Here is a 144,179-nt window from a genome sequence, read left to right as displayed (position 1 = left end):
TGACAGAGTATTCTTAACAAAAGGGTGTGTCTCTCGGCCGCACTCGCTGCCGAGTTTTATAGGGTGTTCAATCCCTGGAATCCTTAACAGGAAGCCGTACCTGCCGAGGATGGCGTGTCCTGAAAAGTTGTCTTTGGCACTGCTTACTCACTTTCTCACCAGTGTTGAGCTTGATAATGAGGAAGATGCTATATCCGTAACGCAGAGTGCGGTAGGTCTGCGAGTGGCGTTCCCAGGGTCCGCTGGTGGTCGACACGAGTGGCCCGCACCTGTACTTAAATAATTCCCCTTGCGCGAGGCCACGCAGGATAGATAAACCGCTCGCCGGAAACTGCGCCTTTGTCTGCAGACATAGTAGCGAAGTATGGGGGATACCACGCTCGCCCGCCGCTGCCGGGCTCAGCACGACGAAGATGACCCCTCGAGGCGATCAAAGTAACGGTACATCACCATCATCTGACATTGCACTAAGGTTTGTGTGATATTATCGGGTGATCAGAAAAAGTGACATTAACAGCAATCAGATACCATTACGGAATAACATTCTTTACCATTCCGGCAATGTTTTAGGGACATTTCATGCTTCTTGGGAAGGTCGTAAAATCTTACTGCTTTCTATCTTTCTTCTTTCACGGCTACCTTCCTCCCTTCCTTTAAACCGCGGCTTGAATGTCCACCGAGATGTGAGAATTACTGCGGCATTTCCATTCCTCAAAATAATTTTTCAGTTTTTCAATTGCTGTGATGGCGCACCGCTATGTCGTCCTCGCTAAACAAGTATAGTAAGCAGTAATACAAAAAGAGGTTCGATGACATTTGTGCAGCTTTCGCGTGATATCCGATTCAACACTCTCTTTCAGGCGGGAAGAAATTTCGCCAAGGACACTCCTATGAGCTTCCTTAAGGGTCTCATGGGTGTCCATCCCGACAGTCAGAACTACAAGTTGCCGCTTTTCTATCATGAAGAGATCCCCAATGACCTGCCAGAGTCTTTCGACGCCCGTGAGAAATGGCCCAACTGCAACAGCATCCACGTCATACGCGACCAATCAGAGTGCGGATCTTGCTGGGTAAGCGCAGCGAGACACCGGCTGCAGCACTTCATCCTCGCTTACTGCGGAGAGAAAAGCCAAACGCACTACATTGCTTAGATATTCAACTGCGAATTCCTTTGCGGGTCCCGTTATGTTAACATCGTGCCTTAGAGTGGTTACAAAAAACTTTTTAGACAGTCTACAGACTGTCCTTAGACTTCTGTCTAAAATGTCTATGGACCCTCTATAGAAAAATCCTAGAGGAAGTCTATAGGCAGTACAAATTCTATAGACAGAGTATAGATAATCTATAGATTTATGGTCATACACGTTTAGTAGACTATTGTCTATAGACAGTCTATAGACTATAAATAGAAAAAAGATATATTTAAAGGAAGTCAATAGAGTCTATAAGAAGTCTATAGACTGTCTACAGACCATTTTTAGAAGGGTGTGCCTCAGGAACACTTCTCTGAAAGGGACAATTTGATATTTTCAGCTGGAAAAAAATACGTCAATATGAAAACGTTGGGCCGGCAGTGTTCTCGATAGATTACTGCTCCTGGGCAGTATGTAAGAATTACGGCACGCTGAAGGGACGTCCGAGTTTTTTAGCGTCGTTGTACGGTGTCCACGCTAACTATAGTAATTGTGAACGTATGTCAAAAGTGCCACGAAAATAGTTCAAAAATAGCAACCGCAACACGTTACCGTATTAGCCGTGCGGGTGCCCAGAGGCTTAACGCTCTCGAGACTGCCCTTGCGGGACTACACAAGGCAGCTCTCAGCCTCCCTATTGCTACCTCTACCGCTAAGCTCTTTGCCACAGCCCTCTTCCATCCTCTCCGTTATCTTTTTACTCTCCATCATGACTTGCAGCTTGCCCGGGTTTCCCGTACCCGTCAAGGGTCAATGGTTATTGACTCAAGCTGGTATCTCTCTCATTCCTATCTCCACCCGGCCGTTGTCATGCTGTTGCGCACAACCATTCCCCTCTCTACACGGGTGCCTCTTTCGTGGCTCCTCGAGGTTCCTGCGGCTGCGCCCTGTACCATCCCTACATCACCGGACGTGAAACCCACACCAAAAGGCCGTACCAGCGCCCTCCGGAAGTAATGTCCCTTGAGGTCCTCGCCATTGCGCATGCCCTCCAGTCATTTGCCTTACTTCCCTCTTTCCCAGAGTGAACAAACCGCTATCTTACACATACAGAACCGAAACCTAACCCCTTCACTACCAACAGGAGGTCGAACGAGTGGTCTCCGCACTGCAGCCTTCCATCGTTTTCCTACGCTGGGTCCCTGGGCGTTCAGGGATTGACGGCAATGAGCTGGCCCATCAGCTCAAACGCGACACTCTTTTCCGGGCACCGTTGATCGCCTGGTCCAAGCCCTCAGAGAATGATGGGAGACCCTGCGCCGCACCATAAAAGGGCGTCTACCTCGAGCTCTGCCTCGACAAAAGTCTTTACCCACCTCCTCATCCATCACTCACCGTGCCGGAGGCTCGCCTTCTTCGGCACATCCAAATGAATGCAGTCATCACCCCGTCCCGCCTCTTTCTCTATCGCTATCGATCGGACCAGTCATGTCCAAAATGCCCTTGTATCTATGCGGACCAGGCTCATTTCCTCTTTTATTTCCCGGCTGCTCAGAAGTCGAGTTCCTATCCCTCACCTTCTGCATCCATCACCACCTGGCTCGACTGGCTTGGCGCTGAACAACAGCGACGTCTTGTCGCCCAGGCGATCGACATGCTCGGCCTGTAAATTATAACCGAATAAAGGTCTACGACTTCCACAATATATTTCCTTCATGCTTAATAAGGGTGTTATAACTGCGAATGTCGGAGCCTTGTGAATGTTTTCTCTTCGAAGGAACAGCCATAGGACCCTCAGAGGCAGAGTACACAGCATGGGCCACGATCGTACAGACTATAAACCACCTGCCACCAACCGCAAAGTTAACACGAATGCTCGGGCGCAAGGGTTGCACTGACATCAGCGCCGTGGCGCGTGTACACAGTCTCTAAGACCATGCCAGGTCGGCTGGAAGGCATTTGTCATAGTCAACCGCCGGAAACACGCCGAGCTAGCGTGGTGTAGAACCCAGCGGCCAGACTATGTTTGAGATTCCATACAAAGAAAACATAACACCGATGCTCGCACACGTGGTTCGCAAGCCACGCGTGCGAGCATCGGTGTTATGTTTTCCTGGTATCGAATCTAAAACAATTAAGGTCCTCGTGCAGGCTTTGGCGCTAAACGCTTATTTCGACATTTTACAAAAACGTAGCGTCCTTCTACGCTCGTGGCAGATTTTAATAGCTTCTCGTGCGGCCGCGTTGCTCAAAACTGAACTCAGAGACCACTTAGAGCGTTTGAATCAAATCGCATACTAAACAAATTGTGAGTCCTCCAATCCATCTGATGCCCGTACCGAACGCACCCCTGGATCTAATAAAACAAAACAAAAAATTAGCGTCATGCCCTGTCGGGCTGTATTGCGTAAATAAGAAGGCTGTGCGGCACCTCTTCAGTACCGTGTATCAACTCGCTCAGTCGCTAGACTGCGTTGTCATGAATATCTGAGCAAATGACAGGTTTCTACACGCAGCAGCACCGAACCCACAGTCGAGGTGCGAATTTGGCGAGCCCTTTCCTGCATCTTTTCAAACTTGCTTCTCCTCTGTATTACTCGTGTACGTATCTAGGTTAAGAAATGACCATTTTTCTTATGCTTCGAGGCGTAGCACAGCTGCCGCGGCTGCGGCCAGCCAGACGCATCGCTCCGACGTGTCAGGACGCTCCGCTCCCGTGCAAGTCCTGCGTGCGTCCGCAGCCCGCCGGTGGGGCGAAGTGGGTGGGACTCTAGTCCCTTTATGAGCTTTTCTATCTAGAGGCTTTAGGTGGGACCAGCCGAGGATCGCTGACATTTCAGAGCTGAAAAAGTTTCTGCAGGGTAGGAAAAACCACGAAGGCGGTAAAATCGAATTTTTGTTGCAGTTAACTGCGCGTTTACGAACTCGACAAAAAATATATTGCTGGACGATATTAATGCAATGGCGCAGCTTAACATCACAGGCACACAGTAATTGCATTGAACAAGGTTGCAGGACGCCTTCATTTGGGGCTTGCGGGAAAAGTGGACACGCTTAACATTATTCGAAACTCACATTATAGGCGTTTGGAGCCACGGAAGCTATGTCCGACCGAATCTGCATCCACACGGACGGCAAAGTTCGGGTGAACATCTCGGCCGAGGACCTGCTCACATGCTGTCCTAACTGCGGCTATGGGTAAGTGGTCGATGTAACTCCGAACTCTTCCTCATCCGGCCTAAGAACCACCGCTGCCCCCGCTCCCCCATTGCCATTGAACTGAATGGTGACCCGGTACCTGAGGTTGGAACCCTCCGTGTATTGGGCCTGCACATCCAGAACGATGGCAAAAACACCACCACCCTCAAGAAACTCAAGCAGGTTGTAGGCGCGATATCGCACCTCATCCGCAGGGTTTCGGGACGTCATAGAGGCATGAAGGAGCGCGACCTATGTCGCCTCATTCATGCCTTTGTCCTGAGCCGTGTGCTGTACACTACCCCATATTTACACCTATCCAAACATGACATAAACGCTTTGGATGCTTTGATTCGCAAGGCATTCAAGGTAGCACTTCACCTTCCCCTCAACACACCCACAGACAGATTACTAGGCCTGGGCCTCCACAATACGATCGGGGAACTGGTGGAGGCCCACCGACAGGCCCAATACATCAGGCTCACACAAACCTCCACAGGTCGGTATATCCTGGACACCCTCGGAATCAAAATACCAGCCAACGACCCAACCCTCCTCGCCATCCCACGATCCCTTCACCGAGAGCTCCTCATCAGGCCGCTCCCGAGGAATATGCACCCGTCCCACAATGAGCAGCGCCGCAGAGCCCGTGCGAAGGCACTTCATCGAGCGTACGGCCCCCAGCCGGACGCCGTGTGGGTGGACGCTGCCTGCACGGGTGATGAAGCGACAGCAGCTGTGGTGGACTCCTCTTTATCCGCCCTCCTCACACTACCTCTCCCTCCAGACACGTCCCCAGAGGCTGCAGAGGAAGCCGCCATTGCCCTTGCTATAACCCGCACGGAAGCCCGGTACATTTTAAGCGATTCTAAAACTGCGATTCTAAATTTTGCTCGAGGCCGAGTCCATGTCCCTGCTTTTGGCATACTGGACTTGCCCGATGCCCCCCCGCCCCGCCAATTGGAGCTGATATGGGTGCCCGCGCACTCCGGGAATCCCGGAAACGAGGCCGCCAACCTTTTAGCCCGAGGTTCTTTAAACCGGGCTCAGGTGGCCTCTGATCGGGGATTCACGAAGGAGCGCATGCACTCATTCAGTGAGCTGACCCAGGCGCACAGAGCCTTACGCCAGCTCTACCCCCCGCCCCACCCCTCCCTAGATAACAAACACGCAACACTCTGGCGCAGACTACAGACACACACACTTCCTTCACCCCTTACCCTAGCCCATTATCATCCCTCCTTCCCCACTCCGGCATGCACTCTATGCCCAGAACCCGTCGCCTCTTCCCTCCACATCATTTCCCTCTGCCCGGCGGACCCTCCCCCGTGGGACCTAGAGAACCTCAAGACCTGGGAGGACTGGGAGACCCTGCTGCGCTCGGAGGACCCCGCCGTGCAGACCATCGCCATCGGCCGTGCTGCCAGTGTTATGGACCTTCGGAACATAAACACTTGAGTGCAGTGGGGTCGTGCGGGGACCCTGGGGCGTGCCCCGAATTCCTCTGTAAATAAAGTTTTCTCTCTCTCTCGATGTAACTTACTCTTCTTACAGATGCCTTTTTTCTTATTGTTCTTTCTATTAAGGCGAAAGCCTTTAATGCCTCATACTGTCATTAGCAGACGCGTCGGCAGCCGTGTCAACAGACGCGTCGGCAGCCGTGTCGGCAGCCGTGTCGGCAGCCGTGTCGGCAGCCGTGTCGGCAGATTTGTCCGCCTTTCGGCGTCATTGCTTAAAAAGAAACTGCGCCGAGGGTGGGAATCGAACCAGGGCCTTCTCCACGAAGGCTCAAGGTTCGAGCATGAATAAAGGCGCATCTAGTGAATGCGTGGGTTTCATAAATAAAATAAAAGGAATAAAGTAAAAAAGGGAAAATAAAAAATGAAAATAAGCAAAATAAACAAAAATAAAAACAAAATAAAAACAATAAAAATAAAAAAGGAGCAAAAAAAATAAAAAAAAACGAAATATCAAAAATATAAAGTAAATAAAGACAAACAGTGCGCCAGGAAACGCTTTCGCCTTCCAGCACTTTAGAGAGCCAAAGTGCCCCCTAAATTTTTCTTATAGAGTCTGCAATTCATAAACATCCGCTTAAATTCTTACACATGTTGCAATTCTTGAACATCCCTCTTTCGCTCCGTCTTCTTTCACTCCCACCTTCCTCCCTTCCCGTACGGCGCGGTTCAGCTAGGTGTCCATCGAGATATGTGAGAAAGGTACAGCGCCATTTTCTTTTGCTCAATAGCCAATTATTATTATCTCCGTTTTGCGCAAATTTGTTAAGGTTCTAAGTTTTTCTTAGTTTATCAAGGAAATGACGGCGAAAACTAGCTTGAAAGCAAAACTATTGCTGTCGTTGAAACGATTTATATCAAAATTCTCTGGATATATCGCCAGGTTTTTGCAACTTCACGGGGAACATAATTTTGCAACAATCGTTCTGTTAGATGCCATGGCGGCTTCCCACCGAAGGCTTGGGAGTTTTACCAGAACAGCGGAATTGTTACCGGGGGCCTGCACGGCACCGACGACGGATGCCAGCCCTACCACTTCCCCCCATGCGAGCACGGCAGCTCCGAAGGTTCGTACCCCCCGTGTAAGCAAATGAGGCCGACGCCCGAATGCCTCCAGGAGTGCCGCAATGGCTACGAGAAGAGCTACAGTGAAGACAAGCACTACGGTACGTAGCCGATGCTTTACAAATGACTGAATCGGTACGCAGGGCGGGCTTTAAGCTGTCGGCTCGATGCTCGCATATTTTGTTGCTGTGAAAGAGCGGAAATGCTTATTTGATATCACTTGGTTAAGAAAATGGCTTTTGAGAGTTGTACGTCTCCGATGTGACTGCGGAAATTCTGAAGTTGCGAATATGACTATAAATGATTGCGTGCTTCCCGACCTTAGCATGTTAGTATCCTCTGATTAAAACGGTGATTTTCCAGCCTAGACCAGAATTCCATTCGCCAGAACTGTTACTTTATCTTTCCTGTGAGAGACCTCGCTGCTCTTGAACAAGTGACGTGTAATCAAGCTCTGCTAGATTTGGGCACCTATAGCGAACAGGGTGGAAGAGGTAGTTATATTGTGACGAACGAGAAGGCGATGAAGCTGCCATTGGCGCCGGCAGGAGCGCTCGTGCTAGGCCCGCAGCCATTAAATCATATTATCGCCATCTGTCATCGCGTTTAATCCACCGCCGCCGAAATGCTGAGTCGTTCACACTTCCAGGACCCCACGTGGCCGCTGGTGGGGTAAACAAATAGGGTTAGAAAGACGTCTAAATCGACGCTGTCTACATGATAGAAGCGTATGCATGCTTACGTGCGCTAAACGCGGGTATTTTGCGGGACGTTACGCCATTTCTCACATTCCCACTTTTAGTTCAGACTATGAATAGACGCAACGATAAATTCAGCCTACTAGCGCCATCTGGTCGTTAGGACGGTAACCATTCCTGCCAACAAACTGACGTCCCTCTTAAGACTAGAAGCGGCAGAATCGTCAATCTAAACAAGAAAAAAAAGCAAAATAATCACTCGCACGTTTTTTTTTTATAGAAGAGCTAGGACGCTTCGAAACACCGTTGCCTCATTTAGGGCCGGCGAACGCAGTGAACAGGGCAGTAACAACGACGAACTCAGTCTTAAGCGAAGGGGCCCTACATTGAAGGGCGCCGCCATGTTCGTCGACGCGGGAATGCAACTTCCTACTCGCCGTCCTATTGGCCGATGGGTATCGGCAGAAATTTTTCCGGCGGCAGAAATCGGTCCTCAGCCTATCGAGCTTTCCGCTGGCTATTAACGCGATAGCGTTAAAGGCCAGAGAATTTGGCGTCGGCGTTGTGAGCGAAAAATCACGAGCATTTCTCTGGCAAGTGTTGCTCACAGAGAAATGTCCTGCCTGGAACCTGCATGGTGAAAGTCATAATTTGGTGCTGACGTGCTCGGATTGGTCGCAAACGTCATCATCATCAGCGTCAGCCTGACTGACGCTGATGATGGCCTTTGACGCAGCAGGGCAAAGGCCTCTCCCATACCTCTGCAATTAATCCTGTCCTGTGCAATCTGCGGTTACCTTATCCCTGCAATATCATCCGCCAACCTAACTTTCTGTCGCTCCCTGCTGCGCTTTCCTTCCCTTGGAATCCGCTCCGTTACCCTAAATGACCAGCGGCTAGCTTACCTTCGCATTACATGCCCTGCCCAAGCCCATTTCTTCCTCTCTATTTCGACTAGGGCGTCTTAAGGACGTTTATACAGGGTGTTTCACCTAAGCCTTTCAACAATTTTTGAAAACACGTCTTTTTTTAGTTAGAAGCGCGCTTTTAAAAGCATAGCATTGTCATGGGTGCAGTACATCAGAATACAGTTAAGACGTGCTAACTGGCAGGTAGTTAACTAATATCAATTAGTTAACATTTAAGTATTACTGTTAGGCTCTTACGCTGTTATTCAGGGTCTAACTAGAACCGTTAGTCAATAAGTACAGAAAGTTGGGCTAGTTGGGAGCGTTAGCCCCCGGAGACGGAGTCTGGTCAGCGAAAAGATTAACCGCAGAATGGGGTGCCCTGTGCAGATTTCAAGGATTAAACGTTTAGCTTTTGGTAGCGAAGAGAGAAACGGAGGGTCGAACGACGTTAAGTTTAGTTCCCTCTTTGATGCTCTACTCCGCTGTAAGCGATCAATTATGATTGCATGTTTGATGCTTATGAAATTGAGAACTCTTGTAATCGAAGTGCGCCATAGTACGCAACAGGTGGAAAAAAATATTGCGATGAGGTTCTTCATGAACAAGAGTACCGCCGCAGTCAGTGCGGATTCAAAGCCTGCTGCCTCGAGAAAGGCTTACCGGCATAGCAGGAATCGACAGCTCAGAATGCGGCAATAAACTTACGACGATTTATTTGTACACTGGTGAGCTGAGTGGCGCGCGAAAAGGATACACGCATTTTCATTTCGTTGCTGCAAGTATGTGGCTTCGTGTTGTTCTTGGGAGCGAAGCGGTGCACTGAAGTGGCCAACGGCCAGTCGTCGTCGCCGCCGCGTACAATCGGTGTCGCCTGGTGAAGTATCTTCACGCTCGTCGTAAATACAGGGGAGGAAAGCGCAAGCAACTTCCGTCCCGGCTAATTGGAGAAACCTCCGCTGAAGCCGTAGCTCCGTACAACATACATTGCGAACGCAACTAAAGGAGGTATCGGCGCTAGCGTCTTTAGTGAAGATATAACCGCAAGAAAGTTCTGAAAGGAGAAAAAGTCTCCCGCTCTCTCTCACTCTCTATTCCTTTTGAATTTCTGACCCGCGCGGCCATTCCTCGCCTTTCCTCCGTCAGCCCCGTCTTCTAGGGCGCTGTGCCCTGCTTTCCGGCACCGGTCACACACGTTTTGGCATCGTGTTCCTTCATGTGTGAGTGATGTCGGTGCTGCGAAAACTACGGTTGTGCTTTGTTTTGCGCTTGTGATCTTCGAAACTGCGAGTAGTGCAGCGATACCCGCTCAGATACGACGGGAACCGCCATTTGCGCTCGCTTTCACAGGAGCCGCCGCTCATTTCGGACCGTGAATCATGAACAATGATTTAGTCATTGCTTTTGACGAAGCAGTCATCGTGTTTGGTTCGCAAAAGGGTCGGCACATCGTGAGAACCGATTATGCAACTATGTGTTGAATGAATTCTGTTGGTGTCGCATATATTAGAATCGAGAGTAACACCCCGCCGCGGTGGCTCAGTGGCTATGGTGCTCGGCTGCTGGCCCGAAAGACGCGGGTTCGATCCCGGCCGCAGCGGCTGAATTTCTTTGGAGGAGAAATTCGAGGCCCGTGTACTGTGCGATGTCAGTGCACGTTAATGAACCCCAGGTGGTCGAAATTTCCGGAGCCCTCCACTACGGCGTCTCTCATAGCCTTAGTCGCTTTGGGACGTTAAACCCCATAAACCAAACCAAACCAGAATCGAGAGTAAAGGCTATTGCGTGATAGTGGTTTGCTTTCACGTGTTTACAAAGACACTAAATATTTTTTTTTTTGCAATTATCAACTATTGCGAGGTACATCGTGCATGCACTAAATTGCGTGCACTAACTGTGCACAGTCTCGTCCTTCTGTATTGCCTGAATGATGCATGAAATCATGTACTGAAAAACTCAGCTGTGCCATTTGAGATATACCTAACACCTCTGGTGCGTCGACATACATTGTCTGTATTCTACCGAATGCTGTAACGTAGACTTATAGTGTATTCTGTCCCTGCTTTTCCTCTTCTACATCTACACATGATCTTAGCCAAAAGGCCGAGAGGCGGTTGAATTTCTTTGGAGGAGAAATTCTAGAGGCCCGTGTACTGTGCGATGTCAGTGCACGTTAAAGAACCCCAGGCGGTCGAAATTTCCGGAGCCCTCCACTACGGCGTCTCTCATAGCTTTAGACGCGCTTTGGGACGTTAAACTCCATAAACCAAACCAAATCTACATCTACATATTGAGAAATGTTTCTTTCAGACTGAAAGTAACGGGAAGAATATATATGTCAATAAAACCATCGACAATATTCTCTCTATTCTTAGTACATTGGTCGAGCGCTGCGGTTACCATTACTGACTAGCAGCGCAACCAATTTTAACTTGCCACAACAGCAAAGAACGGGTGTACGAAAGCCCAAGGGAGGCGTGCGTCCGCGCGCAGAGCAGGCCGACAAACGATACATCCGCCCACCTCCCCTAGCGAGCCCGATTTTGGACCAGTCAGCGCGTGAAGCAGATGCCATGCGAACACCCCCCGCACCCGCGTGTCGGTCCTCCGTTGTCATGGAGATAACTCGCGCACCAAACGCAATGAATGTAACTGAAGGAGGAATTGGCGCTACCGTCTGTAATTCGTGGCTGCTGGGAGGTATGCGAAGTTTCTGACTCCTAGTAAAGACGAGAATACACACCCGCGGTGGCGGGGCCAGCCGGAAAAGAAGACCTCTCTGACACTTCGCCGGGCAGATATTGCGTTGCGTCAATTGTGCGTTGCCACGATCACGGCAACGCCGGCTGCAGAACACTCTGCGTTAATGCACTCACGGCTCGATCATATTTTCTGCAAAGAATGCAACCTGCAAAGGGTAGGTTGTGCCACTGGAGCTACTGGAGCTCAGGGTGCCTCTATTCAGCTTCCCTTGGTAGGGTGGGAACGTCTCCACTATTTCAGAGCACTGCCCCATTTAGCCTTATCGACGGACTAAGAACTGAATGGTCACATCAGATCAACATTTTGCGTCTTTGGCACCTGTTTTCCCCGTGCGCCAGCTTCATCGGGCAACACTGTACTTCTCCTCACTCACTTTCTCTGCCACTTCGTGCTCTCTCTCTCTCTGCTTCTGACATCTCCGCCACGTGGTTTCGTCTTACGCAGATACTTCCGCTATTCTAACCGCGCTGCTCGACTGCAGCAGCACCGCATTGTTACAGCCGTAAAATGCATCTATAACTTTTTCGATTGCTTGTGTGTTGCCATCTGTCATCTGTCTGCGGAGCGGCCGTACCCCAACCGCATGTCACAGACCCGGAGCAGCACCCGATAGCCTCAATTACTGCTTCCAGACACCGAAGCCTATTTCAAATTAAAGTCTGGAAGCTTTCTCACCGTGTGATATGCATCTGATACAAAAAGCATGTTTATGCGTGTGCGGGTCTGTTGATACGCATGTGATATGCACGTGACATAAAATGGTGTCTCTCAACTGGACAACAGGTGTATAGCCACCCCACCACCAGAAGCTGCAGCAAGGGCGCCGCGTTCAGCTCGAGCAACTAGAGGCAGCCGGCGCGGCTGGGTAACTTTCCCTTAAGCTTCAGGCCGTGCTTATCAATAAATAATCACGAATGAATGAATGAATGAATGAATGAATGAATGAATGAATGAATGAATGAATGAATGAATGAATGAATGAATGAATGAATGAATGAATGAATGCTGGGTTGCTTTCACTGCAGCCGTCGGGTAGTTCAGTAAGGTGCTTTATAATGTCGCAGTGATCGTATATATATATATATATATATTTTTTTTTTTTTTTTGCGGTTTATCGACAGCAAAGACCGTGTACGGCATCAGTGGTGACGAGGCGCAGATTAGAACGGAGATCTTCAAGAACGGACCAGTGGAAGCGACTTACGTTGTCTACGATGACTTTCCCCAGTACAAGAGCGGTAAGCTTGTTTCCATCTTAGTGCTAAAGCATGAAGAGATCAGAGCGCATTAAGCTCGCGCTACTTATAGTAGCTAAAGCCATCACTAAATGTATGCAGGGGCGTAATCGACAACTGACGGCTTTTTTCGCCGTATCCCTTCTTAATGGGTCAGCGGCGCCAGGCTCATTTTTGTAACGCGTGTGTCAGAGCGACAAGGACCAGATGCGTGATCACTCGCCTATTCGTCCCCTCGCCGTACTGCAAAATTATGAACTTGAAGCATGAACCCCGTATTTGTCTCGCGTGGACGGCGAAAAAGCGACGACCGGCCGACACGGCGACCAAAGAACACCTGCCTTTATCTGAATATGGTCTGCGAATTGCGGACGCCTATAGGAGCTGATTCCACACACATAGCGGATTGTATGCAGACACACGCGGTAAAAAGGTATGCGGTGCTCGACCGCAAGGAGGTTCACGTTATCACGGGGGAGCTTCTAGATTTGGTGTGCGTCCACATGCATCAACTACAGAGCTGTTAGTTTTGTCGGTTATCAAGAAAGTGACGACAAGCGGCGAGCTGAGCTCGCTCCATTCCGCGTTTTCATTTATATAACAAAAAAATGTCACATCGGCAGTGACAACACCCGCTTGTGGTGCGCTCATTTGGTCAATTCTTTACATGCTGTTCACATTTAAACTACAGAAATAGAAGCAGCCGCCGCGGTGGGTCAGTGGTTATGGTGCTCAGCTGCTGACTCGAAAGATGCGGGTTCGATCCCGGCCGCGGGGGTCGAATTTCGATGAAGGCGAAATTCTAGAGGCCCGTGTACTGTGCAATGTCAGTGCACGTTAAAGAACCCCAGGCGGTCGAAACTTCCGGAGCCCTTCACTACGGTGTCCTTCATAGCCTGAGTCGCTTTGGGACGTTAAACCCTAATAAACCAAACAAAACAAACCAAACCAAACAGAAATAGAAGCGAACAGCGTGTATTTAGGCGCAAACACCACCAGAATACGCCTGCCTTTAATCAAAGACGGGTCATTCGAATAGTCAACAGTTTGCAAACATCACTTCGAGCTCCCTTTATGCATATTTCATCAGCCTCGCACGGAGTTTAGTTCTAGCTCATTTCACATATGTGACATATCCTGAACTAAAATTAAGGAAGAGGCGTACCTAAGGAAAGGATGCGAAGAAAATAAATTGCGGATTTTACAGATATATCCGCACATTACCCACTCAGCTGCCCTATTATGGTAGCTTGGATTAGGTTTGGTTTGTTGGGGTTTAACGTCCAGAAGCAACTCAGGCTATGAGGGACGCCGTAGTGAAGGGCTCCGTAAATTTCGACCACCTGGGGTTCTTTAACGTGCACTGACATCGCACAGCACACGGGCCTCTAGAATTTCGCCTTCATCGAAATTCGGCCGCCGCGGCCGGGATCGAACCCGCGTCTTTCGGGTCAGCAACCGAGCGCCGTAACCACTGAGCCACCGCGGCGGGGCTATTATGGTAGCCTGCAGACTGTAATTTGCACGCTGTCGTAAAAAGGCACAGATCACTCAGTCTCCCCATTATTGCGACATACATGTACTCACATGATGATTCGCCTGCAACTAGCATTCTTATCTTGAATATTGCTTGTTGGACTATATAGTCTTGCTTTCTTTAGTATACGCCTATTTAAGCCTTTAGTAGGCCAGAGCAGCAAGAGTGGCGACGTTTGAGTTTTGCATAACAATAAAATGATATGATCAGAGGGGGAAAAGTAGCAGTGTAACAGGTGCTACGCCTAGACTACCCAGTGTAGGAATGCATGCGTGCTTACCCTAGTTTCGTTGCGATGAAGAAAGAATGTTTGTTGCGAAAATGTGCTTTTATTCATGCATGTGTTCCCTGCTGTTGCACAGGACAGCGAGTATTGTCGTGTGGGAGCTCAAAACAAGGCACGTAATACATGCGGACGTGTCGTGCAAAAATGTTGCTAATGAAAGTGGCCCTTTTGGTGGTGTCTTGGAGATAGGGTTGTTAACAAACGTAACGCCGAGAAGTTTGTGCATAAACTTCGGTAACCAGCGAGGTTGCTCAGCTTCCCGCAAATGACGAGGGGAACGTCCAATTTCCCTACGATGCTCGTGTCCACATTAGCACAGCGCATAAAAGTCGTACGAAAAGTCGTCTTTCTCGGTGTCGTTAGGCGAAATGTATACGCAGGCTATCACCACGTCTCGTGCGCTTATGTCACACCTGACGGCACGCATGTCGCCCGACGTGGGGCTTGTTCGATCGATAACAAAAAACTTTGACTATTTTGGCGAAAATTCACTACGATTTAAAACGCTCTATCTATACTCAAGGCTGAAACTTTTCGAAGGCACATTTATTTTATTTCCAATGCAGGCTTATTTCGCTGCTCGTTCTCACCACAAATAGATGCATATTCTGTACTGAGAATACAATTCGTCGAGAGCTTGTTACAAGGCGAAGATAAGGTTACTGACCAAGTAAAAAAACAAACAAAACAAACTAATCACCGCGCCTCAAAGAATGTCATTGCGAAACATATGCAGATCACCGACCACGCGATAAGTTTGGATGAGGTGGCAATCATGGCAACAAAAAAAAATACATTGTAACGAGACTGCATCTACAGACCTTAATCATCCAGAATACGCCGGACACATTGAATGAGAATTATGGCACACTTCATCATATTTAGAGGAAAAGATTACAAAGAACTTTGAGGGTAATATAAGCCACTTTCTTTTTTTTTGCCACACAGTGTTATTGTGCGACGATATGAAACCCGAAACGTCCTTTTTGTTTCTTTTTCACTCGGCCAGTGACCCACTCTTCGCTTTGTTATAATGTTTTATCCTGACAAGACCGTATTCAGTCCAACGTTATACTTCGACAGCTTATTCTATTTCTGACTGCTGCCAAAAAGTTAGCGGCAAGAAACGAGGCAAGAAACAAGGACGACCGGAGGCACCTTCGGCGAGTGCGGCACTCCTCCACTGTCAATGAAGAGAAAGATGCCAAGGTATTCTCGTGTAGTAATGGATAAACATGGCGCCAACATGCTTCCATTCGTGAGAGGCATTCACAACAGAGGAACACTCCACTGTATATTCCGTAAAAAAGTTCACCAGCTACCGCGATTTTGTTAGAATCGCCAGACACGCCGGCGCCACAAATTCGATCTGACACATCTCCGGCGCCCTTAGAGAAGGTCAAAAATAAGTGCCCAGTGTGAACTAAGCGGTTTACCCCCCCCCCCCCCCCCCAAAAAAAAAAAAAAGAAAAAAGCCTGAATTTGCTCAAGCAAGGAGCAACAATACATTCAAAAGCGACGAGTCGTGTTTCATCCTGCACCGCGTCGCCATCTTGCCCCAATACAGTCCGAGTTCGGAGCGCCCCCTGAGTTGTGTTTGCTGGCAAATAAGTTCCTTCAATCGAAGGCACCCAGGCGCTGAGTTTTTCGGTCGTGGCTTCTGATATTAGACTGCACGAGCCGCACGACTACCCGGAGGCACAGAGGAAATGACTAGGGATTGAGCCGAACCCACCTCCCTCGGCCTCTTTTCTGTCATTTATATTTATGGTGAATAACTGTAAAAGAGGCACTTTGCCAAGCTCACCTCAATTAATCCTGTGCGCGCTGAAAAAGAGTAACGTGCTACTCGATCTGAAGGGAAAATAAGCACGCCAATGTAATCGCTCCTGCTATAAAAGTTCGGTACATTCGTTGACGAAAGGCATTTGCTTTTATGTACAATTCTAGGAGTCTAGTGGAAAAACCACAACAACACGCAGTACCTTACACGAGTTGTCAGTTATAAAAAGGAAATGCGAATTAGTCTACTGCAATCCAGTTACCGGCCGACACGACATTAGGTGCCGCCACTACTCGGCTTATGGTAAGATTTGCGGAACGTGTCTCAATGATGCCTATTCTTGAGCGATACGACCACAAGGAGTAGGCGCGGTACTCTAGTGTTTGCTCCGATATTTATGCGCAGCTCACGCAGGAAGCTACTCATTTCCACGTTGAGTAAATTTGAGTTAGAACGCAGCGAACTCCGGAGAGGGCACTCAGGTGTGTTACACTTTTCCGCAGGTGTCTACAAGAGGCACAGCTATAAGAAATTGGGTGGTCATGCCGTCCGCATCCTTGGTTGGGGCTCGGAAGACGGTGTCCCCTACTGGCTCGCGGCTAACTCCTGGAACGAGGACTGGGGCGATAAAGGTGAATTTACGTTTATGCAAAGTCAAAAGTTTGTTGTCTACCTTGCATAACTCACGCTAAATTTGTCCTAGGGATATAAGACGTTAGCGGTACGTAAAACTGGGCGCTGTTCAAAATCCAATACGATCCGTTTGACGCGCTGATGTTCCATACATACAAAACTTGGATCTATAGCATGTGCACTTTTAATTTCATGCTTTAGAGCGTTTGGCCGACTGGGTGGGTTTGGGAACGCAGTTTAACATATTTCTGCTCGTGTTCTTGTGTCCCCTACACAAGTCTTAATGCAATCATTTGCTTTTGATTCTTGTCACAGGTTACTTCAAGATCCTGCGCGGACAGGACGAATGCGGTATCGAGGACGGCATAATGGCTGGAATTCCGAACGAGTGAATTCTCTGGTGTGTTGGGTATATAAAATAAAAGTTGATTTGTCTTTTTTAATTTGGTTTATAGCTTTTACTAACACGGGCACGCATATACGAACACAATGCGAGAGCAGTAGTAGTCAGTTCCTTTGAAATCCCTATATCTGATGCTGAGAAGAAAGACCGTATAGTATAGAAGAGTACTCTGAGAAGGACGGAGAATGGGCAAGGAAATGACAGGATGATAACCAGGAGAAGGTGAAGATTTTCTGCCCTGCACGGCACGTTTGAAGCTCTTAAAACATGCCGTACAACGACAAGTTTGGGCGACTAGCGATAGTGGCAACCGTGGCCAGCGTTGACGGTAACTTTTGCTGTGACCTTCCCCCCACTATCCGGCGTGTCATCCGAGAACTTCAAAGACTGAATCCCCACATCTGGCACCCAGCACCTCCACCAAACTGTAACGTCCGAAACATTACAGCTAGCGATGCAGACAAACGGAGACAAAACAGCCGCTAGCTGGAAGACGCTAGCCCACGAAAACCAACGTGCGCCTCTACTTCCTCGTTGTCATCTCGCCTGCCGAAGTGGTCGTCGTCACGTCTGTAGCAATATATTAGGCTAGTTGATTTGGTCATTGTTGTGGGGACACTTTAGAAATGCCAAAATTAATCACGTCTTATCAGCAACAATCATTATTAATTTCAGCTATCGTAATATTCACTCTACATAGCTGTTACACCATAGAGAGAATCGTCTTCGTGGGGCACAAAGCAGTTCACAAAACCAAGACATATGCTAAATTTGTACAGAAAAAAAAATGTTTCTTGATTCAGTATCAACACTTCGCAATAGCCCTGTTTCTCTCAAAGTCAATATACGTGCCAGCGAATATTTCAGTAGTGTAGCGTGCCGACAGAGCATTCCCTGCTCGCTTTAGTCTAAGGTCTGCGTACATCAGCGGCACTAAAAACACAAAAGGAGTAAACAGGGAGTAGGCTGTAATCCAGTGCACTCCCTCTACGTAGCATGGTTGCTGCCCAAGTGTTGGGGTACATTTACATCGCTAAACAGACGGAATACTTAGGTTGGCAACAGAAACAAATTTCCCCCTCAAAACATGCGAAGTTCTAGCAGTAAAGAAGATTTTAACCGATGTTCGAACCTTCTCTTTTTGCTAACCTCGAGACCTGGGGTATCACGTTAAACAGCCTCCTCCCGTTGCTAAGTGCATCAAGTTATTATGATTTTCAGTAGAACTCTACCTCTCTTGGCAAGAGCAATAATTTTGTACAATTATAAGGAAGCGAATTACTCATTCGCATTTACCCAAAGCAGTTAACAAAACCAAGACATGCGTTGGATTTGTACGAAAAAAAAAATGTCGTGATTCACTATCAACAGTTCGCAATACCCCTGTTTCTCTCAAAATCAACATACGTGCCAGCGAATATTTTAGCAGCGTAGCATGCTTACAAAGCATTGGCTTCAGCCTAAAGTCTTCGTACATCAGCGGCACTAAAAAAAACTATGCAGCTTCCACAGAAACTTCGTAGTTAAAGAAAAATTCATCGAAATCTACTCCGGAACTTGGGGAAGCATACCCTGCCCCTAAAATTGAATACGCTAGAAGTCAGCTTATACCCTTTCCACTCCCACATGCGTGCATTCGCGTCAAGAGTGTAGTTTTCAAAGGCAAAAGTCCAGGAAAGGGTTAGCATCGGCTTGGATAGATGGACATTCGTCGCACCTGTGGGGAGGTATTTTAAATTTTTCACTTAAATCTCAGTTTCGCCTCTATTCGAACACCGCACCTTCCTTTTCAAGTTGTTAAGATGCACTGAAGGCTTTAGCATCCTCTTTTAATTAGAAGCGTTTAGCGGTCGAACTTCAAAACGTTTACAATGGCCTGTAGGACAGTTCAGGAAATTCGCCTCTGGATTAACAGCAGCCAAAACGCTCGCGATACTGCTGAGTAGGCATAGGACAAGACAGCGACCGAAGCAGCTCAGCTGTATAGATCCCTGAACGTGGCATACCGAGCACGTTGTTCCGGATTCTGCGAGTGGCATGTTGTTTCCTTTTCTCGACGGTCTGAAAAGCTACCTCCTACCTGGAGTCATTGGGCAACTAACTGCACATTCTAATCAGCACCATTTTTAAAAAAAGCAATCCTTTACGATTCCAGTGGTTTCAAACAGCGTCGGGTTCTGTCTCATCCTGATAAGCTCCATGTCTCCTAGCCATTCGATCACTGCTCACTATAAGGCTCGGGCTATTTCGATCTCTCTTTCTCTGTGTGGTTTTTGATGAAAACCTTTCTTTTATTTTTTCAGCGTGCCTTCAACACGAGGTCAGCATAAGAAGGTTCTCGGCTTCAAAAACAACCTTAGAACTGCATTGTTGGCTACGGTAGCATGGACTACCCAGTGGTACTTCGCGTATTTGACTGTCGTCTTTCTAAAATTATTGCGCAACTAAATGCAGACACTAATCAACACCGTCTTAAAAAGTAGCCTCCCCTCATGCTCCCTCTGGTTTCCGAGTGTTGGCTTCTTTCATATAGGTATATGCATATCCTGATAGACTCCACATCTCGCAACAGTAGTCTGCTGACTATACGACTGGTGCTCATTCGGTCTCTCTCATTGACAGGGTGAAGTGCAAAAATTTCTTTTTTCTTCTTTAGAGTGCGTTCAAGGCGTTAGGGAAACTGCATAAGAACTTAGGTCAGCATGAGAAGCTTCCTGCGAAAAGTTTTCGCAAAGCTTCAGAACGATATTCACAAAACCCGCACTGTTGTTGTGGACAAAAAATAAAATATATTCTCCTTCCTGCTGTATCACTGAGAGAATGCAACAAACTTAAGCTTATTGTTAATGAAATTAATAAAGTTGGTATTCCATGTTCAGTCCTGGAGATGTACTCTTGCTCTGTGTGGCTACATAGGAGAAATCGTCGTCGCCACATGAGATACGTGCCAACTACTGACCTGGCAGTTTTAGGGGCTTATACACTGTGACGAAAACAAGATACGAGTGGTATGAACTGGCCCTACAGCGGACAACAAGCATTAGCTTTCAAACAGCGCCTTTAAGACTTTCAATTTTAAATAGGCGGCTATATAGCTGTAATAGTAGTTGCAAAATATTTGTCTACAATCATTCGAATTCCATTCCTCGGTTTATTGAAACATGCCTTTCTTTACACGTGCGGATGCGCTCTGTGGCGAATAAGCATGATGAATCAAATATAATTTTGTTCCTCACTTTACTACATCACATAAATATTGGTAACGATAACGATTAGTAGCAGCTGTACACGGAAGACTTGTGGAAGGTAGGTCACAAGGTGGAAAGAAAAAATGGAGGATTGCATTTGTACCACAAAATACGAGCACGGTTAGTATTCGTTTTGTTTTAGACACTCCAACATTTTCGCCATGGCTCCTGCGCTCACCTAGCGCCACTATAGCATTTTAAGGGCTCGCAATATGCATTCATTCCCCTTTGCAAAATCCTAGCTGAATTTGTGTGTTTGCTTCTAAAAAGTGGCAGAAATCTGATTAAGCCTGCATAAAATAAGGACAACGCTTTGAATTGACTAACGTGCCAGCTTCGACATGTTGGTATTGCATGGCAAACATGCATGACCGTTGTGCACTGTCCAATCCCGTCTTTGAGGCGGACTACTCCAAATAAATACGTAAGCCATGAGCAAGACAACTGTGTTTAGAAACCAATCATGCGAAGATTATTTCTCAGTGGATGGGGAGCTCAGCGCAATGGAAATGTCAACTTGTATGTGTGCATTACAACAGGGCCACTACAAATGCTTAATTTTGACAAAAAAAAATTCGTCAGCATTTTCTATTGCTACTGGTTCTGACATAAATGAAGTGGGCGCAAAACTAAGATTCAGACCGAGAAGAAACACATACGACGACTGACACCGCTTGTCAGTCGTCGTGTGTGTTTCTTCTCGGTCCTTGTCTAAGTTTTGTGCCCACTTCATTTATATCATGCAAAACCAACTTGCCCGACTGCATGCTCTTCTACTGGTTCTTCTGTAGCCTCGCCTGATGAGTAACACGCAACAGCATTAATGGGTTCGTGCTAATTTATGCAGTATTGTTCGTTCTCTGCTTTACATTCATAGATCGCCGGGGGTCCTCATAGCACTCCTGGCGCAGTGCTGCTGTGGTTAAGCGATGCGCAACTGCCTCGGCAGGCCGCTGTTTCAAGCACAGACACCTGTGGGGCTTGCGAGACCCTGGTTGTTCTTCTCAAGCAGCCTCTCGCCTCCAATCGCTATACTCCTTGCGAACAGTACCTACGTTTTGGTACACGGAAAGGTGGCTGCGGCGCTGAGAAAACTAAAAAAAAAAGCTTCGAACACCCCCATATTCAAACCGTGTGTGAAATTTGAACTGCCGCGACGTCATTTTTATACATCGGCAACGATAAAGCGAGCGTGTGGCCTTCGGTGCGTTGTGTGCTATCGGGAAGTGTACGCGTAAGCTTCGAAAGCTCTTCAAAAGCATGCTCGCAGCTGTCGCGCTCTACGCATTCATTGTACTACACCACATCTGAGTGAAAAATTGCACGCGCACTTCTCATCAAACAGCGCACTATCCTGACGATTATTGTTTGTTTGTTGACTAACTACACATCAAGTGTGCATTACGGAAGCCAGCAGCCACCGAAACCAAGGATCACAGGGGATGTTTTTTTTTAATTTGTAGTTTTTAATCAATGGGAGATTATTAAAAGCAGAAGAAAAAACAGCCACATGTCGCGGGTGGGATCTGTACCCACGACTACCGAATTTCACGTCCAGTGCCCTGCCAACTCAGCTACGGCGGCGGCTTTCCAAGCTGCTGTTTCGGTGGTATATATCTATAGTGTAACCGAACCTCGAATGGGTTCAACAGCGCCACACTCGTCCATAAGGGTGGACGTGGTATGTCCGGTATCACCGCGGGTGCCACGTAGAAACTTGGTCGAACGGTGAAGGCGGAAGCTGTGTGAGAACCCTCCTATGCCACCTATGGCATCGAGGATGCCAATTTCGAGGCCCTCATTAGACAAATAAGCATACAAGTGAAAGGAAAAAAGGTGTTCTTTACAGCCTACATGACGGAAAACAACAGCCACAGAAGCCAAGCAGCACACGGGCTGTCTAATTTGTAGCTTTTCTTCCATGGGAGATTAATAACAGCAGAAAAAAAAACATCCACATGGCACCGGTGGAATCTGGATTAAAGACCTCCAAATTTCGCGTAAGTCGTTGCGATTTTGCTCATGAATTACTTCCTGTGGGTTTATAGTGGAATCGAATCACTCACTATTACTGTGAAGCGTACATTTCTCCAAACTGCAGTCCACCGCCTTCCGATAACAGCTGTCGGCAGGGGATTCAAGCATAACCTTGACTAACAAGCGTCAGCGGTTTGAACGTTTCTCTCACGAAAAACCTGCATGCCTGCCGGCGCATCACGTGCTGTGTGCATTACTGCCCGCGCTCGGAAACTTTTTCCTTTTGTGAGACAAATCGGAGGTGAGGGGGCGTACAGTGATATTTCTCAGATATTTTTCAGCCCATCTGGAAGCATTTCCTCTTTCAACTGCGCAGCAAAGATGGTCGCACATCGGTTCACACGTTGACGATGTGGTTGCATGCGCGTGCCTGAGTGAGCGCGTGCTGAAAAAAAAAAAGAAAAGAAATTGGACCCAGACATTTGACGGCTTACGTCCGTCCTGTGGTCAGTTTTTTCCTTCTCTTGTCTCTGTCTGTTTTCGCGCTGGTCATTTGGAATCATGACACGCCAACTCGCCCAATCAGCAATTTTGATTACGCGTGGGAGTGCGAAAGCATTACTGTTCTTGGGCGCATTGTTTACGCGTAATGTTTGTACATGAATTAAAGTTAGTTTCTACGAGTTTACGTGTTTGCGTGTATGTTGCGCACCAGACATCAAACGTTCGGACCCTTCGGACACCAGCGGTCTTGGAGGCACAATCGTCGGCAACTTTTGCTAGGTGGCATTCCTGCTTTCGAGGCCGCAACGGGACGTAGGAAACATCAAAACATTTTCCAACACGAAGACATGACAGGTTTGGGGGAAAAAAAATTCTGAAAAGAAACAATTACTTTTGGAACGAAATTACATCCTCAAAGTAAATGATCCATTATAATTTTACTTTACTTTCATTACGGTAATTAAATTATTGCTACGTTTGCTTTGAAGCCAGGGATGAGCACCGTCCAGATGCGCGAAAGAGGGCTCATTTGCAGAATACTGTGATAGCCAGCTGGCGTAAATTTTAGACGCGCTGCTAGCTAACAATGAAAAGACAGATGTAATTCTCCTCAAATGCATACTTAGGCAGCCAGCCGCCTTCGTTTCCATTTTAGCAGCGCATAAGGAGGCGTGTACATCGACTTAACTTACTCCTAACCACATCCCTCCAAATCCTCTCACTGGAGATCCGCGAAGTACGGTACACCGGTACGTAATGTTTCCGCACGCTTCGCGGTGCTCTCGGCACTTTTCACTTTTGGAAACAATTTCTAGCGACAAGCAAAAGCCTTGAACGCTTAGCTAAGCAGTAGAAACTGGCCCTTAATGGTGTCTGATAGAATACCCCATTTTCTAGCGTGGCGGGTGGCTGCAACTCCAGCAATAGTCAAAAGTGTGATTGCGATAGAATTCCTCTCGTCTCTTTGCAGTAATAAGAAGTGTACTTTCGCTCTCCGCCCGTTAAGCGCGTCATCAAAGCAAATATTCAGAGCATGTCCTCTTGGCGTTCGTTTATAATGAGCGTTCTTTTTCAAAGCGCGTTTTAAGTTTTGTCTGAAGGCTAACAAATTAGCTGTACTTCATGGGCTCATAATTCAAGCAACGTAAAAACATAAAAACCGGAGGCAGCCAGTGCTTAAAGACAGGTTTGTTGCTAAATGAAAAACCTTTTCTCATTCATGCACTTCAATATTAGTCAGCTTTGTTGCCATTGCACTCTCAGAGTAAGTAACGTGTAAAGTTGAAATGGAAACGAAATTTCCTATAACATTTATAGAGACGAATTGTTGGGGTTCAACATCGGCACCTCATGGCGGCATTTTTTTCTGTTTGTCGATTTCCCCCGCAGGGTTTGAACTCACTCTAACCATTAAGTTTCATCCTCCCCCACGATTATTCTAAAAAGATGACGTATACTTTTTTTCTCTATCTTAAACAGATCCAATTATCCCCTAAACTAACTTGAACTTGGCATGTGTCCTTCAACACGGGACAATGTTTTGAATCGGTACGTGAGAATACGTAGCTATTCTTAACTAAGTAGTTACACGGGTACCATGAACGTAACAGAAGCTGGCCCCAAGGCGCAGGCATTTATGTGCAGATTGAAATGCCTCACTCGAGAGCGCGAAATTTTGATCAACAAAAAAAATTCCCCGTGTTCTGACTAAGCATTTCGCTTTTTTCTTGTTCCTCCACAGGCGTGATGAAGGTCCTCTTTGTGTGCGCATTTTTTGTGGCGCTGGCGCAGGGCCGCCGATTCGTCCCGCCCAACTTGCAGCCCCTGTCCGATGAAATGATTGAATTCATTAACAAGCTTAACACCACGTGGAAGGTGGGCCTCTTTTTTTGGGATTTATTTGGGTTTGTGCTGCACTCGTACACATTTCTTTTACCCTCTTGCAAACTCGACTACAATTCGCAATTGTGCTACTTTTTGAATTCCATAGTTTTTGCTCGAAAATAACACGAAAATAACATTGGTCATGTGGAAAATGAATATAAAACATATGACAATATTGACTAAATTTAGCCTTCCAGAATTTTCAGGAATGGCTACTACTGAATAGAAATCTTGATGTTCAGGACTACGTCCCTTTATTTTTTTCTGCGCCCGAAATCACGCAAAAATATAATGACGCCGAGGAGAAGTAGGTGACTTCCCGAGAATCGGATCTCCACAATACGGTCACCCGAAGTGCTGTGTGGGAGAGCAGCGCACTAGGCCCCGCTATTAAATTTATCCATCATTTCACACAAAGCTCTCCATCCCTTTTCATTTCTCCTTGTCCAGAGATCAACCTGTCCCGAAGCTAGCGTATGATATACTCGTAGAGTGCTTTCTTTAGCAATGAAAGGAAGGCTGTTGGGGGGGAGCGTCCGTAACTGTCATTCCATCAAACAGTTCAGCCGCACGACGGCACGACATGACACTACCAGGCGCGTTGTTCTCTCCGTGGAAACTTCATTCCGTCGCTGGAGCAGCTGGCGCCATCTATTGAACGTTCTCATAACCAGATTATCCTAAGAAATTTGTTGTAATGAACAAAATTATCGGACGCTTATACAATATCCAGCCCGGCTTGCGATAGCCCAAGGAGCCTGTCGAGGCCTTGCTTGAACACTTCCGGTTTGGTGCCGTCACTCTAGGCCATCATTTCCGGTTCGCTACTTCAAGTTTGGTGACGTCATGTTGTATGTGAGGTCATGGTCACTCAGTCACAATGACTGTACACGACCACGTCATAAGTGTGGCCACGCCACTTGATCCACTCCGGGGCACGGTCATATTTAACACATTCGGTACCTAAGTGTGACACGCCGCCGAACGAGCAGACAAGCTCCTTATACTATAGCAAAAAACATTTTAGAGCGGGAGCTCTATCTTCCCGTCCAAAACCTCAAAGTCACGTCGCTCCGAAGAATGACCTTCAAGCGTCAGACCATGTTACTCGTCACGCCTTGGCGCAGCTGCGGTGCGCGGAGCTGGCGGTGCTCGCTCGCCTTCGCAACGGCGTTTGACAACGCGATTCAACGCTCACCCCGCAGTCGCGCTGAATCACATGACTCGCCGTTCATCTGATAGGATAAAGACCGAGCTCCATGTACGCGAAAAAGTAAGCGACGAGGCGGCGCGGCGACGACGGCTGGCTGTCGCTCCTTCGCCCACCGGCCAAGCTCCATGCATAGCGACAACGCGAACGCGATCAGTGTTGCTGGCATAATACACCGCAAAGCTGTTTGCGTTTATAACAAGAGTCACATTATTTGCAAGGATTAAAATTTTGGGCAGAAAAATGTCAAATAAAACGTGTTTACAGCTTTGTCATTGTATGTCATCGCATGTCATTTTATGTTATTGTCACGGGCGCCGCCATGTTACCTGAACGTGGGGCGCACACCTGGTTGAATGACATGTTTACGCAAAAGGCGTACTGGCGCTAAAAAACGAAGACAACACACACAACAGGACAGGACTGGCGCCAACTTCCAACTAGTTTATTCACAGAAAAAACCACTAGTTGGAAGTTGGCGCCAGTCCTGTCCTGTTGTGTGTGTTGTCTTCGTTTTTTAGCGCCAGTACGCCTTTTGCGTAAACATGTCATGCTACAACCAACTAGCTCAAATCAAAGTATTACCTGGTTGAACCTCGCGCGCTTTCTGACCTCAAACGACGCATACTCGCTAAGCATAGCAGCACAGTAAACACAAGCAATCTGAAAATCTGGGGTGTTTTATCGCTAAAATTTTGTGGTTGACGCAAGTTCAGAGAAAGCGAAAGCTTCGTGAGCATTTAGTTCGCCGTGAATGTGGGGCACAGCGTAGCGACAACGACGAATCGGTGGTGAAGCAAGATTCCCGGCCAGAGCCAGCGCCATCTTTGCCAGAGCCGGCAAGAGGCTCGGTAGTGACGTACGCTGCCAGATTAGCTGCTATTGGCTAATCGCGTTCGCAACTTCCGGGCGACGAGCGAAATTTTCTGTGAGTGCAGATCCGAGCGACACGACAAGCGACACGGGTATTTCGCTTCGCGCGACGGTGCCGCTCGTCGCTTGCCGCTGTCGCGTTCGCGTGAGTTTTCGCGTACATGGAGTTCAGCCTTAATGAAATGCGAAAAGCGTTGTTTGACGTTCGCAGATAGCCATGGAGGAGTCGCGCGCTGAAACCAGAGCTTCGGCTGTGTATATCGTAGACGGCTGATTGAATCTGATGATCCTAATAATAAAAAATGTCGACAGTGTGCTTTGGAGAAAGATAGAGCGAGAAAACGTTAAACCTCAGCAAACCGTATCTGACTACGCTTAATCGAGCTTCCGCTCTGTAAACTAGGTTCAAGCGAGATGAACCTCAGCCAATTTTTTTCCTGATTTTCAATTTTGAGAGCTATCAGTTGTGTTATAAATATGTCTTAAATAACAAGACTGAATATGTTCCATGTTTTAAGAGCTAAACTGATAACTGCAAGCCGCAGCTATATTCCACTGCGTAGGAAGAGAGGGCATGTTTCGACTCCGTAGCTTCCACTCTATTAACAGAAATGTTCTCGCTGTGTATTACCACTTCGCGATTCGGAGCGAATACACCTCGTCAGTACTGTCTGATGTAGTCATGATGCACCTGCAGCTCTCTCATTAAAGCATAAAATAATATACAGACACCGCTTTACTTCTCCACAAACTTCGTACACTGGAAGACGACCCATTGTAACAAAATTGCCCGCACTTCTATTTTCGAGCGCAAGTGCTATAAAGATATCCCGGTGTCTTTCTCCTAACGGGGTGCAAAAACTGTTCAAAAACAGCCTGTTCTGTGCCTGCGCTAAAGTATACAAAACAAGTGCTGTGCTGATTATTACAGCTTCACAAGGTAAATGAATTGCTTGTTATAATGTCTGTCAGCAACCAGCCTCCGTAACCTCCGTAACTGTCTCGCCATAAATCGATACACGGGTGTACAAGACAGATATCGACAACCAAATAAAGGGAAAACTGCGGATACCTTTAGGTTACCCCTAAGGGGTAAGTGGCCCACGCTGGGAGGAAAAAGGCTCCTGTGGAACACCTCGAAAGCAATGAGAAATGATTTAGTCATGGTATATGCGGATGCCGCCATGCGTGGAGACACCAGACACGGCAAATAAGGGGTCTCCAACCACAGCCTGCATCTTAATACCATATTGTACACCCGTTACCGCAGAAACGGCAGAAATAGCCTTGGTCATCAGGCAGTGTGAAGCGGAAAGTTTGAGCGGACCCTGCGCGTAATTTCCGATTCTCAAGAGGCCTGCCGGAGCTTTATGAACAGCAGGATTCCCAAGGTACCGGCTACAATACTCAAACCCAACACCAACAGAAAACTCTACATTACATACACTTCAGGTCATGAGGGGCTCTACGGGAAGGGGGCGCCGGATAGTCTAGTTCGAGGTTACGCTTACCCAGCGCACAACGAACCAAGATCCACTTCACTACCCACTAAATAAGGCGAGTGACTCGAGGTAGAGTCAACGCACAGCTATACCCCTAAACCAAAAAAAACTAAATGCAGAGGATCCAAATTCCTACTCTAACATCCAGAAATACAGCCTATTGTATACCCAGAAAAATACAAAAAATATCTTCTCTTGGTGTGGACAGATCCCGACACTGTACCACGTTACGTGGTAATGTGTAGGATCACAGCCGCGCAACATAGGAGGAGAAATTCGAGGCCCGTGTAATGTGCGATGTCAGTGCACGTTAAAGAACCCCAGGTGATCGAAATTTCCGGAGCCCTCCACTACGGCGTCTCTCATAGCCTTAGTCGCTTTGGGACGTTAAACCCCATAAACCAAACCATAAACACACCTGCCTTCATGCAGCAGTGGGAGGCGGCACTGTCCATTTCGGACCAGCAGGGCCAATGTACCCTAGTGATCCAGGCCAAGGGCGTGCCTCAAGCCACCGACGTCTTGCTCCTTTATCTTTTTGTCATTTTGTCCAGTGAAGTTTATTCTCTCTCTCTCTCTCTCTGATCGCCCGTCAGCTTACCGGAGCCCTCCACTACCTCTTTCTCTTGTGGGGACGCCTTCGTCCCCTGAGTGCGCTTTCCCGCATCGCACACCCACTGTTGTTAGCTCCCCCACGAAAAGCACTCCTCTCGGTTTGGTTACTTTTAACTAACAGGGGAGGGCGCTCGCGTCGCAGCGACACCAGCGCCACGGATGGCGTTTTGCTGCGCGCGCGCGCGAGGGAGAGCTGGCTCTCTTCTCCCTGGGACAGGGAAGCGTGTTGGACGTTCACGCAAGGTGGATGTAGAATGGTGGCGAAGGCTGGGCCCAAAAACGGTTTAGCGCGACTGCAGCACAGCCACTTTGGGCGGCCGAAACACTTATATAATGAAATTCAAAAGCACAGATAAAAATGCTACAAAACAACAAAAAGAAATGAATATTTTATTGCCACGTTTATAAAATAGGTAAACTATTTCTGCAAAACATTACGCTGAATTTTGTAATTTTTTGCAACGCTCTTGTTGCGCCCTCGGTTGATGAGTGTGCGGTGCATTTGCTGCGCGACTTTGCAGGCCTTGTTACGGTACCCGGCTACAGTGGCTGTACCCGGCCGCAGCTTACGAAGCGATTTCTTATCTCCAGCTGCCTGCTATGGCGCGCCTTGGAAAGCGTGCAAATTAAGCTCGCCGGTCTCAAAATGGCCCCTTTAAGAAGTTTTTGTCGTCCTTTCTCGTCGCTTCTCTGTCGCCGTTTGGCAAGATCTGCACCCCGCTGCAGCGTTTCCTTCGGTGTACGGCCAGTGCGAAACCTTTTCCCGAGGCTTCGCGCTCATCGTTTCAAGCGCTTAGCTCTGCATTTCAAGATGAGGTTGCGGCATGTGAAGAAGCCTTGCTCCGTGGCACATTGTGACAGCGTGGGTTGTACCGTGGGTGTCCTACCAAGACTACACCGCTTCCCTCTGGACTTTCGCAGGTGAGCTCTTGCCGTTGTCGTCTGCTCTAGATATGCTTTTGTCGGGCTTTCCGCGCCTATTGTAGCTGTAACTGTTTCATACGCACTTGGCTTCATGTTATCGGGATATTTTAGTAAATTGCAGGGCACGCACTTGCAGTCATAAGATGTGCAAAAGATACAAATCATTTGTCTTATTTATAGCTAGTTTCGTGCAGCCAACTCTCACCAACGTGAAATTGATACCGGGCTCTCATGAGCAACCACGTGCCCTCTACTTGCCGCATGGTCAATTTAAAACCAACTGCGCTGCCTAACAGCTCTGAGCATGACATTAATGGGTTTTGCAGCACCGTGAAGCCAATTTGAGGATCCCCTCGCAACTGACAGTATCGAAACTCAACCATGTGTATGTGCGCCGCATTGACTGTGCCTTAACTGAATTCGGCCAGCAGTAGTTATTGCCGTTCTACGTATACATTACCGTCAATGTAGTTTTAAACTCATTTCGCTGCATCGCTCTCGTCACTCTTTGAGCACAGAAAAACAGCTAGCCGCGTAGTATCAGGCGAGCGTAACCGCACTCTGAGGCGCGGAGGCTTTGCGCGAGCATTTTCTGGCATAGTTATAACGTACTGCATTTAAGTGAAAGGAATCTTGGCGTATTGACGTTTGGAGTATATGGTATTCCTTTGGGTGCAGTTGTATAACGTGGACGCTGCATCATGTCCAGGTGCAAAACGTGGGTGCAGTTCTGCCGCAACCTCAGCCTGGAGAAGACGCCGTGCCAGCTGCGAGACCTGAGGGTTTCATCCAAGCACTTCGAACTGTTTGTGTATCTGCGGCCAGGATGGCTGCGTCTAGATGCTGTGCCTACTCGAGGAAGGAGTGGCTGTATTGAATGTCCTTGCACTTCTCTTTAAACTGCACTTCATGTATATTTTAGTTTGATTAGAATTGCTTCAAATTTCTTCGGTTAGCGACAAGAAGGCGGTCTCGAGGTTGTGCGCAGGCCCTATGTATGGTGTAATGCTCTAGCGTTGAGCAGATTTGTTGATGCTAAAACTTGTTTTTAATATTGTCATGCAGGTGTATACATAGCTGCTATATTCTTTCAGTTGAAGAAATGAAATGTGAAGAGTAATCCCTGTGTGCTGCATGGTCAATGTGTTGATGCGCCTACTTATGTCATGTTTGCCTCAATGGAAGCTGTCGTAGCATTGTTTTCTATACTTTTTCAATTTCCTACCTGGCAACGTTCGTGGAACTTCAGGGCTTTTTCCTATCCGCACTGTGACCATTGCGATAAATAGCCAGCTTAAAAAAACTACTGCTTGAGCTGCCTGTGACGCGCATTTTTTGTTGGTGTGCTTTATCACTGTATTTCTTTGGTTGCTGTAATAAACCATGAATATGAAAACCATTGCTGTACACTGTATTGCAAACTGTGCACTTGAGCCGGTGCTTTGTGCATCATACCTTGATATACTCAACAGTACTAGCACCCGTATTTTCACCAAGGTTTCCACTACGAATCATGCATGCTTAGCCAGCGTCTGAAAGTGTTGCAGCCTTTCTATGCTACCTTCTTTGCCAGTCACTTTCATTGGGTTCCCAATCGCACATTAACAAGGCCATAACTAGCAGGAACTCGAGCACATTTGACTGGAAAAGGTTGGTGCGCACTGAAAGGCAACCTTGAAGTGATACCGGCTCGAAAATGCGGGTTCTATAAAAAGGCCACTTTATAATTCGCGCCAAAATACACGTATGCGTGACGTCATTCAACGTCACTCATACGTAGGTTGCCCCCCAAAATAGTGGCGCTGGGGTGCTCCCATGAGCCGCCATTGTTTGGACCAATGGGCGTCTATGGAGCCTTCGCTACCATGGTATATCTACCTTGGTTCACGCGCAAAGCTCCGCTCTTCGCCGCGGGCGCCTCTTGGTCGGAACTTGCTCCCGCCGAGCATGTCCCGTCCGGCCTCGGAGTTTATCCCTTTGCCCTACCGTGGGCGAACGTTCGCTCGTAACCGTGCTGGTGAGTCGGACATCCTCTTTTCCTCAGTGTAATTTGTTGCTAGCTGGCGTTATTGTTGTTATAGCAATAAATGCCTTGTTTGTGTCAGCCAGTGTGTCGTTCCTTTGTTCCCTCAGAGCAAGGCCAGCCGTGGTCGGCGTGCGCTCGGTAGCGTACGCGACCACGGGGTGGGGTCCGGGCGGTTTTGAACTGTGTCAGCCGCTCTTAAACGGGGAATACGTGTTTATCTCCCCCAATTTAAACCCCACACTCTTTTTCTACTTTCACTCCCACCATCTCTTCGGTATCAAAACGCGGCCGCCGCGGCCGGGTTCACACTTGAGTGACCTCCTGGCTGCGGCCAGAGAGAGACGTGAGCGGTGCTAAAAAACCGTAAAAATTTCACTGTTATTGCGGTGAGGGCGCGCCGCTATGTCGTCCTCTCTAAATAACTACAGTCCTTAAAGGGGCTATGTAATAAATTAATTGCGATTACGTAAAGCAGACGAGAGATAGACATTCTATCATTCGTCACCCCAGCGCAAGAATTTTTGAGCTAGCAGCAATAATAACGAAGTTATAGACGATTAAAAATCCCGCTCCTCCTCTCCCCCCCTCAACTCGTACACGTGGAGAACCAAGAAAAAATAAAGCTCAGGGACTGGACCCCGTCCATGAATACGTCATTCGCTGACGTTCGATTTGCGACTTCCGGTTCTCACACCCAGCACCCCAGCAGCAGCGTCGGCAGCGTCTCTCCGGTCTCATCGCCTTCCTGGATCGCGGCGCACGTCAGATTTCTTTGCTTGTCACTGCGACAAAGGCACTGCGAGTGGTTCCCGAATTCCCGACAGAAAGAGGCAGCAGAGGTAAATTGAAAACATAAGCGTGAAGGCAATGCCCTGGCTCGCGCTTGCCCGAGGGGGTCGCGCGGCGGCTCGAGCAGACGATTTTCACGGCTACCGGAAGCGTATCCGTAACGTCGTGGCTGCCGTGGCTCCAGCGAATGACAACGTTTGGTGGCCTGCCGACGTCACGGAAGTAGTGACCTCTATTTTCCCGATTTTAGTTTCAAAGTCGGTCACTACGAAGACACCAATCGGCCCGCGAATTTTAAAAAACGCGGTTTTTAAATATTCATAATAAATTGCCGGCTCAGTTCCGAAGACTCATACTTGGTGTGAATGCTTCTTAGCATCATTTCTAAGAGTTGAAAGCATTTACAAGTGACTTTTAATTCATTGCATAGTCCCTTTAATAATACGAAAAGAGGTTCGGTGACCTTTCTGACGGTTTCGCGTGATGTCCGATTCAACGCTCGCTTTCAGGCCGGCAGGAATTTTGACAAGAACACGCCCATGAGCTTCCTTAAGGGTCTATTGGGTGTCCGTCCAGACAACCACAACTACAGGTTGCCGGTATTTTACCACGAAGAGGTCCCCAATGACTTGCCCGAGTCTTTCGACGCCCGTGAGAAGTGGCCCAACTGCAACAGCATCCACGTCATCCGCGACCAGGGGGAATGCGGATCTTGTTGGGTGAGTGATACTGGTGCAGGATTGCGTCCCCGCTTATTCCGAAAAGAAAAGGCAAATCTGCAACATTGCCCAGATATTAAAACAATGACTCCCTTTTCGGGTCCACGATGTTAACGTCGTGCTTTGGTGTACTTGCCCCAGTGCAGGAACCTCAGGAATAGTTCTCTGAAAGGTACAGCTTAGTATCTACAGCTAGAGAAAGAAAAACGTTTTTGTTAAAATGTTAGATCGGCATGATCTCGATGGTTTACTGCTCCTGGGCAGTATTTACGTTGTCCGGCGTGCTCAGGAGACGTCAAGGAGCTTTATCAACGTCTTACGGTAAATGCGCTAACTACGGTAGTTACAAACTTGCATCATATGCAGTTAAGCAACTTGGGCAAGAATAGCAAAGAACGCGTTATCGTATTGGCCGCAAGGCTATCCAGCTGCGTTAAAACTCACTATTAACGCTAGTAAAACCGCTAAAAAAGGTATGCAGTTTATATCGCGTAATAGCACACTTGTTTAACATATGACGTAGGATAAAAAAGGCCAATAATGCTTTTTGAATAAAAAAAAAGAAAGTTCTTACAACGAAACAAGAAGCAGAGATTTTGGAGCATACTGTGGGCAGGGAAAAATCCCGCTTTGGACTCACGTACAGGGATGTTCAGAAGCTGGTTCACGACTTCTTGGAAGCGAACTAAATTCCCCATCCGTTGAACAGGATGCGGGCAAAGATCAGCCAATTGCAGGCAAAGATTAGCTCACGATCTTCTTGAAGCGTAAAGATGCGGTTTTCTCGATTCGTGACCTAGAATGGCGTTCAACGCTAATAGTGCAGGCATTGTCAAGGTCTTGAGTAAAGGAGTACTGCGACAACTTGGAAAAAATTATTTCCGAAGAACACCTCAGGCCGTCTCAAATTTTCAATGCAGAAGAGACTGGTGTTCAAAATGTGCACAAACCATCGAAGATTATCGAAACAAAAGGCGAAAGGACTGTGTCTTCTACTACAAGAGGAGAAAGAGGACAGATAACGACCGTGCTTTCCTGCGCCAATCCAATTGGCTTCGTTGCCAACCACAGCTGGCAGCACACTTGCGGTCGACGAGAAGACTTCCGCGTAAAACTGCTCCTCGTCTAATTTCACTGAGGACAGTGAACAGCCAGCTCAGAGTGAGACGAGCTTCCAAGATCTTTCTCCTGTGGCTACAATAGAAAAAAAAAATTGCTGAGGCTCAGCTTGGCTAAGCCTGGGGAATGCGAAGCACATTAGTGGCTAGGCTTGGTAATACATGACTTTCCTTGGTTGAATACTTGGTCATTTTAATACAACCACTAGAAGCCTTCGTCGTGGGGGAAGACAACGGCATGGCTACAGCGGAACGCCGACTAACCCCGAGACGCGCGTTGGGTGAGCGCCTGGATTGCCACGGAAGCCGCGTCCGCCTGCCCGGTGGAGCGAGCGTTTCACCTACACCGAGTGTGAACGCGCGTTCGAAATGCGCGGGTGTGATGGCTAGGGGTCCCACGGCGACGGCGCGAGGTGGAGGCCGGCTCTCTCATCCGATGTCACGTGGTGTGACGTCACGGTGTCACGTGGTGTCACGGCTAGGGGTCCCACGGCGACGGCGTGAGTGGTAGTTCTAGCAATATGCTTCGCATAAAAAGAATGAAGTCGGAGACAAGCACCGTTTAGACCTCATCACCTACAAGGCGAAGCTAGTTGCAGCAAAAGCTGCCAGGGAGTCGAAAGCAAAGGCTTTGAAAGGAAGACGTTCTTCAAAGCGGCTGGCAAGCAAAAAACGCGACTGGGAGTGCCTCATGTGCAAATAATCATGGAGCAACACAGCGCCTTGTTCTGTGTGGATCCAGTGCACGATGTGTCATGAATGGGCTCGCGAAGAGTGCGTAGGGGCCCACGGATTGCATTTAAAGTGCTCAGAGGGCAACAACTGATTTTTTTTCTAATTTTTGCCCGGAGGTGAAGTTAAAATGAGACAGATCGGCCTTTATAACAATGAATAATTTTTCATAGTTACGGTGTTGCAACGCTTTTCAGTTTTGCACAACGCTTAGCTATAAGACAAAGGAAGGTCCCTGTGCAACATTTTTAGAGTTTGCAATGAAGAAAAAAGACAGCATGAGTTTGCAAATTTTTGTCGAGTGTTACTCCGCCCTACCCTAATTATTGAGAGGCGTGTAACCGATCGTAAATAATATCCATATAAATTTCGAGAATTTCAAAAACACGGTTACCCGCGGCTCTATGGCCCAAGAAATTCTGGATACAACGTGCCAAAATACATGCACTTTCGAGAAGCTTCCAGGTAAAGCAACCGCTCCAGTGCAAGAAACTCGTCGAAATAGTCAAAATTTGGGTGGCCCCAGTGCTGAGCGTAACCGCATTTTCGAAATTCTAAAAGCTGATATGGACATTTCTTACGGTGGTCTACAAGCCTCTCAATGATTAAAGAGCCTAGCAGCAACAGTTAAAAAGCTAACTATTCAATATTAGTTAAACAAGCTGCTAGTTAGCACGTCTTAGCAGTATTCTGAGTACTACACTACAGACAATGCTACACCGAAAAAAAGCGCTTTTCGATCTGAAAATCGCCATTTTTAAATGTTGTGTAAAGCCTGAGGTGAAACACCCAGCATACTGTAATGGCTTCGAGGAATGGAAATGGCGCAGTAACTGGCTCACTTCTCTGTGGAAACTTCAACCGCGGTGTGAGCAAAGGAAAGAACGTGGGACTGAAAGAAGAACGGGGTGGGCTAGTGAAGGGCTCCGGTATAATTACTACCACCTAAGGGTGTTTAACGTGCACTGACATCGCGCAGCACACGCTCGAATTTTGCGTTTTCCCTTAGTTAACCTGTTTCGAAATTCACACTGTAGGCGTTTGGAGCCACGGAAGCTATGTCCGACAGAATTTGCATCCACTCAAAGGGTAAAGTTCAGGTGAACATCTCGGCCGAGGACCTGGTCACATGCTGTAAAACCTGCGGCAGTGGGTGAGTGGTCCTGGTTTGTTTGTTCTTGTTACACGCCTTTTGACTTATTGTTCTTTCCATTAAGGCGAGCGCGTCAGTACCTCCATGTCGGAAAAAAAGAATCGAGTACGATACTTCCTAATGCGAAATATGAGCGCAGCTCTGTAAGTGTTTTGATTTTGCGGTGTAATGAGGTAAAGATTTTGAGAGACACGTGTATGTAGTACAGTTACAAAGCACTCTTTATTTTACACGCCCGCTCTTCAGTTAACACTGCCCTCCCAGTCTTTGTTTTGAAGGTGGCTGTGTGATCAGAGAAATGGACTGAGATATGTTCTGCAGCAACGCCTTGTTTAGGCTAGGAGGATGACGCCGTGAGTTGCGTGGCCGACGCGGACAATCGCGTGCAGCGCATTTCACAGCACTTCCCGCCAGCGCAGCGGAGCGTGGCTCGACAGCGAAGAGGCAGCGTGTGTGTGCGCGTGCCCCCGCAGAAAGACCTCCCCTTCTCTGGCCACCCTACCTCCGCACAGTGGTGACGGATGACGGGGCGCATGGCGCGCACCACTCTAGCGCCATCTATGACCGAGCAGCGGTACTTGCATTCCCTCGATCTCCTCCTTACCCCCTTTCCTCATGCCCGGTTACCCCGTCGACGGCGACGCGGCTCAACTTCCCAACGGACGCAAGAGCTGCATTCTAAAATTGTCCGGCGTCGGCGTTGTAGGAGCAAACGGCCGCTCGAGCAACCTGGACGGGCCGCATAGGTAGCGTGACCTTGTGGCGTCATCACAACCTGCCCACCGGATCGTGAGCAAATACCACCATGGCAGGTGGCAGTTAAATTAATGATTGATCGCGAGAGTTTGCTCGTGAAGAGCAACCTGGCTTCGCATCAGCCTCATCGGTGGCAGCACCAGCCATCACAGTGCAGAGATGCACCCTTTAACCGCTCTACGACTGTGCCATTCATGATATGAGCACTCCCAGCTATTTGTGAATGTAAAGTCGGGGATCTCGAACTCCACATATAGGGGAATTAACCCATTAGCGCTATCTCGTCAAACCCTCAAAGCGGAGGTTAAGTGTTCCCTCTAGTGTTTTTAAATATTGTTTTGCAGTTCTGAAACACCAGCTAGAATGCCCCCTTCAAAGAACGAAAGTAATTTTAATTGTTAATAACTTGCTTTGAATTCATCTATCAACGTTTCGGTCACTCGAAACGCACCGATTGCTTAGCTGTACACAGTTTTTTTTTTCTTGCAGTTTACACCACTCCGAACACACGTGATAAAAACACTGTCACGGCAATGAGTTGTATTAAACGCCACGTGCTTCGCGGCACTATTGTACTGGCATTTGTCCACTTTTAACGCGATAACGTTAAGGGTTCCGTTGAGCACGCAACCCAGCACTGTTGGCGTGTAGAGAACTTCGAGACTGCTTGAGAGGGGGATCCTGGAATAGGGAAGACCGACCACTGAAGCTCCACATCTATCTATCCCCTACCCCCTACTCCCTAACTCTTCCTTTTGCAACAATAAATGTTTTTACCACTACTACTTGACAGGGTCATAACGTTAAAACCATATGACCTCGCGCGGATACATCAAACACCCCATAATCTCACAGTAAAACAGCGCTGACGTCACTGCACAATTTCTCATTTGTCTGCACTGTCGTGAAGTCATTTCACCGCCATTACTTAGTTCCTCTAAAGAAAGAAAAGCAACTGTGCAGAGAAAACATTTTGAAAACGCAGTGGTCAGCGAGAAAGAAAAACTCAGGAGAGGCCCCCGCTATCTGAGCTGCACGCCAAAAAATGCGCCGGAAGTCACCCGCTTTCGCAAAGACAACAGGCAGTCTGGCCGGCAGCGCAGAACGCTGGGCGCAGCGGCGTCTTCTGCTGCAATGCCTGCTGCTCATGTGCAAGTGCGCTGAGACGGCGGCCAAGTAGGGAGGGCGCAGGGGGGAGCCGTCTTCAAAAAGAAATGTGACGCAACCGTCTCTCCCGAGTTCTTTCCTTTCTCCATGAAAGGGGTAATCGCAAACAGAACTGAATGCAACAGCGTGCGGTAGAGAGCGGGCGCGCATCGAGGCACCCTAGCGTGCGGTAAAAATCGTGCGGTAGGGAGCCTGCATGTACGGAAAAAACCGGTACATTCAGGCTCCCTAGCGTGCGGGGATCTCCCGCGCTATCTCTTGGAGCTTCGACGTACTTCGTGCACCCATAGTCCCGTTGGTCGCTACAAGCCGGCGCCACCACAACACGTCTAGTAGAGTCATTCGATAACATGTTCGATAAGTACGGCGTTCCCTTTCTCCACGAAGCCGGGATTGGAAGAAAATTTGAGGACGCTTAAGTATCCTAAAGAGGGTAATGTGATAGCACTGTTAACTTTACTGTGTGAGGTGATAGCATAGAGCCCCTAAACCATCGCACTGAACGAACGAACGTTCCTCAGTGGCCGTAGGATAGCGCGAGCGCTAGAGGTTCATGTCCTGGCTACACCATTTTTCAGCGCAGTTGTTTTGCTCTCTTTAGAAGCACTGTGCAATAGGGGCGGAATGACGTCGCTACCCTGTACACCAGTGAAGAACTGTGTAGTGACGTTACCGCTATCGCAATTTGTGATCGTTGTGAGGCGGTCGATGTTCGTGGAGTCACGATCGTCTCGGCCACTTGCGGAATTTCATTTTCCCCCTCTGGATTCTTCGCCCAACATGGAGGAAGAGAAACTCAGGAGAGGCCATGGAGGAAGGAAAACTCAGGACTCCGGAAAGGCCCTCTCTATCCGAGCCGCACGCCAAAAAGTGTGCTGGAATTCACGCGCTTTCGCAAGAACTGCAGGGATTATTTGGCCGCCGGCGCAGCCAATACTAACGCAGGGCGCAGCGGCGTCATCTGCTGCATTGTCTGCTACGGATGCGCAAGCGCGCTGCGACGGCGGCCAAGTAGGGGTAGACGAAGGGCGAAGCCGGCTTCAAAAAATGGGACGTAACCAACTCTACTGAGTTTCTTCCTTCCTCCACGGTGCCCAACATGAGGTTTAACGCTATTGCGTTAAAAATAACCAAGCCGGAATCCAAACGGCTACCCCTTGAGTCATGAGCAAAGCCCGCTTCTCCTCGACCCCAGAGGAACGTTCCTTCGACTTGGTGAAAGCGGCAAATAATAATAACGAAAAGTCGACATAAAAGATCAAAAGAAAATGAAATTTACATCAAATTCAATAAAGAGCAGTGTCCCTGTCTCCGAAGTGAGGTGCAAAGATGACCCCAGGTCACTGAGGGAATCTATTAAAGTTGTCGCGTATCAGCCTTAAGGCGGAGTTATTGTCTCCCGCAAATATTTTTAAATTCCTTTGCAACAGCGAGAAGTGCACTTTACCGTTGTGCCCCCTAGTCGTCACCAGACCTTCTGTCTTGCGGGAAATTGTTCAGTTCCTAAGTTTAACTTCGTTTATTAAACAGACACCGAAAACTTCTTTTGAAGCAAAAGTCTGTTTCCGGCCGTTCAAACAGTTTCTCAGTGCTCTCTGGCTGGCTCGTCAAGCCTTTTTAACTTGACAAGGAATGTAATTTTGCAAAAATAATTCTTTTAGATGTCATGGCGGCTACCCTCCGGAGGCTTGGGAATTTTACAAGACGAGCGGAATTGTTACTGGCGGCCTCTACGGCACCGACGACGGCTGCCAGCCCTACCACTTCCCTCCATGCGAGCACCACCACACTGAAGGTCGATTCCCCCAGTGTAAGGGCTACAATCCGACACCCAAATGCATGCACGAATGCCGAAAGGATTACGAGAAGAGCTACAGCGAAGACAAGCACTACGGTACGTAGCCGATGCCTTGTAAAAAAGGACTGTATCGATATACAAGGCAGAAACTGTCTGCTCAATGCTCGTATATTTTCGCTCTGTTAAAAAGCTGGAATGCCTATTCTGATGTCGCTTTGGGAAAAAAAAGTTTTTGTAAGTTTTACTGCTCCTATGTCACCGCAGAAAGTGTAAACGGGTGATAATTATCGCAAATTTTTGTGAGCTTCTCTATCTTCTTCCAGAACTGGCTGCGCCAGAACTTCTAAGTTCTCACGCAGGGAGGAAAAGAGGTTGTTCAACCTCTAAGAGCGCCGGTTGCCTTTCATGTGAAAGAATTCGCTGTTCTGGAGCAGGCAAGCGTCTTGTGGCGCACCTCTGCTAAATTTGTACAACTAGCGAACAGGGTGAAAGACGTAGTTATAATTGTCAGGTAGGAATGCAACCCGCCCTCTAGCGTGAAGCAGGAATTTTCTAGAAATTTCTCGCCCTTAAAGGTGCACTGAAGAGGAATCGGAACTCGTCTTTTTGCCGCAAGAACTTGATCTACACGCTCCGAGCATTCTTAGAAACTTGAATCGCTACCCTGTGCAGCCGATTTCCCTCATTTAAATCGGATTAACGTCCGGCCTCCGCCTTTTTTTTTAAATTCCCCGCAGACGGTGGGAGGAGTCGACCAACGCATGGAGTGTCTTTCAGGCAGTCGCGTGGCAGCTTTGCTTTCGCTTTTATTTTGTTTTTTTTTTATGTTTCCATGAATAAATATATATAGTCGGAGACTACATAGCTGCAAATTAGGCCCACGGAAATAAAAATACGCGTGGAATCTTTGCTTTCGCCGATCACTACGCATCACTCCGCCGATGGCAGAGCGGCAAGCCGCCACGGGTTTGGTTCAAAGGTTGGCTGACTCCTCCCATCTTCTGCGGGCAATAATTCGAAGTTTCTAAGAACGCTCAGAACGTGTAGATCGAGTTCCAGCGGTAAAAATACTAGTTCAGATTCCTTTTCATTGCACCTTTAATTCGCTAACTCTTCTGGCGATAACTGTCTCATCGAGTGATGACAAGCTGGCCTGTCTCAAATATGAATATAGCTACCATTCCGAAAACGGAGTGTCTAGCGTTCCGTCCAGACGGAACATTTGCGGCCCCTGCAGTTCCGTCCAGACGGAATATTTACTGGAGCTAGAGTTCCGTCCATACAGTAGAGTTTTAGTTTCACGTACAGGTGCGGCCAGAATAATACGGAGCACGCGGAAGGTGGCCAAGCTGGCAGAAACTGCATCTAAGCGCCACCTATCAGCACAACAAAGACACCCCCGGCTATCCGCGCGCAGCGAGAGTGCCTGCCGCCGAGCCGCCCTCTTTGCTGCAACCCTGCCGTTATCACTGTTCGAAAGATGCTGAGCTGGTTCGGGCAACACCGCCAGGTGCTGCCTTCATCCAGGCGTTCTCACTTCAACCTCGGTGGCCGCGCGGACTGAATGGCCGAGATAACACGTAATGCCAAAACGGCCGTCTTGCGCCCGTTTACAGCGCGCGCCGCTCCTCGATGCGAGAAACGGGGCAACGAAGCGCATGGCGCTGTCAGCACAGTATCAGTCGATCATAGAGCAAGGGATTGCATGCTATATGCTGTGATGTTGATAGGCCTGTGGAAACAGTGGGTCCGTGCTACCGGCGCCATCTAGCCGCGTCCAAATTAAGATACTTCCTGTCGTCGCTGCTAGGCAGTGCGCACAAGCACGTTTCCGCTGCTCCGCGACCGTTCCTGTGCTCCGTATTATTGTGGCCGCACCTGTACGTAGAAGCTTCACGTAAGTAGAGCGCTTACGGGTCACCAGTGGGCATGCGCAGAACGTGAAGTGTCTGCGTGGGTCGCACGGACCTAAGCGAGATTCGGATCTTTGCGTTGCGGTCTTCACGTTGCTTGCGTACATACGTGGCGTTGGCAAGATGGCGGCGCCCTGCCCGCCCGCTTCAGAGCGAATACAGCTTTGCCGCTAATCCTTCGACGTGGTATCATGCCGTAAACTGTTGTATTTGCCTTCAGTTGGCCCATTCTTGCTCTCGCATGAAGTTTTACGTGATAACTAGCTTTTGTTTTCTAGATAGAAATCCGTTTCAGCCGCTTCTAAGCCTGAAGGAGAAGCGTTTGTGGTGGTCATAGCAACGAGTGTGCCGACGATCTCGCGAGACCACGCGAAGCTCGAAACCTCGCGGGATATCGCGAGACCCTCGGCACAGCCAGCGGGAAAAGCAAAACGGTGCACGTTTTGGCTCCATACGCACACGTTGTCAACATGAGTGGGACACCGGCGCGCCTTCGCTTCTCAAAAAGCGATGATTTCAATATGCTGCGGGACGTGAAGGAATGCAATCCCTTTGAAGATAACATGCAACATACAGTTCGGTGGAATCAAATCGCTCAGCGTTTGTCAGATGGGGGAAAGTATTTACCGCCCGCAGTGTGGCTTGGCCTAGCTCCGCTCCAAGCAGCTCGACTAAACAAAATTAGTTTTGTTTATCGGTATTAGATGGCACGGCACAACATGCTAGCGCATTTTTTAGGTTCTATGGCAGATCTACACAGTTTGCTTCTAGTTCAGTTTGCTTCGTGTAGCTAAAAATGTACGAAGCGACACGAGCGTACGCTGCGTTGACTGCTCACGTTTACGTGCGTGGAGGTTCTACGTACGTAAAACTAAAACTGTCTAATATCCGTACTGTCTATACTATACAAAAGGGGTGATTTCTACCCACGTAGAGCATTTATTTGCCTCTGGAATAACCAGTTCACAAAGCTGTATCCAGATGTTCTGTCTACGCATGTATACGGCACCAAAATATCTGTCCGCGTACTGCGTTTAGTTGCATTCTCGAAAGTGTAACTTCCGTGCATGCATGCAAGATCGGGAAAATGACACTGTTAGAACCAGAGTGCAGAAATTCTTCGCGAAGTGATGTGAAGCTCTGTCGCTGTTTGTGCTGCAAGATGACGTAGCGCGAAAAAGACTAAGACGTACGCAAACGATCAACAAGCATTATGCAAACGCACCAACAAACACAAGCCAAAACTTGCTCTATTGCCATTTCTCACTGACTGCATGGAAAATAAAATGATGCAGCAGAATATCCTGTCACACATTAGGCGGAACAGATTGCCATTTTTTTAAATGGACATGCAAAAGTCTGCAATCAAACTGGTTTCCCAAACCCTAACGCCCGCTTTAATTTCGTCTTGACATAACTCTTGTGGCATATAATGCTGGACGGAACTGTATGGTGTCAGATACAGTTCCGTCTGGACGGAACCCCACCGCTACATGCAGTTCCGTCCGGATGGAACTCTAGCGCAAATTCTAGTTCCGTCTGGACGGAACTCTAGCCACAGCCTTCCGAAAAAAAAAAAGCGCCCGGAATAACTGCGGTGTTGCAGTGTGTTAGGCCGCAGTATAGGCGCTTATTAAGGCGAGAGCCTTATAAGGCTTACCGGTCACAAAACCCGATGTCCGGCGTCCACGAGAAACACCCCGCAAACCATCTCGACTTCATGACGTCATCGGCAGGGCCTACGTCATGAGGAAAAAAAGTAAAATAAAATTTATTCTATAAAATTCCTCCCGAAGTGAGTTTCGACCCAGACCGCCGCGAACAGATCAGCTTCACTGGCCACTTCATTAGAGTACAGCGCCGTCACCGCCTTTTTTTAACCATGGTATTTATTACAGTAATGCAATGTTCTATGTACATGAGCTATGTACAAACCATGAGAAAAACAGTGCCAAATCAACGCGATATCTTATATGAGACAACTAAGCAACCCAACACTAGAAAAAAGGCAATGAAGAGCGAAACACTAAGAGTGAGTGCCACTCCGGTTCAAACGCGGTTTGGGCGTACACATTCTTTAGGTGAACAATTAGTCTTCGGAACTGGCTTTTTGGAGAAACAACTGATTCACAATGTCGGTCCAGCATGCGTGTTTTCAAGAGGCTGCGTAATCCAGTTAGAAAGTACATGTCTTAGGGTTCATGAGAATGGCAGTGCAGTGAAATATCGTACAGAATGCGGTGTCAAATCGTCTTATTTTTTTCAATGCCCGTTGCGAGATATCACAGAAGTGTATTTCATCACTGCAATTGATGAAACAATGTTCAATCGTTTCTGGAGCATCTCAAAGGCGGAAGTTTACTGTAGACACAAAAATGGCTTTTTTCTCTAACCATAATTTAGCAGGCAATGTCTCGCAGTGTAGCTTGCAGAATAAATGTCTTGGTACACGGCAGAGGGGCATTTTACGTACTCATTTCAGTACGTTATGTCCCGATAAACCAAAATACACAAAGCGGTACATAGGCGAAGGGAATAGCATACAAATTAAATCCTCGTGCAGCCGTTTCCTCTAAAATAAAGACAGGAACTCAGAGGAGAAACGAACAGCCAGGAAACGGACAGCCAAATACACCTCATGCATCACAACCACGGACGATCAAAAATATTGAAAGACACAGTTAGGTTTGGCGTAACAAATTAAGTTTACCTGAAAGAATGAAGGCAATATTGGATGTGTAGTTGCACTGAAAAACATGAAGCGCGAATCTATCTGTAGGACACACAGGCGGACTAAACCGAGACCGTCATCGCTAACAAGCCGGGAAAGCTTATCGTGCCTCATAGATTCAAAAAATGAATCGCACAAAAAGTTGGTGAAAACTCTTGAAAACGTTGGATATAAAGTTTTGTGTAGCTAATAATTTGGAGTACATAATAAATTTTAGTCGCGAGAAACAGATTACACGCCGTCACCCTGCCCAAAATCGAGAGATCATTGAGAACGAAAGTCTGAGCATAGCGCTGAAGAGTTGGCGCGCCCGTCTTTCGGATAATGTGCACTATGCTTATAGGGACTCAAAGGGACGCCAATACACTTAGGCTGCCCACGTGTCAATTGCATACTAGCATATTTAGCAGGTATCGATCCCCAATTCCCAAATTAGAGGCCACAACCCATTGAACGGTTCATCCGAGCTCCTAATATTGAATCAAAAGACATAAGTTAAACGAATAACCTCATCGATGCTTGGCTTATCGGCGCAGAACAACGTGAGGTCATCTTCATATGCTAATACCTTCAGTTCGTGACCCATAATACGAAAACCCCGGACGGCTCTACTGTTTATAACACTTACACAATGTGGCTCCAAGTATAGTGCGAACACGAGCGAGGACTGTGGACCACCTTGTTTTACAGAGCACTGAATGCGGAGTGGTTGTGGTGGTGGTGAAAACATTTATTACGAATGAACAGGAGGTATGTTTGGATCAGCCCGTAAGGGACCGATCCTTACAAACACTAGGTGGAGGTCCCTAGTATGGGACCCCAGTGGCGGTTGCCGCCGACCGGGCGCGCCCGACTAAGGCTTGTTGGGCCTGCAATTCGTGGCAGCCGAGCAGGGTCGCCTCCCAGTCCTGCCGGGTTGGGTTGGGGATGGGGGGGAATAGCGGGGTTGGAGGGGCAGGCCCACACCATGTGATAAGTGTCAGAAGACACTGCACTACAGTGGGGGCAGCTGCCGCTAAAGGAGGGGTCAAAATGTTTTAGCGCTGCCGGGCACAGCAATGTATTGGTGAGAAGGCGGAGAAGGAGCCGCTCATCCGCCTTCTTCAGGCCTTTACATGGGCTAGGGTAAAGGCGATGACAATTTTGATAATATGTTGTAATATCTTTGAATGTATAGACCGGATTAAAATCGGGCTCCTGATCGGACGGGGAGGAGAAAACAGCCCGGTGAGAGAGCGCGCGGGCGGCTGCGTCTGCTGCCTCGTTTCCTGCCAACCCCTGATGAGCAGGGGCCCATATGAGGTAACGGTGTGCGGGGTCCGTATCCCGTATGCAATTTTGGTATTCGATAGGCTAGGAAGGGAGTGCAGCCTTGTTCGACGTTCCGACAGGCCCCTCGCGAGTCGGTGATTATGTATTTTGAATTGGAATGTGAGGCCGCGAGAGCAATCGCGACCTCTTCTGCTTGTGTTGCACTGCGGGCTCTGAAAGTTAGGCCGTTAACTGTGTTGCTGTTGTGAACTACCGCGGCCGTGTACCATCCCCCGTGGTGAGGGCCGGAGGCGTCCACGTAGTATACACCTGTTTTGTTGCCATAATATCGGGCTAGCGCTTCCGCTCGTGCCAGGCGCCGACCATTATGGTCTTCATGTGACATGTTTGCTGGAAGAGGCCGCACGTGGAGAGCACGTCTCCACAGTTACGGGATGCGAAACCTGTCTTCCTTTGGAGGGGTGTGTTGGATATGGAGTCGAGCAAGAAGGCGGCGACCCGACTCCGTTAGCGACAAGCGCGTGTACTGGTTTGTAAGGTGCGCCTCCCGGAGTTCCCGGAAAGTATTCACCACCCCAAGAGCCATAAGCCGGCTGTTTGAAGTAGTGATGGGGAGGTCAAGGGCACGTTTAACAATTTTGCGAAAGATGACCTCAAGGGCGTCCTCCTCTTGTTTACGTAGGTGGAGATAAGGAGTCGAATAGAGAATGCGACTAGTTACGAAGGCGTTTGCCAGCCGCAAGGCATCCTTACTTCGTAACCCTCCGCGTTTGTTGGAACCCCGGCGGACCATGCGGCCCACCTGGTCCCCCACCTTACGGAGTTTGGCCAATGTAGTGTCTGGCCGCCTGTGTTTGTGGATGTAGAGTCCGAGTACCCGTATCTCATCACTTTCGCGTATGGGACCACTCTCAAGAGAGAGAGATATTTTAGTTGTGCACTTCTGTGAGGGGCGGAGGTGCACAAATTCCGATTTTTGAGGGGAACATTGAAGACCGCAGCGGCGGGCGTAGCGGTCTACTATCGTCGCCGCTGTTTGCAGGCTGGTTTCAATGTCTCCTGTGCTGCCCTGCGTGGCCCACAGGGTGATGTCATCGGCGTACAGGGCGTGCTGCACGCCGGCGACACCACCCAGCTGGGCCGGCAGGTGCATCATGGCCAGATTGAAGAGCAGCGGGGAAAGTACCGCGCCTTGAGGGGTTCCCCGCGTGCCGAGTAGGTAAGGACCATGGTCTCTATCTTGAATTCGAATGTAGGATTGACGATCTATTAAAAATTGTCTTATGTATTGGAATGTATTGAGGCCACAGTCGGTGTGACTTAGGTTAGTGAGTATGATCTCATGTGTTACATTGTCAAATGCCCCTTTAAGATCCAAGGCGAGTACTACCCGGTCATTATGGGGGCATTCGAGGGGGTCAAGGACTTCCCGATTGAGTTGCAGGAGGACATCCTGTGCGGATCTGTGTGGGCGGAATCCGAACATGGTGCTCGCAAAGACTTGTTTGTTTTCAAGATATGTAGATAACCGATCCCGCACCATCGTCTCCATTAGTTTGCCCACACATGAGGTGAGAGAGATGGGGCGGAGGTTATCTGTGTCAATTGGTTTGCCAGCTTTAGGAATAAAAGTGACCAAAGCCGTTTTCCATTCGATTGGCAGGGGGGTGTCCCCGCGCCAAATCGCATTGACGTATTCCAGGAGGGATTGGTATGCCAAGTCGGGCAGGTTCGTCAAAAGCCTGACGGTGACCTTATACCGTCCTGGCGCAGTGCCCCGTTTCATTTTGGCGAGAGTGGAAGGCAGCCATTAACAATCAAGCGCGTGGAACAGCTTTTATAACAAAAACTGTTATTATAAAAAAAGAACCGTAGAAAGAGGTGTACCAAGACTGACATGATTTGAAGAGGAAATAGGGAATGAATGGCACACTTGATCGAACGCCTTTGCTAGGTCAGTTTGCAGCAGTTTAGTTGTTCATGGGTGTCACTGCAATACTGCAACAGCGCACGCACAACATGTAGATTAGCCCTGCGAGTTGTGATGCGTCTGTTCGGATTTTTGGCGATAGCATAAAGAGCCTGCCGAGGAGTCTTCCTGGCGTTCTTGTTTAGTCGTGGTCAGGCGGCGGTTTCTGGAGCAAAGACTGTGGGGACCCATATGGTCGCTAGAGGGTGGGACTGATTGCGCTCGAATACGGGTGAGATCTAGCACAGAATCGCTAGTGGGAACTTGCGCCGGCCATTGGTTGGGAGTCGAACCGTAAACCAAGGCATGCATAGGCATCTGACAAAGATTATAAACACCCTAATTCTGGGAGAAGGCATGCATAGGCATCTGACAAAGATTATGAACCCCCATATTCTGGGATAAGGTCGGGACTGATCGCGTTGAATGTGTGTTAGATCTTGCACGGAGCTGCTAAGGCAAACTGCGCCAGCCATTGGTCGGGAGTCTTTGTGAGGGGGAACAATATCAGCGTTTATGGCATGGGTGCCTGTGGGGAGCAGCTGTGCTGTCACTTTGTGACACGTAATTAGCGATTAAGTGCCCCCGTAATTTTTATTCGGCAAGTTTCCTGAAGAGATTTCAGAACCGCCTTAAGGGTATGACGCAATAGCAGTAATGGGTTAATGCTTGTATATGCGCATTCGTAGATGCCTGGGAGTCCTCGTAATCCTCCTGGCTCAGTGGTGCAGCGGGTTACGCGATGCTCTACTGCCCTGCGATGACAGGTGCTGTCACGTGGGGTTGTGAGACCCAGGTGCCTATCCCCGAGCAACCTATCGAGACCAGTCGATGATAACTGCCACCTGCAATGGTGGGCAATTCGCTCATAGTCCTTTGGGCAGGTTACCACCGACCACCTATAGGTTGCTTCTCTGGGGATTTTTCGCTCACGCTCAACGACGTCGACGACAACGCCGGCTTCACTGCAACACGGGCTTCGTAACGCTATCGCGTTAAAAAGGGAGCGGTGGTGTAGTGAAAGCAGCTTGACGCTTCTTTTTTGTGTGTAGCATTAGGAGTGCCAGGAAGGTGAAAACTCTCTGGCGTCGGCGGCGGCGTCGACGAAAGCGTCGGCGTCTGTCTGACGCCACCATTGTCAACTGTGGTAGGTGGAAGGTAGTGTTTACAGTTTCCCCTTCTCCACCCCACACCTTCTTCAGTTTGCAGGTGTAGAGGCCGTAGCAGGTGCCGGGAGGTAAATCCCCCTCCTCTTGTATGAAAGAGGAGGGAGAGATCCGACTCAGCAAAAAGAAAAATAAGTAAGAATGACTTAGCTAAGTGAAAGATCGTAAGAATGCTTGGATTTTAGTGCGTTAGCCCTTAAAGTGGCCGTTCCCGGCATTTGGCCGTTGTGTGTTTGTCAGTTTTTCTGAGACAGTTTTAATGGCAGGCTGCTCACCTGCCCACCGGGTGGTGGGAAACCTGCCCACCGTGTCAGGCGGCAGACCATTTATTCGTGAGAGGCTGCTCAGGAAGAGCAACCCAAGTCACACCAATGGCAAATCCTGTCATAACACCTGCTTTATGCCAGTGCGCCACTGCTACCCTGCCGCCGGGTGGCTTACTTGCCAATGTGTGGCCGGTGGCAATCAAGAGAGAACCTGCGGCGCTAATTAGGCGGCCCCTAATTAGAATGAACGTGTTTCGAATGATGCTTGCACAGGAAAGAAGCAGTTGGGTGGTAATTAGGTGGTAGCTTAGTACCACCTAGTAGGACATAGCTCCAACTAACTACAGGCGTCATGTTAGGGCACATATCCGCATTTTGCTTAATTACCAAAATCGACTGATATTTTTTCCCGGTTGTTACTGTCTTTAGATGAACGCTTGTACCCATACGTTGCTCGCTTGAGATGAACTGTTGCACCCTAAGGGATTATCGGTTTATCTATCGGTTAATCTCCGGTTTATTTAGTTCCAAAAGGATTAATGGTTGTGGCAACGCAGTTCGTCCTCCGAAGGACCAACTTTTCGCTCAAAAGGCCGAAAAGTTTTTTAGAGTGGAGGACACTGCACCTTTTTCTGTGGCCCTGCAGTGCCGTAGAGAATGAGAGCAACCGGTGGATATGGTTTTCTACAAACGCCAACTTCAAACTTCTAACTTTCTAAAGCTGCTGGCAGTAACAGCGCTGCTTTTGGTTGCGATTCCGCCTCTTTTGTCTACAGCAAAAAACGTCTACAGCATCAGTGGAGACGAGACGCAGATTAAAACAGAGATCTTCAAGAATGGACCAGTCGAAGCAAGTTACACTGTCTACGCTGATTTCGCACACTACAAGACCGGTAAGCGCGTATTCCATTTTTTTTAATCAGCCGCATTATGGAGCCACTTGCCCGAGATCTCCAGCTGCGCACATTGCTACCCAGGTATGAAAAAGCTTCTTAAATTGAGGACACTTAAACGCGAAATTTTTGACGGACTGGGGTCCGTTGCGCAATACTACATGAGCACGCGGAGGTAAAGAGGAAAACAGGAGGAAACTAAGCGGAACTCCCCGCCCACGTGTCTGTCATTTATACGCATGACGAAGAAATAGCAAAAGCGCTACTTTTCTGTGTTCCCCTCAATCCATTGTGTGCCTACTGAAAAGTAGAAAGCTGCCACTCGATCTGGAGCAAAAAAATAATTACGTCCATGTCCTCGCTCCTATTATAAAACTTCGCTGCATTCGGCACCGAATGGCATTTACTTTTATATACAATGTGAGCAGGCTTATGGAAAGACCGAATCAACACGCAGTTATTTATCGGTGTTGTAAAGTAGTGCAAGGAAACTCCAAAGACCATGTTATAATCCTATGAACGTCGACACTAAATGCGCCGCGGCCACAACTCGGGTCATGGTTTGCTTTGCGAAACGGGTCTCAACGCTGTATAATACTGTTACGTAATGACATGGCAAGAAAGCGCGCGGTGCACTAGTGCTTGCTCAGATAGCCATGCGCAGGTTATACGTGAAACTGCCGATTGCCGCGTCGAGCAAATTTGAGTTCTAACGTAGCGAACTGTGGAATAGGCATTCAGGGTGTTCCATTGTACCGCAGGTGTCTACCAGAGGGTCAGTGATCAGGTGGTGGGAGGTCATGCCGTTCGCATCCTTGGCTGGGGCGCGGAAAACGGCGTCCCCTACTGGCTGGCAGCTAACTCCTGGAACGAGGATTGGGGAGACAAAGGTATATCTACGTATGAGCAAACACAAAAGTGGATTATCTTTCATGCATAGCTGGCAGTAAATTTATCATCGAGATATAAGACTATGGCAGAAAGGAAAACTGCACGCTGATGCATTAACGTTTGATACAGATGAAACCTGTATCTATAACATACAGGGTCTGTTCTGAAAGTAGTAGGACTGGTCTTTTCCTGGGCGAACGGGCGGATGAGAGGCGATCTGCGCGTGCAGGATCGTTGAAGGGGGGTATTGGGAATGCTGGGGAAAATCGGCAGTCGGCTCTCGGCCGTTGAAGAGAGGAGGTCGCTTCTACTGTGAACCCCTGTCGAAACGTCTCGTCACGCAGAATCGTCGAGCGTTTACTGGATCAGCGATACGCAATCAGATTTTGAGTAAATCTTGGTAAAACGGGCAAAGAGACTCACAACATGATTAAGGAGGCCTACGGTGACGCTTCCATGGGTAGATCAGGTGTTTTTTGAGTGGCACAAGCTTTTCCGAGAAGGTTAGGAAAGAGTGGAGGAAGACGACCACTCCAGACGCCCTTCGACCAGCAAGACCAACGAAAATGTGTAGCGAGTGAAACATTTACTTAACAGTGATCGTAGAATGAGTATCAGAATGATTGCTGATGACTTGAGCTTTCCTCAAACCCAAGTTTTTGAGATCGTGACAGAAAACTTATCCATGAGGAAAGCGTGCGCGAAGTTGGTGCCGGGAGTGTTGTCAAGGGAGAAAAAGGCCAACCGGTAGGATCTTCTTCATCACGTGAATGAGGACCCAGATTTTTTGCCCAGCACGAGGCGGCAGCGCTGCCTCAGCACCCCTACAGCCTCGACTTGGCCCCGCCAGACTTTTTTCTATTCCCGAGAATAAAATCGACGCTCGAGGGGAAACATCACGGATCGGTAGAGGTGGTTCAACAATCCGTGACAAGGGAGCTAAACAGCATTACGGTCCAGGCGTTCCTGGAGGCGTACGAAAACTGTAAAACTCATTGGCAGCAGCGTGTAGGTGCGGAAGTGTGCTACCTTGAAAAATTGTAATCGTTTGTACTATTCTCTTGAATAAATTTTGTTTAAAAAAATGAGTCCTACTACTTTCAGAACAGACCATGTATGCAGGGACTACGCATATAGGTGCAGAAGAAAGGAAATGTAGGCCTAGATTCGCGTGCTGTGCTGTGATTTGGCTGGACGACGGACACGCACAGGTCCTTCGTAGGTTAATTCACTCAAACACTGCTTCTTTTCATCGTTTAGAGCGTTTGGCTGCTTGGGAGTGCCAGGGAACATAGCTTAGAAATAAACGCACTCACCGTCTTGTGTCGGCTACTCAAGGCGACATGCAATCCGTCGCTTTCAATTTCGTCGCAGGTTACTTCAAGATCCTGCGTGGGCAGGACGAATGCGGTATCGAGGACGACATCAACGGCGGAATTCCGAAGGAGTAAATGTCTTGGTGTGTTGGGCATATAAAAGAAAATAAAAGAGTTTGCCATTTCAGCTTTCATGTTTTGTCCTTTCTAAAGCGAGTACTTACCACAGGAGGAAAAAGAAGCAGACCCGCCTATAAGTTGCGACTAGTGCCGCTCAGCGTAGGGGCGCCACCAGACAACAGAAGTGTCAGGGGCCCCACCCCCCTTCCCCGCAGAGTGGCAAGGCCCGTAACTAGCAGTGGGGGGGTCTGTTACTTTTTCCCCCGATTGTACATATTGTTACGAAGAAGACGAAGCTGGCAGTGACGCGGGACGGAGAGCTCGCGCTAGGCCAGCGGCCATTAAATCATCTCTTATCCATCGTTCATCACGCCTCATTCTTCGGCTGGCCGCCACACAACAATATGAACATCTCAGATCATGAATGGCAGTTTACCAATACCCCTCAAGAGAAAAATATACAACAGCTGTATCTTACCGGTACTCACATATGGGGTAGAAACGTGGAGGCTAACAAAGAGGATTCAGCGTATGGTAAGGACAACGCAGCGAGCAACGGAAAGAAAAATGATTGATGCAACATTAAGAGATCGGAAGCGGGCGGAGTGGGTGAGGGAACAAACGCAGGTTAATGGCATCCTAGTCCAAAAATGAAGAGGAAGAAATGGGCTTGGGCAGGGCGTGTAATGCGGAGGTAAGATAACCCGTGGTCCTTAAGGGTAATGGAGAGGATTCCAAGAGATGACAAACGTAGCAGGGGGAAGCAGAAAGTTCGGTGGGCGGATGAGATAAAGAAGTTTGCGGGGATACGGTGCCGCAACTGGCAAAGGAGAGGGTTATTTGGAGACATGGGAGAGGCCTTTGCCCTGCAGTGGGCGTAGCCAGGCTGGTGATGATGATGATGACATATGAACGTAATGCGAGAACAGCGGGAGAGAGTTCCTTTTGAATCAATAGATTTGATGGTGAGAAAGAGGGCCCCATACAAAAGAGTGGTACTTTAGAATTACGGAGCATGGAAAAGGAAATGCGAGGAGGTTAATTAAGATAATGTGCAAGATTCCTACCCTCCAATGGACAAAGGGAGGAGAGACATAAAAGAGAAGAATAAGGGGAAGCTGTGCTTTGAAATTAACTGAGGACTCGCTCACAGCACATTCGTAGCCTATCTCGCAGTCACGACGACTTCAAGTAACGGAACAGTGTTTGACGGTTTTTCAAAGCCGATGATCGTTGCGACCACCATCCGAGAATCGTCATCTCCATCACAAGGCTGGAATCAAAACGGTCCACTTTGTTCTGTGTAGCAATTGTAACAACTAGAGGGCATGCACAAAAAACGTGTTCAAACATTTCAGAGATCACTACCATGTGTTGGCACGTTGATGTGGAGGAAGAAGTCTAATAATTGCTTTAATAAATTTCCGTGTAAAAGATATTTTTGCCGTTGAAAATAAAAAGCGGCGAGAACAAAATGACTAATTCTGAACGGGCAAGAACTCGCGAAGTTACTTTGAAGTAGGTTCAAGTGAAGAACACGGCTTCATTGAACACCGGAATAACAAGCCGCATATGTGGTCTTATTTTTGTTATCAAGAGTATACCAGGCTTGCAGATTTTTGCCAGTGGAGTGATGACACTCAGAGAATACCTCGTTTAGCCATATCTGCTCAGCAACAATAGATATAGATTGTAGCTATCATGTAATTCACTGACCATTCCTGTTACAGCAGAAAAAGGGTCGTCTTCGCTGGTCGACAAGTAGTTCACAAAACGAAGACGCGTTTTGCTTTGTGAAGAAAAAATGTGCCCTCCTGATTCAGTATCATAATTTCGCACTGTTTCTGTTCTGTCGAAGGCGACATGCGTGTGAGCGCTGATCAATGAAGCAGCTTGCAGGCGGAGAATCCACTGGTCGCGTGAGCCTAAGGTTTTATATCAGCTGGATGCCGAAGACAAATGTTCAAGAACGAATGCATTTGTCTCGGCTTGGCTACAAAGAAATTCGTCGCACCTGTAGGGAGTCATTTTTATTTTTCCATCGGGATCTCTGTCTCACTTTTATTCGAACACCGAATTCTTCTTTTCACTTTTTTTCAGATTCGCTCAAGGCTTTAGCACCCTCTTTGATGGGGTACGTTTTCCGGTCGAATATAAAAAAAATATTGACGGAGGCTTAGCTTTGGTTAAGCCAGGTAGGTTGCGAAAGCAGGTGTTTTATACTGTATATGCAGCGCCTCTAGAGGGAAGAGCGCGGCGCGCCGTGGCAAGCGGCCGCCGTTACCCGACCAGCCGAGTTGGTAGCCCATTTCTAGCTCCTTGTATGACGTCACGCCATAACGTCACTAGCGCGTCTAGCGGGAGGAGCGCGGCGTGCCGTACCATGCGGCCGCCGTTACCCGACGAGCCGAGTTGGTAGCCCGTCTCTCGCTCCTGGTATGACGTCACGCTGTTACGTCAGTAGGCATGGTATGACATCAGGGGTCATTCTAAAGGTCAAACGAGCCAAGTGGCCGCCGCTACGCGAAAGGCCGTTCTTGGGAGTAGTATTGCTTTCGCAATAAAAGGTTACAAACAGGTCAGGAAATTCGTTCAAGGCTTAAAGGTGCACTGAAGAGGATTCTGAACTTGTCTTTTTGCCGCGGGAACTCGATCTACACGTTCCTAGCATTCTTAGAAACTGCAACTTATTGCCCTGTATGGCCGATTTCCCTAATTAAATCGAATTAACGTCCGGCTCCCGCCCTTTTTTTTGAATTCTGCCTCGTACGATGGGCGGAGTCGACCAACGCGTGAAGTTCCTTTCAGCCAGCTCCGTGGAGGCTTTGCTTTCGCTTTATTTTGTTTTTTAGGTTTCCATGAATAAATAGTTTCATTCGCAGATAATATAGCCGCAAAATAAGCCCGCAGTAATAAAAATACGCGCGGACTATTTGCTACTACGGACTACTACGTATTACTCCGCCGATGGCAGAGCGGCAAGCCGCCACGGGACTGGGTGAAAGGCACTCCACGCGTTGGTCGACTCCGCCCACCGTACGAGGCAGAATTCAAAAAAAAAGGGCGGGAGCCGTACGTTAATTCGATTTATTTAGGGAAATTGGCCACACAGCGCAATAAGTCGCAGTTTCTAAGAATGCTAGGAACGTGTAGATCGAGTTCCCGCGGCAAAAAGACAAGTTCAGATTCCTCTTCAGTGCACCTTTAAGAGAGCCCACAACACTCGCTACGCCTTTGAGCCGGCATAGGGCAGTCATCGCAGCTCAGCCAGTCGAGCGCTGCTTTCGGCAGGATGGGCTCATTGTTTTGGGTTCCGCCGGTTGCCTGTAGTTTGCTTTACTTTTCCGTTCTGTAGGTTGTCGGCTATCGGAAAGTAGTACACAACTACCGGCGCACTCTAACAATACAGTGGAAAAAAAAAGGTGCAATTCTTTATGATTCCACCGATTTAAATGAGCGTTGGCTTCAGCCATATACAAGGTGTTCAAAATTGAGCTTCACAGGCTGAGGTATGCGTGATAGCCACCTCTGCACATGAGTTATTTGAGCACGTGGACACTAAGTAAAATAACTATTTTCTGGTCTTCTGATACTGAGACCTGAATAACACTTTTGAATAGATTCTTAATAGCTGCGTAATCGAGTGCAGCTATAATCGAAAATACCTTTTTTGGACAGAAGCATTAAGGAGCTCGTGTCGCACAAGACCGGGGCCGTCGGCGTCGCTGATCGTAAACGAAGAATCGACGAGAAATCCCCATAGAATCAACCTAGGAGGCAGGTGGGGCACCTAGGTCACGTGCGCCATCGCAACCTGCCCACTGGATAATGAGCAAACTGCGCACGGCGGCAGGTGCCACTTAATGACTTTTCCAACGGCAAATTCATGACATTTTTCAGCGGCAGTTTATGAACGCAGTTTTTACTCACATAAGATTTCACTTATAACAATCAATATATGCGCAGATCTCCTCTTGGCAGGCCTTCACTATTTTGGTATTATCGCTTTTGCTATCGTAATAAACGTCCTTATAGGTTTTCTGTGGCAGTCTTAACTGCTCGATGCAAATGACGGACAGATTTTAAAAGAAAGATTTTGCTACGAATCTGAAGAATGAACTATTTCCTTCAATATTTCTATACCAGTAATTTAAAATGTTTTACACTTGCTTCACAATGAAAATTCATGCCTAAGAATCCCGGGCCTTGGATGCCTGTGTTTCCGTCTTAAGTCCTGTCTGCTTTCGATGTTGACGCACTGTGAACACTAAAGGACGAAGTGTGCATAGCGCATCGAAAGTCACGTAAGGCACACAGCCGTATGTATACAAATGGGGTACCAGATGGGTTCTTGTCTCAGCAATATGCGTCGAACGCAAGCCCCGACTGGCTTCTTGTGATGCCGTTATCGGTAAACCATATATATCTTGCAACAAGTCACGCGATGAGTGCCTGGTTGCCCGTTATGCCAACTGTCCGCATCAGGGACCTTTTTACCCGACAGCCTATACTGCTCGTTCGGTCCAAAAGCCGTCGGCGCAGTCAGCGCCGCGTATCGGAAATAATCGGAGGCTGCGTAAAAAAAATCATGTCATGCCAACCGTTTGCCGCAGAATGTTCAGGTTGACGTCATACGATTCATCGCTTCGTGCAGCATAAACTTACTCGTTAAGTTAGAGCCTAGCTCGCGGCAGGGATTCGAACCGGCGACTTATAATCGGGGGCTGCGTAAAAAAGTTGTTTCATGGTAATTTGTGGTTCCAGAGATTGATTGACTGGTGTGCGACAGGCGATGATAATTCAATAAAATCATTGTAATTAATTCATGAAATAAAAAGTTACAGAATTGGGAAAAGGAGGTTCAAAGGTGTAAAAATGCTCAGAATGAAAAGCCAATGCTGTATGATGCTAGTAAAGAAAATTTACAGTGTGTACTTGATCAATTAATAATTGAAACTTAAAAAATGAAAAATGCGTTCAAGGGTGCCAAATTTCTCAGAATGGAAAGCCTAACCCACTACGCTATCGCGTCATGCCCTTAAGGCAGCATTTAAGAGTCCTCTCCGAGAGTCCTATCCAAGACACGCTGGCAAATAGGAAGGCGAGAAAAAAGAAGCAACAAAGAACAAAAGTTCTTTGATGCTTTTTTTCTTGCCTTCCTATTCGTTAGCGTGTCTTCAAGAACCAGCCTTTCTCTCTTTTGTCACACCTTCATTCGAAGAGATAAAAGTCGAACAGAGCTCGAATTTTGTTCCCCAGCGCACAATAGATACCATGCACCCAATCTATACTTATCGCTGTGCTCCTCGTCGACTGTTGCACCCTGCCCTTCCAAGCTGTCGTACGTACAGGCGCGGCCATAAGTAAACGGAGCACGCTATTGCGTTCGAAGTGCAATCACGCTTTCTCCATTGGTAATGAAGAAGCGTTATTTGTCTACAAGAAAGCCCACCAACCTCCGCTACCAGCATGCGCGCACCACTGCTGGAAATTTCAATTAGGGACGCGTGAAAAATATTCGAAGACAGTTGCCAACAGATGCCAAATACCGCACTTCCAAAGCTGCTGAAGGCAAATGCTATTTTATAAACGCGATTAGGAGGACCTCTGCTTTTGTTTAGAATGAAGCTACATACCATGTGCTAAAGAAAGCAGCCTGAGAAAAGCGCGAGCTTACTTTGACTGCTCCGAACTTCCGGACATGGCTGGCACACGGTTCCGGGAGGCACTCAGGAAGCATCCTACCAGTGTCAGGCCACCTATCGGATGTGCCGCGAAGCTCAATACTCTGGGATCTTATCTGCACAGTCCGCACTCCCCCCCCCCCCCCCCCCCCCTTATTTAATCAGTGCCACACTCTTTAGGCACGAGCCTCATACCACTCCCTCACCTAAGAAAAAAAAAACATGACGCAAGGGGTAATGACATGAGCGGTAGCCGCTTTCTTCTCTGTGGCTCAAGTAAGAAACGTAGTAAGACGCATTCTTGACTAAAATTTGGCGTCTCGTCCTTTGGTATGTGTCCTTGGCCGCGACGACTTGGCGCGCAGACCTCAGCCAGCGTGCGTCACGAGGTGACGGTGGGGACCCTGGCGGACGCCACCTGGTATTTGGCTATCTTCAGGATGACGTGCTCCAGCGTCACCTCGCTCAGGCACACGTCGAAGACGTACTCGCCGAGGTGCTGCTTCATGTCGGTCAGCATCCGCGCCAGGTCATTCCACGGCGGCAGCCTGTCGATCTCGTACTCGACGAAGGCCGTCAGCTGCCCAGACAAAGCCGCCGAGGGCAGCGCCGACTTCACCGAGCCGTCGATGGCCTTCCAGGCTGCCGGGTTGTTGTAGGCTTCGGGCTTCAGCTGTAACGTGTGCCCAGACTTAACCTTTTAAGCACTCCAAACTTCAATTCTACTCTCAAAAGAAAACGTCAAGATGGCGGTGTTTTCGGAAAAATGAAAAGTTATCGCAACTATGCCACGTGGTTCAGTAGCCAGGTATTGTTACCAGCGGAGCGAGCACGTACACCCCATCATGCTAGAGACATTTCAGGTGATTTTCATAGCTGGGTGCACCGAAATAATTTTTTTTCGTGTAACCATACACCGCAAGCTTTTGTGGCCGATAGTACATACACTGGGTGGGAACGATAGGAAATAAGTGAAAAAAAAAAACAAAATTCGATATAAGTAGAAGGCAATCAAAGCCTAAAAAATTGAAAAGCCAGTGCAAGTAAATCAAGGTGTGCAAACAAAATTTGTAGGACCTTTAAGCTTTGCCTTTAAGAGTCGAACGCAATAGCGTGTTGCGGCGCTGCCAGCGAGTCCAAGGGACGCCATCGCCCATTCGGCGCGACGACTTGCCTTTAGCAGAAATCGAAAATTGATTTTTTGACGAAAATAAATAAAGCAGTAACAGTCTCACTTCCCCTGGTGGACACCCGAACCGCGCATGATACTTTTTTTTATGCAGCCCCCGATTACACGGCACCGGTTAGAATCCCAGCTGCAAGCTAGACTCTAACTTAACTAGTAAGTTTATGCTGCACGAAACGCTGAATCATATGACACTATCAGGGACATTCTGCGGCAAACGGTTGGCATGATACGATTGTTTTTTACGCAGACCTCGATTACTGGCGACATGCGGTGCCGACTACTACTACTACGCCGACGGCCTATCGACCGACCGAGCTGTATACATTTTTGACATTTTTGGCGCGTGACATTTTTCTGAGAATCGTTTGACGTGTTACTAAAGATGAAAAATACAGCACAAGAATAACCTGAACAGACAGTTGGTCATTAGAGAGGGCGGGAATAGGCGAGCATAATAGGATAAAATCAATTACCAGGGTAAAATACGTTGTTTTTTCAAGATAATCCAGTATTGTATACGAGCTGAGAAAATATGATGGAGTACACAGAGACAAACAATATTTACTAGATTATGTAAAGAAATTCAACAACCCTTAAGCCAGAATTGTATATTACGTCAACAATTTGTAAATCAAACACATAAAATATATGACAGTTTGCAGAAATGAAGACAAGAACTTTAAGTAAGACAACGCAGCACAAACGCACATAACTAAGAAGGACCTATTCAGTATGAAAAATAATAAAAAGTGCTCCCGAATGACGGAAAGAAACCAACGCAGAAAATAAAAAGGAAGCAGAAGAGAACTATGTAGGTCATAACATTTAAAGAGCGTAATAAAAGCTTATGACCCGATTACAAAGCGTCTATATTTGGCAGCAGTGGCGTTTGAAAACTGCTAACGTAGTCGAGGCGATATCAGACGAAAATTCTTTTCATTTGTTTGGTGCTAAATTTATCTGTGAATTATGATATTTTTGAAATATGCAAAAACTGGGCAGGCTTTCATGATCTTGCTTGCATGTCTTGCATGATCGAGGCGATAGAGGCGTGGAAAGGAAGGAAGTGGTAAATTGCGAATTATAGTAATATAAGATGTGAAAAATGATACTCAGCAAGATTTTATCCTGACGGCAAGACTACTAAGTTTTGCCGTCAGAAGCGATGATAAGCTGTTCTTCGGTAAATTGCGTTACCGTTGTGACCTGGGGTACCCAATAACGTACTAACCTTAAGCTTCAGCACGAACCCTCGGCAATGCCTGGCCTGTAACTCGGCCAAGGGGCCGATGCTGCGGAACAGGCCGTCCACCATGATGGCCATGCGGTCAGACATGATGATGGCATCGCACAAGCTGGTGGTGACCAGCAGCACGGCCGACTTGCTCAGCTGGCGCAGCACCTGCACCGACTTGTAGATGGTGCGCTTCGCGAAAGGGTCGAGGCCGGTCGCCGGGTCGTCCAGAAGCAACACCGGAGGCAAGCCCACGATGGCCACTGCCACTGCCAGCTTCCGCCGGTTGCTTGCGCTGCATTGAAGACGTGGGGACTCGATACAACGCTTAGTATCGATAACGTGAAGGTGCAGCAATAGGTTTTCTTATCTGCCACCGATGTCAGCGCGTTACCGAGGACTGAGTTGAACAGAGCACTATAGAAGTTTTGGCAACACAAAACCAAAGTGTAAACTTGGTATTTGCATCTACAACCTGAATTTTGATGCTCCTTTAAGTTCAAATCTGCGCTTTCAGACAGCAAAAAAATTCTATTTTCTTACCATCTCCTAATTAGGAAAACATTTATGAAGACCAACAGTGCTCTTGTAGCCAGAGTGCATGCAGGCTAAAATAATATCACTTAATGATTCTGAGAATAAAGAGAACATGAGTACATCTTATGGGCGAATGTTTCGTGCAGAAAGGCGGGGAGTTGTGCGAGCTTATGGAATGGGGCCCTCATTCCAGGGCTCCACTGGCTTCAGTTACACTGCGTATCTGTTGTATGAGGGTCCGTTGGTCCTCCAGGTTATCGCTGGTCAGCAGCGCCTCCTACCACTCAAAAGACGCGTTTTACGTCTGCAGAGTGTCTGGTTTGGTCCCATATCCGCATGAAATGTGGAAGAGTGTAGGACACAAGAAACGAAATGGACAGGACACAACGCCTCCTGCCCACTTCTTTTCCGCTTCTTGTGTCCTCGTCTTTCTGCGCTGAAAATTCGGTCAGATATGCCCAAACTAGCCTGAAAGAATATTCTTTCACTACTAAATTCCCGGCCCTCAAAACCTGCATTCAGAAACAAAGTTCTAGCTTACCTGCAGTTGTCGATGGTGTCTTCTGCGACGTCGGTCAGATTGAGCAGTGCAAACAGGTGCTCCACTAGCGTGGCCCTGCTGTGGTGCTGCACTCCCCGGATGTACGCGTACATAGTCAACGTCTGGCGTACTGTGAGCCGTCCAAGGAAGGCGTCGTAGTCGGGGCAGAGACCGATGGACTTCTCCCAACGGGCCACGTCTCCCAAGGACACGTCACCGATATACGCAACTCCTCCGCTCGGTGCCTGGATGCCCGAAAGCACGTCCAGGAGGGTAGATTTGCCGCTGCCGAGTATTCCCAGTACGGCTAGGGTCTCACCGGGGTCCACGTGAAAGCTGACACCCCGGAGAGCAACGAAGCTATCGTAGCTCTTTTTGAGGTCCAGTGCCAGAAGGGATGGCTTGCTAAGGTCATGGCGCTCGAGCACTTTGTGGACGTAGTTTTGCTCAGCAATGACGTCCGGAGACGCGCCCATTGAGGCTGGTTCCTCTATCTTGGCGGCAGGCGCAAACCAGTGACGCATGGTGGCGTGTTCGATGAGGACGAGCAGCATAAGGCACACAAAGCCTTCGATAAACATCACCGTCAGTTCCATCATGGCACCGTCCCTGCAGCGTAGCAAGGCCACATGACTCTCATATGTGTCCTGTGCGGACAGCTAAACTGTGTTTATTTTAAAATGAGAGGCTTTTATAAGCACGTCCATCGATGACCAACATGTGGCTCAGTTCTGCGATCACATGACCACTTCCATTCGTCGTCTTTGGGTGGGGCAGGCTCACCCGTGAGCACGTGACAAACCCGTGCATTCGCCCAAAGTGTCGCGTTTCATTTAAACTTAGTCGACAGTGGGTGGGACGCGTGAATGTAAGGTGCCACCATAAGCTTAGAAACGTAGCCAGAATGTCAGAATCCTAATATATGTGGCGGTTGAACACAGCGAGCAAGCACTTCAGACGCTGCCCGACAATATCGGCCGGCCTGTGCACACACATTTCCTAGATGAAAACCTAATAACGATGATGATCATGATGATCATGAATTTTTATAGCGCATGGGCATCTGCGGCCAAAGAGCGCCATGGCACAAGGTTCTTTCATTTGCTCAAGGTGAGATCTAAGCCCTATTGCCCAATCGCTTCACCCTGAATAAGCCGAGCACTTGGCCACGGGAAGCTTGTACCCATTGCAACACCGGTGGGTATCCGGCGGCACTGGGGATCGAACCCCGCACCTCCCGCATGCGAGGCCGATTCTCAACCACTTGGCCACCGCTGTGGTGCAAAAAACAACAAAAAACAATGAAAAACAATGAACTCATGCAGCAGCAGTATTGCCCCTCCACGCTGGCGACGCTTCACATTTGATTCATTGCGCAGATAGAGGCTAGAGCGCCCTCGCTCTGCCGAAGGCACACAGGGTTCGCGCCAGCATAGAGGTATGCGTAACGGTGCAGCAGCCCTTACAGTGCGTGTACACGTGGAGCGTACTGGGAAGGCAGGGATTAAAGAAGGGGTCCAAAGAAAAGGAATGACTGTACTACGCGTTGATATCTCAGATAACTGATCTGCAGCGCACGCGAGCCTACGTTAGAGTCTTCAAAGAATTGTGTAGGGCCCTGTTACCGGAAAAAGCAACAAGTGTGGGTAAAATAACAAAATGCGCTGCCGTCGGCGAAATACCGAATAAAAAAGGTTAACCTATCCACGAATCGACTGCAGTTGTTCAGCAGAAGCACACTTGCCTGTGGAACGAGGTAGTGGACAGCGGTTCTACAGAAGTGCCGTTGCTCTTGTAGTAGGTGGCGCAGCAGTAGCGAAGTCCGGTCATCATGATGGCGGCCTCTTCGGCGCTGTTGCGCACAAAGGCGCACACGTCGTAGATGAGGCTGGGATCGGATGCGTGCGAGCAGTAGGCGTTCTCGAAGGCCAGCTGGATCACCTTAACGTGCGCCCACGAGGCGCTGAAGGGCGGGCAGAGGTAAAGAAGCCAGAGTAGCGGATCCCTCGGGTGCTCCGTGCTGATCAGATCCTGGCCTAGCTCTGCCTCGACCACGTACAGTTGGTACCCCAACGTGGACACGACACCTGCATGCGTGAAGAGAGAAAGTTCAATTTTTAGAGCCTAGAAAATGCGTCTGCTTCACATATTTATGACTGGAAGAGGAGGAGATGACCGTAATTTTTCGGAATACAGTCCACCAAACATTCATTCATTCATTCATTCATTCATTCATTCATTCATTCATTCATTCATTCATTCATTCATTCATTCATTCATTCATTCATTCATTCATTCATTCATTCATTCATTCCGCTTGGCGTATGATAGCCTTAGATGCTTATGTGCCACTAAACCTAACACAACACAACATTCATGTATTCAGTCGGACTTACAGACATTGCACAGCATGTACACAAGCCGAGGCTAAATGAGACTACAGACAGTCTCTTGATAGATCCTTCGCCACGGGATTAGAACGGCACGATAGTAGATAAGCACTCTTTAAGCATTATACTTTGACATACAATAATGCATAATATTAATGTTTATAACTGAAAATTTCGCAATTCGCGGACTGCTTACATGAGCGGACATTACCAATTACTGCTCGCAAAAAGTGCTACCTTTGCATTATAATATCTCATGCAAAATAATGCAAATATTTTAGTCCCTGTCTGGTTTTCATGCATTCAAAAATCCACAGGGACACCTAACTACATCATGTTGTTGAAAGAGAGATAGCATTAGAAGCTGTTGATGCGTTTCCATCGTTTTTTTTGTCATTATTTCATGGTTGTGTTTGCGCATCCCCCACAAGTCTACGGGTGTTTTCCGGTGGCCGGCGCATAGAGGTGCCACTATTCCACGTGAAGCAAAGAGGATATGAAACGCCAACCAGCACTTTCCTACTCACTTAATTACTACTTCCTTACCTAGAAACTAATTACATACATACCCATTAGAATACAGTGGTAAAAGACTACTTGAAAGATCACGCGACATACATGTATACCTCCGCTTGTACGGAAGTCTTACAAGCGAGCATAAGTGGCCTTTAGGGATAGCCTGTCTGACTCGCAATGCAATGATCATAGGTCCGTGGTGAAAATACTTTAATGAAACTGTTTAGGAGGTTGTAGCGGCGGGTGGAGCTCTCAGTCCGGAACCCCATTGGCGTAGGCTGCTGTCCGCGCTCTTTAGATGAGTTCTTTTTAACTAGTTTCGTCCGAGCTGGTCAGAGCTGCTTCCCACCCCTCCTGCGTTGGCTGGTTATTGACAGTGACCGCCTGATTTCGTTGGCAGGCCCATACCATATGGTACAGGTCCGCCTTCTCCCCGCAGAATTTGCAGTGTGAGTCAAATGACTCAGGGTCTATTACGTGTAGTCTTCGTGGGTTGTTGTAAGTGTTGGTCTGTAGCTTTCGGAGGTGTTGTTCCTCCACTTTGTCCAGTGTCTTCCGAATCCTGACTAATATGCTTGAAGTTTTCCTTTAGGCTTAAATTTTTTACTTTTAGCAATTGCCATCATATGAGACATGCGGCGGTCTTTTAATTCGCATTACGTGCTTTTTATTCACTTCAATTCCAAAGATCCACGTCTAACGTGCGTTACGCTGCATCCGACGCCGACGGTACGACGCCGCTCTTTCCCCTGAATGGAACCCTGAACGCTGTCGCTTTCAAGTACCCTCTTAGATGCGAATCGCTCATTCTTTTGCGCTCCCGCCAAATTCCGTCCGAGACAACCATTCTCTCTTCCATCTTTTTTTATTATATGGCGCGGACGATTGCAAACATATAAGGCAATGTCAACAAAACAAGCAAAACAAAAGCAAGGCTAAACACTCTTCACTTTCATTCCATGCGCTCAAGAGCGGCGACCCCAATGCCTTTCTTCCCAAAGCTTTCGCCGCTCCGAAGCACGTTATGTATTGTTCAGGAGCTCCCAGGAATCGACCCCGGCAGCCTGCCCTCAGTAATGTGCTCACCTTTTTACCGCATTTCGGCCTGTTCTCCCCGCGACCAGTGACGACCAGCGTAACCAGACATCATTGTGTTCTTAACTGACTTAACCTTGAAACTAACACTACGGGCTCCCATCTAGTTTTCAACAGGGACTTGTGCCATCTGGCCCTTCCACACCCCGAGCACAGCCATCTTGCTGCTCGGAGGATGCTCGTGACACCTGCACTCCTGCATATTCATTGAATACCCACCTACAGCGACCCGACAACACAGGATACCGACATTCACTGATGCACAACTCAATTGTCAGTACTTTGTTTGTTTGTTTGTTTGTTTGTTTGTTTGTTTGTTTGTTTGTTTGTTTGTTTATTGGGGTTTTAGCGTCCCAAAGCGGCTCAGGCTATGAGGGACGCCGTAGTGAAGGGCTCCGGAAATTTCGACCACCTGGGGTTCTTTAACGTGCACTGACATCGCACAGTATCAGTACTTTCCGATCTGTTACACTGCCCCAGACTTGACGCACATTGTTCCTCCTCTCGGGGCGTTCTAGCAAGTCTACGAGAGACCAAAGTCCTGCCGACACAAAGAGCCGTGGTAGATGTGGTAGGTTTTGGTTTTATGGAGTTTAAGGTCCTAAAGCGATTTCAGCTTACGAGAGACGCTGTGCACTAAAGGTGCGCTAAAGAGGAATCTGAACTCGTCTTTTTACCGTGGGAACTCGATCTACGCTTTCCCAGCATTATTAGAAACTTCGAATTATTGTCCTGTACGGCCGAGTTCCCTAATTTAAATTGGTATAAACGCCCTGGCTCCCGCCTTGTTATGAACTCACCGCTGAAGGCCTACTAGGAGTCAACCAACGCGTGGAGTGCCTTTCAGGCAGTCGCATGGAGGCTTCGCTTTTGCTTTTTTGTTTTTTTTTAGGTTTCCGTGAATAAATAGATCCAGTCAGAGACCACATAGCTGAAAACTATTCACACTGAAATAAAAATACGTGTGGGCTCTTCGCTTCTGCCGATCGCTACGTATTACTCCGCCGATGGCAGAGCGCCAAGCCGACAAAGGACTGCCTGAAAGGCACTTCACGCATTCGTTGACTCCTCCTACCATCAGCGGTGGATTAAAAAAGAAGTCGCCAGCCGGGACGCTTAATCCCATTTAAATTAGGAAAATTGGCCGCACAAGACAATAATTAGAAGTTTCTAAGGGTGCTCGGGACATGTAGATCGAGTTCCCGCAGTAGAAAGACAAGTTCAGATTCCTCTTTGGTGCCTCTATAACGTGCAGAGACATCGCACAGTACATGGGCGTCTGGCATTTCGCTTCCACCGAAATGCGACCGCCGCGGCCGGGATCGAACCCGCGTATTTTGGGTCAGCAGCCGAGCAGCATTACCATAAAGCCACCGCGTCGGCTGGAACAACACAGGTAGTGTTGTCAGTAAAAAAAAAAAAAAACGTTATGCTCTTGTTTCATTACGTAATTTACAAGCACCCGGCGATGACGTAGCGCGTACGACACCCTGTTCAGAATAACTCATGGTTTTCGGGTCAGCAGCCGAACACCATTATCACAGAGCCACAGCGCCGCCTGTGCCCCAAAGTAATTCATTACATTACTAAATTACCAGACAACAAAAGCAATTCATTATGTTACAAATTACCGAAAACGTAAATTATTTTATTTTTATTACATTAATTCACTCGCTTACATATCTGGTGCGGTTTATAGAATATTTTTCATTTGAGATTTGTCTGAGAACAAGTTGTGCGTTGCAGAATTTTCATTATCAGAAGTTTTCGCTCATACTAGTGCTACGTTTCCGTCTACTTCGTGTTCCATCCCGCTGTCGAGCGGTAATGAGCGTGCTTGCTATCGCTTTAGATCTTGCTTTCAAAGAATATCGGTCACGTAACTTTTCCTCGCCGTAAAAATTAAGCGCTAGGCTGATTACCGGCGCCTGATTTCCATGACACATATACTGTTGGGTTGTTTCTATCTTTATGCTTTCCAGGCAGACAAGTAGTAGGGGGCCCTGCAGCAAAAGAATGGTTGCAATCGATCTAAACAACAGCGCTGAACGCTCTGCGCCCGTGTCGTGTCTGAAACTAACGCAATAACGCTTCATGACCCCTCGGACTATATACTAGGTAGGTAAATAAAAACCATTTACTTACTCAAGGGAAAGTTTGGTTTGGTTTATTAGGGTTTAACGTCCGAAAGCAACTCAGGCTATGAAGGACGCCGTAGTGAAGGGCTCCGGAAATTTCGACCACCTGAGGTTCTTTAACGTTCCCTCTCCGAATTTCTCTAGAATTTCGCCTTCATCGAAATTCAGCCGCCGCGGCCGAGAGCGAACCCGCATCTTTCGGGTCAGCAGCCAAGTGACGTAACCACTGAGCCACCGCGGCGGGGTGAACAACGATGGGAAGTTAGCCCTGTAGGCAATGCTTCAGCGATGAAATTGCAGTCCCCCCCCCCCCCCCCTCCCTTCAGAAAAAGCCAATCTTTCTCATGAAGCAAGTGCTAGTGAACAGATAGTCCTCAATAAAGTGAGCGCCGCTTCATGGAAAAGATAATTTTACTGGACAGTGGGAAATGACACCATTCACTATTGTCTGTTTCACCCATTCCTAACAAAACCACGCACCAATTGTGCCTTTTTATAGGGGACAGCATTGCCGGTTTGACATCAGAATATTAGCAATTGCCGTCACCGACTGGGCGGAGAACGCGAAATTCATTTCCATACTCCCATAATAGCGATACACACTTTAGTGCATTAGCGACGCGCTAAAGGGAACTAGAAGCGATAACCGCCTTTAGTTCCCTTGGCGGCCACCAAGTGGTGCTCATCTTTTAACATTAAAAATAGCGCCATATATCGTCCGTGACAAAAGAAAAAAAAAATAACAGAGCGTCTGCAGAAAAGAACGTGATAGGCCGCCATAGGCTTAGCATCATTCGCTGGGCGCTGTCCCGAATTCTGGGCAATGCTGCGGTTCACTTATGGGATCCTAGAGAGACTCTATCGTTGTGTGCACTGCACATCTAGAGGAAGTGTGAAACGAGGTAGGTACGCACCCGAGAAGAACGTCAGGGCGCTCACCACCAAGAATCCAGATACCATAGAGTCCGTGAGGAATGAGAAGAAGTAAACGAAAGGCAGCATGCTGTGCATGTGCATCACGTGGATCATGATGCTCATTATGGCTGGAATGAATATGAAGAAAAAGTTTATTAGTCTAAATAAACCAACATGAGCACTTCATAGCATGAGTGTGCGGCCGAGACGTATACGGCTAAGAAAGCCGATATCATGATGAGAACGTTCCCGGTTGCACAACGTTGGAAAAGATTAGCGCTTTTACAAGACGCTTCAGCCGCGCACCTGCGAAAATATATTAGGACTCGTTGTTGGGCTAGTTGGTGCTTGTAAAAGGTCTGGCGGAAGTTGTATTGGTTATGTCACTTCAAAGATAAAACATGTGTTGAACATAACACAAGAAGGAAATGTTGCGGTTTCCAAATGGTGCACATCTTCCCAGCGAGAATAAGGCTAGTCAAGTGATTAGTTTCGCATTATTAGGTCGCGTACGTGGCGTATGCAATGAAATGTTAAAATTTCCGTCATAGCGATTAGGCATATAAGCAGCAGTATACTAGTATACATAAGTAGTGACTGAAGGCGAAGGCGTTTGGTTAGATTACGTTCCAGAGACCGCACAGCCACGTGTCTACAGCGAGCATCATTCAGTGTTTTTTTCATCTACAGGTGTTCATTTCTTTGCGCTGTTTTTGAACTGAGCGAGTTTCATTGCCTGCTAGGGCGGAGTGCTGAGCGATGGCACTAGACAGCTAGACTTTACCAAGTGCGACTGACCTAACTATTAATTTAACAACCCAAGAGCACAAAATAACGCATGCTGGATTGCAGGGGGTGGTAATGCAATTCTCGTTTCAAAGTCGCATATTACCGGTGTTTCCATTCATGTCTCTCCACGTTTGAAGTTATTCCATGACTTCGGTGTGTGTTTAAGACCTTTTCAAGATTCAGCAGTTTGGCATGGGAAACTCCTGCTTTGACTTCCAGGCTGATATAATTAAACAAGTCAAATACAGACTATGAGAGCCTCCATTTCAGTGATTACGGAATGGCAGACCATGCAAGCACTAGAAAACCGAATTCTGACAAACCTTCCATTGCGCCCGAAAGTGCGAAATATGCCCTACCAACTACTACTGCCTCAGAAAAAATGACGTATACAGAATTAATTGTAAACTTCACCACTCAAGGAAAGTCGGCGGCCATTGCTATTCCCAGACTAGCTCATGAAACATGAGGAGAGAAAACCAAGACACACATGACACTGTTTGGATATTAGGTATAATTGTCTTAACACTCAGAAGTGGTACGTCAGGATTACCTTCCAGCGAACGCAAGTAATTTGTAACCCATCCGACGATCTTGCAATGTAACTGGAGACGACTCGCTGACCGTGGCACCTTTGTTAAACGGATACCCTGGTTCGTTTGTGAGTTCAGCTCAATGTCAGAGGGCTCATCAATACATCTGTGTGAGTAAGCTTGGACTGGAATGTGCTATACTTTCATTGAAGCCCAGCCCTCATTGTTCACCCGTGCATTGAGCATGTAGCGAACGGAGAAGCTGGCGCACTGGCCTAGGCAAGTCAAAGAAAGCGTTAAAAAATATTTCCTTCACATTGTCAACCGTAACTCTACAGAAACTCCAGTCATTGCTATAATGAAGAACCAACTTTCAAAGACAACGGAAAGAGGACTTTTGACATAAAGCAATACAAGGTGCCGTATACGAATGTCACAGAACACAGCGGTTGGCAGGGGCATGATATAGACTAGGAAAAAACACACGTGTCAGTCACTGAACGTCATCTTACGATCCACCATCATGTTGAGAGTTATCGAGTTTATTGTCTACAAACTTGGCCACCAACATAGCAGTATCCCATAATTACACGCAAGCTACCAACGCTACGTCTTCAACCTGACAAAACCACTTCCATTGCTCTTAGCTGCCTATTCAGAAAGTCGCTTTCTTTGTTTCATGCTCACCACCTTCTCTTTTTTTTTGCTTTTTTATTCATTTTCAGAACAAGTACACACAGTTGGTTAGACCCATAGCCCTCAAGGCTAGTGATGGATTGAAATGCTAAACGAGCACAATAATACTGGCAGACCTCATCCTGACCGGACAAAGCCACAGCACACTTCAATAATGCACAAATAATATGGAACGCTGAAATTCAAAACTACGGGGTATGATCGGTTAGAGTCAGCTGCAACCAAATTTTTAAATTAAATCAGACAAACTTTTTTATTCCTATATTTCCATGGAAATTAGCAAAACATGTTTTAAATATGCCTAAAAATTACTTTTTCTTTTACTTCGTTTCGCACTTTATTCCACACATGAGCTTCATTATATTCCATGAGTAGCTGGGCATACGTGCTATGACAAGGTGGTAAGTTAAACAGATTGTTGGTTGCAGCTCTGGTTTGTTTCATTGGTATACCTGAATAAACTAAGTGGCAGGGGGTTATTGGATCTTACTATAGTATTTCCCATTTCAGCTATCTATAGTTTATATGCCATTCACACTGGAAGTATGCAAAGCTGCTGAAAAGTGTCCTACTGGGGTAGGTACTGTTTGAAGATGTTATTATACGAATAGCAAGTTATACGAATAGCAAATATATTTTTGTTTATAAATTTTATTATGCTAGGTTATGTTATTTTTGATAATGCATATTTGTTCGCGTTTGACTCTGTGCGTGTCTACAGTTAAGATGGAAAAGTGTAATGACACAAACACACGGGAAGAAACGAAACGAAAAATCGCTCTTCGGTTCTATTCATTTGTTTTCGAAGCTGTGCGCTTTTCAGAACTTCATTTAAAAGACACGCACCGTAATTTTTCTACATCGGACAAATAAATTTACTAACGCAGCAAATAGCGCTGTAATATCGTCATTTTTCCTTGTAGGCTTGCATGTGCACTTTTATAAAATGAACTGGCAGTTTTACGAGATTTTCAGTGTACATGAGATTTTCCATCATAATTTCCTTCGCGAAGAACATTAAAACAGGGCGGAATATATATAGTGAGCATTTGCATGCACTTAGCCACAACCCTGCTCATGAAATCTGCATAACTTTTCTTTAATAACGGAGTAGTTACTCATTGACATCCACCCGAAAGCTGTTTAGCTTTCTTTTGTTGCCTTATGGCTGCGTTCGGGTGGATGTCAATGAGCAATTACTCCCTTACTAAGTCTGCTCCACCTTGGGGGATACCCCTAAACATATGATCATAACTTTTCTTTCTAGTGGTGCAGCTGCGACCCGGAGAGTGCTAGCTTGAATCTGTCCGTTATTTAAAATGTGCTCTCTATTCAGAAATCTGCCTAAACACGTTGACGTGAAAGCAAGAATATCACCAGCCGACTAGCCCAAAGCAGGTCTCGAATATTGCCGCATTGTGTGCCCGAAGCCTGTGCCTTTAAACATATCAAATATCATATGTCACCAGCATTAGGTCACCAAGAAAAAGAGATAAAGATGATTACCGTAACTGCGGAAGTACTGGTAGAAGATGAAGGTCGGGAACAGCATGCACAGCAGGCCCACGAGAGCGATGAACATGTCCCAGACGTAGTTGGCCAGCCAGTACATGGCCGGTGACACTCCCGACACGAACTGCATGCGCTTCGAGTTGCTGACGCGGTCGTCGACGGGGAAGAAGATGAAGCTGGCGGTGGCCACCGAAATGGCCGCCGGCAGTAGGATGAAGGTCATGAGCCTCAATGATATCATGTTGCTGAGGTCTTCGGCGTGCTTTGCGTTTTCTAGATGCCTTGAACTAATCAACTTCTTTCCCTCTTTTATCGGTCGCAGTACGGCTAGCACGTTGTCGTTCGGGTCGGTGGTTATTTTTTGCAGCAGGATCGTAGAGAGGATATTGATGGACAACGACTGAGTATGGAAGGCGTCGCCGCTGTACCACGCCACGGCTTTACCCTGGGTCGGGTTTTCCTTGTCGGCGACGAATTGGGCTCCGAACAGATACTCACTCCTGCCACGGTCTCTTCTCTCTCTGTCAAGGAATTCATCCATATTCGGTACTTTGTCCACAGGATAATTTTGTGATAAAATGTAGTTCTTGTAGCCGGACTCCCCGACGCCACTAGACGCGTCATCAAAAGCGACAAACGCTTTTTCAGTCTTACGGAAGGAATTCAAATCGTAAGCGATGTTGTCAGCGGAGAACGGTACAGACAGCTGGGGACCTGTAGTGGTCTCAAACCCGCCGCGCAAAATGAGGATAACAGTGGGCACAATGAAGCCAAACATCGGCAACGCCAGGGTCTGCCACGTGTAGTGCCGGCGCTTGTAAAGCATGGCCACGAACAACTGTGCCGCACTGGGCTTCCCCGGTTTGAGGTCGTAGACGGCCTTGACGTGCTCCTGTATCTCCAAGGACGATTCATACTTCTCTCCACCGGCAATTATGCCCCCATGGTCTTCCGTGAGCACTGTCATGTTTGGTACGCTATAAGCGACGTCTTCGGTAATGCCATATTTCTTTTCGTGGCCCGCTGGGCCTACTGCCAAGCGCTTCTTGTATTGGTAGTCGCCCGAGTCCATTTCAAGTATGATGCGAAAGAAAATGTCCTCCATTGTGACGAAGCTGATAGCGAGAGACGCTATGTTTAAAGACCCTTTATTAGCTTCTAGCCTGTTCAGCACAGTCGCCACCGGGGCGTAGTCTTCGTGGTGACCAAGACCGATGGCGGCGAAAGCGCTCTGGTCTTGAAGGACGCGCGCCTGTGGGATTGTCTGGCGCACACTGGCCAAAGCACCTCGGCCGTTGAAGTTAGGGCCCTTGAATACCCTCACAGTGTATCCCCAGCCATAACGCTTTTGTATAAAGGGAGTGGTGCCATAGCATTTGTGAGCGGCGTAGCCCAGCACTGCAAGCCTGTCCGCTCGTCTATCGACTTCATACACGTTTTGCGTTGCTGCGATGATGCACATTGTACTTTTCACTGAGGTCAGTGCATTCCAAGCTATCTTCCTTGACGCTGGAGTCATCCGTACCATAACTTCATCCATGACAAGAACTTTTGGGCATGTAATGAGAGCAATGGCAAGGCTTAGCATCTTCTTTTCGGACTTATCGAGATTTACGCACACGGTGTTCATGATTGGCCCAAGTTGGAGCATGTCTCGCACCTGATTTAGCTGGGTGCCCAAAACAAGATGTGCCTCGTGTTTCATGGAGCCAAAGAAAACCAGGTGTTCATAAACAGTCAGCTCGAGGAAGAGCACGTTTCGTTGCTGGACGTAGGCAATATGCTGTCGCGCCAAAGCAGTCTGCAGCGCCATGTCGTAGCCGAGAACAGTTACCTGACCGGCACTCGGGACGACAAAGCCTGTAAGAATATTGCACAGGCAAGTTTTTCCCGCTCCGCTAGGAGCCACGATACCCAGGATCTCTCCGTTGTACGCCTTTAAGTTCGTGTCACGCAGAATGTGCTTCTGCTTGCCCTCGTACTCAAGTTGGCTGACGGTGACAGCGGCTTCCCCGGGCGGGTACTTCTGGAAGTGGTGTCCGTCAGGTGGCCTCGGTTCGATGACCTTCACGCTGCCCTGGGCACCGGGTATCCAGTAGCTAATGGTGAACGGAAACCATGGCTCTAAGGGCACGCCGACTACCGAGGGAAGCACGTTGCCGAAGTACCAAATCATGATGCCAATTATTAAAGTGAAGGCCAGCATCACAGTCCAAATCTCCACCATTGTGACATTGTCGAGGCTGAGAACGGCTTCCTTTACACTTCCAAAACTGTACGATTCCCCTGGAAGTGACAAACAGGCATATAGGTGCAACTACACATGAAAACACAACTTAAATGCTATAATGTACGGAAACCTAGTGAAACGCTATACACATAAAATTTGAATGGCTGCATCGGCAATATACCACAAAATCTGTCCCCCAAGTATGTTCTGCGTTTTTTTCCCCTGCTAGGGATCACCAAATCAAGACACAAATATTTCCGTTGAAACGCAAAAGTCATCAAGAAACGAAAGCAGAAACTTAATTCTCTGGGGCCGTGCGCTTCTTACGGTAAAGTGGAATCAGTATACTTTGCATATTACGCCTGAACCACCATTAGGTAGCGCTCGGTGCGCTTGAAGCACCGATTCTGCTTCCAGGCAGTGGTTCTTATAGAAACGACAACTCTTAATGTTGTATTTATTTTGATCTCGTGGTTATTGTTTATAATGTAAAGACATCGTGAAAGTAATCCACAGGTTGATGCTCCAAAGTCTTGAAAAGGTTTACGGTGTTTACCGTCACAAAGCGACTCAGGCTATGATGGACACCGTAGTGAAGGGATCCGGAAATTTCGACCACCTAAAATTGTCGAGAAGTACAGTCTTGATGCACCACTATTTTGTTAGCGCGATGCGAAAGTATATTCTTCGTTACATGAATAGTTCTTGCCGTGAAACGAGGTGGTAGGTTTTTTTATGCTAAGTGATATTTTTTCGCCCACCACTGCTCACTTTTCGGCTGAATTGCAAGCTCCTGCTATAGCGAGCGTTCGCACCAGCCTGGACGGCTCTGAATGGGATGCTCAGAGCTAGGTTGGCGTTGGGATAATCGAACAAAAAAAGTCCCAAATTATCAATGCGATTCATGCGATACAGTACGCGTTACTGTTAGTGTTTTCGCCTGAAGGTGACGAGTGGAGTAATGCTGTTCATCAATAACAGTGTAATACGCTGTAGACCTTCCCCGCTCGGCCGATTCAGTCCAGCAATCAGAGTGGGCCACGCCGTACCCCCTCAACACTCTCTCCACCAGTCGAATAGGTTGGCGACCGTGGTTTCCATCTTGCCACCTGACACCTCCCATCGAATCGTCCTCTCATCTCATTCTCCTGCCCTCTCCATTCCTCCTCTTTCCTTCCCTCCCCTGTAACCATTTCCTTCTTTTTGTCTCCTGTCCCCGGATGCTTCACACGCAGGCACCAACGCCGAACACAGTTTTTTTTTCGCTGATAGTTGTTTCAATGCTCACGCATGAAAGCATAGGAGAGGCCCTATCATAGCATAGGAGAAAGCTGTAGCCCCTTAAGCGTCGCTGGCGAAAGCTAGGAGCATTTTTTGAACCTGTTCGGGCTCTGTGAGACTTCGGCCAAACAGCCATAAACACGCTGTACTGGAGGACTTCTCTTTGAGATGCTTCATTGCTCTCGCATCGCCGTAAGGCATGCGTAGTCGTAATGGCCGGCGGCATGCGCAAATAAGTAAACAATAAAGGTTGCGTTATAGGAAGTCAGCAAATCTCCTGGACAAGAAGAGCGACACTCTGAAGTCAGCAAATCTCCTGGAAAAGAAGACCGATTCTCTCTTCTGGATTCTTAAAAGCGGCGTCACCATTTCTCCTATTTTGTTTTTCCTTCCTCATGTTCGCGTTCATGTTTAGAGGCGATTTGTTATTGCCACGAGCTCCCAGTAGTTGCCAAATAGAATTTGTACTTGCCTACCATGAGGGACCTACGTGACCTACGTAGAGGTCTACATTAACCTCCCCACAGTAAGCGCTACATGTTTCCACGAAGGAGATTACTTTAATTCTTGAACACACAGTTGGCTTATAGACCATTCTTTGGCGTAACATGCGTTTTAAAGTACCGCATTAAGTGCAAAGAAAACTCACGTGTTATGGCGGCACATCCCAGGATTCTGAAGCACCAGTGGAGGCCCATACACGGCGAAAACGATGACAGAAGCTTTGAAGTTCGACCCAGGGTTATGTAGTCCGCGGCATAGCCATGGAAGTCGTCAAAGGCGTACCAGGGTACCAGATAGGATGTGAGCCAGTAGCACAGGGCAAATACCACCGCAGCCGTTGCGTTTCTGAAGAACAGTGACACTAGCATGGCCTTGAAGATGTAGAGCACGGTGAATATCAGGAATGTCACGATGACCACGAACTTGTCGATGCCCATGAGGTACGTCTGGGCGTGTTGGCCGCTCTCCCAGTTGGGTGCGACCAGCATGTGCGTCAGATTGCACAGGACGCCGATGAGGCCGACCATCATGGAGGCGATGAAGTGGCCCAGGAAGTAGATGGCGCTGTTCAAGCCGACGAAGCGTAGTTTCTCGCGCATGCCGCTGTGGTGCTCCTCGACGAGCCGGCCCACCAGCGTGCAGAATGGCATCATGTAGCCGATGCCAGCTCGGAGAGCGGTGAAGCTGTAGCGTGACCTGAATGAATGCAAACATTGGAGAAGAAGAATATACTGTACAAGCGTCGGTAGTGATAGTAAAAAAAAAAACAGAGCAAAAAGATGGCTTAAGATAGATGGCTTATGGTGTTTAACGCCCAAAGGCGACTCAGGCTAGAAGGAACGCATCAGTGGAGTTCTTCGGGTAATTTTCACCACCTGGGGTTCTGTAGCATGCACTGACAACGCACAGTACACGGGCCTGTGGCATTACGCCTCCATCAAAACGCGAAAGCCGCGGCCTGGACCGAACCTGCGTCTTTCGAGTCATCAGCCAAAGAACTTACTTACGCTGGTAAAAAGTGAGTGCGACATATCTAGATAATACAGACAAGTTAAGCCTATTGGACTACTGTCGCAACATAGCTTTACGGAACCAGACCAGCAGACGTTCACTCCTGCGATAGCAGGTTACAGCATGCATGTTCTGGTTCACGTACTAGGTTCGGCTACGTGTGTTTATTGCAATGACGAGAGCAAAGGCTTCAACTTCCGGAGGAAAGGTCTTCATGCAGATGCTCCTCATGCCACGCCGCCGTGCTAAGCGTCAAAGATCTGACCATCGGGCTTTGAGTTTTGAGCATATCCGTTCCCTCTTGCGTCACGTTCTAGGTGTGGCAGAAAACCTCTTTAATACTGCAACAGAGTTGTAAAGTGGGTTGGTTGATTCCTGCTTTGTATTTCGGAAAGAAAGAGCGGTCGTAAGGAACTCGACGTTCCCATTTTCCCTCTGGTTCTCTATCGGTCATGCGCTTGATATTACTGTGATTAATACTGTTTGAGCATCGTATTTAAATTAAAAGCTGCTATTTACGTGCTCTGTGCTTCGCAGAACTGCAAAATAGCGATACAAAAGATGTAAATGTTTCCGACCGGGAGTCTAAATGAAGAGAGGTGAGGAACTCGGAGTAATTTAATAACCGTCTTGTCATGACAAACCGACCGAATAGTGACTTTCCGTATTACGAATGTAATAACTCTGTCAGGCTTCACCAAAGTACTTCAAATATGTAAGCCTCTTACCCCAATAGAAATAGTGACGACGCATGGCTCGCCTATGCGAATTATGCGAATTTAGGCCTTATATATCGTGAAAAGGAAAGTACATGCCAGCGAACCGACGGAAATGAAATACGGTCGAAATATTTCCCCAAATGGTGGAAATTAAAGATCTTTAATGATTGCCATCGATCCACAGACGACGTCGCGTCCTTTCAGCTTGTTACCACTCTCCTTTTCTTTAATCATACAGAACAACTCTGGACAAAAGCATTTCTGAACGGGAAAGAGTTTGTTAACGCATTATTTAAATAAGATTTCACTATAACAATCAATACATCCGCATATCTCCCGTCAACAGGCTGGCATTTCTTGCTATTAAGCTTTTAGGGATCGTCAAAACCGTTCTCCATTGGTTTTCTATGGTAGTCTTAAGTGCTCCATGCTAGCGATGGAAAACGTATAAAAGGAAGAGTTTGCCACACATAGGAAGAATGGGCCATTATCTTCAATATTTCTATAACAGTACCTTACAATTTTCCAATGATCAAAATGTTTTCAAGAATGTTGTACATGGCGGCACTTGAATCTCTTTCTGCCATTAGAACCCCATTCGTTCAAACGGCAATGTTTTGCTCTTTTTCGGTTGGGTTTGGTTTGTTTGGGTTTAACGTCCCAAAGCGACTGAGGCTATGAGAGACGCCGTAGTGAAGGGCTCCGGAAATTTCGACCACCTGGGGTTCTTTAACGTGCACTGGCATCGCACAGCACACGGGCCTCTAGAATTTCGCCTTCGTCGAAATTCAGCCGCTGCAGCCGGGATCGAACCCGCATCTTTTGGGTCAGCAGCCGAGCACCGTAACCACTGAGCCACCGCGGCGGGGCTGCTCTTTTTCAGCACTCTGTTTTGCACACAGTTAGAAACAAGCGTCACAGCTCCTTGTCAGCCTGCCTAAAAGTAGTCGAGAGTAACGTGCACAAGTCAGCATACCTTCGAGCACTTGCAGATCTTTCGTTCCACTTTCTACGCAAATGTTCTACACACATACCTCCTATCGACAAGCAACGTTCAGCTTAATTGTGAAAAAAAATCTGATGTCGCATTTAAATGCAGCTAAAAAAGAAATTATTTGTCTCGGAAGCAAACCTCGTAACTAATTATGAAAGAGCTGCTTGCCACTTGTTTCTAAAAGTGGTGTAGAACAAACTACTGAAAAGATGTGAAAAAAAGGTGCGAGTTTATACGGCCAATGTTTCAACTCGGCTCTTATTAGTGACCGCGGCAGGTCCTCAAACTCCTTACACTGAAAAGCCTCATTGTTATATGCGGCCAAATCGCCAAAACAGCCAATAATGTATCAAACCTGGATATTTCAAATTATAGGCTGTATCGAACAAATAGATTATCACTTTGAAAATCCTGCTTAAATTATAGGAAAGTTACTTTGAATATCGCACTCGAATTTAACCGGCCGTTGGATGTTTCGAATGGGCAGCAGCGGCCATTCAAGTGGCGCTTCTCCAGACGGCAACCTCCGATAAGTTTTTGAGCACGGATGCGGGTCGGCGGCGCGGCCTTGGACATTTCATGACAGCGCTAGCGCTGTGAAACCGAGATGAACGTGGCAAGCACTTGAGAGTGGCCTTCGGTTCCGTACTCACTTTCCACGTCACATAGCTGCCATGACGTGAAGCCGACCAAACTACTGGTTCGGTTTGGTTTATTGGGTTTAACGTCCCAAAGCGACTAAGGCTGTGAGAGACGCCGTAGTGGAGGGCTCCGGAAATTTCGACCACCTGGGGTTCTTTAGCGTGCACTGACATCGCACAGTACACGGGCCTCTAGAATTTCTCCTCCAAAGAAATTCAACCGCCACGGCCGGGATCGAACCCGCGTCTTTCGGGTCAGCAGCCGAGCACCACAACCACTGAGCCACCGCGGCGGCCCGATCAAACTACTAAAGCTACTAAAGCTGTATTAAAATTTCAAGAAGATATTCTTCAATCAAAAATGGCAGTGGCTTAGCTCAACTAGGCCAGGATATACTAAGCTAAACCAGTTTCGTCTAATGGCATTTCGGTAGCGACGTCGCATTTCGGCTGGCGAGGTGAGCGGAGGCGAGCGCAACGACGCGGCAAACGGAGTGACGTCATACCAAACGGCGGCGGCTACGAGGCACGCGGTGTGACGTTGCTAGGCAACGGCTGCGGCGGTTGTTGCGCCAGCGCTAGGCGGCGGCGGCTGCTGTGGCGGTTGCTAGGCAATGGCTCAAGGTCGGTCTCTGTGCCTCCTCGGAGCACCGCCACAGCGAAATCGGAAGTACGTAGCCAATGTTGCTTTCGATACAAAAACCTAGTGGTAAGAGGATTACATCTATTATGATAGGCAGTGGCTAGCTCCAGAGGACCGCCTGCTGCGGTTTCGATCTGAAGCAGCTTAGGTCTAGCAGTGGCGACTGAGTGGTGCGATGCCAGCCCAACGGAGGGCGGTGAGTGCAATTAGGTGAGGGCAAGTGTGAGTGCAATGTATTCTTGCTTCTAGTTTACACATAAGCGTCCATAATGCCATTTTTATATATCGAATTATTCTTATATCGAAATTCATCGAGATCCCCTTCGAGTGCGATATACCCGTGTTCGACTGTAATCTTTTTAGCGTAAAGTTTGGAGCCTATTTGACTGGAATTTCATGCCAGCCTTTGACTCTCTCGTCTATTCGTGTGAAACTGTGGCTAAGCCATTTTTTAAATAAACAAGACAATAAGCCCTTACTTTTGCGAGGCAGGACAGAAGAAGCAAGGCGGAGGCATAAGGAATGCTTGTGCAAAGCTTCATAACACTGTTATAAAAGCAAGACAGTGAAGTCCTGTACGCAACATGGGAAGTAATCATCGCCCCATCGTGTCGCTGTGAAAGCAGCAGTAAGATGTGCATGCCCCCAAACCACTTCGTTTGAAGACTACGGCTTCCCTAGACATCCCTTGTTTGATCATTCTCACTTTCACAGCCTTTGAAAATATACAGCTGGTGAATAAGCCACCCAAATTTGCCAGCTACATTCAAAAGCTTTTTTTCATCGAGGGCAACGTATCGACAGCAAGCGAATATGTTGATGGTTCGGCATATCTGCACACACCAAGGTGGACCTGCCACTCAGAAATATCACATGGCCCTGAAAAACATGTGGTGTCTCAACTTCCTATAACAGGCCATTCGGAATATTCTTGAGACACGTTTTATTTTTCAGAGAAACGAGCTTCATGCTTTTTGCAGTTTAATGATAGCCGTCCTGTACTCTAGGATCACTGCACAGATTAATCAAGAGAAGGTCACTCTAATGTTCGCATCGCGGACATGAAGAATTTCAGCGCAATACTCTGATGTTCAAGCCACCATTACTCGTTACGCCGGCGAAAGACAACACTTACGTATGTCATTCGCACATTTGTTTAGATCGCGGTCAACCGTTCTCAACGACCTCTTAGAACTGGTGGTTTGTAGGGCGCAAATAGCACTTAGTGCAGAGGCCCTACTGATTTCAGGCATACAGATCTCTTTTCGCGTTGCATACATGGACTTTCATTATTATGGGTGCCCATCCGCATTTACTCCACTCAATTAGGCGACCTGTCTAGGCGACATCAATCCCGCCTGCCCAGCAAGCACTCACTTGACGTCCAGGGGATGTGGACCCTCGTGCACCCTGTTAGTGGAGATAGTGTACTGCCGCTCCTGGGAGTTCAGCTCCTTGCGCACCATGGTCATGTGCCCCTCAGCGAGCGCCATTTGGCAGAAGGCTACCGACTCACGCTGTGTCAGAGCTGTCGGCAGTGGCTCCAACAACCTGAAGCTTTTCACGCGCTGCGACAGGTAGCGGAAGTCGTCGTAGAGATCCACACGGAACTTGAGGTCGCGTGGATAACCGCTCGGCAGCAGCCGCCGGTTCGACGACTCGAAAGACAGGAGCTCGAGGCCCACGACCCGTTGCTCAGGCCCTCGCTTCGGAACAGGCGCCACGCGTTTGAACGCTTCTGCCATGGTTTGCAGGTTTGGGTATCCCTTGATCTTCGGTGGCTCCATGGGAAACGCTGCCTCAATCAATGCTTTCGCGTGCTCGGAATCGGGAGTGTAGAGGACCTGCGAAAATGAACACGAGGAAAAGTTTTTTTTTTAATTTACATGGTGTTTTTCCTTTCACGTCGCGACATTAACTTTGAATAAAGGGAGGCAGCGTTATGCTTATAAATATTAAACAATCTCCGAAGTTAGGCGGCAAAAGTTGCAACCGAAAACTCCCGCCTTCTTCCACTGTAAGAAAAGATGTCGTGGTAAACCTAGCACCTGTGGGCAGCAAACTGGATGCTCTCAAAGATATGATATCTATGATGACGTCATAATTCTGGACCTTGGGGAAGGTGTTGTCACTGGTACGCGGTATGGGATACGATATAACTATCATTTGTTCGTCAATAGCAAGAAATTGAATATGACAAATTTTGTAATATTTAACTACAGGTGCATAAGGAATATGTACAGTGCGACTGCGTGAAAATCGGAAGCACTGACTTTTACCCCTGCTATTCTTGAGCAGCGATTGTGACTGATGAATGAATCTTGGCTTTGCTTCATGCCGCCACATTTATAAGGGATAAACAGTATTGTCTAAAGTAACCAAATCAAAGTTGTTGTTGAAAGCATGTTTGGTTTGTTGTACTGAAAAATTGCCTTCGCGAGCAGAGCCCGTCTCTGCGCTTAATTCAATAACGCTGTGGGAATTATGCGCAGTGTGTCAGCTACGGTAAGCCAAGAGTTTCTGGAAAACTGGAGCACGTTATGGGAATACAACTAAAATCGGAGTGGTTGCAAGCAGGAGTTTTATTTTGTGCCGCAGGCTCTCAATATGTTGTCCCGAAGAAACACTAACTAGTACTAACATTAATGCTTTAACGCTGGTAAAAACAAACACTGTAGATGCAGAAACTGCCCTTGCAAGCAGTTGATATGTGGGGCATTCAGTTCTCAGTTGCCATTTACCTTATAATTCTGATTCTCAAAATCATGGGAAAGAAGAAACCACATAGGAAGTCAATATCATAGGGAGGGTAATATTGAGTTGATAAAATGAATTAAAAAACGCTCGAAGTAAGCAGTAATTACTCATTAGCATCCATTCAAATACACCAGATCATATTTAAAAAAGAATTCGCTGTCACGTTCCGCGTGCGTGAGTAGTAAAGACCAATTTATGTTAAGTAACCTGCTCAATGAGTATTTCCGTCAGTTTCGTCTTTAGTTCCAACTTGTTATACCTGACCATATAGGGCGAGTTTTTTGCACAGACTCAGTAAGTCCGGATACCGTAAAATTCTTAGCGTAAGTTTACAGAACCTGGAACCTTCCTCCACATAAGCAAAAACTATCAAACGAGCCTATTTTACCGTCACGTATTTCCATTCTTCTCAACTAGAACGAAGAGGAAAACAATGTCGTCGTTATGTACTTGAGCCGTGAGCAATTCAGCTCTTTAATTTAAGGACAGCGCTGCAGGGAATGCTCTAGTCTATAAGGTATTAGGCGTTAGGTTAAGCCCTTCATGTGAAGGCTTTATACAGTTGGAGGTAAGCGCAGTGTGTGTCCATCTTTCTGTGTCTTTTTGTTCAGAGCGTTTTTACGATCCTGCAATGCATAACTACCTGAAGCCCGAACACTGCCGCTGCTATGTTAAGGCACGGTGGTTAAGCCTTTCGGGATTATGCATTAAAGTAAAGACCCTATAACAGGTAGTAAGGCTTATTTCAGAAGAATATGGGCAACTTCATGCGAGCACTTTGAAAAATCCGCAGAACGATACTCTGCAGTTAGCGCGTGATGCACTGACCAGCTGGGGCTTCCGAAAGGCGCTCAGGTTCCGTTCGTCGTACACGCTCACAGTGGAGAGACGCAGGCAGTCCGCGCCGGACGGCGACGGCTCCAGGTAGGGCCGGTCATTCTCGATGCCCGCGAACGAGAGCACCACGAGGAAGATCTCGGCCAGCGCCAGGAAGTAGTGGCGCTTGATGAGCTGCACGTACACGTCCTTCCATATGATGGCGGTGATCTGGGCGAATACGCCCATGATCCTGCAAAAGGAAGATCAGTAAGTGTGGGCGCAGCTTAGCGCTCAAATAAGAGGGGGACAAATGAGGATGTTATATATTGCTCTGATGTACACTCCGGCCGCAATTGCGCAGTACGCCTAAAGGCATCACAGATAGAGGGGCTAAGAGGTTGTTCACGTTATGTGGGTTTAACGTAGTTTTATATGGTAGAGAGAGGGTGTGGTAGATGGTCCTTGGCGATCACAAAATGAACAAGGGAGGGGAAAACCTCAGGTTGCTTGAGCCAACATTTCGACAAGAGGACTTGTCTTCGTATGGCCCAGACGAAGACAAGTCCTCTTGTCGTGGCTCAAGCAACCTGAGGTTTTCCCCTCCCTTGTTCATTTTGTAGTTTTATATAGTTTGACAAACAGCGCTACAGTAGGTTCGTAAAATGAATCGTCCGCCTCATAGTAGTGTGCAAAGAGAATCTCTGCCACACGACTGAGTATCATGGCGTGCGCGGAAGTAAAGCATGTTGCCAACCTCTCCTAAGCATACGTCCATATAAAAAAATTTGCCGTTCATGAATTGCCAAGCATTTATTCCTTGCTGAGACCGTATGGATCGCAATCGCGGCACATGCGCATACGACCGCAAGCTACGAGCTAGGGCAGATCGATGGTGCTAGTTCTTTAATGAACGCCCTTTCAACATTTCCTTCGTCTCCCTGTAAGCTCTGCTTTTAGGCTACGAAAATAAAGCGGTGTATGCTCGCGCGAGCAAGCGCGCAAGCGCAAGCCAGATAGCAGTGATCAAAATACTAGGGCACATCACAGCTGTGCAGAAAAACATATTAACACATTAAATTTCAGGTATCTTTGGGCGAGGGCAAAGAGGTGAAGAAAGAAAATGTTGTAAAGGACACAACGCGCAAAGGTGCAGAGGCCAATTTCCTGAGGGTACGTTAACCGCATGTAGCACCCTACGAGATGCCGCTAAGCGACGCATGGCTGAGAAAATGCAAGTGCTTGGAGGGAAGGATCACAGTACAGGGCAAACGGCTGTAGGCTATCATTGCCCTGGTGGGGTAAAGTGACTTACGGCTAGTTGGCAGCAAGTCCTCCAGCGATGACCTGGAGGGCTTGAAAACGGACCGGCGCGGCGTCGATGACTTCCGCGCCTTGCGTGTTTCGCAATGCTGAAACCAGGGAACTAAAGATACCTGCTACGTGCTTCTCCGAGCAGGGCGTGGCCCGTGCACACGTGTGATGCCGATGGGAATGGCGGCTATTGGTGAAGATGAAGCTTGTAGCTCGGAGGATGGATGATACGGTTTTTACTTTTTTGAGAACTAAGCTGAATTTTCATGGTGTTTATTTCAGGCCGCAATTTTGCCTTTATTTTTGGGCATATGCTATAATTTATGGATTAATTAGCGATTTTTTTCTGTGATATAATGTGGCTACACACACATGCGAAATGCAGAAACGCTTCACTTAGGTAAACATTTATTGCTAGTCGACGTTTCGGACAGAGCCTGTCCTTTTTCAAGGACATCAGTCTTGAAAAAGGACAGGCTCTGTCCGAAACGTCGACTAGCAATAAATGTTTACCTAAGTGAAGCGTTTCTGCATTTCGCATTTTACCTCTAGCAACCAAGTACGTTTGTCTTTTTATGCTATATATATACACATATATATAGCCTTCGCTTCCTTTTTATTCGAGAAGTGTGCCATGAGGCATAAGTTGAGAAAGGGGGTTTGGAATGTAGGAGAGAGAAAGTTAAACGAAGGAGTGGATACCAGTTTTGCCGAGGTAGACGCACAGGCAGCTGGTGAACTGATTGTTCATGGTCCACTTCCCATAGTTACATTCTAGGTTGCACCGCAGGCCGACCTCCCTGAGGAGTCGTTTTCTAATAGGAGCCGTCGGTGGGCACGTCCACAACAGGTGCTGCACATCACAAATGTCTGGTGCAGCGCCGCAGTGAGGGCATCTGCCACTTGCCGGCAAATCTTTATCACGCCATCGATGACGGAGAGATGGACTCTGAGCCGCCCCTGCCCGAATCCGGCGCACGAATACCTAAGGAATCGAAGACATGGGACAGGAACGGATCTGTGGGAATATAGGCTTTAATATAGCCTTATATAGACTTTCTAGGTTACGAGAAAGGGCTTGACTCAGTCAAAACTTCAGCAGTCATGCAGGCATTGTGGAATCAGGGTGTAGAACAGCGTTATGCAAAAATACTGAAACATATCTGTAGCGGGGGCAATGCTACCAAATTTGTCCATGAAGTCAGCAATAAAATGACAGTAAGAAAGCGTGTCAGACAGGGAGACACGATATCGCCAATGCTATTCATCCCTGTTTACCGGAGGTATTGAGAAGCTTGGATTGTAAACAGTGTAGGATAAGAGTTAATGAAGTGATCTGCAGTTCGCGGATGACATTGCTTAGCTAAGTCACTCAGAAGATGAACTGCAAAGCATAATCAATGACTTAGGCAGAGCAGTTCTGTGGGTCTAAAAATTAATATGCAGAAAACCAAAGAAACCTTCAAAAGTCTGAGAACGGAGCAGCTGTTTGCAGTTGGTAGCGAGATGCCGGAAGCGGTAAGGGAATACGTCTACTTAGGGCACGTATGTGGCAGTTGATTTGGTTCACGAGAGTGAAATAACTAGAAGAGTAAGAATGCGGCGGAGCGCATTTGGAAGGTTTTTTCAGATCATAAATGGAAGTTTACCGATATTCTTCAAGAGAAAAGTATATAACAGCTGTATCTTACCACTAGTCATCTACGGGTCAGAAACGAGGAGGCTAACGAAAAGGGCTCAAGTTAAGCTAAGTACAGCGCAGTGAGCTATGGAAAAAAATAGAGGGGTAACGTTAAGAGACAGGAAAAGAGCAGAACACGTCAGTGATCAAACACGGGTTACTGACATCCTAGTCGAAATCAAGAGGAAGAAATGAGCTTGGGCAGGGCATGTAATGCGAAGGCAAGATAACTGGTGGTGCTTAAGGGTAACGAAGTTGATTCCAAGAGAAGGCAAGCGTACCAGGCGGTTGCAGAAAGTTAGGTGGGCGCACGAGATTCATAGGTGTGCGGAGATAGGGTGGCTATAACTGGCACAGGACCGGCTTAATTGGAGAGATATGAGAGAGGTCTTTTTCCTGCCGTGGCATAATCAAGGCTGATGATGATGATGAATGTGGTATTTCTGTGTGGTCAGCAGTCACTTTTAGTTTTTCTGGCACGTTTTGTGAGCCTGAGCATTTGATTTGCAAGTAATTTATGCACAAATGGGCTGTTTAAAGCTGTGTTTGTAGAAGAAATTCTACCACCATTTGTGAAGTAAAAGAAGTTAATGATGAAAACGTAAGACAAGAATTCCAGCATAAGTTGACTGGCAAAGGCAGGTTGTCGTGTTATAGTTTGGTTGTTACGCTGGGTTGAGCGAGAGGGTGGGGCATCACTTGGTCCACGTATTGACGGTAACGGTGGAATCGTCCCTTAACCGTTGCGGTAGGAAAGCACGACAATTTTCATGACCCTTTTCTTCGGGCTTATAAGCGAAGGCGGTAAGGTCGAGGCTGGCTGAGGAGACCACAGCGGGAGGGAAGCGGTGACACGTGACAGTGCGCCAGCTGGGGCGTTGTCAAGGCCTTGCACATGTTTGATGTCTGTCGCCAATTTCGCCACGTAGGAAAGGTGATGAATTTCACGCAGCGAGAATTTACTGCTCCCCTACTTGATAGCAAAAAGTGAGTGGTTTGTCGTCGGTGGCAATGTGGAACTGCCGACCTTTGAGGGGATGCGTGAAATACTTAACTGACATGCACATGGCTAGACGCTTAAGGGGGTTTCAGCAAGGCAGAATTTCCGGGAGATAAAGGAAAGTGCCCTCCAGGCATCATCCATGGGCCGGTGATAAACGACTCCAACGCAGGTGTCGGAAGCATATGTTGTGGAGCAAGAAATCAGCTCCTAGAATCACACGTCCGCGGCGAGAAAAACACTGTGGAAGACGCTACAGAGGACCAAATTAAAGGGGCTCTGAAACCCCTTCCAAGGAGAGCAGATCAGCTCGCTCAATCACTGCATTGTGTTGTCATGGAAACCTGAGCCAAGTGATACACTTCTACATGCGGCATAGAACCCACAATCACGCGCGAAAGTTAGCGAGCCCTTTCCGGCTACTTTTTTTTTATGCTCGCACCCTCATCTGCCGCACTGCTTCTGTGTATACCAGTTCAAAAATGGCTGTATGTTTAGATTCTTTCCTACGTGAAACAGCTACCATGGTCATAGCCAATAATCGGCATAGCTCCGGTAGCTCTGGCGGGTCAGAAAGGTCCACTCCTGGCGGTGATACCGGCGGAGGAGCGCCGGCCTTTCAGCGTGCAGAAAGTGACGAGAGAAGAGAAAAGGGCGCAAAGACGCTGAATTCCAACAGATAGCTCCGCTTCTACAAAGCGCATCAAAAACATTCTCGCTAAAGAATATTCGTGAAGCGGGGTCTTTTAACATCACAGGCATACAGAAACTTTATTACAGTCGCTTTCAGAGCCCCTTTAAGTTTGAGAGCATGCTCGCCGTACGTAGATATGAGGGTGAGATTGGCGGCTTGTAGCGGTGGGCCTGAGCGGCGAGTGGTTGAAGATGCAATGCTGCAGGGGAGGACGTTGACCTGCGCCCCGGTGCCAAAAGAAAACGAAGGCCAGTGATCCGCGCACTAGTGAAAAGTAAGCGGCCGGCGCTCTGTTCCGACCGCATTCCACGCTTCTAGTGGTGCCCGCGGAAATTTCCCTGGAAGCGACACGTCGGGACACACACACGTGCCTGTTCTCTTTTGGTGCGGTGGGGCCAGCACTCACCGACCTGAGAGCTCTGCTGGTGAGGTGACAGCCGTCGAATGGAAGGAGGGCGAGCGTGTGAAGTCGTCAGTGTGGTGATCTGGTCGGAGAGACGGGCAATCTGGGCGTAGAACTCGTCACGGAGGCTGTGGAGGTTCAACTGGGGTGAAGAGAAGACGACAGGCTGGGAGGTCACGAGAACACGTCGAGAGAAACCGGGGAACTGGAAACGTCCAGGACGGAGTCCGCAAGCTCGGCGAGCTTTTCCGAAGATTAAGAGTGGGTGGGCGCGAGACCGTCCGGACCGACAATGAACGCTTGGTCGAAGGTGGCAACCTTCTCGATTACGAGATGCTGGAGCCGCCCCGGCAACTGTGGAGATCTGCTGTTCCCCAGTTCTTCGGACGAGATGAGTTGTTGCAGGCTGCGGTGCTCTGAAGGTGCTGTTCGCTTCACGAGCTGAACAGCCAACGTGTCAAAGGTGGCCGAGGCAGGCGGCATTAAGAGCAGATCGCGGACTTCGGCTGTCACCTCGGGTGTTAGCGACGGAGCGACGTGATGACACTTCTGCGAACGTTTTTTCTTCAAGCAGGCGGTTCTTACCCCCGTAAATTGGTTGAAATGACGTGAGATGGGCTTTTGGGCGAATATACCTTCTGTGATGCCAAGAGGGACCAGGAGCCCTTTTCTGCTAATGGACCAATCCACCTCTTATACCTCTTACATCGTGGCCTGCAATAAACTGGTGTTCTCCCATTTGTTTGTGGGGCGTTACTCGTTGGACGACAGCCCGGCTCGAGAACCCCAATGACTAGGATGCGCGGCCTTACAACGACACCTTGAATAGTGGAAAATTAGCTATGCAGGCAAGATGTTTGCGACGTGTGGATTGAATGACGCAGGATGTGACGTGTGCTGCTGTAATTGTCAGAACGTTGCTTCCAACCCTTGCTTCGATAATGAAAACTTCTCTCGTCGCGACGCACAAAACATTTACTTCTTTTATCTGCCTGATGTGAAGACCATCGAAACTTCTAAAAGCCATAGGCGCTTTTCTATCGACGTTTTTAATCCACTCCGTCAGAATATAGTGTAAGTTATCGAATCATTTGCGTACTGTTATACCTTCCAGTCGCAACAAAGCCCGAAATAAGCCTCACCCCGTCAGAATTCCTTTTTATCTCTCGTTAATGCCCCCTGTTTAACACATTATTCGCTGCTGCTCCATTTAATTTGGGAATAAACGCAAAAACGCTCATGCACAGCTATTTTTGCTCGCTTTACAGCACCTTGTGCTTGAGAATGATGTGGCCCTGCACTACGGCTGCTATGATTGCTTCCAGTTTTCTTTTGAAGCACTACATTTATTATTAAATAGATCACTCTGTAACTAATCTAATGATGGTCTCTTTTGGTACTCTGTCAGTAATATTTTAATTATTTCCTTCCGAGCAGAGCTCAGTCCTTCGCCATATGCCCGTCAGCCCTGACGGGCATATGGCGAAGGCTGGAAGCCAACCAATGTTATCGTCATAATTTTGTGGCATTGAGACCTTTTAATAAATGCGCAAAAATTAACTGCTTTCAGTGAAATAGCCCACACTGTTCTTTAAAACTCTATTCAGGCTGTTCTCTATGCAGGCTATGAGAATCTAGGCTTGCTACAACGCTACGCTACGCTAACGCACCTTTAAACACTGCCAAATTTTGCAATCAAGTCGACTGAAAAGGTTCTTTTTTCAGTAATATCAGTTGCTCCAAAAAATTTGCACGTTTGTTTTTTTTCTTTTATTGAAGAAAAAGCAGTAACCACGCAGGGTGTACATACCTTCAGGTCTATACCGACCAATATGACCCCATGTGCCCATTCCAGATAATACGCGTTCCTCCGGTGCACTCTCTATCCTCTAACCAATACTTCTAACATTCCTAGAAGATCAGTGGATGTGGGGAACTAAGAATTCGCCCCGGAAGCTCAGAGTGACCCTGGTGACTGAGGGAGGTTTCTTCGCAGTGGCAAATTGCAATTGATCTCTTTTGCTTTGAATTTCACTGTCACCTCTACTCCCACTCCATTCTTTTCTGTTACTGCCCATTGAAAGGTCCCTCATGTAGCGCAGATGGGTAGAAATATACTTATACCTCTTATCTTTTCTACCTGAAAGTGTTTCCCCTTTTTTTAATAGCTATGGTTGCATATTCTTCGACAAAAGTTGAAGCCTATTCGTTCATTGCAACTGAACGCCATAGGACCACGCGCCTAAGTCTGTTTATCGCTTTGCCATTTGATACTCCCTCTTAAAGCTGCGAAACGTTGTAGGAAGTTGGCAACAGAATTTTTGCCACAAGAACATGGCTTAACGTGTATGACGTCCTTTGGAAAAGGCCACAAGGTAATTGTTTAATGTTTTTGTGTGCTTGATAAATGATCGCTTTTTATCGCTCCTTGCAATATAGCCAGACGGAAAGCACGACAGCCTCTTAAGAAACCAAGCATGGAATCATCCCAGTGATAATACATCGCGAAAGATTGATCATGGCAATCTAGAACAAAGCAGCTTGACACTAACAAGGGACTTAATTTGAGAAATACAAATGGAGAACTTATGCCAGCTGCAGCTGTAATTATTGTGCACGAAGAGAATTCAGAAAAAACGACGAAGCCAGCGGGATGCAGTGATCACAATAGGCAAGTTATCCGTCACAGCGGGATGCAGTGATCACAATAGGCAAGTTATCCGTCATTTTTCCTCACTTTGGCACACACGTGCACTCAATTTGGAGACTTACCAAGAAGTTTCTTTCTACATACCGCACAAAGAAATTTTTAAAATTCCTTCTAGATGTTCGAGGAACGTGCGCTGTCACCAAACGTTCTTACATTTCGATATTATTTAGTTTTTTGGAGAACACGGGAATTTACTAACGATATAGATATATTTGAGGTTGCTGGCTGCTCTCTCTATTGCTGTTGAACGCTTTGGTGTCGTGAAGTATTTAAAAAAGCCCTGCTGACCATACAATACCAGTATTTACCAGTAAAAGGTATTTTGATGCTATATGTTGGGAGTTCATACCACCCGCCAGTAGTACCTACTTTTCTTAACAGGAGACAAGAGCCCAGAAGTCCTGCTCACTTTTCGGCCTCTGAAGTAAAAAAAAGACATAGAAGAAGCCTCATAATTACCACAGCCTGGAGATTGTTGTTGAAAACAGTTATTAAGAATAAGTTGCTCAGGGAGGCGGAATGTGTGGTCGGGTCCTCAGTACAGGACTCTGTTGGCGAAGGCCCTAGCTCTTTCGACGATCGACGAGTGCTCACTGCTCCACGATGTCTTGGCTGGACAGAACTGCCTTCAACCGCTCCCAAGCTGGATGCGTTATAGTGTCTGTAGGGGAATTTAACTGAAAGGCCCATGCTATATGAAAAAGATCTGTTTTTCGTCCGTAGAATTCGCATTGCTCTGGAAATTGTTCAGCGTCGATACCGTGCAGTTTACGTGGGCTGGTGTCTGTCATGGTCTGGAGTCGTCGGACATGGCATTCTCTTTACCAAGTGAGCTCTTTAGCAGCGCTCGGAAGCGTTTGTTTCTCAAGACGGTGATGCTGGAGTATGTCTGAGTGCGTTATGAGCAGGGTGGAGAAGACCGAGTCGGTAGGGGACGAGGAGGGATCCTGGGGGAGAAATTCTCGGGTGACGGGTGCGCTCATTTGATTTCCTCTCTACCCTTGCGACAAAGCACCCACACTAGCTGCTTTCGCAAGGCGTGTGCTTTTGATTTCTGAAGAATTTTGTGGCCTGCGTGGCCAATCTGCCGACCGTGGAGTTAAGATAGTCTAGTCCCTCTTCACTATACATCCTCCCTGATTCTCGAACCACAGCCTGGGGAAGAAGCGTCCCGAAACTCACACAGTATCAGACGTGGCCCTTTTCCGTCATTTTCACCTACTAAAAACAGCGCTGTAGTCGCTATGGCGGTGACAGCTGTAGCCTGTTTAGCGTGGCAGTACAAGCTAGTAGCAAAATTGTTGGCCTTTGTGTCAGCGATTAGCATAAATTGGTTAAACGACGTCGTATTGGAGTACTTCCCCTTCGGCAGTTTCATTGCCTTCGCATTGCCGTGATGCGCACGTAGTCGTAAAAGCCTGCGGCATGCGAAAATCAGTAAACAAGGAAGGGTACGGCAAGTGCGCAACTCTCAAAATGGGGCGCTATAAGCAGGTGGGCGCAGTTGCATAAGGTGGCGATGAGACCGACCATCAGCGAGGCAATGAAGTGGCTTAGAAATTAGACGGCGCTGTTCAAGCTGACGAGACGCAGTTCATCATGCGTGCCGCTGTGGTTCTCCTCAATGAGTTGTCCTTCGCGAGCGCGGAATGGTGCCATGCACGTAGCGGTGCTAGCTTGGGGCACTGTAAAATAGTAGCGCGATGTAAAGAATAAAAACAATTAAAGGCACTCGGGGGGCCGATGAGACGGTAACTACGTATCGTTAGGCAAATGTCCAGGATTCTTGGACATAAATTTTAATTGTGAGGCAACTGTGGAGTATTCCAAGGTACTGTTAAGGAAATTTAAAGTCAATGGTGTGTTCTTCCGATGCGTAGCAAAACCTTTCTTTTAAAATTTTTCCGTCACTCGAATCAGTTAAGATTGTCAAAGAAAACCAATGGGAAACGTTTTTGAAAAGAACAAAAGCGTTAGTAGCAGAAAAAATGTCAGCCTGCTGATGGAAGTTCTGAGAATATAACCATTGCTATATGTAGTGGAATCTAATAATATGAAAAAATTGCGTACTTAAATAATATCCAGTTGAAAAAGCCACTTATCCAGAATTTCTGGGCACGTTTCTTCCCCATGGCGTGACACCAAACATCATTCATATTTGTTTGTATCTACCATAATTGAGCACTTCGTGTTCTTTGTACCTCTTTACACTTGACTATCCTGTACAGCTGGTCTTCTATTCCATGTCTGATTTCCAGGATTCATCTACACTCGGTTCTGAAGGCAGCTCGCACACAACCACTTCAACGGAGGAAAGGCATTTGGCGCTCCCGCGAGGTTCTAGTATCCCCGCTACTCTTCTCAGTTCACTTTCCTCCACACCCTACACGGTAGCCACCCACTGGGTTGGCAACCGCTTTCATATTGCGCATTCCTTGTTCGCGACAGAGCCTCCTCCGTCCACAGTCGCCACCTTCGGCGTTGTTCTGGTGCCAGCCACTTGCAACCCTCTTTTTTCTTTCCCTACAGGTGGAGAAGAGATTTTTCTCTCTCCACTCTGCCACCTGCAGGTGGCGGGTCGCAGATGGTCCTCGGAGGCTTCAGCGAACATAGGACGCCGGGCAGTTTTTCTCGACATCAGAGTTCTGATGCTTCCGCATGAAACCAGATGTGAAGACCAGAGAAGCAGAACATTTTGTATAAGCACAAGCCTGGCTATTGCAAAAACAATATAATAGAAAGTAGGAAAACGCACGGATTAAAGGTGGCTGCGATGCATCTTGATAGTATGCACACGACAGTCCTATTAGGTAAAGCCAGCGCGCATTGCTGCGTTCGTTGTCGTTTCGCTCATATTTCTTACTCCGCACATATACTTTCGTGAAACAATGAACGTGTGTCTTTCATAATCGAGTATTAAAAGGACATTGAGGAGAACTGCATGAAATCATTTTTGTAAGTAAATATCAATTTTATGGGTCTCAGCCAATGTTGAGGCTTGTCCGGCAACGAAAGACGCATTCATTGCGCAGAACACTGAAGTTATTACTTCACACCACTCGACTCAAAACGCAAAGGCCGAAAGGGACTCCATGATGACCGCTTGGAAGTGAATGGCAGGGCAGCGTAGCCCCAGGGACCCACGAGAGAAACGACCTCAATGCACCACTTAACTCAGGGCTCACGACGCGGACATCACCAAGTGCAAGCTGCCGATGTCGATTACTCGGACCACTTAGGCAATAAATAAGCTGCTTCAGAGAATTGAAATAGTGGAGACACCTCCCGGCAGCACTGCGTTGGGTTCGGCGTTTTTTTCTATGCTTCAGTGCGGTAAAAGTGACAACCGTTCGTCCTTGCTTCTTTATTATTTGTTTTGATGGCACTATTTTATCTTTGCGCTGGCTCGTGATGAGGAAATCGTCGGCTGGGTCGAAATTGAGCGGCGAGACCAAGGAATATGTATGTTGCATGTAGAGGGACTTTGTTGTTTCTATTGCTCTCTTTACTCTGGCGTTTTACATGCGTGAAAACCAGAAACTAATTAATGAGTAATTGGATTACTTTTCGAAATAATTGTGATGTAATGCTATTATTTTTAGCAGTAATTGGTACCGTAATCTCATTACATTTGCGCGATTTGTCGGCAAGTTGTTAATAATATGATTTAATTCCTTTTCCAAAATAATTTTTCCATGTATGCACTTCAGCAGGCTTCGCTTTGCTTGGTATTTCTCCCATAGTACTTGGAAAAGCCAGTCTTGTAAAAAAGCCATTCAAATTGTACAGGAACATTCGCAGAAAATTTTTATCGTCAATGTTGACAGTGTGACAGAACGCGGATACGTTGGAGACTCGGCGTATTCGAGCACATTCATAAGCAAAATGAACGCTCAGATTCTTTCGACTGAAGTAGAAAACAGGCTTGGCCTACAGTCGGACGGTGCCTTAACACTTACTATTCCAGTAGAGTGTCAGTCCAACAGTGTGCTCATATTTAACGTTTTTCGAAGTGACACGTATTATATACTGCTTCATAGCCGTCGCAAACTCTAGGGTTACCCCACAGATCATTCAAAAGAAAAGCACGCGCTCTCCCCACTTTTCATCTGAAATTCCCACTACTTCTGTATGGTACCTAGACGTCGGACCCATCGCGACTCGTTAGAGAGGCGAGAGAGTGTATTTACGTATCCACTATGCACATCTGCCCAGACTGAAACTATCTGATATCTCTTATTCGCAGTGTTCCGTGGAATGCAAATCTCACTTTGTGCTCCAGGCCGTGTTGGTTTCTAGCGTACAGCCCTCTTTTTGCTTTCATATTTAGTAATTCTGGACAGAAGCATTTTTGAACAGGAACCAGTTTATGAACGCCATTTTTTCGTATATTGTTAGACTTCAGTGTAACAATCAATATATCCGCAGATATCCCGTCGGCAGGCTTGAACGTTTTGACTATTAACGTTCTTGCTGCAGTCAAAAGCGTTCCCCATTGGTTTTCTATGGTAGTCTTACATGCTCGATGCGAGTGATGGAAACACTCTGAAATATTTTGCTGCACATCGGAAAACTTTATAATATATTGGATTCAAAAATTCGCTTCAAACGCACGATATTATTGAACTGCGCAAAAACTTTAACAGAACTTGCTAAATTTATCGATGACTTAAAGCCGGCATTTAAAAACGAAGAGATTTCTGTTTTTGAAGACTCGCGCAACAAGCCCTTCACATAAACGTGTGTGAGGCTCATAGGCCTCATGGCTCCGCAAAAAGGAGATAGCGGTGGGTGGGTTAAGGGGGGGGGGGGGGGGGAGCGGATTTTTGGTGTGAATTCTCGGACGAGGGCGTCTGAGATTAGCAGTACTGCGCAAAAGTAGCGCGTATAACACGAACTTTGACGGGAGCGTTTCAGCGGCGGGAGCTGTGTTGCAGCGTGGACACAACACTCATGAAATTCGTGGGGTCGGTGGCCAGACCAGCCACCGAGGCTTCATCGACCATGCCTCGGGAATCGTTTACCGGCAGCAGTCATCCAAACGAGGACTGCAACGGTGTCACGGATGTAACTGCATGGCCCGCAGCCCCGTCACTCTGTTACATTACGGAATAGCTAGCTTAGCGTTGCCTTGTTGGAGCCGCTGTGACTTTCTTTGCTTTCTACTGTTCCTTTACAGGCAACACAAGCTTGTCAAGTCAGCTCGTTTTCGTACAAACGGTAGCGCAGTGTTATGCTTTGTTATGTATCGCAAGTGTTAGCCTTTTTTTTCGTTTTTGGCCCGGTATAAACCGGCGTTTCAGCCCTAACTAGTGGCGTTTAAATTTATTCATCGGGCGAGAGCATGGTTTAAGCATACCACAGAGTAAAAGGCGAGGTCTTTCAACAATAGCATCAGAAGGCGAAAAAGCTCTACACGAAAAATGTAAGCAATTGGCAGATTGTCAGGCAGTATCTGACGTAAGAAGACTTGGTAAGTTCTCGGAACGCTGCTGCCGACCTCGCCTTTGATAAATGAGCAAACTCCAAACTCCTCTTTTCTCAGCACGAAGCATAAAGAATTAGCTTCGTGCATCTACCTGATACGAACAGTTCTTCCTCGAAATAAAACGTTGTTTGACCCGGAATGACATGACTGTCATCAAAACCGATTCCAACAGTGTAAATGGCAAACGGAGCAAAGCATGACCTCTATCATTATTTGGCACTCACTTTTAAGCAAGGATTGGCCTGCGCTGTAATCAGAGAGTTTGCAGGGGCAAAGTCTGACGATGAATGCATGCTCTGTGCCTCCACAGTGGTCACATTCCATAATTTGTTTATTAAACATGCGCATAGGCTTTCATGTGACGAAAGTTTAATCTTCGAAAAGCCATAGGTGCTTTTTTATTTTTAATCTGCTTTAACCACTCCGTCAGAGTATAAAGTCCTAGAATCATTTCCGGAGCGTTATAACTTCCGCCCGCAACAAAGCCAACAGCACTGACATCCATTGGAATTCTGTTTTACCTCTCGTTAATGCAACCTGGATGAGATATCCACTCCCGCTGCATTTCAGCGGGGAAGAAATTTGCAAAAACTGCGGAAACACCGAGATTATTTGCTCATTATAGAACCTCACATCTTTGAAATTGGTATGGAGCTCTGTACTGTGACACCCATCATAATTTCCAGTGCTTTTTTTTAACGTAAACATGAATTAATAATTAAATCAGTACGTTGTTAGTCCTTCTCATCGTCTGTTTCGCAACTCAATCTGCATTACTGCAATTATCACCCTCCGAGCAGGGCGCAGTTACACAGGTACAGTAAGTCGTGAAAGGATATTACAAGGATGGCAAATCAACGAGATTTTAGAAGATAGTTTTTAGAAGGTGAGATATTTTAGAAGCTGAGAAGATAGCACCAACTGCAGCTACTGTGCGCATGCATGGTAGCTACGAAAAAAAAAGAAGCCAACAAACAGAGTCCCAGAATTCAGGACAAATGCTCCTGGTTTCAGCGGCTGCCTCCATTCGCAGCATGGTGCTGAAAATCAAAAAGTTCAATGGGAATTTCGAATCTTTAGTACATACCATCGATTTCCTGTGGCCATGAGAACTACTCAATGCGAGAGCATGAAACATTTTGTAGGTAAGATTATGAAGGACATAATAAAAGTAGACAACCAGTACCTGCATCTTCGCGTACTATCCAACCACCTTCTATAATTTTCCTTTAATTACAACCGAAAATACTCCCTTTGAGTTACTCGGTGTTTGCTACTGGAGGGTGGCAGATGAACTAATTGGTGATGTTCAGTACAGTTACAGCGCAAGCTCCCTACTTGCGTTTCATTTCTTTGACCCGCTGGTGGTCACGTGACTCCAAAGCATCCCTGCAAAGAAGAAAAGCCAAGTTCCTCATCCTCCCCCCCCCCCCCCCCCCCCCCGTTCTCCGAGCACTATTGGGCTCTCAACTCCTGCCGTAAGCACCTTAGCTTGCATACCATCCTAACCCTTGCTGTGTTTTGCTGCCCACTTGCACACATTCCTTACAATGTTTGTTTGTACCAACAACTCACAGTTTTATGATGAATTTCCGCTCATTTTGGAAGAAAGCGTTTATGACGCGCAGTTCAAACAGATAGTGCCACCCAACCACACTTTGCGTGTTTCGCTAACTTGAGATTGGTCTTCGTGCAGCCTGCTTACAACCAAGAAGCTGCCTCGCCCGAATGCAACAGCATTTTTTTCTCGGAACGAAATGCGCATTACATGCGAGATTTATGCGGTGTGATGGAGCAGCCGCTATACCCACGGCGCCAAAAGTAGCTCCTGCTTGCTACACTTGTGTACTTCCCTCATAGCTTGGGTGGCTTTCGGTGGCAACTACAGGGTGTTTGAAAATATACTGGACGTTATTTTCAAAAATAGGATTTTTGAAGTAAAAATGTGGCTTTTGCGGCATGTTATTGCCAGGGTTGGCGGGCACTAGAAAACTAGTGGACATCTTATTTCTGGTTAATTTATTTCCAATAATAAACTTTTTAACTATGCCAGTTAGACACCTGGTTGCAATCAGCGATTTGTAGCCGGATGTTAGTAACAGCCATACCAGTGTTTAGAATTTCAAAAACTCGCTTACCTTCGGTACTTTGGCTTCACAAAGTTTGGCTATTTTGAACGTTACGTACAAAGGTGAGGTTGCTTTAACTGCATGCTCTTCGAATGAGCAAGTAGTTTTGCATGATGTAGCCAAAATTTGTTGGGCCACAGCGCCGAGGGTAATCTCTTTTCGAATTTTTAAAGCCGGTATGGCGGTTACTAACGACCGACTCATCACCATCAGCCTGACTACGCCCACTGGTGGGCAAAGGCCTCTCCCATGTCTCTCCAATTAACACTTTCCTTTGCCAGTTGCGCCACCCTATCCCCGCAAACTTCTTAATCTCATCCACCCACCTAACTTTCTGCCGCCCCCTGATACGCTTGCCTTCTCTTGGAATCCACTCCGCTACTCATAAGGACCAGCGGTTGTCTTGCCTTCGCATTAAATGCATTGCCCAAGCCTATTTCTTCCTCTTGATTTCAACTAGGATGTCTTTAACCCGCGTTTGTTCCCTCACCCACTCCGCCCTCTTCCGATCTCTTAACGTTGTACATATCATTTTTCTTTCCATTGCTCACTGCGTTGTACTTAATTGAAGCTGAACCCTCTTCGTTAGCCTCCACGTTTCTGACCCATAGGTGAGTACCGGTAAGATACAGCTGTTGTATACTTTGGCCTTGAGGGATATCGGTAAACTGCTATTCATGATCTGAGAGAACCTGCCATATGCGCTCTATCCATTTCTTATTCTTCTAGTTATTTCGCTCTCATTATCCGGATCAGCTGTCACACTACCAGTCCTAAGCAGACATATTCCCTCACTATTTCCAGCACCTCTCTACCAATTGCGAACTGCTGTTTCCTTGATAGACTACTGAACAAATACTTCGGTTTTCTGCATGTTAATTTTATGACCAACCGTTTTTAGACGACCGACTACAAATCTCTAACTGCAACCTGGCGCCTAGCTCTAATAGTTCAAAAGTTGATTATTCGAAATCGGTTCACCAGCTTGCTAGTTAAGATGACTCTCTGGTTTCCTGGTGTCCGCCAACCGTGGCAATACCATGCCGCTAAAGCCATATCTTTACCACAAAAATTCTATTTTTGAAAATTATTTAGTCTACCATGAAACAACCGGAAATATTCGCTCCCTGCGGGAGCATATACAGCGACAGGAAGGTAGGGCTGCAAAAACAGAAACAAAAATAAGGCAATCACAAGGCATTGAATAGAGAAAGCATTGCAAGCCATGCGCACAAAAGCAGGCCTTCAGTTTTTATTAAAATGATGGAAACATCGATAAGTGCGAGCTACTAGAGACCACATATTAAGGACTGGACTTGTGATGTAGTTCGAATGAAATAATTCAGGCGAGCGGCAGTACGACAAAGTGGAATGCCCACTCTGCGTGAAGGATGAGTGCACGATGACTTATAATTTGAACGGATTGAGCGGCAAGTTTTTCAAAAAAAAAGAATTGAGGACATAAATCTGTCCTCAAAAACCAATTTCCAAATCTTTGAGAAAAGACAGAGGCGCGATATTTTTCGGGGTGTTGAAAGTGTTATTGGAGACACTGCTTTTCTCTCTGGTGTGACACTCGATGTGCGATCATAGTTGTGAAGAATAAAACGAGCTGCACGGTCCTGAACACCTTGTAAAGGGGAAATGAGTGACCTGGTATGAGGGTCCTATATTGACGCACGCGTATTCGAGCTTCGAGAGAACCAGTGATTTTTAAAGAACAGATTTTACTGAAGCGGCTGCATTAGAAGGGTTTCTTTTTGAATAACCGAGCATATGCTGTTAGTGTTTGCAGCAGTATAGGTGATAATCTCATTGCATGGTTATTTTGACATCAGATATACAGAGATGTATATTTACGATTTGACCCCTCGTAAGGAAGCGTTGTTAATACTGTAAAATAGGCCTGGTAATGAAGCACAGGTGCGAGAAAAACGCCTTGATTTCAATTTCGATGTTTTCTGAAATAATTTTTCATTTCGTACACCAGTCTGCAAATTAGTTAATAACTGCTTGCAATTAGTCCACATCAGTTAGGGGCATAGAAGTTCTGAAAAATGATGTCAATAAAGTTTAGTAAAAAATAATATCATTGCAAACTCAGATAGTGCAATAATTTACTTCGAATGCGAAGCGTTCCTGGAAAAAGCGTTTCGCTCTAGGTTAGAGTTGAGTGCCCTTTTTGTCTTGAATACGCTGTTAAAATTAAACAGCCGTCTTCAAGTTATCAACACCATTATTTCAAAAGCGTGTCCGCTGACACTGAAGAGAAAGAAAAAGATAGAGAAAAAGAGCACTCGCTCCGTTACTGAAATGTGGCAGCTCGGTGCCGACAAAAATAATGGGCTTCCATTCTGAGCAGCACTGAAAATTCTCGCGATACCACAGACGAACCGAAGAAATTGTTGCCCCGAATAGCACAGTGAGTTAAGAAAAATATAACGCGCAGCTAAGACGCCGGCGAGACTGGCTCCTTCGAGGCTTATATCCACAGCTGCGCATAAAAATGAAAAATACCACGCGTTTTCTACGTCCCCGCTGAAACCTTGGTCACTGCCGTTGCACTTGTTGACGGAGTTTAATGTCCGCCCTTTTTGGTTGAAATGCGAACACTAGCGTCTACCACGGGCAGCCTAATTTTCTCTACTCCTCCAGCCGCTCGCACAAACTCCAGCCGATATATAGGGTGTCCCACCTAACTTAGACCAAGATTAGAAAAAAAAACCTAAGCGTAGTTCAGAACTGAAATCGCATGGATGTTGTTAGGGTTTATGGAAAGTTACGGTACCATTTTTTTGCTCATCCTACTTGAATATTTAGTCGAGATAAGTAATGTAACTTTTTAAATATAGCTTGAAACATTCAGGACTAATAGGAAAGTTGTGGAGCTCTACAAGTATTGCCCAACCCAGGCACTTCCAACGAGACAGACTTAGCGTGGCCGTTTTTATTCGGGAAAAACGAAAGCCCGCGGAGTTTAAAAAGTACCACGAGACAGCGCGCTCCGTGCGCCCGAATGCGCCGCGATTACAGCGCTATCATCCGTGCTTTGTAAAAAGCATCACCCGCTTCTCGCCTTTCGTGCTGCCCAAGACAGAGCTTCGCGTTGCGCTTGGTTCCAAGATAAGCCGCTTGCCAGTGTGTTCAGTCGGCAGTTGAAAGCGCGGCTTCCTTTTTTTTTTTTTTTCAGCGTAATTCACACCACGTTACCAAGCTTATTATATTCATCGTTGCTTACTGGGATCTTGCTCCCAGTTTCAAACTCAAGAGATTGTCATTGTTCCTCGGCATGCATTCTGCTAACGTGAGACCACAATTATCGCCGCAGAAACGGGAACCGCACGTTCTTTCAACCTCCGCCCGAACCCACTGGCGCTTATGTTGGAACCAAGCAAAACGCGAAGCTCTGTCTTGGGCAGCACGAAAGGCGCGAGGCGAGTTTACAAAGCACGGATGAGAGCGCTGTAATCGCGGCGCATTCGGGCGCACGGAGCGCGCTGTCACGTGGTATCTTTTAAACTATGCGGGCTTTAGTTTTTCCCGAATAAAAATGGCCACGCCAAGTCTATCTCCTTGGAAGCGCCTGGGTTGGACAATATTTGTGTAGCTCCACAACTTTCATATGAACGCGTGAACGTTTCAGGATATATTTTAAAAGTTATTTTCATTTATCTCGACTAATTATTCAAGTAGGACTAGCAAAACATGGTACTGTAACTTTAGATAAGACCTAAAAACAGCCATGCGACTTCAGTACTGAAGAACGCGTATGTTTTTTTTCCAAAATCTTGGTCCAAGTTAGCTGGGACACCCTGTATATAAAAGGGGCTCTGACTGCAGCCGGTGTGCATCTAAAGATTTATATATAATTTCCCTTCTTTGTTCATTTGTAAACAGCAAGTGAAGACCATTCAACCTAGCATCATGCACGAATCCATGACGCTGCTTGCACCTCCCTGGCAGTGTAGCGGCTCGCAAGCCGGCACCCGGCTTGGTCTTGCCGTACCCAGCCTTACTCAAAACTGCACTCAACCCTCAACACAAAGTCGTCCAATGTCCACCTATTGTTAAGAGTGGACAACGTGGTCCTGGGAGCCGGGTGTGACTCATCGCAAAGCAAGGGATATGACGAGGCCTGGCGCCGGCGGCAGAAGCATAGACGACGACGGCCGGGGCTGTTGCACTCCACATCACCGAACCTCCGAACCGATCGAAGGAGGCTGTCTCCCACGGGCCTGGGAGAAATTACTGTCAGACGAGTGTCGTCGTTAGGCAAAGCTGCGGCGAAAGCTTGCGACAGCAGCAGCACGGCGGAAGCAGCGGTATACGTTGGCCGAGTCGACCTTCGGGTCACCGGACTGGATGATACTACGCAGGGTCACGCTGAGCGAGGCTGCTAATTGAAAGACGCTGTGTCGAATGGGTCTCGTGCTTCGGCCATCCGGCGGGGGAGTTCGAGAAGGTTCAACCACCTGCGAGGAGACTGCGGGATTCTGCTTTCCCACGGAGGCAACGCACAGAAAACTTGCGGCAGTGGTCAAGGGGACGCATCTGTGTTTGATGACTGTCTTCCCCTTCTCATCCCCCGAGCTGTGAGAGAGCGAGAGAGCTTCAGCACCGCCCCGTGCCGTGGGTGGTACCGCCAGCGTCATCAATGGCCCATCCGATTGGACAACGTTATTCGAACTAAGTTCCCCAGTCAGGGATCTGGGGAACGCGAACCGTATTTAACGGGATGTTGTTGTGTGATCGGAGCAATGCATTCGAGTCGATTCTCATCTGTAAATATGTAGAATAAACCCTTTTGTACAGTTTCCTCGATAGCGCAGTCCGACATCGTCATTCGGAGCCGGTACCTGCGGGGCTAAACGAGTTAGTCATCTCCAGGACCCCTCCGTCTTCAACTCTGGTTCCAGCGGTGGGATAGAAGCCCCATCTTTAACACTGGTTCCAGCGGTGGGCTTGTGGCCCGTTCTCAACACTATATACACCTTAACTCAACGACTCCAACACAAGGACATCTTTCACAACCACGCTGAACTAGCATAGGTGCACAGACAGTCAAGTAGCATACCTGAGCAATAATGCGGTATCACAAAAGAGCAGGGTCAGGCCCACTAAGCTGACGTTAATTAGTCATGTCCACCGGAATGTAAGCAAACTGGCCACCGTGGGAGGTGTCATTCAAATTGATGACAGGTGGCTGGAGGTTCCTCGGGAAAATCAAGATTGATAGCCCAAGCCCCACCGGTGGGAGCACCTGCCATCGCAGGGCAGTGGCGCATCGCTTAACGGCTGAACCCCTCTGCCAAGAGTGGTATGAGGACACCCAGGGATATAAGAGTGAAAAATCGAGATTGACTAATCTCTCATATATATAGTCATTAACTAATTAACGCTATCGTGTCATACCCTTAAGCGGAGCTTAAGTGTCGCCTCCAATTTTTCCTTCGGCACTTCCAACGTTTCGCTTCATATAGTAAACTTCTTTACCTTTCGAGACTGTTCAACATGAATTTATTTTTCTGCATATTAATTCTTATGCCCATTGTACGCTCTTGCCATCTAGGTCCTCGATCTTGCTTTGCAAATAGTCTCCTGAGCTACTTAGCAAAGGGATTAGCTTCATGGTCCCTCCAATTATACTATGCGTTTCAGTAATGGCCTCAAATAAAGTTTATTTCTCCTCCTGAATTTCACAAATGTGAGCACGTGACAAGTGCTCACAAGCCAGGGTAAACGTTGACACTTGTATTTATTAATTTGGCCTGATATTATTGTTATTTCTCTCTTTCATCTGTACATCAACAATCTTTGATTTATTTATCCTTCCTGAAACGTGCAAAATGCCAGACCTCCAAGTACATCCGAAGAATGATACATGATATACATCCAAAAAAGGCGTTCTGTATGCCAGTGTCGCTTTCGCCTAATAAGAAACTGTTTTTCTTCGCGGGACTAATGCACTTCAGGCCATTGTTCTCATATGTCCTGACGCTTAGACCTGGTATGAAAGATGAACGTTTGTTTGTGGTGCAGGAACTCTAGATGGAAGGGCAGAAATTTCTGTAATACAATGTATTTAAAATGTTAAACTCACCGCCGACTTTTACAGGAAATGGCGGCAAATCCTACAACTAATGAGGAGGTCTACTTCGCTGTTTAGCTACCAATCTGCAGGGAGGCTACGTCTGCACGTTTGCAGACTCAAGAACGCCGTCAGCAGACTGCACAACGAGAAATGCTTGCTTACGCCGTGGGTAGCTTCCTAGTCTCCGCAGCGGTGGCGGCCGCCGGCCTGTGCGATCCCGGATTCATAGCAGAGCAATTTGATTTCACCCCTGACGCCTGGCAGGTGCGTAACACCTCCTTTATAGATAGAATAACAACAAACAAATCGTCAAGGCTTGCAGCCGCTCAAGAATGTGGTAGTTAAGCATTTTAATCACTTTTAAAACAGCAGCTGTCAGGTTCATGCTCTTTCTTATGTCTTTCCATCGGTCTGCGTCCATCTGTAACGAAATATTTATTATTCCTTACTACGTTCTTTTGAGTGCCAAAGTCAGCCACAGTACTTCTTATCCTCTTGCATTCTGAAGCTTCCAATCATTTTCATAAAACTTCACAAGCGAATAACCTTGATGGATGCGCCAACTATTGAAGTCCCGAACATGAATACTCTTCACACATTTCTTTAATGTGTGTACAACATTACGAAGAACAATTTCACTTTGCATTTTAGAATCGGAATCAGATTTTATCATATGATGGACTCCCATGCGCGCGATGACAGGAATGAAATGACGGCTGCTTAGCCTAAGCTGACATGTTTGATCCCAGCAGCGGCGGACGTGTTTCGATCGGGAGGAAATACAAAAACGTCTGTGTGCTGTGAGATGTCACGGAATGTTAAAGAGAAAATAAAATGATTTTTTTTTTATTAAAAATCGGAGGTTATTTAAGAACTGGAAGTTGGGACGCCTGCAGGCAAAGCATGCCAAGTAGTTTTGCGGTAGCATTTAAAATGGGGACGTAATCGCTGATTAAAATTTCGCTAATGTTAAGGCTTCTCCTCATTGCTTTGAAGAAGCGCGGCGAAACTGGTGATGACGTCACTGTTGCCGAAAATTCAGATGTCCACTGCCTTCCTGCCCATCCTGACATGCGCCGTCCGATGGCGCCAAACAATGCTTCGTGGGCTTCGATGGTGCTGGCTTTCTTTCTTAAAGCGACCGCTTCTTCAGTAGAAACCCAGCACTGCAGTACTTGACGCCCTTGTTGCGGCCTCTGCTTGTCGCCGCGCATGCCGACGCGACACTACTCGGCGAATACGTCACCATTTAAAATGCTAGCACAAAAATAGTTCGTATGCTTTGCCTACGAGTTCCATACATTCGGCCCCTTTAGTCTCATCGAATCCTAAACCATCTTCAGTTGACCTTTTAGGTATCACAGGTGGTCGAAATTATTCTGGAGCCCTCCACTACGGCGTCCTTCGTAGCCCATATGTGTCACTTCGAGACGTTAAACCGCAACATTCACAAGTATTGAAATGACAGCGATGAGAAATTTAAACAAACTGTTCATGGCACGTAACTTCCTACCGCAGCCTAGAGAACGAAATTAGTGACACGAGGCTAACAAGCACATCAACATGCAGATACAGCAGTTCTGTCAAAAGCGGCTTCTGAGCAGTCACCCCCTTTCTGCGACCAACCTTTACCGCGGGAACCCGAACGGCTTTCAGCGGAAAACCATGCAAGTTTCGGAAACTTGGAAAGGAGCTGGTCAATTACGTTTGCGGCGCCAAGAATGACGGCTTCGCGATGTCAACCGTGAAGATACTCGCGAAAGCTCCAGTTGTCTTCCGCTGCAGGACAACACGACAGCGGACTTCAAGGTGAAGGGGATGAGTTCATCGCCGTCAAACGACGTTGTGCCAAACGCTACGAGCAGGGTATGAGGACAAGCTGTTTTAGTTCCATCGTTTTATCAACGTGCGTCGGAGATAAGGTTTGGTTTGGTTTGGTTTGGTTTATGGGGTTTAACGTCCCAAAGCGACTGAGGCTATGAGGGATGCCGTAGCGGAGGGCTCCGGAAATTTCGACCACCTGGGGTTCTTTAACGTGCACTGACATCGCACAGCACACGGGCCTCTAGAATTTCTCCTCCAAAAAAATTCAACCGCCGCGGCCGGGATCGAACCCGCGTCTTTCGGGTCAGCAGCCGAGCACCATAACCACTGAGATAACAAAGGTTCGATCTGTTACCGATCGCAAATGTGGATCAAACTCCTCTCTGCTTCGATGTGCCGCAGAGTTCCACTGTGGGCTTAAAGGGCGCTAAAAGAGCCATCGCGTGACAGACGCCGCAGTTTACTTGCGAAATCGGTCGAAGGTGGCGACACTAGTATTTCATTTTTTCCCTGCCTCTAGCTGGTAAACGCTCCGTTTTCAAGGAGAGTAGCCTCTTTGTATTTCGAAAGCGGCACTCTGTCTGCGCAGGTTAGCTTATTTGGTCCCCAACGTTCCTTTAAAAATTTAAGAGGACACTTAAGCTCCGCCTTAAGGATACGACGCGATAGCGCAGTGGGTTAGGCTTTTCATTCTGAGCAGTTTGGCACCTTTGAACGTATTTCCCATTTTTTCAATCGTTTCAATTAATTCATTTATGAATTAGATACTTTAAATTTTCTTGCTCAGCGTCATCAAGCATTGGCTTTTCATTCTGTGCATTTTGACACCTTTCAACCACCCTTTTTGAATTTTTCATTTTTGATTTTTAATTATTCAATTATTGCAGTGATTTCATTAACTGGTCAAAGCCTATCACACACCAATCTATCAACAATCACTAGAAACATAAATTGCCATAATACGATTTTTTTACACAGCCCCCGATTAAACGTCACCGGTCCGAATCCCTGCCGCGAGCTAGGCTCTAATTTAACTAGTAATTTTATGCTGCAGTACGAAACGCTGAATCGTATGACACCATCGAAACATTCTGCGGCAGATGGTTGGCATGATACGATTTTTTTTTACGCAGCCCCAGATTATTTGCCGATTACGCCGACGCCTTTTAGAGCGAACGAGCTGTATACGCTGTCGTGTAATAACGTGGTAGAAGGCTGCCATTGCTTATACCATCGACCTGACAAGTCATGCAGACATAGAAGGATTAAAGAGTTAATCAAGAAAACCGCTTTTGGTGGATGCGTACAAGATCTTGTTTTAGGAGCAATTGGGTATGGGATTATTCATTTTAAAAAATGATAATGCACATTTCGAAGAAAGAACACCAGAAATGTACAAGCTTAACTACCATCCTTGTATACTTCATAATTTCTAGGGTTAAAGATTTCACAGGCTACTTGCCTGAAAAAAAAAACAAAAAATCAGGCAGCATGCTGATGAAGTAGGGCCTGCACTGGTTTACCGCCCATGACTCGTTGAGACGTCCGCAAGCAACTATGATGAGACTTAAGCATTCTCCTCCTCTGGTGCCTGTGTTTCCCGTTCTCTTAATTGAATTGGGAGACCCTGCTCTTTCTCCTGGAGCATGGGACTAAACGGCTAATGAAGACCTTTGCCTTCGCTTGTCTCTGCTCAAGTGCTGGTTACGGCGTGCCAATCGAATCTCAGATCGAAGGCCGCTTTAAAAGCCGGTGCCATTTTTTAAGTCCTGGATTCTTAGACATCAGTTTAATATTGAGGCAACTGAGCAGTATTTTAAGATCTTGCTATAAAAATGTTGAAGGTAATGGTCAATTCTCTCGATGCGTAGCAAAATATTTATCTTTTAAAGTTTCTCCATCGCTCGCATGGAGTAGTTAAGACTGCCATAGAAAAGCAATGAGGAACGTTTTTGACGACAGTAGAAACATTAATAGCAAAAAAATGCAAAGCTGCCCAGGGGAGATCTGTGAATGTATTGATTGTTATAAAATAATCTCAAGATATTTTAAAAAATTGCGTTCATGACCATTACGCGTTGAAAAATGCGCATGTCCTAAACGTATGGGTATGTATAGGCCTAAGCTGGCTCGCGATACTGCATCACCGGGGCTTTATTTTGCATTCAGGTGTTTCTTTTCCTTTGTATCGTGAGAGTGTTTCGGTGAATCGTAGTGGGCTACGGTGAAAGACGAGCAAAATAGACTGGACAAAAGTACATGTGGACATAAAGCCGAAAGTGTTAGTCCACAAGGAAAACAAAGTTTCACTCTAGGCCCCCTGGCTTATCTGGGGGCTTCGACGGTGACAGTTTTCTTCCCTCCTCTTTCTTTTATATATTTTACAGGATGTCGTGCCTTCTTCACTTTTGTATCTTATTCTGTCCAGTATTTTGCACTTAACTTTTCTTAGAAAGTAATGCGGGAACTTGCGGTGTTACTTTAGAATGCATTACGACACAAACATAGAAAATCAAGGGGTAGTTAATTTGAGAATGGGTTTGGTTTGGGCCAGTTGCTTAGCGCTTGTCCTCGTCTTTCGTCTCGTCATATTTTAAAACGTGTTTTCACTTTGAACAACAAATAGTCTTTTGAGTTTCCTTGCGATGGGGATGTGCTGCAGGAAAGAAATATCTTGTGTCATTACTACAGTCTTCCCCTGCATTCAGTCTGTTACCCACTATCTGTACCCCGTGAATAGTTAGGCTACTTAGAACCTACAACAGCCCGTGGAATTTTCACAGCGAAAGCTCTACTTGCTAGTCCAAACCAAAGTTTTGCTGCGTGTTGCCGGTGGTCAGCAACGGCGCCTCTAGCAACCGGATCTGCCTCTAGAAATAGGTGGTCGCAGCGCCGAGCTCCGCACTCCGCCGCGGCGTGGCTCCGCTGGATCGCTAAGATAGTAATTAGGCGTGTACTAGTTAGTGTGGGTAAACTTGAGGAAGTCATAGTATAGTAATGACCATAATTAATAGCAAACATAAGAATGTCCGCATATAATACATCAGTAGAAAGGGGAACTTCAGCCATATTAAGTTACACTAAATGTACAGATTAATCACCGTAATTAATCAGTTACGTGCAGTGACCTTCGGCTTGACCTTGAAAAAGAATGTAGCGAAATGCAAAAACAACGATAGCAAACGGATGATGTCATATACGGTATAACGCAATGTAAGTCATGTGACTTAGCAGGTCAACAATCGGCGGGTTGAAAAGGCATCTACCGAGGCTGCTCTTGCCAAAGACGGCGGCGGCAAGGACGGAAATGAAGACACAGCAGCTTAAACGAGCTTTGGTGCTGGAAGTTGTCCGGAACGCCCTCACGTTACAGATGCCAAGGCGCGCCTGGTTTCCGATATGGGTTTAGGGGGGTTTAACATCTCAAAGTGACTCAGGCTATGAGGGACGCCATAGTGAAGGGCTCCGGATAATTTCGACCATAGAAGAACTGCAGATTGGGCTAGTTGGTGTAGATTCATGAGGATGGTTCAACAACGCAAACACCACCTGGGGTTCGACCACCTGGGGTTCTTTAACGTGCACTGACATCGCACAGTACACGGGCCCCTAGAATTTCGCCTCCATCGAAATTCGACCACCGTGGCCGGGATCGAACCCAAGTCTTTCGGGTCAGCAGCCGAGCTCCATAACCACTGTGCCACCGCGGCGGCGTAGTTGCCTGATATACCAGAGCTTTCGCTTTCTGACCAGGTGCAACAGTAGTTTAACCACAGCTAATTTTTTTTTTTCACGACCTGCTGACTGATACAGTTGAATTCATATCCGGTCCGGCTCCGCGAAGCGCTCTCCCATACCCTCTGTTACGAAAGATTGGTTAGTCAATTCGCTAGCCTCTGTACCTGCTGCTACTATTTTTTCTGTCCATTTCTAGACCTAGAGTAGGCTCTCGCTGCTTCGATAGCCGGCATGTCTCCTCTCAAGGAAAATCAGGTATTCACCTTCTCTGCGAAAGCTTGAAAGTACGCGGTGGTACGCGCCTAGTGTCCGGTATGTCATATTTTCTCCATTGAAAAGGGATCCTTGACAATTTGACTTTGAGAGCAAGTTGTGTGGTTTCGCAATTGAATTCTTTTTGCTAAATATCAAACAGTTTAAAATTTTGTTGGCTAATCTATGTGCCCTGATACCTCAATGCATGGAATGCGGCACGGTATTCATGTACAGGGTAGGGCACCTTCGCCACTTTTTCATTTGCACTCCATTGGCTGAGCTCTCTTAGAAGCACTTGTATGCGTGGCCGCTGTCTATTTCTACTCGTCTTTCTAATTTTTGTTTTGCTTCCATAGCCCATCCTTTTACCTACGTGGCCTTGTACGCAGTGCACGATATGCGCCGTCATGTATATAGTTTACACAATGAAGACGTGCATTCTATATTTGTCCAACCCTGCGCTTTGTTGCTATCCAGGCCTGTCCGAGGACGGACGCAACGAAAGCGGACACTGAAAAACAAAACTTTGGCATTGCAATACACTCCTTGCATTAATAAAAAAACATTCCTTCGCATTCCGCTTGTAGCAAAGAAAACTGCATGACGTACCGCTACCGGAGTTCCTTCTTCCAGAGCCGGCGGAAAATCTGAATGATCTTTTAGTTTTTATTTACCCCCTCCTTAATCGTTTCAGTTAACATTCTCTCTATGCAGCTGATCAAGGAGACGAATCTCAAATTTTACCTGATGTTTGCGTCAGATGGACCGGTGCCAGCAAGCTACAGCTGTCTTCGAACCTATAGAACAGATGATGTAACAGGAACAAAGTGGGAAAGGAAGCTTATGTACCATACATATCCGAACAGCACCACAACGTGAGTAGTATAATTAGAAGTTTTACGACCAGAAACCACATAGGAAAGCATTTCAGCTAAACTTCCCTTCTTAATTTTGTGATATCCTAGACAACAGTCGACCGCCAGTCGCCAGTGCATACAAAAGGCTTTCGTTCATTCGCCCCTTGTGTTGCTCAATATTTTATTTTGTGCAATCCTTATTAACCGCTGCTCCGAATTTGAAAAAAAACGATATGAATTCGAGGACTCAGAGTTCAAATCTGATATCCTTTGCAGGCATGCTCAATCGGTAGGTGCTGAGGACGTGTTTAAGAGACTGCCAGCACAAGCTGGCAGAAGGTGCAAAGTGCCATATTTAAGCACTTCATTGTAACGATAGCTGTATTTTTCACACGTCTGGGCAGGTGCGCCAGCCGTAAGAACGCAGAATCGACGCTCCTCATGCTCGTCGTGGTGGCACGCACTGGAAGCGAAGAACATCAGCCAATATATTTGGATTATTCGACAGCAAGCAAGCATCCTTCTAATCGCTAATGCGACGCGGGCTTCAGACTGGAGCCAACAACCAGCTGACTGCTTGGATATGGCTGCTTTATGCAGCCGCACAACAGCACGAAATAATATAAGCCGAACATGCCTCCACAGAAATAGGAGAACACCTCCCTACACACCTGGCTATGACCAGTTCTGAGTACAGGTGGCCACAGTTATGACCTGTCTTGCAAGTGTGACGAGCATTACCTGAAGAGCGGGTCTTCAAAGCAGTTGCCATAGATACCGCTGAAGAGCATGCCATAATTTACGTAGAGGATCGCCACTCGTATTTTAACATCTCAGTAGTCTATCTAATGCTCAAATGACAAAAAAATATCACAGCGCTAAAGAACACAAAAATGGCACGTTATAAATGCGCAGTAATAAAGTCTGCAAAGGTATTAATAACTGGGTTTTATCACGCTTTCGCCTCAGTTACAAAATGAACGAATCAAATACACGGATTCACGTATGAGAAAAGACAAGCTTGTTTCATATGACGCAGATTAGTATATTCTTAATGCGAAAGCATTTCAGGCTATGTCGGCGGGGTGGTGTCAACAAAGCGTGTACGACCGCAAAACTTGTCCACAGTAGCTGCGACGTTCTCAGAAGAGGTAGCACCAAAAGAGTTGTCATATTCGAAAGAGGACGATGTGAGAATGCTGCGCAAAGAAAACTATCTCGCCAGAACGATTAGTTAATTAATTCGAGCCAAAATTGTGAAAAAAAACATCGACATAGTGCGGACGTCGATAAAGTGAGTAGAGAAGAAAACAGCCGTGGACAGCAAGATAGTAGAAAAATTGGCAAAAGAGTGAAAATAAAGTTTCAAATGAATAGCAATGTGTTTGATTAATGATAATCAAACAGAAAAGTTTCATTGACCTAGATTTATTACTTAATTAATTATGAGCAAAAAAATTGGATGGTTGAATAGGCTTGACGGGGATATAGTAAGTGGACGGAAGAGCAGCCATAGCGCAAAATTTGAAAATACAAAATAGTTGATTGGGATAAAAGCAGGTGTAATCAGAGTAAATAAATCGATATTTAATCAAACCATAAGCTAATTACGCTATTTATGCAGTTAAATTACCAAACAAAAAGAAAATGATAAAGAGAGCCAAAGAGAGGCGACGCGTGCAGAGGAGTCGTCAGTGCTTTCGCATTCTCCCAATGCGGGTCGCCGCAGTGATCTCTGATTTCTTTTCAAGTAATCAGCTTCATGCAGACCATAGCAGAGAGACAGATCATAGACACTGCTGAGTTTCATGTTGACCATCGGTAAACGATGAAACAGGTTTCCTAAATATCGCTGTTGTTTTCGCCGTTCAATGCAGGACTGTCAAAGATAATGCGGATTCCCACACGAGGAACACCAGGAGGGCTCAAAATTAACTCCACTCGCTTCAAATGGTCGCGTTGTTTTACTATCTTACAAGTCCTTCGTTATGCGGAGTACCCATGCACGCTCAGCAGAAAGCGATCGAAAAACTTGGGCGGACGATCAGACTAGCTGGTGCGAGGAGCGTGCGTAAGAAGTAAGGATATTGCCTGAATACTTTTATGATGAAAGCTTTTCGAAATGATGCTTCTCATTAACTCTGGCGAAGAACATGTTGTTCCGCTAGCCGAGCTCGCTTTGCTGCATTATCTGGTGCTGGTTCGTCGCTCACGCACCAAGCTGTCGATGCCTGCGTTGACTTTGCTGCTCGGAGCGCGGGCTAGCGGACCGCCTTTTTATGGCTCCTGGCTGGTGGCTGACATCTTTCCTCTCTGGAAACCTGGAGCTCGGCCTAGGGTGCGGGAGCACGCTAAACAGGGCACTGGCAAAGCGCGGAAACGCAGGTCTCAGGTCTGAGGAGACACACTTCCACAAGCAAGCAAATCTCGAGGGACCTCGGTGCAACCACGCCTCTCAATTGACGTTATCACTGGCACAAGCACTGCGAGTCATCAGGTGCTACTGTCAGACGCTTATTACCCTCGTCTTCTACTATCTCGCTCCTAGCTTTGTGTCTTAACCTGTCCATCACCTAGGCAAAGTCTACGAGGCTTGACTTCACCCTGACAGCAGATTTACGTGGGCGCGGCAGTAGCAGTGCCTTCATTCTAAATGTGGCGCGGTCGCGCAGCACTTTTCACCAGATCCCCCTAAGCCAGAGAATGGGGGCGAGAGGAACATGCTTCGTTACCCGTCTCAGCCTCCGTACTGGTGAGCGGCGCTGATAACAGTGCTGCAGCTTCGCAATGATTCTGCTCCAACCACGGTCGGATTGGGTGGAAACTTTCGACAAAGAATACATTCATGCCAGTCCACACTTTCAATGTCCGTCACGCGATTTTTTCTAACTTATATAACGCCTTTCGCTCCGCCACCATGCCGCCAGATGTCCTTGACTTACCTGTCCTCCTGCTTATCATGCGCGTTGTCGTACTCTACTTGAGGTGTTCTGCCTGCTCTCCTGACTGATTGCATCAGGCGCGCACTTTAGTACGCCGGCGCTCGTTCACGGCGCGCACCACAGACACGTCAAATCCTGAGTACGAGCCTCAGTCATTGTGGAACTTGTGACATAGAGGAAGTTTTGTTCGTGTTAGCTTAAGTGGAATATATTTACCAAGAACGCATTTCTGGTGGGCTGTATGTCTTTTTCCACTACCCTTTTTGCAGGAGAGTCCTGTATTCGACATTGGGAATTACCAAAAATTCTGACTCTTGCGTTTACGAAAACACGGTAACAGCTAAAAACAGCAAAGGTAATGTGAACTCTTTCTATTCGCATTTGTTTTATGACGTATTAAGGACTACCAACTTTAAGTTTATGTTAATTTTATTTTTACGGTACTGGCAGGCACACTGGTAAATAAATTGCTTACTGGCGAACTTGCGCCCACAAACAGAAAACTAAGTGCTGACGACAGCAGGAACTGCTGGTCGTCGCTGTCAGAGTGCCTGTTACTCTCGGCCCTGTTAATGTTAATGCCCTGTTACTACTCTACTTAAGAGCGACTAGACACTTCGAGATAATACGCCTAAAACACCACAGACAGTCACAAACACGGTAAAAGTGGCCTTATGCGGTCGCCATCCTTGCAGAGCAATCTAGGCGTTGTAGACTTTCAAACAAACTGATAAAGCTGCGTGCCGGCGGATATGAACAAAGAGCGTACAAAAACCACCATGAAAACGCTCCACCTCAAAATCTTTGATTTGCACCATGTACTGATGTAGTATTTATATGCAGTCACATTTCAGTGAGTACAAAATTAGGCGTCGTTGAAAAAAAAAGAAAATTGTGGTTATAAAAAATGCTCGGGATCACACGAGGTGGTGTGACAAATACGCCTCAGCAGTATTGATTGTTCGTTTCGCTTCAGTATTAACGGTCACCTGCACGCTGCTGCGTTTCATTGTATATCGCCGTCTCTTTTACATTCCAGTGCTGCTGGGGCTTCTCTTGCTTGGTGGCTTCTGGATGATGAAGCTAGGTGGAGGTCCAAGCGGACAGATTTTGCAAAATCATCGGTAGTAATGCTAACGCATTAAAACCGAATATGCCTGTTCTAGTGATAATATAATTCAGGTGCGTTAGAAAGTAACAAGGCAGCAGTTAAAGTAGCGGACACTAGGATATTACTTCAGAAATTTTAGAAGCAATGCAAATGCTTAATATTCAGATTTACGCTTGAAACAGTGAGAAAAAAGCAAATCGATCAAAGCAGAATAGCGGTGCGCTGGTCAAGAATTAAACAACAAAAAGATTAGGAGCTTAAATGAATTAACCCTGACGTTCAACGAGCCATAAAACAAAGCTGAATACTGATTTATACTGCGACTATATACCACTACCGGCGCCTTTCAAAGGCGTCGAAAGGTCAATCAGGAATCCAGGAGACGGCGAAAGAGGTGGAAACGGTTAGGAGAAGGTAAACTGTGGGGTGCCGCCTAGCGCATATACTAAAACCTTGTTTGTGACTGAGCTTTGTCTGCCTATCCGCGGACTAAACAAAGATATATAAAAAACAGATTTCTCTAACATGATGGAACTTAAATAATCTGGAACACATGATTCTCTTTTACTCCATCGTCGCTAAACACAGTGTTTCAAGTGACGTCTACAAAATGCACAAAGTGTTTTCTTGTTCGGTCGTTCGCGCTGTTCACGTCGTCAGCATTGTGTGGGAGTTACTACGTTTTCCTTCTTCAACCACTCGCCTCAAGCCTGCACGAATTATCTCTGCGGACGGCAAGACGCCCATGCGATTCATTCATCAACGAGGGACACAAGTACCGGAATCAAACGCCAGATATTATGGACACCACGACACGCGGGGCTCTCTCTGAACCACGTGATTGATGTCATCGCTCGAGGCCCCACTTTCTGAGCGGGGTCTGAAGCGTAGCTCCTGGAGCCTGTACCCCAACGGTACGGCGTAATACTGGAGCACATAAGGGGCTGTAGGACATGGTAACCTCCATCTCATCCTAAGCTTAGCAAAAAGGAGGCGACACGCTGGCGCCAGCTTTAGACAGGCACCTTTCTGTGCCTACATGTACTCAATAAGATTCATTCCACCGCTTATGAGGATTGATGTCCAGATTGCAGTGATAGGGCTCCATTACTACATACCACGTGGGCCTGCCAACGTAACCCGGCAGTGGCTTCACTTAAAAGTCCATAATTGGAGCTGAGGGAGGCGACCTTGTCTAGAGGGTCCTGAAGGACCAGCTCGCATTTATAGAATCATCCTGTATGGAGACTGCCTCCGTGCGGGCCCTGGTCTATAGATGGAGAAAGTCAGTAGCGACACACATTGCTCCTATCAACGAGCATTTCCGAACAGAGTTTTCTTCTTCTGCATTCCGCCTGCGACTAAGCTCTCCATATGGTACGAATAGAGACCGCACCAATCGGCTTCAAACTTGCTGCGAACAAAATCCTATTCCTAGAAGGTGAATAAGAGCGCTCACGTGTGCACATGGTAGCTACCGTAGGCAGTCTCTTGCAACCACGCTTAGTGCCTATATAGACCACTTTCAGAGATTAACAACTAAGCAAAAATAGAAACTCTAAACTGTCAAACGAGAACTTGTTAACGTCGTCCCTTCCTTCGTTACTTCGACAGTACATCTCCAGGAGCATGTGCACAGCTGATTGCGGCAGACACACTGATATACTGGATATACACATACTTCGCTGGCTAACGGCAATATCTCGGAATTGCCGCAGAATTCGTAGGCGCTAAAGACTTACTACTCGTCCCGCACCTAACTTCCACTGACTCAGCTAGTTCTTCCTCCACGGGAATAATTACAGCAATAGTGGCAACTAAGCTACCGACTACTGTATGCTGTACGGTATGCTTTCACACCGACCGCACCTTGCTGATCTGGACAAGCGTTTAATTCTTGCGATTGCTCGCCATTGACCTCACTTTGAGGCTCATTTACCGGCCCTTGTTGTCGAGTGTGTTTTTGCCTCGGAGTACAGGCCGACATCCGTTACCGTATGTATGTCTGCGCAGCTCGGCGATCGGCCAGAACCCGGCACCTGGCCGGAACGCTGCCTCCCTAGAATGTGCAGCATATTGTTTTATGGACACTGGAGCTTCATTATTGCTGGCTCCGCGATGCATTGCAGCAAACTTTTTTTTCTAGTGCAGTGCCCTGTTTTTGTGCCACGAGACTACCCTGCAACTGCAATGGAGAAAAAAGCTTCCCTTTGTGCTATGTAGAACTGCTCCATGCAAATCAAAACTTTTGTGAAAACAAGAAATAAATTATTGCATGAAGTATGTTTTCATAAAGTTACAAACACTGCTAAAAGGTGCCTACGGTATTTCAGGTTATAGAGCGATGTCAGGAAAGGAGTCTTCGATTTTTTATACATGTTTAACTATGAATGCTAGCAAGTAGTGGACGCAGATACGATATAAACCGGCGGAACGTCCACCAGGAAGCTTGTTTTAAAAAAAAAAAATTTACACTGAGTACTTCCGTAGACAATGTATCGGCTCTACGAAAAACATGAACAAAAACATAGTGAAAATAGTTCATATTATTCACTTTTAATGCGCACTTCATGTAGATACGCAGATATTTGACCTGTTAATATGTTTTTAATACTTATGTATTATCTATCTCTATGCTACCCATGTTATTTGTTTTTACTAATGTATTTACCCACTCCTGCTATGTCTCTCCTCAGAGACAGCAGTATTTGTAAATAAATAAAAATAATAAAAAAAATAATACTCTGATATTTTTTTCTTCATTTCAGAAAAACGGACTAGCTAGAAGCAGAGATAAAGCTTAGAGATGAAAATTGAAACCTTCTCGTTTGCACGTACTAACCAATCTGTTTCTGACTTATAGGGGAAAGGAAAACGGATTGGAGGAGCCAGGTTTTATACACTGATTACCACAGCTGTATACTGCTGAAATCAAAGGTTTTAGGTAATCAAGCTTTGTGTTCTTGCTTGCAATATATTGTAAGCATCTCATGTTCGTTTCTAAATGCCTTACTAGCCCCGCTACGAAAAAAGCCGGAGGCATGTGTTATAGTACAAAAAAGAAGGTGTTTACGCCAGACGGTAAGAGTGCATTACGTAAGATTAAGTTAGATCACAGTGGAATGTGGTGCATAAGGGGATTAATTAAGTTGCATTAAGACTCAATTACATCGCATTAAATTACAATCGGGTAGGCTAAGTTAGTTTTAAGTGGATTAATAGTTTATTGTATTAGATTAAGTTGCATTAGAGAGGATTAAGTTGGATACCAGTGGATGGTGGTAGATTAAGGGTGGATTACGTTGGACCAGGTCGCAGTAGGGTGGATTAAATTTGAACGGCGGAGTGAGTAGATTAAGAGTGGATTAGAATCGATTATGTTGCACTATAATAGATTAAGTTGAATCGCCGTGGACTGTTGTATATTACGGGCGGATTCTGGCGGATTGTGGTGGATTAAAAATGGATTACATAAGATAAGTAGGATTCCTTTGGGTTAAAGTAGATTACATTGGATTAAGTTGCAGTGCGGTAGCTTAATTCGGTTACAGTGAATTGTAATAAATTACGGTTACATTCTGGTAGATTGCGGTGGATTATGAGTGAATTAGGTTAGATTAAGTTGAATTATGGTCACTGCTGTATATTAAGCATGAGTTTTGGTGGATTTCGGAGGATTAAATTCATTTACATGGGATTAAGCTGGATTGTGTTGGGTTAGAAGTACATTACATTGTATTAAGTTGCAAGGTGGTAGATTAATTTGGTTAAAGTGAATTTTGATAATTTATGGTTGCATTCTGGCGGGTTGCTGCGGATTAAGAGTGGATGAAGTTAGATTAAGTTGAATAAGGGTTCACTGCTGTAGATTAAAGGTGAACTGAGGTAGATCTTGGAGGATTAAAGTCGATTACATGAGATTATGTTGGATAATGGTAATTAGGGTACAGCCTTTGTCAAAAGTTTGGAGCCCAGTAGGTTTGCTTTTGAACCGCACTGTGTCGTTCTTAATGGATCTCTAGCGTTCCGAATTTCCTGGACAAGATTTCTGGTACTGCCTCCTGCAATAGGTATGACTTCCTGAAGGCTCCTGGAGTCCCAATATAAAGCTAGCTTAGAAGTGAACTTCTGCGCTCTAAACTTTTGACAAAGACTGTACATTTTGGATTGGTTGTACCGTATTTACTCGCAATAGGTCGACCTTTTTTTTCAGAAATGTTGCCCATACTTAGTTATCGACCTATATTCGTGACGAAAGAACTTCGACCTATATTCTTGATCAGACAGCAAAAGTAGCAAGCTAATGGAGTTCTGTTGTCACGCCCGCCGTTTCAAGCAGCGCCGGCTACACTGGTACTATATTTTGTATGGTCGCAGTAAATACACATCAAAATAAAGGACAAATTAGTGCTCGCAAGTCTAATAAAAACGTCCCGAACTACCGTATAAACGAGTGTAAGGGTCCGCGCCCGTGTATGGGCCGCTCCCCGTTTTCCCGAAGGAAATGTTTAAAAAAAAATAAGTCCTTGTAAGCGCCGCACCCGAACTTTCCATGACCCAAGCGAGAATACTCTTCTAAATGCACACGCCGTGTCCTCTGCGATCAGCTCCGGCTGCGAGCATCATTGCGCTTGATCGCGGAGCGCTTGTTCGCGGAGGCCACGCAGGCGCGCAGGAGCTTCCAAGTGCCGTCCATGGATGGCGCTCGAAGTCGCAGTCTTCATAATCATCATTCGGGTGCACACAGCGAATTTCTGTCTTCACGCGCATTGCTCTTTCGCTCATTTCTGTGCTCTTATCGTGGTAGACAGCTTAGGAAGCAGTATATTTTGGCGTTTAAATAGGTACCAAAGCCAGTGTATTATAGTTTATAGAGGGGTCGTCATCAAAACAAAAGCTCCGGCATGCATGTCGAAGCCGTAGTCGCGCATAACACATATCAAAAATGAAAAACTTGCGTCAGTTAAAATCTAGCAAAAGTGCTAGTTCAATGGGTCGACTTATACGGGTCAACTTATATTTGGATAATATTTTTTTTATTTCTCGGTGAGCCCAATGTATAGGGGTCGACCTATATTCATGATCGACCTATATGCGAGTAAATACGGTAGTTGACTTGGGGGTGGATTAAAAAGAAGTGAATGCTTTTGCCTTCACAGCGAGTAAGTAATCTTAAGTCCCCTCCATAACTTTTGCAAGTTGTTCAGAGCAATGACTTCCACATCTTTAAAATGAGGCAAAAACCGTGTGCACAAGAGAACTAACAACATTCCGAAAGAAAAGATTATTAAATTTGCAGATGTTCAGGCTACGAATTCTCTTACATCAGGTGGACTGAATCAAGAGAACAGCGTAACAACCGTTGAGACAAATAGCTCGCGAGAGGCAACTTAAACAAGGTCTCCTGTACTGAATAACGCCAGAGTAGGGCCAATCGTTTGTTAGGTAGTAAACGTCCTGAGCGAGCATGGAGGAAAAAAAACTGAGGAGGGAGCATCCGGCGACAACCTTGAAGCCTAGTCTTAACAAGTAAAGATATAGCAAAAAAAAGAGAGTGTGTCCCCCCGTGATCGCACCACGTGATAGCGTGCGGTAAAGTCTAGCCCCGCTGCGCGCGCGCATGCGCCGATTAGCGCGGCAGACTAACTGTAGATCAACTTCCTTGCTGTAGACGCCCGCGCCGCGGGTCGCGCATACACGCGCACTAAAACATACCGGAATCAAAACATAAAGGACCGGCTCGGAGAGCGAAAAACTGAGGGAGAAAACGACTTCAAAACACTCGGCTTGCGAACGCTGGCCGCGTGACGTCATGCTCCCTCCTTAGTTTTTTTCCTCCATGTGAGCGAGCAATTGATCTCCGAGCTATTCTTGATCATACAGCATCCAGAGTGAACGCGGGATGTTTTTGACTCTAGCCAGTGCAGGTGGGCCTTTAGCATGCGCATACTCCGTTTCATATATAACAGGCAACGCTGCGGAGGCTGCGGAGGTAGTGCGTCCGCGAGACCATATTACTACGCCACGTATGATTTGTTCTTCACGAGGCCTCGTTCAGTTTTTGAACGAAAACAATGAGCGGTATAAAACGAAGTGGTAGCACGAAAATTACGGTCGAAGCTGTGAGGCGATCAGTGCTCGGGATCTCCGAGTATAATTTTCATCCAGCGCGGACTACTTCTTAGGCGCGGAAGGAGTAAGAGCGGTTCACCCTACGAGCCGCGTATCATACCGCCTATTGTCCTTTTTACTTCTCGAGGTCTCGATGAGTCGCAGGACAAAGATGGGACAAGAGGTAAAACGAGCTGCAGGAGGTTGTCATTCACGGCACCTGAAATTTGGTGGCCAAAATATCTCTGCGGTCACTGCAGTTATATGAGGAACTCTTTATGGGCACGTACTTAGCCTGCGCGAACAGGCGCGCTAGCTTCTGCAGCATTGCATCCTATGTTTGAAACGGAGTATTGTGGCTTACGTTATGTTTTCAACACACAAACACAGTTACTCTAATTAAAATATGCGCATTCCAAAGAACCATTAAGCTGCCAATTATCTATGGGCTAAGAAACCTAATGCGTATGGATAACACTTTTCATTTTGTCCTGTTGTGGGCCCGCAACGTGTCAGCCCAATAAATCCGCACGTTTGCGCTCAGCAATGAGCAGCCTCCCGAGTTTTAACGTGCAGGTTAAAAATGTGACTGATGTAGGCGTCACTTTTTTGCTGGGTGTTTTTCAGGCTACAGCGTTTGGGCATCCGCTCAGTATTTGAAGCAGCACCAAGAGATTCCCTACATATGCGTAATGCTATATGAAATATGCGCTGGAATTCAAAAGCATTGGATATACGACTGGGAGAAGTGCCCATCTCTGGAAACCAAAGTTTCATGAGGAAAAATTATTGCTACCAGTGAGAAAGAGAAACGCTCTCACGTTTCCGGTCTTCTTACAAATTAAAATATTCCAGTTTCTCCAATGCTAACGTTGTTGTGTGAGCATTAATTTCGCAACTGATAACGATTTTGTGATCACGAAACGCCAAAAATTGTTTAGTCTATCATTAACTCTCCACAGCTATTTTATTAGGCGCATGCTCACTACAGTAGGAAGTATCCACCGTCCAGGGCATTCCGTGTACTTGTCTTCTTACGTCTTCTTATCCGACCAAAGAAAGTTGGTGGTGTTTGCTGAGTTACTGTCATCCATTTTGTAAGCTGACCATTACGCTCACGTCGCTTGCATCTATTACCGTATAAACCATTTGCGTAAATATGAAGAAAAGTTCTTATATATTCACACGCACATCTTTGTACTAAATGTATCGCTATTCTGAAAAATAGGCTGGTCAAGCAGTGCTAAACGACGCCGCTGTGCTCTAGCAACATAAATTTTGGAACTAAGTTGAAGCCATAATTTTATTACTAGCATCTATAATATTTTAAAGAAATTAGAAGCAGAGAAGACGTCCTTACTCAACTCAAAGGTAAGCTACATTACATCCTTTTGCCACCTGGGGAACTGCGTGATCCTTGCAGCATTATTTTAGGTAACTTTTAGCAGGTCAAGGAAGTATATTTTGATTTTATATTTGCTGATTTCTTGTCCGCAATAAGTTTTAATGTTCAAATTATATTTCAGTGTTCCATGGAAACGAAACGAATTAATTATTCTGAAACGTTTTCATGCAGGAAACACAGTTAAGTTTGTGGAGGACTTGAGCCCAATTAATTTATGCAGTCTGGACGGCATACTTTTCACCAAGACTTTTCAAACTGGTCAGAGCTTGTGATGTCCGCTGTCATTGCTCTCCGCCAGACGTAGCGCTTGAGAGGACGTTTAATGCTAACTAATACAATGTCTAGCCTAGAGGCCTCCAGTTCTGTTGCGGCTCATCCTTTAGAGCGAGCTCATGGAAGATATTAAATTCGTCAATGGCTTTCCATTGTCATCCCTCAGTTATAGCGTCTCGCCCTTGCGAAGGAAACTACATTGCGTCCATGTTCATGAGCCATCTTCCACACTCTTTTTCTACCTTTGCTATTGAAGACATGAGCAGTGGGTCTCAACGAAATAAGAACAGACGAACTTACTTGCTAAAGTATATGGAATATCATGTAACGCCAATCCCCGGAAGCGATTTCATCGCTCGCTAACGCGGATCCGTGCCCGCCGGAACAAAGGGTCAACGACCACACGTGTTCACTCAGACGTTATGTATTGCTCACGCTAACTTATAATACGCAGTAAGGCCAGCTAGCTAGGAAACATCAGCGAGGAATCTTCGGAATGATAAGGCTATGGAAGAAGGTCTTCCGGCTTTACCATTGGCGTACGGGTTCGACTTCGGCGGCGAAGTTTGCCGCAGCGAGAATGTTAGCAGTGCGCAGCGAGTTTCCCGGTGCGCGCCACAGTCTTAGTCCCAAGACACCTCCAGACGCCTGCTGCGGGAGACTTGGAGTCCCATCGCCACCATAGCCATCTTAGTTATTCTATCGCTTCCTTTGTCTGTTACAGCCAACTCTCCACTGCTCAGTGCAGACGCACATGCACCTCCACATACACAAGTTATATTCGCACTGGTGTACGCTGATGACAGGATGGAATCCTATTCAAGATACCTGCTACTATTATCGGCATCTGTAAACTGCCTCTGCCTGCTCGCTGCTTTTGCGCACCTGCCACGACAAGAGAAATAAATTTCGTCTTGTGTACTGTCTTGTTTGCTCTTTCTTTGTCCTTATTTAATGGCGCTTGTTCCAGTTTGTTGACGTTTGAAAATCGTAAAATGCACCTAATTTGCGTTTATTATACTAGATCCTCCAGTTGTTCTAAACTGACGATCTCACGAAATGAAAAATCGGAAGAAATACTTAGCTAAGTGCTTACTGAGGCATTGCTTTTAGCTATAATATTCGTAGCTTCTGCTTAGGAGCCCAATATTCCAAGAACCCTCAGCGAGATGCCCACAGTATATTTTGCCTTTTTTGTCTATTTTGTCCATTTGGTCTATATTTTGTCTATTTTGTACATTTCGTCAATATTTTCACGTCGTTTCGATTTCCTGCCCGTAAGAAATAGAAAAAAATACAATTTGATCTATGTAGTGTTCATGCATTAAATCTCACGTTTCTGAAGTAGGAACAATTGAGAAATAATTCTTGGTAATGAAGGGCATGTGGCGGTTGCATTCTCGAACTGCGAATACTGGCATTCTGAATCTCTTAACAACAATTTCACAAATCGCGAAGAAGAATTTCGTTCTGTATGGCTACATATTATGCAAAAAGCAGTTCCAGTATTAAAAGTCATACAATGAAGGCCCGCATGATAATGTTTAGAGCGGCGACGAGGTATACGAACGCAGACAAATGCTGAGCTACCTATGTTTGCGACCCACATTAAAGTTTATCGCTGCACCACTAAGAAGCATGAGTGCGTTCTACTTTAAGAGGCCCGTGAGGAGATCCCGTATCTTGCAAAACATCTTGCAAGTGTCACATTTGGGGTACGTGTACGTGGCACATTAAGTGGACCTTGCTAGCCTTTTTGGATATGTAAAACAAACCCAGCAAGTTGTTACATCGTGCTGTCATAAACGTCTAGCCTCTAACCTCACCTGGCCTAAAATCTTCACTTAATCTTACACCTACAGAAAGCAGAGAACACAAAATCGCACAAGAAGGTTCGCTTGGCATTTTTTGTGACTGTTTAATCCTCGCCCCTTTTCGTAAAAGTCTTCTATAGGTAAGGTTTCGGAACGGCTTTACGGTAGGTAGCAAAGCAAAAGGATGGAAGGGAATACATTTACTTCGAACCGTTAGACCCCGCAGATCTGTACCATGAAAGCGAAAAATCTTGGAAAACAAGAATGAGGCCAAATGCACTTTATGAAGAGAAGCTTACCAGTCTCTCTAAATTGTATAAAAGCTGTACCTTGCCTGTGTTCGTTGGGGCAGTAATGTGGAGGCCAACGAAAAGGCTTGAAATTAAATTAAGGGAAGTGTAGCGAGCTGCTGAAAGCAACATGATAGGCATATCGTTAAGAGACAGGGAAAGAGCAGAGCGGATCAGGCAACAATAGACGAATAATGACATCCTAGCTGAAATCTAGATGAAAGGCGTGGGCACTGCATGTAATGCGAAGAGGAGGTCACCGATGGTCTCTTAGTGTAACGAAGTGGATTCCAAGAGAAAGCCAAAGTAGCAGAGGTTGATAGATAGTTAGGTGGGCCGACGAGATCAAAACATTTGTCTGCATGATGTGACCGCAGCCGACAGAGGAGAGGGTTAATTAGAGAGATACGGGAAAGGCCCATTTGTAGTGAAAAAATTATGAGTAACCCTCAAACAATGCAAACGACGCTAAATGCAGAAGCGCTAAGTTAACTGTTGTGGTTTTTTAGCTTTGTGTATTTCTCATCTCCCTCTAATATTTTGCCACCAAACGACTGCCTGGCGCTGCGTCTTTCGTTATCAATCAAGAGCCGTCGTATTGTGTTGCGGAGCACACAAAGGCCTCGACATTCGGAGGCATGTAGCGGATAACGCCTGCATTTGAGTATATATTGCGCTCTCAGCAATATAAGCTTTCAAAAAGGCAAAGTGAAGGCAGCGAGTAATGCTACGTTCGCGACGGCTCTGAAGAACTGGCGTGTTCATGAGATGGTCGCTGCTCACTTTTCGGGCTGATTTCAAATATCTGTGATCTCATCTCAAAAAGTGCCTTTTTCCCTGCAAACGAGCAATGCATCCATTCCTGGCGAGCACACTCATACTGTCAGCGTACAGTCACGTCAACGGAGAGTTCTGCACACCCATGGATCTTGTTTCTCGCGCACTGGAAGATGCCCCAGAAGCAAGAAAGGTAAAGTAGCAGAGATGTGGCACTGTCACGGCGTAAAATTTTAAACTCTATCCAAATATGTTTGTGTATGGCGAAACACTGTAAGATAAAACGGCAGAGTGATCGGCTGTGACAACCAGGGGCCGTATTCTATAAGCTCTAAATCTTCCATTCTCTATTTCCCGTCAATTCTGTCCTCTGTCAGTGGTCACCCAGATATACCCGCAATTTTCAAGCATCTCTGGGAAGCGACCTGCCCTTTGGTTGGTTGGCTACCAGACCTCGCCAATGCTGCCATTACGTGTAATATGCAGTCAGTGGTGAGATGCATCGCAGCGCTCTGCCAACAGCAGGCGACTGTGCTCACCACTGGCTGCCCAATGGCTGCGATATGCAGCCATTGGTGAGGCCCGGTCACCAACCACCCAATGGCCCCGTCGCTTCCCACAGACTCTTGAAAGCCACGGGTATATGTGAGTAATGGACGCGAAACGGACAATGGGAAATGAACAGCTCATATAGTACGGCTTGATGTCAGAAGAGAGACATATTTCGTCTGGTCTTCCCATAATGTAAGCCAATAAGCTCAACCTCTCTTTCCAGTTCTGTTTTCAGCGAGAGAGGTCTTCAAAACCTCCGTCTTAATAGCCAACAGTCTGAATGCATTAATTTCCTCTGCGGATCGTTTACAGCGCTCAGGAGTGCCCCAAGTTGTTTTTTCACTTTTGCAACAACAATTAATTCTTATCTGAATGACTTTTGTGGTTAAACGAATAAAATTAATAAGGCTGTTGCAATGCATCTTCGCGAAGACCAGAATATTGCGTAGCATTTCCAGGAACTTCAGCTTCAGAATTTACAGCTTCAAGCAGCATTCAGTCTTAGCCAGATTTTTTAAAACCTAAGTTTACAACGTTTATGCACAACTGCTCAGCACGGTCAACCAGAAATATCATACCACTCTCTTTAACAAGTTTATAATTCTATTCCAGCTCATGAAAAAAGAGGAAAGATTTTTTCTGATATACCATTCGAATAATGATTCATTTAGGTCTTTATATCCTTGCCTACAAGCTATAAGAAGGGACTTTGAGGAAGAGACTTGGAGAGCAACATACACATTCGAGTATCTATCACAAGACAAACTCACGTGAGTACAGAACGGATAAGTTTGAATACAAAAGAACGCCTGAGCGCACAAAGGCAGCAAGAGTTTTTCAGCGTACATGAGTATTTTGCAACGTTTTTATCCTGTCTTGGTGTACTTAGTGGATGCAAAACGTGCGCCAGCCAATTCAGCAGACATGAATTGTGTTCCCATCTTCTAAAGCGAAAGTGATGATTGGTATTGCTAATAAAACTTTCAAACTAAAGAGAGGCCTTCCAATGCTGCATCCTGACGCAAATTAGAATTTTTTCGCACTAATTAAGGATGTTAGTCTCAAATATATTTTCATTTAATTCTTCAGTTTTTACTGTTAGTGTATTTTTTGTACCCGCAGTTTAAAAGCTGCTTGTAAATAGATTCAAGAAGGTACTAATAGTACACCAGGCAACGAATCTAAATCATACTACAACATTCGTTTTGCAGGGGTAGCTGATAGTGCGATGTCTCGGGGAAGCATGCCGTACGACCCCATACCTTCAAATCCGTACGCTCCGACAAAGTGCGCCTGCGCGAAAAGACAAAATATGCGCTCGGACAAATCACGGATATCAAAAAATACAAAGAGAAAATGCTTGCCACGTACAAATACGCTCTCTTTCTCCTCTTTCCTCGCCGCTCTGTTATCACTCATTCTTTGTCGAAGTCATGGGCATCATCTTGTGACTCCCCTCTCTTAGTTAAGATGCGTTCGCGCGTCTTTTCTCGCCACCAAGGCAGAAGCAAGCGCGATACACACAGAGACAATTTTCTGTGGCTATGCAGTGTAAAGTATACGAGCCCAAGACGCCGGCTTCCGCAAGCGCGCTGTTCGCACACACGCATGAGCCAAAGACACAGACAGGCCTGTTAGCTAGAGGCGTAAGCTCGTAGCTTCTACTGCGTAGCCACAGAAAGCTGTCCCCTTGGAAAGCTTAGCCGCATTTTTTTTTTTTGTGGACAGAGCACGCCACTCACTCTGTTTTCGCTAGATATGCTTGGACAGATATGCCACGCAACGCTTCCACGCAGTCCAACAGCCGTAAGGGACGAACGGGATGCGCTGCGTGGTGCAGCCGAAGTTGCATGGTGTGACAAAAACGAAGAACGCGGAACACTCGTGATTGTGCACGGAAACCAACGTGTACATGACAAACGCGTCATGATACCGTGGTCGGTGAACAACTTGCGCCCACATGGCGTGAGTGACGCAGGCCCTTGACCTTCGGCAAACTGCAAGAATCACAAGTTGTCCTCGTAATTGCTGAATAATGAAAAACAATGCCTCAACAGTGGCTCAATATATCAATTTCTATAAGAGCACAGGTCAGACCCAAGTCTCAGTATAGCATCCCAGCCCCGTTTTATTCCACATTTACAAGGCATATCCTAACCGCTTCTTTCAACAGCGTCTCTCCAAAGCTTATGTGGCTGCTGTCTTTCACAGCACAATTATGGTGGGCATAGGTGGCCGTCCTGAGAAGGGCGTTGCTCGTAGTTCAACTTATCACAAGCTTCGAATTGTCAACAGAATCTTCGGCGGGTAGCGGACTTGAACGGCTAAATACTTGTGATGACGTCATGGTGCCCACTCACTACAGCAGAGTAGACGTGGAGGATTGTTGTGTCGACGGAGGATGGTGGCGCTCCATGAACCTCTACTGAAGCGAAAAGCTTCACTACCCGCACCCCAGCCGCGCTTCGCGTGAGCCGTCGGAGCCAAGATTTGCCACAGCTTTGCCACAGATTTAGTCACAGCGCTCAGTAACGGCGCTTTTAAAGAGCTGGCACACCTCTGTACCGACTTTCAAGTTCAGGCTATGATTAATAAATTTCTTCCCACAAACGAGCGCTGCATTTTTGTGGAAGCGCTTTTGAAACATGTGACTATGTTCGGCTTCTACAGGAATACTCCAGCACCCCTTCTACTTTCTCCCATTCATCATGTGGTCGACACTGGCTACGCACCTCCGATACGATAGAAGCCTCACCGCGTCTCACCAATGGAACGTAGGCTAATAAACTAACAAGTTCGTGACATGTTAAAACGCGGAGTATCCAGGAATCATCATTCCTTTGGGCGGCTCCAGTTATCCTTGTCAAGAAGAAAGTTAACACGTGACGATTCTCTGTAAACTGTGGTCGCCTAAATGCCATCATAAAATCAAAGATGTGTGTCCGCTTCTATATTTTCATGATGCCATCGACTGTCTTCTCTCAGCCTCATACTTTCCTTCGGTTGATTCTTTTCTTTTTGTATAAAGCCAATTTTCGCTTTATTTTCACTAGAATGCAGGCCACAGCTCGTACACCATCGAACCGGACATGCCGAACTCGCAAGAACGTTAGCACGTTAGCGTGCAACAACGAAAATGAGCTGAAACAATTTTTTATCACGTTTGTCTTCGTTACGCGAATTCTGTCCCGCATAACCTGTTGGAACATCTGTGATAATGTAGCCTGGAATGCTCATTGCATTCTAGCAGTTGTTTGAGGTTGTCTGAGGGCAACTCGTGAGGGGCCATGTGCCACCGCACGGAGCAAAGCAAGTATGATACACTAGCGTGTTCTCAAGAGAAGGCTCTTGCACATGACGAGCAGTTAAAACTAGTGTTTTTTTTATTCTTGCCAATCAGTCCATTCGGCGGCGTTGATCAACTATCCTTTTGATATTACCTTCGCAGCTCACGTGTGGCAGTAAGAAAGACGCAGAGTGCTGTGTGAGTGCGGCGCTGCTGAGCACTGTCAGTTTTGGGCCACGCATAACATAATTACGTTAGAAAGAAGGCAAAACGTCCGTTGCCCTGGCTGAGTATGTGAGGCATCCAAAGCGACATGCGGAGGTCTCTTTTCTTCTTTTTATTTTCAGCGGAGTTGTTTTTAGCAGAGATGTGCAAAAGCACACCGGGGGTTAACCCTCCCAAATCCGTTCTCTGGTTTCGATGTGTGTCCATGCCTTTCAAAGACGTCGCCTGAGATGGAGATTATGCTGATCACCTCACGCTTGAGCATTCAGCCGCCAACAGCGCTCGTCTGTTGGCCATTGCTCCTCCGAGTACGGGCAGCGTCAATATAGCTGCACGCTTCCTTGAGAATAAAGAAATGTTAATCTATAGTATATCGACTAGAAACACTTATATTATTGTTTTTAAGTTCTTCTAATTGTTATTTGAAAGTAATCGCATCATGCACATAATTTAAATTAGTAAGAACTTTGTGACTTGTCGACGATAATTATTTAGGATTCGAGCCCCAGCACGTCTCTTTGTGACAGCATTTTCCACAGCCTATACTTGCAATTTTTTTAAACGTTTGGCTCACGCAGCGTGGGGCTTGGGGAACATGTTATACCTCTGCACTGGTGAAGTGGCCCCGAAATTGTCACTTATTGAGAATGTAGTTCATGCCCGCAGGCGTGCGGCGTCCGAAATAGATATGAGGCTCCTAATTTTCTGAAGACAAGCCTGCAAGTTTCCTGCAAATACTGAAGGCCTTTCAAGCAATAGGGCAAAAAATTTATTACTACCGCTCAAGAGGTAATTGGGCTGCCTTCAGGGCAGGGTTTCCTTTTTTAGGCTTTTAAATTAGCGGCAGTGATGGACATGTGCAAAACATATTCAGAGCAACAGTTGAGCAGACAAGGATAGGGAATGAAAGGCTTGTTATGAAATGCGTATAAAGGAAGCCTAAAGTCACCGAAATTGAGGAAAGCATAGGAAGATGTTTGATTTTTTTTATTAGGGACGTATATCCATGAAAAAGTAATAATGCAATAGGTTTTTTTTTTTTTTTGTTGAAAGATAACTAGTTAGAAAGGAGAAGAACATAGCTGCGAAGGTCAGAACCCACGCCTTCTATATGGTGCTTACAGTGCCAACTGAGCTACATTGGCAGCGGCTGTCAAATTTTGATTTTAGGAGGTATTCGTGTTGCGAGTAACCAAATTATTTACAGTGTTCACCAATGCTAACCTCGTAATAAGGGCGGAAATAGAACATCCTGTGCTGTCAAATCAATTATTTGCAGCAAAAAAAAAATATTACAGTACTAATTTTCATTAATCAACACCACACATTAAAAAATATAACATGGAGCCGTTTCCTTAGGCTGTCCTTGGTTTCGGTTATTCTTGCCTTCCTGTATTGTCAAGGTGATGGACTAACACGGGAGCCGGTAAAAAAAGGGCGCGGTTTTACAAATTGAAATGATAAAATTAGATACCTTGATCGTGTAATGAAGGCTGCCAGCATCTAACATCGCTGTAGTAAAGCCCGCTTGTCTGTGCATCATTGTGTCCTCGGCCGCTTAAGAGAGATGAAATAGATGAGCATGGTATACAGGAAACACCTACATTTCAAAGATGGTGGCATTAGAGAAGAATTTGGTATTTTGAACCCTAATTTAGCTGTAACACACGGCTTTGGGGAGTACTAACTGGGTCCGAAGCTAACGTGTGCAATTTCGTTTACAGCACGGATCACAGGCAAGTTACTCTGGACAAAACCGATGAAGCATACCAGAAAAAAAACGAGTTCGCTGTGGATTTCAGCAAAGGTACTATTCCAAACGTAGTTCAAGAGGGCTGTTACACAAAAACCATCTTTTTATTGACTCGTTTAAACAAATCATTTATCCAATCATTGCAATCGTTATGACAAATATGTTTCCAAGCTATTACCACTACCTGAAAGTAGTTGTAAACGTGAAACTTATTTTATAAATCTCCACTATGCAAGTAACGCCTGCTTGAAGAACAGGGTGAGTTCTTAAAGAGGATCTGTCTTTTTTGCGCCTGCAGTTACAAAGCATCGTACAGTGTGTGACTATAGCGCAAATCACGTTACCCAACTTCTTTAGCATCATGCAGAGTATATAACACTTTTCCAATATTTGCCCAATGCCTAAAATATAATTTCGGAAAGGGAGAGCTACACGTCGTTTTTCTACTTAGGCTTCAATCGTATTTCTCAACAATGGACATATCTCGATTGTCCTGTTCTTCTGGTAGAGGCTGTCTTTAGTATTTACTAACAGAAAGAGTAAGTGCCATAGAGATTTTCACATATTCAAGAGCACTTCTGAGAGCATGTGAACGGTGCGTGGTTCACGCCCCAGTGCCGCCTGGCACCCACCGATGATGTAATGGGTACAAGCTTTCCCCTGGCCTGGCAGTCAGCATCTTAACGGCGAAATAGTTGGAAGTGGGTATTTGACCCCACCATGTGTAGCGAAAATACGTTCTGCCATGGTGCACTTGGCCGAAAATCTTTCTTTTCACCATTACAATTCATCATCATCATCATACCAGTGATAACTGGACCACAGCCTCTTTTTCTAACAAAATAGGGCACCCTTTTTCAATCCGGCAATAAAGCTGTAATGAGCAACATAAGCTCCTCATGAGGTAGCGCACCTGACGTATACTGCACACGTGTTCCTGACCTCAGGCTAGACGGGCTAATACCTAGGTGCCTTAGCATTTAACCACTGCAGTTCATTAAAACTGCTGATGCCCTCACAAATACCTTAAGCAAATTTTGGCGGATAAAGCTGTATTCCGCTCAGTAACTTGCACTGAAATGATCAAGTTACGTTGTTGCGCAATTGTGACGTCAAATTGAACAACAGGCCCACCATAAGCTCCTTTCTAAACTTTGGGGTTATTAACGTTTTTATTTCACTTCGAACATTATACGTTACGTTCGAAGTTCTGATTTACTTTGTACTCATTCGCAATAGTAAGATTAACATCCCGTTTAACTTACACTTATCTGTAACAGCAGCAACCAACTGTCGTCTAAGTAAAATTTTCTGCTTGCAGATGCCGAAAAATTCGGTACTGACTTTCAGATTATATACACTGACTACAAAACTTGCGTTCTTTTCTGGGCATGGAACATAGGTAAGTGATAATCAATGCTATATTTTGAACCGCAAAAGTTGCATCTAGACCTATAGTGCCCAAAACTGACACCGCAACTAACTTCATAAATCAGTTTTCTGAAGCTTTCTTATATTCGCACATTAAAAACGATAGGCAGCTCAATCTCACCGTTGTAAAGAGTAAAAATATCGACCTTTGCCCCTGATCAATAAAAGACGCAAGAAAGACTGCCTAAAGTCGCTTCACGCAGTGAACATCAAAACCATACTATGGAGAGGCCGCTGCGATTACAGTCGTGCCTTGTTAATATGGACACTTTTGCACCCAAGCAAAACTGCACATAAAAAGAGTTGTCCGTACTAAAGAATAAGTAAGAATAAACGCAAAAAAGCAGAACAAAAAGATTTAATGATTTAATCTGTGCATACTGGCCATCAGTTAGTTGAAACTGCATTTCGGAGGGCTCCAAGAGGATTATCTTAGTTTTCCCTATATTTTGAATAATGTGGTGCAATATGGAGCGCCTCGTGGCCCAGGAGACGATGTCGGCTCATGGCCTGATGGCGGATTTCCTCCTACGATTTTCTACATCCCATGCAGTGCTAGTACACATCTGCACTTAGCCGTCCCTCAGAGTAGCAGAAGCTGCAGAAAGCGTATTTTTTGCAGCCTTTCATGCAATACGACCGAAGTTAATGGGCGTCGACCGGTTACGTTGGCAGTATAAAGCATGAAAGCACAAAATAAACAGGCCCTTACTCCATATTTGCTCCTTTCGCAATAAATCTCGCTGATATCCTGCGCTCAAAATAGAGGAAAATAAATATCTGTTTGAGGCAGATGAGATTTGTTATCATCCTTGTCAGTTATAACGCGAAAAAAATACACATGCCCAAATGAGCTCTGTGCATTTCCACCCTGCCCATTGTCCGGACAGCGAGTTTTCATTGTAACGAGGCGTAAATGCAATGAAAAATTTGAGTCCCCAGAAAAGCGTTCCGTAATTACAGTCGTCCATTTAACGGGGGTCACATTAACGGGGCACGACTGTATTAAGTTCAAAAGTCTTTTAAAGTTTTCAGGTTAATTATTTTGTCGCCCTTCTAATATGTTCTTAAGAACTATCTGTCTTCAAAAAATTCTCCGCAAGACGTGTCATTGTATATGTGTTGTTTGTATCTGTCTGAAAAACTTCAAGAGGCGGTGCACCATCGTCCAGCATGTCTAAATAACGCATCGTGACAATGAATTACGCACAGAGTTCCGTATGTTTGCTAAACATTGTTGCTGGGCAATGAAACTTTGGGCCTGCCTGAGCACGGAGCAAATAAACTCGGCCCGCCATGTATTGCCACTTTCTCGAATTGAGAGATCTGAATCGGCGCTTACCTACAATGAGATGTGTAAAATTTCTGGCAGTATTCAAGGCCGGTACCTCATGCATGTAATGCTCTTCTCCAAGTTTAAAAGACGCGAGTGGATAAAATTTCTGTTCGCGACTGCGTATGACGAAACCTCACAAAAAACATCAACGTCAACAACTCATTTAAAGGCTGCAGGAATCAACCTATTTTCTTATTTGGACTCCAGAAAAGCAGTCTTAGTACACGCCACTCCTAGTTAAGAGCCAACAGCCAGGTAACTGAAATAAACACACAGAGTACAATTAGGTTTCAAGTTTTTGAATGCAATGTTCATATTAGAGACTGTCAAACATAGACGATCGTTTAGAGTGCTGTGGAATGTATATGCAATATTACAGCATGACGGGGGGTATTTCCTCTTCAGGCAAGCAAGCCTTCCAGGGAAAAAAGGTTTTGAAATAGAAAGCCAAAAATCAGAGCCACGGCCTCTGCGGCAAATATTGCAATACAAGCAAATGGTCAATATCCGATCGTAGTTTATGTGCTGCATACAAAAAACAAGTCTTAATCATGCTGGTTTCCTGTGAAAAGCGAAACAATTTTTACAGCCAGTTCAGAGGTACAAAACTCACTCAGTCAACAGTGATCGGGTCACTCCCACGGTAAAAATGCTGGCAATAAATGCCACTTATTACTCGTTACAAGCGCTTCAATTTGAAAGTGTGACAAGCGCATGCACGGAAAGGAAACTACCATGACGAGTTGCATCCTGCGAATAGCAACAATTTGGAAACACATCTATGGCGCTACTTTCCTATTGTCGTTTATAAACAACCATTATCCCTAAAACGGCACTCTTGGAGAATTTTTTATTGTACAATATTATAAAGGAGTGCCCATGCACAAGCAAAAATTGTCGAACAATAAGACAGCATAAAACAACACCTCCGATGCACATCATGTCACTGCAAGCGAATCGCAATAATTTTGGGGAAGTACACTCCAGATACAATTCCGGAGAATAACATCTTTATCGATTTTCTAAGCATGCAGCTAAGAGAAGAGTTAGGCATAAATTACGCAAAAAATATTGTCTCTCTCCTGAAAGTGATAAATATTATGCGTATATGCTCTAACCATCCATCTGCGGAGGAAAGAAAAAGATGCACCGCAAGCTCAATGAAGCGGTACCGTGCTAACACATAATTCCCGCGCAACGCCTCATCATACGCTCCTCTAGTTCATCAAAGGCTCATAATATGAAGGACTAGTGCTTGTTCGAAAGAATATGAGACACTGTACGTGGATGCATACTAGTGATGTCCGTCACCTCCTAGGAGCCGCCAATGCAATCGTTTAAACATAGTCAGCCGTTTTTCTCGCTTTGGCACAACGACTAGGCATGATGTCGGTGTCGTTCCGCTGGTACTTTCTTACAATCAAATCTTCACCAATTGCGAATACGCGCTGAGAACTCGTTCGTCCAACACATTTTTCCTACAACATCCCCACTGACTGGCAGAAAACGTTAATTACATGGAGTGTACAGGCGCAGACAAAAGTAAACGGAGCACGCAACTGTCTTCGAATATTTTTCACGCGTCACCTAATTGAAATTTCCAGCAGTGATGCGCGCATGCTGGTAGCGGAGGTTTGTAGGCTTTCTTGTAGACAAACAACGCTTCTTCATTACCAATGGAGAAAGCGTGATTGCACTTCAAACGCAATATCGGGCTCCGTTTACTTATGGCCGCGCCTGTACGTGTGGCATGTGCCGAGTAAACGCATCTTCCTGTTCTGGCCCTGCTAAGGAGGGGTTTAAAATTCAGCCAACCTTTAGGCCATTGGCTCCCAGGTGTCACATGCTCAACTGCGATAAAAATTAAGTCTCCTCTCATCTAACTATGTTTGGAACGCGCTATGAAGTAACAGGAACCTGGTTCCGCATAACCGAACCTAGGGAAAACGATTTGCTGGCTGTTACAATAATATCAACGCGTTATTCACTATGATTAGATGCCGTCAAGCTGCATTCCTCTTTATATTTTACCAACAGCTCACTGTTGCACGCTGCCGGAACGTTGCTTCGCGTGTCAAAAAGATTCTAACACCGTTTCGGCATGTTCCGGGGACATTTTTATACGACCATCCCTCTGGCAGGAATGGACACGGAGCTCAAGAAAAAAAAACATGCCACCGAAAGATGTTTTTTCGCACATTTTCCAACGACAGTACTTAACAAAACACGTATAAAAAATTTCTCTTACACATACTTCGCTGTTTATTGCTGACCGCTGCATAAAAAGTATTCCTGTTTCAGGATACCAAGTCTGGGTTGAAGGATCGCACCTCAAGAAAACAAGAAAGGTTCCTCGGATGTGTGAACTTTTATACCTACTGCTGGCTGGCAATCGAAGACATGTTGTTTTTGATCAAAAGTCTTGCGTTATCAAAGGGCGTATTAAAAACTCTCAGAAGAAAGATTCGTAATATGAAGCCAACTTAAATCTGGAAAGAACACCAAGAAATGGCAAGGACCTACAGTCAAAGGGTCGTATTTTGTAACGATTCTTTTCCTTTCATTTACGGCAACTGCTGTTGCGAGGTCATGACGTATAGCTAGCAATCAATGTCAGTCGCAGCCTCTGGCGTCAGAAATACAGCTGACCATAGCCTGGCAGACAAAGAGCAAAAAGTTATAAGAATTCACTAGGAATGATTATGCAATCAATTTTTCTTTCTTATAAACACGACAGTAAATAAACGAACTTCCCGGTATGCTCTTTTTGGTTTCAAAGACTCCTACCTTCATTAACAGGCGTGTTCTGTGCTTTGTGCCAACGCCATACACTTCGCAGCGCACCATTTTAGTCTATGATTGTTATATGTCTGTCTGCCGCCCTCCGGCCTTTTTATTGCGCTAGCGTTCTTCAAGACAGGCAATGCCGCTTTAAATTTTCGCGTTTCAGCAGCTTTGAAAGATGGGTTGTTCCCCAAGATAAACTGCCACCTGTAGTGTGACTTCCGATCTCTTCCGGCGGAGTGGGTGAGGGAACAAACGCGGGTTAATGACATCCTAGTCAAATTCAAGAGGAAGAGATGGGCTTGAGCAGGGCTTGTAATGCGAAGACAAGATAACCGCTAGTCCTTAAGAGTAAAGGAGTGGATTCCAAGAGAAGGCAAGCGTAGCAGTGGGCGGCAGAAAGTTAGGTGGGCGGATGAGATTAAGGAGTTTGAGGGGATATGTTAGCCGCAACTGGAGAAGGACAGGGTTAGTTGGAGAGACATGGGAGAGGCCTTTGCGGTGCAGTGGGCATAGTCAGGCTGATGATGATGATGATTATTACAGTGTGACTTCTCCAAAAGCAGGTGTTCATGTTCTGTGAGTGTGGGGGACCAACGAAAATAGAGAAAGATTGAACACCGGTCTTAGGCCGACAACCTTTGCTTCCTACTAAACATGCCCAAGGACAAGAGCAACATTTGAATGACAATGATTATAGATTTCAGTGCACCAAACTCCCTACCATCCAATATTCTAATTAATCATCCCAAAAAAAGATACGAAATCGTTACCACCGACATGACTGAGCAATTAGCAAACGTAAACGAAAAGCATTTACCGCATCAGCATTTCTGCTACATTAACTTGGAGATTGTGTCGCTGCGACAGTGCATTCTTTGCTGTTAGGTCCACTTTGCATGACATGATGCAAAGCTATGTAGAAGTTTTGGTGACATTTTATACAATGGCCTCAAGCAAAGGCGAGACAAATCTAAAATTAAAACATCCAGCTGTTGTACACCCACAAGGCCTCCAAGCCCACGCATCTCAGTGAGAAAGTGCCTACCGCCTACGGTGTGTAAGTGTTTCGAAATTAGGTACGTATAGTTCAATGCAGAACTGAGAATTTCTTCAACAGTTCAGGCAACAATACGATGGAACCATGACAATAAGAAGAATGCGGCTGGTGATGAGAGCAAGCCAAGAGGCTAGGCATGTGTTTTTGGTTTGGTGCTTCGTGACAGGTGTTGGGCGTCCTCTGCTAGTGAACAACGCGATTTGGGCAGTCTAGCTCGTGTATTGCGTGTTTACGGTGACCTATGTCTGTGGGTCACCCTCGGCTCTACAGCCGCATTTCTGTACCTACTTACCAGATGACAGCTACGCCAGCAGGGGACTGTATAAGTGGAAGCAACGTATAAAATCATATTTACCGTGCCACTCTGGTTAGGTGTTTCGTCAGTTTCTGCTACCCAATCAGAGGTAGTGCGGTATTTGGCTCTCCACTGTTGCGCTTTCCTAGCGTAAGCATCTATTTTGGGCTTTTGCACGTAAAGTATAATTGGCGTGCACAGAAAAGGCCGCGCCGCTGTTGGGGAGTTTCTGAATCGCAGTCGGGAGGGGAGCCAGCCACACCAGCCTCTTGCCGTACGTTTGTACGCTATTGTCTCATCATTAATTTATTTTCTCTTTCGGCAGTCTCATAGTGATATAAGCATCATCTGCTGCTGGTGCTTTGTTACGTAAATTTTGGGCACGTCAAACAAGATCTGTGTTTTTGAGTGTTCAAACATTTGTAGTATTCCCAGCTCCGCCGCCAACAAGAGTGGTGTCGACAACAAATATAACTTTTTGCTCCTTTTTTCTCATTTTCACGATATCAAAAGTATTGAGGCAATCGTCGTGACATCATTAATCGTGACATCTGCGCTGCTGCCAAGCAAGCTTAGTTCAGTGAGGGAATAGGTTGATTATTTCATATCGCTGTCACTATTTCGCTCCTGCAGTACAGTGCTGCTTACTTTGTGATAATTTTCAAGTTACTTTTCATAGTTATCTGGTGTAAAAATGAAATGATGTCAGATTGGCTCACTATACGATGATAAATGAACGCAACAGGGTGCTTCGAGCGCAAGATACGTTCGTTTAACGCATTACATGTGTGACGATTGTTGAGGGTGTTTTCACTTTCATAAAAGTATTTACGCTCTATCAACTAGAGAATATGCCTAAGGCCAGGAGGATTCATTTTCGCGTTTCATACATTTGCGACAGTGTGGTCACCCCAATGCATACCATTATCCAAGAGCTGTACAGCAGTATGGAAGTCCGTCTCACGTAGTGTAGCGAGCGCGTGGCTTTAACAGACATCAGTGCCTCGGAGCGCTCGCCGCTGGGTCCAGGATAATTCTAGCCTGACTTGTGGGAATCCTGGCTTTCGCCGTCGCCTTTGCGCGGCTAGCCGGCCTCCCGCGTTGTTTCTCCTCTTTCCCTTGCTCCCGCCTCAGGCGGTGGAGAGGCGGCTGGGTGACTAATCACTGTCATATAGCCACAGCTCCGCCCCGGCTCCCCAAGGGCCTTTGCCATTGGCGCCTTTTGGCGGGAATTCGGGACCCCGCTTTGGGCGGCCGCGCGCCGCGCGACCGTCCGAGCGGGGGCCCAGAGAGAGGGATCCCTCCGAGACAGCGAAAGGTGCGTACGTTACTGTTTGTCCCTGCCAGCCTTTGCCGCTCGGACCAGTGCTTACTCGAGCTCGCCCGCACGTGTCCTCTGACCTGCAGCGGCTCGAGCCTGTCCAGCGGGGTCCAGCGACCTCCGACAGGCGTACCTTGCGTTGATTGCCCACTCTCTCTCGCAACCGGCCCAACGGTCGACACGAGAGAGAGATCACAGCACTGCCGCGGGGACATTCTCCTGCAGCGGCGTGCTAGCGGTGCGCATTGCTCGAGTCGCTTCGTGCGCGCAGCGGAGCCTTGCTCCTCGCGCGCCCCCGGGACGGGGTGACGATTGAGTGTGTGTGTACTGCTGAAGGACGACGTGAATAAACGTCTCCTTTGTGAACTTGGAGGCCTATTTCTTTGCGGCGAATCGCTCTCCTCCCAGCGGAGGCTGAGTGCGCTGCAACGGTGTCCCAGTGTGTGTGTGGTGACGGCTGATCGGGGCCCTTGGCTCGCGCGAAGCTCGAACCCGCGGTGGGTGGTGGCCTGTGTCCACTCAGAAACCCACGGACTGCAGGGCTCCCGTTAATGTTAGCCGCCGCAAACACACCGCCATGCATGGCCTCGGACTCAACGCCCAAAGCTGCGCTGCGCTATTGTCAGTCCAATCATGCCCTTGAGCATTTGTGTTAAGTATACAGGCAGCGGTAGATGCTGCGTAGTGCATTACCAGCGCTAACGCATCTTGGCGTATGAACGGAGAGATTGATTTCTTCATGATTTTCTGGCGTAACTATGCATTCCAAAAGCTCATTTCAAAAGCATTCCAAAAGAAGTTTACTTATGAAACCGTGTATAAAGAAGCAGCACTTGCGCGAAGCTGTGCTTGGCGGCGCGATAGCTCGCATCAGCTCGAGGCGCGATTTTATGCGCATATGAAAGCTGCTTGTAGTGCAAAGACAAGGCTTCGTGAAAAAAAAAAAAAAATTGGCAGACTATTACGATACTCAGTAATGCGAGATTTGAGATCAGCTCTTCACCCGACACTTACTAGGTGGCGTACTACACTGGTACGCACCCCGCAGGATGTTCCCGGGACAGCCACCTTCCAGGTGGAGTTTAGCTCTGCTATATGGACAACCGGTTACGCCGACTACGCCGACAACTTTGCCTACGGCTACGACGCGCAACGCAGGAACGGGCGCCTAAGAGCCGCGCTCTAAATTAAAAAAACGGCGAAGGAGACTCTTGAAGTGAACACGGCTCGCTGAAGCGAACCCAGTGGAGCTGGTCTCCACGTCCTAAAGCTCACTATTTCCCGCTCGTGTGCAGAGGGTACGCAATAAGTATACGAATTAGTTTATAGCTCGTGGCTGCTCCGTCATTAACATGCTAGCTTTTCCCAATTGTGTTCATTTCTGCTGCAGGCTAGAGCGGAAAAAATCGGAAGGAACAGGCAAAAAAAAAAAAAAAACGGGGTGCTTAAGTAATCATTATTCGATGACAGTGCATTAGCATGAGTTCTGCCTGCTTGAAGAGCTAATGTTGCCAACTTAGCACATTAATCAGATAAAACATATTGGCATTGGCTGATTGGCCCTCCATCTTCCATGGCCACCCGCCGGGATGTTTTCCTGGTAACCGCACTCAGGCTACGCATACCTCCGCCCAAGTCGGAACCTCAACCATCCTCGGGTTCTTCCGTGGCCGCCACCTTCCGGCCTCTTCCCCCTGTCCCCTAGAATTCGAGACGCAGATTTTCACTCTCTACTTTTTCACCTTCCAACCGTGGCAGGTGGCAGACGATGTGCGCAACTCTACGCCGGACCTCGGAAACTTTTTCATCAAGATAGAGCTTTTAGTGCTAACGCGTTAAAATGAATTATCGCAGCCGCGAACGACGGAGGCTGTAGTAACGAACGGATGGTGGCAGCTGCCGTGCCGAGTGTACTTTCGAAAGTAACTGCTGGGCGGCTTTCAATGACGCTCCTATAGGCGGTGCACTGGGCATATAATTAGTTCATCGAGCGAGTGACACTCGTAAGCTCCACTAAGTAGATGGAGCGGTCACAAGAGTTACACAAGAGTGGTCACAAGAGATTTTCTTGAATAGCTCACAACGTGTCCAGCTTCCATTGCGTTTTTTGGTTCTTTACGCTCCGTAGCGTTTAACTGTTTTCTTTTTTTGTTAATTCTGGGCAGTGCGCTAACATTCTGTCGCTACTTGAGCGGTTTGACGCCATAGCGCTCATTCATAATTCAGCGGCCTGAACGAACATTCACAGCGCAGAATGAACAGCCGAACAGTGACGAAGGCACTTGCAAACATGAAGCTTCAAAGACTACCCCTTAGAACACGGAAGCGCGAGCGGCGGCGGCGAATGCCGAAGTTCAAGAAGAGGCGATTATGAACAGCCACATCGCAGTGTGTTAGTAATCATTATCAAAAACAAGAGAAAGAAAAGCGGTGGCAGTCACCACTTCTTTCTTCGCCAAACCACCTTCTTGGCATGCGTCATTATTTTTCGATGTCAACAGCAACAATTTCTACTGAAAACAGGGAATCGGTTCTTGGCCAAAGTCTTATAGCATCCGGGCTCGAGTCAGACATTTACAAGATTTTACTCCCTTGTATTCCGAATGGTAGTGCTGTGCCAAACACAATCATTTTACTTTCTGACCTAAAGAGCAGTTTTTGCCGGGATTCTGATTTCCGAGATGTCCTCGCCTGTATTATAGGCTTTCAGGAGGCCGTTTTCATTGAGCAATATCTGTAACTCACGTCTGCATGGTGACATGTGAAATAGCATTTATAAGCAGAAGCTCGTACTCAGTGCGCAGCTCAAAATGTAAAAGGCTTGAGTGTATGGCGTTAAATTCAGACACTTAAGAATCATGAAGAAACTGTCCTGCCTTCAGTACCATGTAGAGCAATGTTGGATGGTGGAAGCTCTGCAGCCGTAAGGCACCGTCCAGTCAGTGGAGCGCGAAATGTGGCTCTGTCAAGCGTTGGAACATACGTACATTGCCAACTGTGAAGTTTCGCTGTAGCTCAAGGACGTCATTTCAGCTGACACCATTTCCCATACCCTGACTGTTATTTGGAATCGGACATTGGCTCTTACACCGGTCGTGTCTCCACCGCGCCGTCGGTGAAGCAGGACTAGCCACTTTTAAAGCGATAGGGTTAGAGTCGACGTCACACCCAAA

General features: G+C 46.7%; 3 protein-coding genes across 3 annotated transcripts in view; 2 read left to right on the top strand and 1 right to left on the bottom strand.

Annotated features, from left to right (window-relative positions):
* Positions 1-17,199, top strand: part of LOC149342693 (cathepsin B-like) — a 21,008-nt gene extending 3,809 nt beyond the window's left edge. The window contains exons 2-7 of the mRNA XM_089542211.1: positions 861-1,070; positions 4,216-4,331; positions 6,782-7,014; positions 12,404-12,520; positions 16,627-16,755; positions 17,072-17,199. Of these exons, the coding sequence (XP_089398337.1) occupies positions 861-1,070; positions 4,216-4,331; positions 6,782-7,014; positions 12,404-12,520; positions 16,627-16,755; positions 17,072-17,148 (882 nt within the window). The 3' untranslated portion in view covers positions 17,149-17,199. The remainder of the gene's footprint in view (positions 1-860; positions 1,071-4,215; positions 4,332-6,781; positions 7,015-12,403; positions 12,521-16,626; positions 16,756-17,071) is intronic.
* Positions 17,200-24,634: 7,435 nt separating this feature from the next.
* LOC149342692 (cathepsin B-like) lies at positions 24,635-52,734 on the top strand. Its single transcript, XM_089542210.1, has 7 exons — positions 24,635-24,763; positions 33,221-33,430; positions 36,318-36,433; positions 40,018-40,250; positions 50,248-50,364; positions 51,126-51,254; positions 52,630-52,734. Exons 1-7 carry the CDS (start codon positions 24,635-24,637, stop codon positions 52,704-52,706), a joined length of 1,011 nt encoding a protein of 336 aa, XP_089398336.1. The 3' UTR covers positions 52,707-52,734.
* Positions 52,735-58,751: 6,017 nt separating this feature from the next.
* LOC149342691 (phospholipid-transporting ATPase ABCA3-like) lies at positions 58,752-84,305 on the bottom strand. Its single transcript, XM_089542208.1, has 9 exons — positions 84,069-84,305; positions 81,861-82,327; positions 76,621-77,171; positions 72,455-74,746; positions 68,930-69,058; positions 63,621-63,963; positions 61,877-62,485; positions 60,796-61,093; positions 58,752-59,048 (listed from the first exon to the last, which is right to left on the bottom strand). Exons 1-9 carry the CDS (start codon positions 84,303-84,305, stop codon positions 58,758-58,760), a joined length of 5,217 nt encoding a protein of 1,738 aa, XP_089398334.1. The 3' UTR covers positions 58,752-58,757.
* Positions 84,306-144,179: the final 59,874 nt, after the last annotated feature.

Source organism: Amblyomma mixtum, chromosome 5 (assembly GCF_055824585.1).
Source record: "Amblyomma mixtum isolate Tamu chromosome 5, ASM5582458v1, whole genome shotgun sequence".
In the NCBI taxonomy this organism is placed as follows: Eukaryota; Metazoa; Arthropoda; class Arachnida; order Ixodida; family Ixodidae; genus Amblyomma; species Amblyomma mixtum.
Note: the sequence above shows the minus strand (reverse complement) of the source record. Positions and strands in the feature narration are given on the sequence as shown.

What these genes read in the sequence shown, in the direction of transcription:
- LOC149342692 (XM_089542210.1), top strand. Translation starts at nt 24,635, where the DNA reads ATGAAGGTCCTCTTTGTGTGCGCATTTTTTGTGGCGCTGGCGCAGGGC. An exon ending in GGGAATGCGGATCTTGTTGG is followed by an intron (nt 33,431 to 36,317) that starts GTGAGTGATACT and finishes TTCACACTGTAG; the next exon opens with GCGTTTGGAGCCACGGAAGC. An exon ending in CGAGGATTGGGGAGACAAAG is followed by an intron (nt 51,255 to 52,629) that starts GTATATCTACGT and finishes ATTTCGTCGCAG; the next exon opens with GTTACTTCAAGATCCTGCGT.
- LOC149342691 (XM_089542208.1), bottom strand. Translation starts at nt 84,305, where the DNA reads ATGGGCGTATTCGCCCAGATCACCGCCATCATATGGAAGGACGTGTAC. An exon ending in CCTTTCGGAAGCCCCAGCTG is followed by an intron (nt 82,328 to 84,068) that starts GTCAGTGCATCA and finishes TCATTTTCGCAG; the next exon opens with GTCCTCTACACTCCCGATTC. An exon ending in TCCACTACCTCGTTCCACAG is followed by an intron (nt 62,486 to 63,620) that starts GCAAGTGTGCTT and finishes GCTACGCTGCAG; the next exon opens with GGACGGTGCCATGATGGAAC.